Below are 144,179 nucleotides of genomic sequence, written 5' to 3'. Positions count from 1 at the left end.
TCTTACGCCATCTCAACACTATCCACCATTGCATCCATTTGGCCATGGGCGCCTTTTGCACCAGCCTGGTTAAGTCTGTATGTTGAAGCTGCTGAACTACCACTGTCCTACTTCTGTGACATTCTCCTCAGCAGGTATGCATGCCGTTAGTCTGCCATACATGGCCACCCCTACTATATCTCCTAGTTTGATGATTCCTTTGATTGTCAGTATAGAGCTCGTCCCTCTTCTGTTACCTCCTGGAGTTCGCTTTCGCCACTTGCTACAGCAGCTTAACTTCAAATTACCTGCAACTTTCCCAGTGGGTGTGAACCCTTCACCATGTTGACTTCGTGATGTGGCCCATGTTAACCTTGGCATTTATTTGCTTCCTAACGACACTACTCTATCCTCGGTCTATCTCATCCAGTTTTACAACCATCACATGGAACTTCTCGACAGTACCTTTGTCTACATTGATCGCTGTTGGACTGACCATGGGGATGTGTGCCTTCATCGTTGGCACCTGGCAGGTCTTTTGATATCAGCTTCCAGCCCACTCCTTAGTATTTACAGCCGAGCTCTTCACCTTGTATCAGGCCATGGAGTACATCCAGCGACACAGCCTTTCCAATTGTGTCCTCTGCTCAGACTCAGTCAGTGCCCTCCAAAGTCTATATGCACTGTACGCTACACATCCCTTAGTCCAGAGGGTCCAGGAAAACTGTCACTGGCTCACTCATCGTGGAGCCAGTGTCATGTTTCTGTAGGTGCCTGGTCATGTCAGTCTGCCAGGAAACAAGGCTGCTGACGCTGCTGCCAAGGCTGCAGTCCTCGTACTTCAGCCTGAAAGGACAAATATTCCCTCCAATCTCTGCATTGCCATCTGTCTGGTGGTGGTGTCCCTTTGGCGTAGCCAATAGTCCTCCCTTCATGAGAATAAGCTCTGGCTCATCAAGCCTCTCCCAGCGCCTTCGACGACCTCCTCTTGGCCATTCCACTGAAGGGAGATTATTTTAACTCGGCTGTGTATTGGTCACTGCGTTTTTAGCCATTGTCATTTGCTAATTGGTACTACTGCACCACTTTGTACACATTCGCAAAAATTTTAACTGTCCGCCACTTCCTGCTGGAATACCATTTTTTTAAACAATTCACGTTCCAGCTTGGATTTGCCATCTGATTTATCAGCCATTTTAGCAAATGACGTGTGGGTTGTCGGCTGCCTTTTACTTTTTATACCCTGAGGCAATATGATGGCCATCTAAGTTTTGGACCTCCATTTCTGCGTGGTGTTTTTAGCCTTTTTTCCATGTGCCTGTTTTTAGCTATTCCTATTGTCCATTGGAACTGACGTATAGTCATTTAACTCTATGTTCGTGTTCTATAGTTTTGACTTGGGTGCATATGACCCTGGTTGTTTTTTGCATCCTAAAACAAAACGGAACAAAACAATTCTACATCGTGAGAGCAGAATGGAGTGGTTTGCGGAACTCACTGACTTCAAATGTGGTCAGTTTATTCGCTGTCACTTGTCATACATCTGTACGTGAGATTTCCACACTCCTAAACATCCCTAGGTCCACTGTCTCTCCCTCCCCCCCTCCCCATCCCTCTGCGGGTCTGGGGATTAGAATAGGCCCAAGGTATTCCTGCCTGACATAAAAGCGACTAAAAGGAGTCTCACACGTTTCGACTTTCGTGATGGTCGCCTGTTGGGTTTGACCACCATTTTCAAAATTTTCCCGAAGAGCGAGTCAATTGGGAAGGGTGCCTTACATGGTGCATCGTTTCCATCGTGCTTGGAGTCATTTTCCATCTTTCGTCGACGTGGATCTTCACTTCTGCTCATTCTCCAGCTGTTGGGCAAGGTCACCCTTCTGGGTAAGTCTTCCTCCATCCATTGTACAGTATGGTATTCTACACTGACGATCATAATGGACTTATTTGCTTGGTTGCACCTGATATACAGCACGGTAGCCAGTCTGTTGTGGTGGGGGCCGCCATGTACCCCGTTAGTTGTAGCCAACTGACCACACAGGTATCACTCTGCTGATACCCGCGCTGTTAACTCCCCATGTATGCCAAGGAGTATTCCCATCACCCTGGGGCATCAGGACTCGCAGCAATGACCATCCTGCCAGGTGGCCTTTGCTGTGGCTGGGTGGCGCCTGTGGAGAGGGCACCTGGTCGGAGTGGGTGGCATCAGGGCAGATGACATGCGATGAAGCATAGTACATCATCTCTTGCTGGTGGTCAAACACCAGCAGTCTCTAAGTGTTCCCAGGCTCAATTCAACCCACACAAGTATGACCCAAAATCGTTCCACTCCCTGGCGACACAATGGGAGGAATGTCATGCTGAGGATGGCAGCAGCTCTTACTCACCTCAGTATCTTGTATGTTCGAGAGCTGATTGGGAATGCAGCCTCAGTCTTCTGTTTAGTGTTTAGAGGACAAGTTTGGGGAGGTGGAGAGATTGTTCAAAATGAGATCTGGGTCAGTCTTGATAAAACCAGCATCCTCTGACCAGTAACCGGTGTTACTCGCTTGTGATAAGCTTAAATATGGTCCAGGGTATCACATTTCAGAGGGACCTTCTTTTGCAGTCTGATGACTAACTGCACGCCAATTTAGAGTGGCGAGGTGTAAATTTCATTCAGCATGTCTACTGGTGTTGGAGGGATAACCATGTTGTCATTGGTGCCTTCGTCTTGGCCATAAAGGGTGATACAATACCCAAGAAGGTCAACATGATGGTCTACCACTGTGATGTAAAGCCCTATAGCCCTCCCCCAATACAGTGCTTTAAATGCTGGAATTTCGGCATGTGTCTTCCTGCTGTACTTCCAGCCTCACATGTCGAGATTGCAGATGCCCATCACATCCAAATACTCCATGTGCCCTGCCTCCCACGTGTGCCAACTGCGGAGACCACCATTCGCCTTGCTCGCCTGACTGCAAGATTCTCCAGGAAGAAAGGAAAATCATGGAATAAAAGACCCTAGACCAGCTGACCTACACTGAGGCTAAGGAAATTTGAATGCCTAGATCTTGCACGTATGATATCGCCTTATTCCGCCGCTACAACAGTTCTAATCCTATAGGTCCACCAACCTCAATCAGCTCTGAGCCAGAAGACTACACCTGCCTCCTTGATGGTGGGGGCACTTCCTTCCCTCTTGCTCCTGGCCCACTTACTTCAGGAGCAGCACCCCCAACCTCTCTGCTGGAGAAGCATGTTTCGGCTCCTCTCTCTAGAAAGGGGTCCCTTGGGTCACTGCCTTCCCAGATTTCTGCTAGTGGGAAAGATGACACCCACCAGTGGCTGAAGAGTAGCTGCTCATAGGGCTTCATCATCCTCAGTTCCAGAGACTGATACAGTGAAGTCCTCCCAGCCAGGGAAACCCGAGGAGCAGCAAGAGAAATCCAAAAAGGAAGACCAAGGAAATAGCAGTGGCACCCAGACGACCACTACCTAAGAGCTCTGTGTCTGCGGATGAGGTGGAGATTCTGGCGTTTACTGAGGACCTGGACCTCGCCAAACCCTCAGACATAATGGATATAGACTGCTCAGGCAATACGTTTGTGGCATCAGGTGACCCTGAAGCGTAAACTGCCTCATTGAATCTTCCATTCCTGTCCAGTCTCACGATGTCATACTCCAGTGGAATTGCGGAGGTTTTTTCCTCTGCCTGGTTGAGCTATGGCAACTGTCAAGCTTTACACCTGCTTTCTGCACTGCCCTCCAGGAAACCCAGTTCCTGGCAATGCGTACCCCTGCACTCCACAGCTCGAAGGGATATTAAAGAAACTGTGGCGACTATAATAGTATCAGGTGGTGTTAGCATTTATGTCCTTTACTCAGTCTGTAGTGAAAATGTGCCCCTTCAAACTCCTGTTGCTGTGGCTGTCAGAATAAGGACGATGGTGGAAATAACTGTCTGCAACATGTATCTTCCTCCACATGATGCAGTACCCCTGAATTTTTTAGCTGCACTGATGGATCAGCTCCCTAAACCTTTCTTACTTTTGGGAGATTTTAATCCACATAATACCTTGTGAGGTGGCACTGTGATTACTGGCTGAGGCAAAGATGACGAAACTTGACTGTCTCATTTCGAGCTCTGCCTCTTAAACACTGGGACTGCCACATATTCCAGTGAGGCTCATGGTACTTACTGGGCCATTGATTTATCAATTTGCAGCCCAGAACTTCTCCCAACCATCCACTGGAGAGCACATGACGACCTGTGTAGCAGTGACCCCTTCCCCATCTTTGTCACTGCAGCTGCATCAGGCCTGTGGACGCCTGCCCAGATTGCCTTTAAACAAGGTGGACTAAGAAACTTTCACCTTTACTGTCTCAATTGAATCTTCCCTGTACGGGAACATCGATGTTATGGTTGAGCAAATGACTACAACAATCCTTTCTGCTGCAGAAAACGCTATCCCTCCCTCTTTAGGGAGCCCCCGGTGAAGGGCTGTCCCTTGGTGGTCACCAGAAGTCGCTGAAGCAATTAAGGAGTGGCGACGAGCTCTACAGCGGCATAAATGGCACCCTTCCCTGGAGCACATCAAAGCCTTTAAACGGCTACATACTCACATTCACTAACTTAGCAAACGACGGAAGCAGGAGTGTTGGGAGAGATACGTCTCGACCATTGCATACCATACATCACTGGACAAGGATCAAACGTGTTTTCGTGTAACAGACCCCGAAAGGGGTTACTGGTGTTAACATAAATGCTGTGTTATCTGCCGATGCAATCACGATTTCCTAGCACTTTGCCGAGCACTCTTTGCCGAGCACTGCTATCGGCCTATCAGCCTCACCAATATTCTTTGTAAGTTGCTGGGATGTATGGTGTGTTCGTGTGTGTTGATTAGGTATTTACAACAGCTGGCCAGTTACGTTGCACACGTTCATAGTTCTCCTACACATCCGAATTACTATCTAATTTTCCCACCCACAGCAGTTTATCTCCCACATTGGCAGCCCAGGCCTGGGCTTCCAATTGCCATTCGTGTCTGATCCCTTCTTTCTTAAGTGGAGTCCTTTCCTTACCTGGAACTTTTACGTGGCCATAAGGACTCGGTTAACCCTCACAGCTCTCTGCCACTTCCTCTCGATTCTTGACACGTACAGAGGCCATGAAGTGGTTTACACTGATGGCTCGATGGCTGATCACGTCGGCTTCACATATGTACATGGAGGACATATTCAACAGCATTCCTTGCCCAATGACTGCAGTGTTTTCACTACCGACCTGGTGGCTATATCTCGTGCTCTTGAGCACATCTGTTCTTGCCGAGGGAGTCGTTTCTTCTGTGTATTTTCTCCTTGAGCAGCCTACAAGCTATCAACCAGTGCTTCCCTCGTCATCCAGCAGTCCATCTATACCCTGGAACGGTCCAATCGTTCAGTGGTGTTTGTCTGGACCCCAGGTCATGTCGGAATCCCAGGCAACGACTTTGCCGACAGGCTGGCCAAACAGGCTATGTGGAGACAGCTTATGGAGATGGGCTACTCTGCAACTGACCTTCGTTTAGTACTACCCCACAAGATTTTGCTGCTTTGGAAGACGGAATGGCGTAACATCAGTGCGCACAACAAACTGCATGCCATTAAGGAGACTCCATGTGTGCCTCTCTCAGGGAGTCTGTGGTTCTCTGTGATTCTCTGTCAGCTCTGCATTGGCCACACTTGGGTAACACACGGCTACCTCAGTGCCCGGCTGACAGTGGCCCATATCTTGGTGAGCTGTCCTTCTTTGGCTACCCTTCGACGGATTCTTCAGTTACCAGACTCTTTGCCACTAATTTTAGCTGACAACGCCACCTCGCCTAAGTTAGTTTCACGTTTGATGCGTGACGGTGGGTTTTATCATTCTATAAAAGTTTTCGCGCATGTCCTTCGTCCCTTTGTGTTCTCCACTCTAATGCTTTTAGGCTAGATGTTTTAATGTGTTGCAGAGTGGGTGGCTTTCCTTTTTATTCTCGTGGTCGACCAGCCACGGTATTCTGCTCTAGTTTTATACCTTCTACTTGTTTCTTGGTTCTCTCTGTGGTTTTATTTTGCTATTTTGTCCGTAGTAGTATTGGTTGTCCTTCTGTCGTTCTTCTGGATCTTCCATTCTCCTGTTATTGTGCTTTATGTCTCCTTTCTTTTATTCTTCCCCTTGTGTAATTATTTTACTGGGAACAACAGATCGATTACCTAGCAGTTTGGACCCTTCCCCCCCCCCCCTTAAATCAATCAATCAGCCAGCCAGCCAGCCAGTCAGCCAGCCACTGTCCCCGATGTGATAGTGAAGTGAGAACGTGGAGGGACACGTATAGCACAAAAGTGTATAGGCCGATCTCGTTTGTTGACAAAGACCACAGACAGTTGAAGAGGTGTAATAGGCCGACAGCTATCCAAACCATCACACAGGAATTCCAAACTGCATCAGGATCCACTGAAAGTACTATGACACTTATGTTGGAGCTCTGAAAACTTGGATGTCATGGTAGAGTGGCTGCTCATAAGTCACACATCACGCCAATAAATGCCAAACGACGCCTCGCTTGGCGTAAGAAGCGTAAACATTGTACGATTTAACAGTGGAAAAACAATGTGACGATCCGATGGCAGGGTGTGGGTTTGGCGAAAGCCCGGTGAAAGTCATCCGCTATCGTGTGTAGTGCCAATAGTAAAATTCGGAGGCGGTAGTGTTAAGGTGTGGTCGCCATTTTCATGGATGGGGCTTGCACTCTTCGTTGTTTTGCGTGGCACTCACACAGCAGAGGCCTACATTGATGTTTTAAGCATCTTCTTACTTCCCACTGTTGAAGAGCAATTCGGGGAAGGCGATTGCATCTTTCAACACGATCGAGCACCTGTTCATAATGCACGGCCTGTGGCGGAGTGGTTACACGACAATAACATCCCTGTAATGGAATGACCTGTACAGAATCCTGATCTGAATTCTACAAAACACTTAAAACTCAGACTTCATGCCAGGCCTCTCCAATCGACACCGAACCTCTCCTCAGTGCAGCACTCCGTGAAGAATGGGCTGCCATTCCACAAGAAACCTTGCAGCACCTGATTGAATGTATGCCTGCGAGAGTGGAAGCTGTCATCAAAGGTAAGGGTGGGCCAACACAATATTGAATTCCAGTATTACGGATAGATGGCGCCACGAACTTGTAAGACATTTTCAGCGAGATGTCCGGATACTTTTCGTCACATAGTGTAAGAATTTCTACCTGGCCTTGCACACAACGGGAAAACCAGACCAGGTTAGAGCAAGTGGACACTGCCTGTGGACACGACGCTGCTCGGATGCACCAGTAACTGCCTCATAGAATTCTGATATAGTCCACTGTTCCCAACAACGTACTTTATTTTCAATGCTTTTCCTTCGCAACAAATGTAAGCATTGGTCTGGACTGTGGAAAGCACCAGTCAGTGAAGGATTATCGCGCGTTTTGTGCATGTCTACGTTTTGGTTCTACAGGCTGGATAAAACTATACAAGCGTGGTTGGAGCACAGGCATACGTGCTTGACCGCGAATTAAGAGCATCCGGTTACTGTGGCATTGTGTGTGTGTGATAAACTGAGAGTAGCAGGCGTTGTGAAATTTTCCCGCACGTCCACAGTGGAGCTGTCCAGGGCACTGAACCAGCGAGAACCACGCCTCGGGCCAGGAGGCGTCGCGAATCAGTCCGCCACCTGCGACCACACGACGCCTCCTCGCACTGTCTGAGGCCAAAGCCCAGGCAGGGAGGCACAGGCGTCGCTGGCCTGCTGCTCTGTAAGCAACTGTTCCCTTATCTGTTATCCTAAGTGCTAATATCCTTAATCACGGATCCTGACGAAAAACAGAGCTCAGTTAAGAAGAGAACACTGATAAAATCACGAGTGGTCAGACACATTACATTTGTTAATGGCTTTCAGGAAGGATTCAGTCTCAATGACATTACAGTAAGGCAGTCACTGCTAAATACGAATAAGGATCAATACGAAGGTGGTTAGAAAAGTTCTCGGAATCACTACGAGATGTCAGCGCTAGTGCAACGTTTGTTCACATGGTATTCATTGGACTATTGCCTGTAAACACGTGCCACGTCAGTGCTCTTGGAAGAGAGCTGAGGCGGTGACGTGGCTCTGTTATTGTTCCCCAGTAGTGATTTCCGAAGACGGAAAAAAATCTAGATTCGAGTAGTGATTAAGTCCTTCATAAAGAAAGGTATGAAAGCAAAGGATATTCGTGCAGATTTCCAGACTACACTGGGGATTCTGCTCCTTCATATTCAACTGTTGCCAAATGGACAAATGAATTTAAATTTGGTCGGGAGAGCTTAGATGATATTCTGAGCAGTGGTCGGCCAACATCTATCACTGCTCCAGAAATGAAAGTGCACAAAATGGTCACGGAGAGTCACCGATTGAAAGTGCGTGAAATTGCTCACACTTGCCAGACGTCATCTGTATGCGTACATAACATTTTAGCTCAAGAATTAGAAATGAAAAAATTATCTGCAGGTTGGGTGTCGCTACTCTTGACGCTGGATGAAAAACGCATGAGGATAGACATATCAGAACAACGTTTGGCTCGTTTTAGGAGAGACGAACAAGTTTCGTGCGCAGGTTTGTGACCATAGATGAAACTTGAGTCCTCTACTATACCTCGGACACAAAACAACAAAGTAGTGGCAACATGCTGATTCTCAATTCCTTCGGTGGGAAAAGTCGTGGCATCGGTTCTGGGATGTGAAGGGGATTCTGTTTGTAGATTATCTCCCCACTGGCCAAACAAACGCTGGAGAATACTATGCTAACCTCCAGGACAAACTGCAACAAAAGATACGCGAAGAAAGGCTAGGTTTAGCAAGGAAAAGACTCCTCCCCCATCAAGACAACACGCGCCCACACACACATGGCATCGCCATGGCAAAATTATACAAACTAAGGCATGAGCTGTTGCCACAGCCGCCTTATTCACCTCATATGGCTCCATCAGACTTCCATCTCTTCCCAAAACCTAAAATTTTTCTTGGTGGACGAAGCTTAATTTCAAACGAAGAATTGATGGCCACAATTGACAACTATTTTGCAGGCCTGGAGGAAATTCATTTTTGAGATGGGATCAAGGCACTGGAACATCGTTGGACCAAGTGCATTAATCTAAAAGGAGACTACATTGAAAAATAAAATTTCAGTGATGTAAGTACTTTTTTCTATTCGGTTTCGAGAACTTTTCAAACCACACTTGTGCAAGAACATCCAAATCAGAGATTTACGATGTGGAAGAATCTCGTGGTGCAGATTGGGAGTAATTTGGAGGCTTGTGCTCACACACTGAATCTAAAATGACAGCGTTACTCTGGGAAAATATTGTCTTAGCTTATCATTCAACAAATTCATGCAGTTTGCGCCAAATAAAGCTCCCAGCCACTTCATTGCCATAACTTGGTATAATACAAATAATAATATAATGTACTACCTACATTAAAATATCTATAATACGAGGGTCACTCCAAAAGAAATGCACACTATTTTTGTAAAAATACAGTTTGCATTCTGCATGTGTGAAAGTTTTACAGTGTGTAGATACATCCTTCCCACTTGTTTTCAAACTTAGTTCAACCTGTTCCCGTGAGTGGCGCCGTCACAGCATGTCTTGAAGATGACTGCTACACTTGACGTTCGTCAGAAGCAACATGCTGTCATAGAATTCCTGTGCTGTGAAAACGAGACAGTGGGAAACATTCAGAAGAGGTTGAAGAAGGTGTATGGGGATGCTGCTGTAGATCGCAGTCCAGTTAGTCAGTGGGCAAGCAGGTTACGTGATGAAAGCGGGCACGGCAATATTGAGGATTGTCCTCGCAGTGTCAGGCCTCGTACTGCACACACTCCAGACAGTGTGCAGAGAGTTAACGAATTGGTGACTATTGACAGACGCATCACAGTGAACGAATTGTCACGCTACGTTGGGATAGGGGAAGGAAGTGTTTGCAGAATACTGAAAGTGTTGGTGTTTAAAAAAGGTTTGTGCCAGGTGGGTTCCCAAGATGTTGACAGTGGCTCACAAAGAAACAAGAAACCGGTATGCAGCGAACTTTTGGAACAGTACGAGAATGGTGGAGATGAATTTCTCGGAAGAACTGTGACAGGTGATGAAACATGGCTCCATCATCATTCACCAGAGACACAGAGGCAATAAATGGAGTGGCATAATGCAAATTCACCCAAAAAAAAAAATTCAAAACCATACCTTCTGCTGGAAAAGTTATGGCTACGGTGTTTTTCGATTCCAAAGGACTCTTGCTTGTGGACATCATGCACAAATTCTGATGCATATGTGACGACACTGAAGAAACGTCAAGCTCGACCACATCGGCAAATGCGGGATGTTTTGCAGTTGCACGGCAATGCACGGCCAGATGTCAGTCAAAAAACCATGGAAGCGATCACAAAACTCGGATGGACAACACTAAAACACCTGCCTTACAGTCCTGACCTGGCTCCATGTGACTATCATCTCTTTGGGAAACTGAAAGACTCTCTTCGTGGAACAAGGTTTGAAGATGATGACTCCCTTGTGCACACTGCCAAACAGTGGCTCCAACAGGTTGGTCCAGAAGTTTACCATGCAGGTATACAGGCGCTGGTTCCAAGATGGCGTAAGGCAGTTGATAGGGATGGAAATTGTATAGAAATGAAAATAGTGTTCCTAAAGGGTGTATCTACATATTGTAAAACTTTCAAACAAGTAGAATAAAAGATGGATTAAAAAAAATTGTGTGCATTTCTTTTGGAGTAACCTTCGCATATTACAAACAGCCATTATCTCGCTACACTTCTACAAAATAGTGTTCTGTGTTTTGGGATAGCGACACATGCTCAGGTTAGGCTTTAAATATGAGACAAAAATCAAGTTAAAAAATCAGAACTAGGATTGGATTCAGAAATGTCTGTCAGTGGAATAATTGGATGTACTACCATTTACAGTTAATTAAAAGGATAATATTTTTTTACACAATTTTTAAACAACAAAAGAAGTTTATATAAGTCGGTCATATCAAATTCTTCTCTTTCCATGCTTAACCTTGAAGCGGTCGCGTCAATTTTTGTAATGTTGGTAGTTACATGGTTCATCTGTCAACCAGCTATTGTGTTCTTTAGAGACACGATAAATATTGCCTTAAAATGCTTGTTATTGAAAAAAGTAATATTATTTTGCTTTTTATATGCGTAAGCAAATATTTTGATACTTAAACTTTATTTCCTCTAAATAAATAGTTACAAAATCTAGTAAAAGTATCCTAATCTTTAATTTAACAAATTCCGAACACACATTTATTTCACAGTATATGCTACTTGTACAGCACTTATTGTATTATACTCAGTTTAATTATTAGATGTCATGACATTCTTATTATGTATAAAAATTTTGCTCATCTTCTTCCTGCAATTCATCCACACTCCTCCACACTTAACACAGGCAATGGAAGAATGCTTTTGTATACTAATATCTTACACTGACCGCAACGAATTGTGGTAACATTTTTTTTTTTCACATGTAATGGCGTGACTCCTCTTTCTGTTGGGAGGCTCTTCCAGCTCTCAAGGTTCTTCCAATCTGTAAGGTGCCAAAAATATTTTGAGATCTTTTGAAAGCAATAGAATGAGAGATCTTGCAACTAAATGATCTTTCATAAGTTATCGAAACAAATGCTTAAAAAATTTCCTCCTTCATTCTCTTGGATTTGACTATTTTGGGACTGAAGCCAGCGCTATACAGTAAAGTGAACCATTCTGCCATTGTCAATCTTCTTGTCACACGAACCTCACTGTATTTACTGCACATCTAGTCGACTGTGGCAACCCTCCCATTTGTCATGCTGTAGTTCATGACAATGTGTGATTAATTGTTTCCTTCATTAACTGTGCTTTCACTGTGCATGGTGTTAAGCAGAACAACATTCTTTTTTTTTTTTTTTTTTTTTTTTTTTTTTTTTTTTTTACAGTTACCATTGTGATATCTTTTGGGTATGCAAACAGCAGTGACACAATGTTCATGGATTTCATTGGTAGAAATTATAGATGGATTTCGATTTTATTTTCCTTCACAGTTCGGATGCAAATGACGTGTTTCTGCAAAAGTGTGTGTGTCAATGCATAACTGGTATACCAGTTACCAAAAGTAAGATTCGGCTGGATCCATTCAGATTTCCTGCAAGTTGACGCACAAAATCATACGGTTTATTTCATATGTTGTAAGAGCCATCTGGTTGTATTCCACAATACAGCTCAATTGATGCTTTACAGAACGTTTTGAAATCACAAACACCAAAGAATTTCGAGCCATACTTGTTTGGTTTGTTTGGTATATAATGAACAAACGAACCCATCTACGGTTACAAACTCACCAAATATGAACTGATCGCTGCTAGTTGATGTTGCTCATGCCTTTGTGTTATATCATTAAATTTCATCATTCTGAGGAGGAGTAACAATCATGTGTATAACACACACCTCTAAGAATAATCAAAGTTCTTCAACATTTGTTTTATTTCCACTGTTCAACCCTGTCAAAATAAGGATTCCAATGATGCAACAGATATCTTCCCTGGAAGTCTCCTCCACATACCTCCCACTAGAATAGTTGTTCTATGAATTTCTAATAGGTAAATTAGTATATTCCACAAGTGAATCAATCTAATTCTCACTAATCTTGTTGAACGCTGTCACTTCTTCTGTAATACTCTTAGTAGACCTCTACAGATGAACTTTTTTGAGGGCTACACTTACCTAGGACCACTTACTTTTACCATCTTAACCACAAATAAAATCACCAACTACTTCTTTTTCTTCATAAGATGACATTTCCCTCTAATGGATCCTTTGCCACATTTGATTCACTGTTTTGATCAGTAACTACTATTTCTTTTTCCTTCTCTCAGACCTGTCATATTCAGGATACTCACTGTCATCACTGAGAAACTTTTCGTTTTCTCCCCTGAGAAGCCTTTCTTGAAATCGGCCCTAAGAGTATAAATAAAACTGAAACATAATTGATAATGAAAGACTTTAACTCATAAAAACGGTGGTGCATATAATTAACAGAAACATGTTTACTTACATTCCAGTCACTTGGTTGAATCTGTACACTGAATAGAGCACAGAAAAAAATAAACTAGAAATATTTCCAATGCCTTGTCACCAAAAAAAATAATAATAATAATACAGGTGACTAACAGAGGTTTAATTTGAAGGTAGGTGGAACTGCCAGCAATGCAACAATGAGTTATTAGAATTCAGAGCAAAACAATGAACTCTGGTTGGCTGTGTATACCAGAGCAATTGCTCGAGGAATAGAGATACTAGGTTACTTAGGCAATCTTGTCCCATCATAGATACGTGAAAATTAGTTTTAATATGATGAACAAATGTTTACTCTGAGTTAATATGGAAATACTAAGGACTATTTGAAATGCTTCTCTCAGGTTCGCAGAAACATTTTCTCCATGTGCAGTTATAATGGTAAGAAGCTCTTCAGGTTCAGTGTCTTTTATACTGCAGAGTAACATCTTACAGTCAGATATTTCGACACGGGATTTCAGTCCATTAAAATTTGTACAATTCTTTCCAAGGCTGTCATCACCATTAGCCTTATTTTATAAATTTTCAGTGTCCATAAAAATCCAAATTTGTAATTAAAATCACTTAGTCGTGTAAATCATGTACTTATTTCTTACTGCAGATGATGAGGAACGCATTTCATAAAGTGAGAAATTTACTTTCTGCAGAAAGATCAAAACTGCTAGCCATTTCTCCAAGAATTTTTCAGCCTCTTCCAACACACTGTTACATCAATATATCATTTTTTACACAGATATTTAGCCTTTTCTATTGCCTATTCACAAAACTTGCTCAAATGCCTGCAAGTTCAGATCATGGAATACGTCCCAAAAATTCATTTTAGTATCTTGTAATCTGAAATGCACTCTTTCCATTCTCCTCAAGATCTCATTCCAGAAAAGGACTAAAGCCATGACACTATAATTAAGTGTATTTTGCAATAAAATTGTAGCTTCACTTCTGGTATCACTTGGGTAGTGCTATCCTGTGCTAGTTTTTCTAACAGTTCTACTAACTCTTCCAGCCCACTGACAATAATACTAACCATTTGTGCCCTGGCACTCCATCCTGTTTCAAATTAATATTTAACAGCTTTCTTTAAAGCATTTATAATAATAGCCACCATAATGTCGTACATGAAAAAAGATATATATTTTTTTTCAATTATTCCAAAACTTGTTACAATGATTGGCTCTTGCTTACCTACAGCAACTCCTACTAAATTCAAGGAATTGTTATCACAATTTGCAAATAGTGCTTTATTATTCTTTTCATACTCCTTTGTTAAATGTCAGATATATGACCTGATGTTACAGCACCGTTGTTATAGCATTATGATCTACAGTTTAACATCATCTCATTGGAACTAAATTTTTCTAAATTGAGGATGAATGTTTAACGTGTATTTCAACGTATGCCACTAAAGATTCGTTGATATGAATTTTTCTATTGGTAAAATCACTGCCTACATTTCTAAATACTTGATATTTGTGCGCAATCAGTCGTATCAGGAGTCAAATCAAATAAAAGTCGATAATATTTACTTCTTTTATTCGATTTCGAACTGTGGATACCAGAAGATGAATGAATTCATTTTGAATTTGTGGTGACAGATTTTGGCGTTTCCACGACTCTTTTTTTAAGACGATTTGCTAGTAGTGAATAAAACAGAGCTACAATATTCAGTAAAGATAATGATAGATTTCCAAAATTTTTATGTCCTTGAACATTTTCAACATGACCACAAGGCGTGTATGTACCATATTGTATAATTAGAGACTTCATGCAAGCTACTGTTCGTTTCAATATTCCCCCGCCATTCTTTTCCAGACTGTATATTTGTTCCTAATGATGTCTCAGTTCCCATTTTATTAATTAATCTTATTTCTGTTTCTTTAAAAGTTGTAAACGATTTTTTACAAATTGTACATTCATGGCTAATCAATCCATACTGAAGCGCCAAATAAACTCTCATAGACTTGCATATTCAAATACAGAGATATGCAACCGGGCATAATACGGCGCTGCGGTCGGCAACTCCTAAAAGTGTCTGGCGCTGCTGTTAGATCGGTTACTACTGCTAAAATGATAGATTATCAGATTTAAGGGTGTCTGAACGTGGTGTTGTTGTCAGCACACGAGCTATGGGTCACAGCATCTCCGATGTAGCGACGAAATAGTGTTTCCTGTGCGACCAATTCACGAGTGTACTGTGAATATCAGGAATCAGGTAAAACATCAGATCTGACATCTCTGCGGCCGGAGAAAGATTCTGAAAGAACGGGACCAACGATGACTGGAGACAATCGTTCAACGTGGCGGAAGTGCACCCTTCCGCAAATTGTTTCAGATTTCAATGCTGGGCCATCAGCAAATGTCAGCGTGTGAACCATTCAACGAAACATCATCGATATGAACTTTCAGAGCCGAAGGCCCACTCATGTACCCTTTATGACTGCATGATACAAAGCTATTCACTCAATAATTGAATCATCGATTTGATGTTAACAGAATTCAAGATATACGGAGCATATAAATACCGCTTCTTTTCTTTTTCAAGAGAGCCTCTAGCAGCATGAGTGGAAAACTTTATGAATGAGAGAGGTCAGCTGTATTCCAATGCATGTCTATGAATGAGGCGAGTCATGTCTTGGATATGGCGTCCGATACTAAAGGCCTAATTTATGTTGGCTTGGAGAATGTAAAATGGGACTACCACAATTAACATTTGTATAAGTACCAGTAAACCTCGTATTCCTTAAAGAATCCAACACCAATGAATAAAACAGCTTCATATATCAGAGTTAATGTGTTAAATGTTTGACTTTAGGTATGTAAGCGAGAAAAAGTTTAGAAAAGGTTTGAAAATATGCTTAAAGTTGGTTGGAAGTCTGTAAGTCCTTTCATTATGAGACACTGGATAAATACAGTATTAGTAATCTGCGATCTGCTTGAAGCAAAAGCTAGTTTTTTACGCATGTCAGCGTTTGACATAATTTCTCATGGGCTCTGTGCTGTACAGTAAAATACTTTTGTGGATACGTTCAGTGGTACTTGTGCATACTGACTGCAAAGTGTGATGCGAATAGTCGGTAGTAAAGAAATAATAAACTAAAACGTCATGTATGATTTGAAGTTTAAATGTGCCCTATTTTAGCATTTTTTTTACCTATTTAAATCTTTGTTCTACCAAATGAACTATATGCCGCAAAATGATGTAATTTTTCAGATACATTTACTGGAGTATTTTTATTTTTGTTATTTTACACATCTAGTTCTGTAGCACCAAATTGAGGTGCAGATCTCCATGGTCATGGAGTCTCAGTACATGAAATTACAACATAAAAGTAATAACAGATAAAATGTTTATGTATACGTGCTTATTATATCCTAGAGTGTAAAATAAACAATGAACTACAGTTTTTAAAAGTTTCCTTGTTGCTACTGGAAATGTAAAACGAATAATATGGTAACATCCATAAATCCTACGCTGAAATCATGGCATTTTATTTTTCCTGTAATACGGGTAAAACTTTCTCTCAGCTACTTTGTGAAAAAAAGAAAATACATGTTCTAGCTATAACATCATTATACTCCGAAGCGCCAAAGCAACCGGTATATGCATGTTTATTCAAACACAGAGATATGTAAACAGACAGCCGGCCGAAGTGGCCGCGTGGTTCTGGCGCTGCAGTCTGGAACCGCGAGACCGCTACGGTCGCAGGTTCGAATCCTGCCTCGGGCATGGATGTGTGTGATGTCCTTAGGTTAGTTAGGTTTAACTAGTTCTAAGTTCTAGGGGACTAATGACCTCAGCAGTTGAGTCCCATAGTGCTCAGAGCCATTTTTGTAAACAGACAGAATACGGCGTTTCGGTCGGCAACGCCTACATTAGTCAACAACTTGGCACAGTGGTTATACACAACTGCACGCACTACCCCAGAACAACTCCCTCATCAATCCAAATTCTCATTTGCTGCACAGTATCTAAGCAACGTCCCCTACCCCCTTCTCCTGCGTTCGCTCGGCGCATCACATGAAGTCCACACGAGATAGGGTATAGAGTGTCCCGCACTGAATGATCATACTAGCCTTCACAGCACATATGTCTGTATGAGTGGTGCCTGTTCTTTGACATCTCCAAGAGAACGGACACCACTGATAATATAGAAATGTGTGATGTTCAAACCACTCTTGAATGATGCAGTGTAGAGTCATAGCTTACTAGGCAAACAAAAATTCTATACACTGTAAAGGAATCCATTCCCTAGTTGCTGAATAACGTTATACCCGCATATATATATTTATTGTTAACCAATCAATAATGAGGTGTTTATTTACTTCGAAGTCTAGCAGGCTCGTATGGATCTTTCCTTGCAGTTTGATGCCACAGTATTTTGTGTCTTAATTGGCGATTTCAGACTCATGCACAATCAACATCTTGATTTTAAGCTTAAAAAGATATTTTCTGGTCTGAAAGTTACAGGTATGCAAACTAGCTTCAGAATGGTGGTAATTCCCAAAAGCCACTGCTGTCTCCCCTAGCGACATTACACTCAATCGTCTGCTCTAGCCCGAATACGGCGGATCTATAGGGAACATTGGTGTCCAGACCTCCCCTATAATAGACCTTAGCTTGCCACTGGCAACAGCTGCTGCTGCCATCTAGTGGCACTCCCCCACTCTACGCACAGCCGATTGAGTGTGGACTCCCTGCCACTACATCTGGAGTCTTCCGCTCACCTGGTACTATAGAGCTGAATATGAAGGAAGACAGAATATGCACGATTTCTTTTTTCTTCCTATTTCCCTTATGTCATTTCAATACTGGGGTAAACAATTCACAAGTAAATTGAAATTCATGACATTTAACCAGCACAGCACATCATTGTATCTAATTTATGACTGCTATTATTCATATATGGAAGCTATCGAATCATGTAATAATGCTTGTAGATTCGTTTTTCTGACCTTCCATTTGACACACTTCCTCTCTGTCTATTATCTTCCTTCATCAGTCCACTCAATTACTGTTTTACTTTGTTTTATGCGTTTATCCTCATTCTCTGGCTATAGTTTCTAAGTTTATCTTTTGATATAACGTTTAACATACCGCAAAAAAGCCAAGAGGTTTTGATGTCAGCATTGGAAGACACAGAAATTTATCCAGTGGGGGACAGAGCAAGACTCTAAAATTTCTATTTTTGATATAAATGAGTTGGTTAGCTTTGAGACATCTCATGTGCCAAGAACTAAATTTTACAGCTGATGCAAAAAAGTTATAATATCACAGAGAACAGATGATTATTCATGATGTATGATAACTCTGTAACGATTAAAAACTGTCTACTCTATATGATTGTGGCAAGGGGGGGGGGGAGATGATTGCCCCCTCTTGCTGCCCCTTGCCAATATCTATGGAGATCAGTGATTTTAAACACTTACGTTTGTAGTTTCACTTGCAACCTCCGCCTGGGAAGTCTGGACATTTTCAGGAAGATCTGCAATAAATAGACTACAAATATCATCACTGACCATGGTTGAAAGTGGTAGGAGATTACAAGACAACAAAATAGATTTAGTACGATTAAAACACTGAAAAGATTGTATGTTCACTAACCTTCTTCTCATCCAGACACAACTATTGAAGATTCAACATTGCCAGCAACTATTTGGAAAAAGAACTGAATAGTTGTCTGCTTCTTGCTGTTGTGTATACTTTTTTCAATGGTCTTACACGTAAATGTACCGTGTATATGAGTTAGTTTTCAGTTGCATGATCGCAGTATTTACTTAAATGATGTCGCATAGACACACATTCATGGAAGATCAAACTATTGGCAGATTTGCCACCAAGCTGATTATTCTATTGAGCTGTCCTCTCAATGTCAAACAATTTTCCTATGTGGTCATTAGAGATGGAACACAAGCCCATTGCTCTTAATGATGGAGAAGGAAATCAGTCGTACCTATTCAAAGGAACTATACTGGCTTTAGCCTGGAGCGATTTGGGAAAATCAAAGAAAACCTAAATCTGGACAGCCGGATGGGGATTAGAATCACTATTCACCTGAGTGCCAAGTCCAGAGTACTAACCACTGCACCACTCATTTGGTTAGGGTTTGGAGTATTTTTTCCACCCAGCAGTGTAATTGATTGTTATAATCAGTGATGACTGTTCCACTAGTCTCCTTATGAAGGGCATTCTTTTTAAGTGGGCTCAATGACCCTTTTGATATCCAGGTACAATCAACCAACGTTCCCAGAGTTGAAAAACTCTTGTATACTTGCACAAAGTTTCTTGCAGCACTGTTACCACAGTTACAGATGATGTGCTGTACTATTGCCTTTGCTTTTTTTGATCCAGTGGGTGATGATGTAATGGTTTGAGTACTAGTTGGTAGTTGCCTGATACCTAGAATCAAGGGAGTATTTCAGGATATTAGTATTCTAAAGGAAACTATTTTGGCATTTCACTTTGAAATTGTCAAATATAGTGTCACATGTAAGGGTAAGAAGTACTTGATCCTCTGATCGCCTTTGGAAATGTGTGCATTTAAGCCCCAGGTATAAACTTCCTTCTGGACTATGTCACCAAATTTCTGTCTCCTTGCATGGTCTATATTCTCACACAGATTGGCTCTGCTAGATATTTTAGCAGAGTGAATCTTTTTGGGCTTGAAGTGCACCTTTGTCATTCCTGGTATATGATCAGTGTTGCAATTGGTGCAATGAAAAGAGAACATCTGCAGAAAATGGTGGAGACATTGCCTCTTGATTAAAATGAGATCTAGTTGCTTGCTGTGTTTGGAGGGATAGGACACCTAGGGAACATTGTGCCTTGCATGCCGTTAAATTCTGTTGAGTGACACACACCTGGTACTTATCACAAAATTCAAGCAGTTGTAAACCATTCTCATTCATGTTGCCTTCTCAATGTATGTTTAGGGCAGCTTGACCAAGTTCCAGAATGCCTTGAATGCACAAACACGGCTCATAATGCAATACCTATGCCACTTCACTGTATAATTCGTCATACTGACCCTTTAATTCCACAGCTAAGGTTACATTCCGTGTATACAGCTGTCACCTCTGTTGACAAACGGAATGTCATAATGAGTGCTGGGAACCTTATATGGCTTTCAGTGGGGCATATTAGATCACTGAGAACGGGAAGACCAATACTAAGTTGTCTGGTACTGTCAACGTTCTTGCCCTTCCGAAAAATTGATTTTCCTCCAAAACATAATAGCCTGATTTCCTGCAAGCAATTAGCAATATTAAGCCTGGCTAAATACAGCTCGATTACAGTTAGTAGCATGATCGAATTTTGATCTTCTCTGCTTGAGTGATGAAAGATAGATATTGCTTTTGCAACAAAATTAAGGAGTTTTGACCCAATATGACTTGCAAAATAATTACAAAATACATATTTTTTATGTATATTGCCGGCCGGAGTAGCCGTGCGGCTCTAGGCGCTACAGTCTGGAGCTGAGCGACCGCTACGTTCGCTGGTTCGAATACTACTCGGGCATGGATGTGTGTGATGTCCTTAGGTTAGTTAGGTTTTTATTAGTTCTAAGTTCTAGGCGACTGATGACCTCAGAAGTTAAGTCGCATAGTGCTCAGAGCCATTTTTTATGTTTATTATTGAACAAGTGGAGATCGAAACACCACCATTGTGTGCCCGCAGCTCGTGGTCGTGCAGTAGCGTTCTCGCTTCCCACGCCTGGGTTCCCGGGTTCGATTCCCGGCGGGGTCAGGGATTTTCTCTGCCTCGTGATGACTGGGTGTTGTGTGCTGTCCTTAGGTTAGTTAGGTTTAAGTAGTTCTAAGTTCTAGGGGACTGATGACCACAGATGTTAAGTCCCATAGTGCTCAGAGCCATTTGAACCATTTTGAACCACCATTGTGTGTACTTAGTTGGGAGTGGACCATTGCTATCCTGAACAGAGTGACACATTTAGCAACTGGGCAGTGACCATGAGAAGGTACCATGGTTTTGTTCTCATTGCTGTGGCGATTGATAATGTAATTGTAAAATGAAATCTATGAGAAAGATGTATGAATCTACTATTTTTAAAGTTCACTTGCCATTTATTGTAAATTGTTGTAACTGCTAGTTTTTAATACCATAAAAGTGAAAACACAAATTCTATTTTTGAAAAGTCAAGAAGTTATGACCTACGAAAAATTTGTTGTCATATTAACCAGTCTGCTGTGAGTAGTATAAAAAGCAAAAACTTAACTAACAGTATTTTTATGAAGTCACGATACCAAGTAGTCTTTGTATGTGCTAGTGAGCTGCATATTACGGAAAGACCTGAAGGTTGGAATACTGACAGAGATGCAAATACTATAAATTGTATTTAAAGATAGGAGATGCTAGATACCAGTGCTGAATATACCACAGAATATAAAATAATTTTTAAAAAAAATTTCTAGTAGGAACATCTCATGAGGTGAGTATAGAGTTGACCACTGGTTGGCACTACAACGCCAAAAAGCAACAACAAGACAGCACTGTTATCCTCCATTCCCATAGAAGCTATCTAGAAGGTATTAACACACATTTAGGCAAAATCTTGCAAAATGGAGAGAGAAAATACCTATATACAGCCATATAACGAAATAAATCTACACGAAAAATGTTTGCACTACACAAGCACATGGTCAGATAAAACTTGGCATATCTCAGAAAGCTGTGATATATGAATATAGACATCATAGGGGTTTGTGGTATCCAAAAGATCCAAACCAAAAATTCTAAAGAAAAATGAATACGATAAGGCGAAACTCGTTGAAGCACTCAAATATTCGACTGGGACATGAATGAGGTGATAAATTCATTAAATTCTTCCAGCAGAGGAAGCTGAGTGAAAAAGCACACGCTTTGGATTTGTTTTTATTAAATGTAAAATGTACAATAAATTATCTTGGAAGTAAACGAGTATAAATATGTATCTACTACACTGATTTATTTGCATTATTTTCTTTATCTGTCCTTCAATAAAATACAATAAGTGCTTGGCAAGTGTCATTGCAATAACCAGCAACTATCTAAGATAGGAGATATGGGAACACAAAACAATTATAATTATCTCCCGTTGGTAACAGACAGTATGTAAATACTAACCATCCTTCAGGTTACGTTACTTGTCAGTAATTATTGATTATCCCTTCATGTTAACGACAAGGTGGCGAAAATCATCAAACAACTGTTAGCAGTAAAGCTAAGGAAGGTTGTGTGGACTGTCAAGACCATAACACTTGCCATGCAAATCCTCTCTGAATATAAAAATTTTGTATCATGGATATAACTAGTGTCATATTTACTGAAACATTTGTGACGATTATTAGTGCAAAAAAAAAATGATAACGTAGCATCCTTAATGTTGGCCTGTTATGTTCGTGCTCTCACGTATATTTCCATTCCCTCAGTGTAAACGCTTGCTGCCGAGTAGAAGCAAATGGTATTGAACACTGGTGAAATGCCAGCGAACGCTTGTTCACTCAGTTTCGCTCCCATTCGCTCTGGTGTAAACGAGGCTCCAGGTGATGCATTCACTAGTGGCCACACGCTGCTGCAAGTGGAGGCGCTGCAGTCTGGTGCACGTAGACTTCCGGTGCTGCTTTGACGTCACACTTGCAGCCAAAATTCGCCACATAGTGTTCTGCAATGTTGCTGCCGCCGCCGATGCCTTCTCCCCACAGATTTCCACCCTGCTTCACAGCTGTTCGCCGCTGGAAGCTGCACACAATGATTTGCCACACTGTTTGTGTTCAGCCTGCTGAGAGTTGGCGTGGAGGAGAAACCGCCGCACTGGGGAAGCTGCTGCCTATTGCAGGTGATGGAGAAGAACAGACTGCCAACGAAAGGGCTATATGCGTCTTTCATTTCTGTCCCCATTGAAATGCTAACACCTGAGAATTCACACACGTTCCTTGAGGGTTGCACTATTAGTGAGAAGTCCATTTTATGATTTTCGTCATGCTTATGGGACCTGAAAGTCATTTCCTTGACATCAGTTTCTTAAAACAATACCAAGCAGTTATAAAAAGATATCTCCAAAAAATTCTCTTTGAAAATTAGATTTCCAAGAGATGTTATGTGTAAAACATGTAGAGCCAACTAACAGAATCGTTAGTAGCTGAGTGCGTAGTGTAAATGGAGCAAAGTCTATTTTACTTTTATTTAAATTTCCCATTTATTAACAAAAAGCAAAGTTAATATTGTTATTTTTAATCACTAACTGTACAAAAATAATTTACAATTTGATACAGACATGCAAAAGTCTTTACGTTAAAAATATGAAATATATCAGTGGTACCATCCAGTTCCCATATACAGAATATTCTACTATATTTCGATTTGATGCTTTGTATTTTTGAAACCAAATTTTAAGTTATTTTCAATACTGGTATTTTCGCGCACTTAGTAAGTAAAAGTAAAAAATATGTTATTGAAGAAATAACTTAATATTCGTTAAATAACAATTCTAGTGGTTAATCCAATATGGAATTTAAATGAAACAGAAAAGATGTTACTACTACTGGGATTAGACCAACAACTTCACAATTAACAAACGTTCATGCTAAGCCCCCACTTCCCAGTGACTATGATAATACATTTCAAATGCTCGAAAACCTTCTAGATGGCCGAGCACTGAGCATCATGTCTTGTAATAGTTTGTTGTTGTTGTGGTGTTCAGTCCAAAGACTGGTTTGAGGCCACATTCCATGCTGCTCTATGGTGTGCAAGCCTCTTCATCTCCAAGTAACTATCATGACCTACGTTATTCTCAGTCTGCTAGCAGTCTTCATGTGTTGCTCTCCCTCTACTATTTTTAACCCCAACACATCCCTCCCACACGGAATTGGCAATCCGTTGTTGTCTCAAAATGTGTTCCATTAACCAATTCCTTCCTCTAGTCAGATTGTGCCACAAATTTCGTTTTTCACGAATTTCATTCAGTACCTCTTGATTTTATACGTGATATATCTATCTAAACCTCAGAATTCTTCCATAGCATCACATTTCAAAAGCTTCTATTCTCTTTCTGTCTAAACTACTTATCATCCATGTTTCACTTCCACACCAACTAACTTCACACGAATACTTTCAGGAAAGACTTCCTAACACTTAAAATGTATATTCGTTGTTAACAAATTTCTCTTGTTCACAGACACTCTTCTTGTCATTGTCATTTACTTTTTAGATACTCCGTATTTTAATCACTATCGGTTCTTTTGTTGCCCAACAGCAAAACTTATCTACTACTTTGTGTCTTGTTTTCTAGTCTGATTTGCTCGGCATCAACTGATTTAATTCGACTACAATCCATTATCCTTGTTTTGCTTTTGTTGGTGTTCATCTTATATCTGTTCAACCGCTCTTCCAAGTCCTTTGCTGTGTCTGACAACCTCAAAGTTCTTGTTTCTTTTCCTTGAACTTTAATTCCTATTCCAAATTTTTCTTCGATTTCCTTTACCACTTGCTCAATGAATAGATTACATAACATTTTGGATAGGCTAAAAACCCTGTCTCACTCCCTTCTTAATCAGTGCTTCCCTTTCATGCCTGTTGACTCTTTATAATTGTCTTCTCGTTTCTGCACAAACTGTAAATGGCCTTTCACTCCCTGTATTTTATCCCTGCTACTTTCAGGATTTCAGGGAATACTTCAGTCAACATTGACAAAAGCTTTCGATAAGTCAACAAATGCTATAAACGTAGGCTTGCCTTTCCTTAACCATTCTTTTAACCTAAGTCATAGGGTCAGTATTAAATAGTGTTCCTACATCCCTCCCAAATCCAAACTGATCTTCCCAAGGTCGGCTTCTGCCTGTTTCTCCATTCTTATGTAAGTAATTAGTGTTGGTATAATCTTATAATTACTTTTAAGAAAATCGAAAAGAGCTGTTTTGTAATGTTCCCTTGTGATACGTTGACAGAGGTTTAGTTTGTCTTCAAGGAGCTCATGCTAGTTGTCATGCGAGTCTCCATCCCAGTTCTATACAAAATAAGTACCTAGCAGAACCTACTCCAGCCAACAGGTTTCATAGAAACGTGATTTAAAAAGCACACTCAGGCAATGCTGTAACAGCGTGCAGCGGGGTCAAGAACAGGTAGCATGAACTCTACGCTATGCCAGAGCTTTCCCTTTAGCTCAGGAAGACAAGACAATGCCATAGAGACTGGATATGCTGACTCACTGATGTTCCAGTCGCGTTCGCACCAAACTTTTTTTTCAGTTAAAGTATCAAAATGTGTCCGATTTACACCTCCACAATGCGATATATTGCGTATTTCTTTCTGTTACTGTTACCTTCATTTAAATATTGGGATGCACATGAACTTATTACAGCTGCGACGACCATATTGTTTCGTCCATGACACAAATAAAGTCCATAGACACTAATAGACTATACAGTAACATCGACCCAAAGAGGTACACACAAACTATAGGTAAGCTAAACTATCATAATTCCATTCTGTACGTTTGACGTCCAGGCTTATTTTCACAGGGCCAGTACATACAGGTATGAGCAATGTCCATTTGAGAGATGTTCAAAGTGACTAATCTGCATTTGCAAACACTTCGTCACTCAATGGGTCATTATTTTCTGGGTCCTACGCAACACACCTGCATCCACCATTGCTGAAGCATCGTTCCCACAAGCTATTCGTCTTTAAGTGTCCCCACAAATAAAAATCTAGTTGAATAAGGCTCAGTGAACGTGGAGGCCAGAACATTGAACCTCCATGACCAATCCATTTCCCTGGGAATGCTTCATTTAAATAGATAAGCACCTTCATTCCAAAAAGCGGCGGTACACCATCGTGCTCAAACCATAGCTGTCGCCACACACCAAATGGAACATTTTCTAATGCATTAGACAAAAGCATTGCAAAGAAACACATGATACAGGAGCGCATTCAACTTGTCCACAATAGGTGAGAGCACATAAGCACTTCTCCAACAATTCCAGCATACAGGTTCATGCCAAGGCTTGTCTGAAAGTCACATTCACAGGTGGAATGGGGTTGTGTTCCAATCAATAATGGCTGTTGTGGAGGTTGAAAACCCTTCAAAAGTGGAGCTAGATATGTCATTCCATATCACATCATTCATAAAGTGTTTGTTATTTTCTAATTAGGGTAAAAGCGATCCAGAAAGCTGTACTCATAGACTGCAGTCTTCTGGCCACTGGTGTTTGAGTTAACATGCAATTATAAGGATGCAGCTCTTCATTGTGCAACATGTCAACAGCTAGCCATTGAGATACCTAACACTGCCTTGCAATGTCACAGATACTTCAGTGATTGGGGAGTGGTTTCAGTAATCACATCTTCTGTTTGTGGAGTATGTATAATCCTTGGACTACATCTGTTCATTATTTGCAATTAAAGGCTACCGGTTACCTGAAGGCATTCCACCAAGTGCCAAAAATCAGTCTTATTGGGATGGTGTCTTTGAGGTGCAAACACACGTGCAGCAGCAGCAGCAGCAGCAGCTTGTTAGTTGGATGCACTCAACTCCTAAAGCATATCAACATATCCATCATTTGTTTATTCCATTGGGAAGCTGCCTTACATGAACTTGACAGGACCAGTTGTCGCTGTGCACTGTGTAGTTTTTTAGTACACACATGCATGCAATTTATGGCTCCCTTTGTCATGTGATCAGCTACTGTCATGTGAAAACATGATGTTCTGCTCATAAACAATAAGAACTATGGAAAAGGCGTCTAAAAAATAAACTGCCAAGGATTCAAACCACACTCCATGGTGAATATGGATTTGATGCCCTAGCAGTCTATTCAATGAGCTACAATGGCTGGCATGATAGTGCGAGCTGATACACATTTCTCTGCACATTCTGAAGTGCTGCATGCTGTAGCAGTGTTGCCAGCTCCTTGTTAATGTACACGAATTTTCAATAAACACCCGATCAGATGTTGCTAAAAAAAACTTTTGTCTTGAATGTGGTTGAGTAATGGCATGCTGACCTCCAAGACCGGCATTTTTTCTTCACTATGTATAAACAACTGTATTTCTCTCTTCAATACAGTTGACTCTGACAGTTAACAAAAGTTTATTTAATAAAACTTGCTTTATAAATTTATGTTCCTATTCACACACAGTGTAGGCTTTTTATTCTGTTCAGGTACAGTAAAACCTAATTCCTTTTCACTTTTGCATAATTTATCTAGCCACTATTATAGAAGAACAGTCAGCAGAGTAAGAAAAGAAAGAAACAAACGTCCTAGTTGCCACAGAACATTTGCAATGGGTCAAGAAACCAGTGCATATCAACTAAATAAAAACTAAGAATATGCTAAAGTACGAAATCCATTAACATAACACGGGTAAGTGCAGTGAAAGTAGGTCAACTTGCAATGTTTGCAGATGACTACAACGCCCTGCCTCCATATGGCCCTGCCATAACTTTAACGAAAACCTTTCTTCTCCAGAAAATTTGATGTTTATGTGCTGTTCCATCTCATTGATTGTCTATGTAAACCACTCCATCTGAAATGCATTGTACATTGTTTTCACGTTCCATTCTGTTACGTGTGAATCAATCTTTATAAATACATGTTGGTTGGTTGGTTGATTTTGGGGAAGGGACCAAATAGCGAGATCATTGATCTCATCAGATTAGGGAAGTTTGGAGAAGGAAGTTGTCTGTGCCCTATCAAAGGAACCATCCCAGCATTAGCCTGAAGCGATTTAGGGAAATCACAGAAAACCTAAATCAGGATGGCCAGATGCGGATTTGAGCCATCATCCTCCTAAATGCTAGTCCAGTGTCCTAACCACTGCGCCACCTGGCTCAGTATGAATACGTGTCTAACTATTATGACGTATTTGGGTTTTGTGTGATCATTCTTCAAGCTTCATTCTTTCTGGCATCATACAACAGTTTCTTACTGTGGGTTTTCTCTCTCTCGTTCAATGTAAGATTCAGACCCAAGGGGCATAGGTATCTGACAGTAAGTGTGGAATTCAGATGTAGCATCGTCCAAAAATCTTTAATTTATTATGCTTAGGTGCATGATAATCAGCAGTATAATTTGAAATGGTGAAAAAATACATTTCATACTGTATTTTATGTAACACTTAATGTGAGTATTGTGGGGTAGGATGATAGGGATGTCCACAGACAATTTTATGACGATACATCTGTTGAAAGTGTTTTTAAGCTTTTATGGAGATTTATGTTGTTTAAAGAGTTTCTTGATGATGATAATCAGGATACTTCACACAATTTTTAAAATTTTTTTTTCTAGTTCGTTTTAGTGATGATACAGTATTACGTTGAATATGTTGAGAAGATTTTATTTTCAAGGGGTAAAAGCAAATCTATTACTGGTACTTTAAGCAGGCCAGAGAAGTCAACTTTGAATGACAAAAGATGTTTTCTGTGATAATGGTGACTTGCTGTAGTACAGTAACAAATAACTAAAATACTTGATCTGTGGCTAACAAAACATTTATTTTAGGCTGCTTTTAACACTTTGAGTGCCATGCCTTTAATATTGTCTTCAGTGTTGGACGAATATCGCACCCACAACATTATGTGGCATTATTGTTGTTGTGGACTGACAAGACAGCCAGTCCACAGTGACGGGTAACCGAAAGGCACACGCTTAAACTCACGCAGGCTGGCGTGAGGTCTGAAACAGGACACGTAATGAATGCTATAAAGAAAAGTTCGTAGCTGCTGGAATACTTACCTTTAATCCATCATTTGAATACATCGTTCTGGACGGTACGTTTAAGACTATAAACTGTTAATGGCGCCTGGCTAGGTCGTAGCCATTGACTTAGCTGAAGGCTATTCTAACTATATTCTCTGCAAATGAGAAAGGCTTCGTCAGTGTAGTCGCTAGCAAGTCGTCCGTACAACTGGGGTGAGTGCTAGTACGTCTTTCGAGACCTGCTGTGTGGTGGCGCTCGGTCTGCTATCACTGACAGTGGCGACACGCGGGTCCGACATGTACTAATGGACTGCGGCCGATTTAAAAGCTACCACCTAGCAAGTGTGGTGTCTGGCAGTGACACCACAATTGTTTTATTCATTTAATTACTTCATTATTCTGCTTTTCGTGGAAAAGAATTAATAAGTTTATTTTGTTTCAAATTATTTTTAAGAAGTGAAGGATCTTCAGAATCAATATGTCTAACGTCAATCATGTACTGAATGCCCCTCTTGTACTGTTTTATGCTTTGTTTGTTAGTAAAGATTTCTTTTTGTGCAAGCTACAAGGTGTTTTATATCAGAGGTACTCCTTTCTTCATATGTTCTTCAGACAAGAACTTTGTTGAAGTACTTTTTATGCTAGAACCCGAATACTTTCATGCAGCTGTAATGTTTGTCAACTGTTTTCTTAAGTCTCTGTAGTCTCAGCTTTTATTAATTTATGTATTCATTCAATTTTTGGTTATCAAGAGGAGTCCCCACATTCATTATACTTTGTGCACCAAGTATTCCTTGAGAGTGAAAGAAATATGTCAAGTTTGTCTTACAATCTATTCCTTTCTGAAAAAATACACTGATGGAAAAGAAATCCTAACACCAAGAAGGAGTTGTGCGACATACACCAAAGTTGGTAGGTGTGTTTCTGCATCTGAAAGATGATCTATAGTCAATTATTGCGCCAGTTGCATAAGAGTGGCGCTACTAGCTCCAGTATAAGGATGTTTGCTTTAAATACATGCTGTAAAGGTCATGAGTGTTAGTTACTTTTGAGACTGGACATTGTGAGTTGATGGAGGTTTCTTCTGCAGTATAGCAGAAAGACATGGCAGGAATGCAGCCATTGTACATAATTGCTGGCAGCAATGTTCATGGGAATGTACAGTCACAAGGAGATCAGGCTCTGGACGATCATGTGGCACTACTGGGAGGGAAGACCATCGTGTTCAGTGAATGGTTCTGGCGCATCACACTGCATTTGCAGCAGCAATTTGAGCAGCAGTGACACAACAAACTGTTGCAAGCCAGTTACTACAAGGACACCTCTGGGTCATATACCCTGTAGTCCACATTCAACAGACGCCAAAGAACCGCTGTTAGCGACTTCAGTGGTGTCAAGCGAGGGCCCATTGGAGGGCAGAATGATATGTTGTGTTGTCTGCTGAAAGCTGGTTCTCCCTCAGCGCCAGTGATGTCTGTATGTTCATTATGAGGAGACCAGGTGAGGGCATACAACCAACCTGTCTGCATAGTACACACATTGGGCCCAGACATGGAGTTATGGCCAGGGGTGTGATTTCGTGTGATGGCAGGAGCACTCTCGTTGTTATCCCATACACCCTGACTGCAAACTTTTACTTCAGATTGATGATTCAGTGTGTTGTATTAACATTCATAAACAGCATTCCAGGAGGTGTTTTCTAACTGGTTAAAGCTCGCCCACATGCCGCTGTTGTAGCCCAAGATGCTATACAGAGTGTCGACATGTTGCCTTGGCCTGCTCGATAACCAGATCTGTCTCCAGTTGAGCACGTATGAGGCGTCATCAGATGACAACTCCAGTGTCATCCACAACCATCCTTAACCGTCCACTTACTGATCAACCAACTGCAACAGGCAAGGAACTCCATCCCACAAACTGACATCTGGCACCCATACAACATGAATGCAAATGTGCATGCTTACATTCAATATTCTGGGGGTTACACCAGTTATTTATGCACCAGCATTTCACATTTGCAGTGGCTTCTCTTGCAATTACATTAACCTGTGATCTTGCAATGTTAATCACTTAAATATATTACCTAGAAAAACGTATTCCAAAAATTTCATTACTTTACATTGTTTTTTTGGTACTGCAATTTATTTTGTCAGTGTATTTACTGGGCCGCACTCTCAAAGGATGAGAATTCTTTGTAATAATTTTGCCTGTCAGGAATTTCGATGTTTTTCTGCAGAGCTACCATAGCTTTTTCCATTCGTTATTTTCTTTTTGTTGCCGGCTATCCACAATTGAAATCGTATTTCCGAACAATTATTCTATGTGACTAAGATATACCAATGCCTCAAGGTAAATTGCATCAGACACTCTTAGTAACTTTCTCTCTATGCAATGCTCAATTGCCAAATTCACTCTGCCTTCCGTTCAGAAACATTTTTTCCAGTGTAACACATTACAAATGAAAATACTGCGCACGTTTTCAGTTTCTAATGTTTGCTGTGACTTCCAAATAGATGGTTATTTCCTCTTAGTATTTCTTTATAATTTTCATGCCTTTTGTCTCTTCCCTGCGACTGTGTTCAGTGAAATTCGTTGACACCTTCAAAATAGGGACTGTGGTGTCACAAGCACAACACACCAGCAGGCAGCACAACAGGTGTCGACAACCCACTCCAGAGATGGTGTATAGCCCAGCTACTGCCACATCAAGAAGTCCCAGCAGTATTGCCGCCAGAGAAGTGACATGCACTGCCACCACAGCAGAGCATGCAGTTCCGAATCAGCTCGACTATGGAGAAGACGCCTTTTACTTGTGCACTTCGTGGCACATTGTCTGCCTTTAGCAAGTACACACCAGCCCGTCTTCGGCGATCTTTTAGTGGGACGGGAACTGTTTACTATCCAGCTTTAGCTTCTGGAACAGTAGCTGAACTTCAGCCTGAGTCGATTTGTACAAAGTAGAGTATCATCGATAAATGTGTGTTCTTGTCACTAATCATCATCAGTGTATCAGTATTCTTCTCGTTCTCCTCTCATAGTGTTTCCCTCAGAACACTGTGAATAGTTTAGGGGATGACGAGTAAAATCTCCTTCTGTAGTATTAAAAGTATGATACACAGTTTGTGATCGGGAGGGATGGGATCTGAGCAAATTAGAGTTAATTTTTGTTTTGCCCACACACCCATCCTTGATACTTGTTATTTAATTCTTGCTATTTATATGTCTAGTACGTTATCATGTGGACTTTCGACTTGGGATGGACATTACTACCGAGATGAGTGTGTTTTTTGTGTGACATGTCTAATCCAAATTCCTTACAGGCATGATTTTTGCATCAAAAGACGGTTCTCTAACGCATGCTATTCAGTTACAGAGTGGGCAAATCCAGTAGTTACTGCAACCAATGATGTAGCTAACACAATAACAACAGAACCTACAAGCAGCACAGCAGCTACAGCCTCTGTCAACCATTCCACAGCTCCAACAAACAGCATGAGGACTGGTCGGAATGCTTACCTCAATTGAAGAAAAATATGAAGGCACACCAATTGCAAGATCAAAAGAGCAAAACATTTTTCTTTTCGTAGTGGGAACAGAAGTTTACAGTCTCATAGTGACATTGTTTCCCGACGAACTACTAGCTTATTTAGTGTTTGAGACTTTAATTAGCAAGTTAACCATCTACTTCGATGAACAAACGCTCATGGTTGCTGCAAGATTCAAGTTTTTCTTTCTTTAGCAGGTAGCAGACCAAACTCATAAACAATGGATCCCTTAATTACGAGGTTTAACTAGGCGATGCAAATTTTTGTGTAGTCACGTACAATCATGCTGTTATGTCACGCTGTAGGACACTGTAACTCAAAATATTTGTGATTATAAAATTTCTGCTGTTATTTTGAAACAACTTGATCCTTCATTAGATACAGTGTTACAGTTAATTGAGGCTGAGAACACATGACTTACCTAAGTGTGAGATTCAAATGTCAAATATTAGCGAATTGCATAGTGACAGTGTTAGAAGTGCTATAAAACATAAACAGTCCCATGCCCACCTGGCATGTGCAACTCAGCATATGATGCACAGAGACTAACAGTGGCATATCACACTGGCACAATGCCAGTAGACAGAAAAACATAGCAAAGTCTTGCCCAAAATGTTTTAGTCACAATAAGTACACGCAGTGCCCAAATCACGAGACTATCTATTACTTATGCAGTACAAAAATCATGTTCAGTCAATCTGCATGAAAAGGCTACGTGGACAGCAAACTCCCAAACAACATGCCACTAAACCAGTTCATATCATTGTTTGTCATGACACAGCCAGCCAGGGAACAGTGCAACCCAGTGGCAGTAGTATATGTTTGGAAAAGTTGCCCAAGTGCAAAACATAACAAACATCAATCGAGTGATTTTCATGAGTCAAATAAGTCATGCTGACGCAAATACAGGTCCACTACTAAATATTTGTCCACTTCACCTATCACACTTTGTAGCAGCTCACAGCAACTGGAAGAAGGCGATAGTTCTGTTTTAGACGTGCAAAGCAGTTCAGTAAAGGTTTTTTTTTTGTTTTTTTGTTTTGGCAGTAGCTAAGAAAGATGTCACCCTGAAACTGGACACTTGTGCTTTAGTTACACTTCTGAACAAACCTACTTTTGAGCTATTACTTTCACCAATACTGAACCCAGCTATTCACGTGTTGTCAGGCTACAATGGACAGGAAATTCCACTTTCAGGAACTTTCAGTATGCCAGCTACTTTTTAAGGTGTAATGAAGACAGTTCATTTGTGGTGATTTCTGCCAAATCATCACAGAATTACAGAATATTTTTGGCTTACATTCTTTTGACATTTTCGGATTGTCAGTCCACAAGTTAGTGTCGCAAATTCGACAGATGCACCTACAGACAAGCTTCAGGCTCTGTGTGACGAAGTTAGTGAATTTTTCAGCGATGGTCCTGGTTGCGTGAACAATGTTTAGCTCATGTCACTCAAAGACAATGCACAACCATAGTTTTGTCACTAAGGAACAGGTTATTGGAAGTTACAACAATGGCATGCTTATGGGGTCATCAAGCCTATTAGTGCAAGTCAGTGGTCTTCCCTATTAGCATCCTTCACAAACCTTCAGGACATCTTCGACGGTCTGTTGATTTAAGTAATCTGTGAACTTTCAGACAATGATAGATGCATACATTTTCTTCCACCCCAAGGAACGGATGGACAGATTAGGTGAGGGTATTGTATTGCATTGTACATTAAACAGGGACCTAGAAACAATGGAGAGGCTTCATCCCCACTGCAGCCGCAGTGGTCCACAACCCCACGAAGACCACCACAGTCCACTTCACCCCTCCGCCACCCCACACCGAACCCAGGGTTATTGTGCAGTTTGGCCTCCAGTGGATATGCCCCCCCCCCCCCCTCCCAGGGAACGTCTCACACCAGATGAGTGTAACCTCTACGTTTGTGTGGTAGAGTAATGGTAGTGTACGAATGCATGGAGAGCTTGTTTGTGCAGTGATCGCTGACATACCTGAGGCAGAATAAGGGGAAACAGCCCGTATTCGCTGCAGACTAGCCAGCACACCAGACCTCGACATAATTCCGCCGGGCAGATTCATGCTGGGGACCGGGTGCTCCTTCCCACTCTGGAAAGCTGTGTGTTAGACTGATCAGCTAGCTGGGAGGGGTAGGTGAGGGTAGTTTTTTCCAAGAGAGATGTCACGGGTGATTACCTCCAATTGCTTTTGGATGACTGCTCAAATTTTTGGTTATTAACACCTATCTCAGGTTTCTGAGACTCCATGATCCTGCCACTATGTTTCATTTTAGATTCAGCATACAGCCAAGAGCCAGGGTCGTGGCTGCCACAGACCAGCTGGCATCTCAGCCCAAGGTGCTTCCCATAGAGGTGGATATGCCCTCATCCTCGATCCCATCATCACAGTGGCCCCTATCACCATGGGCGGCGCCTCTGTGTCCTGCCGCCTTCCTGTTGGGGGGAGTGGGAGGGTTCCTCCAGCATTCAAAGACTACAGCCCTGTATGCAGGTGTGTGTCCGACCTCTGGTTTGTCAGGAGTTTCCATGGGGCTCACGGTGAATGCTGTGGCACAGATGGGGGCCTGTCACTGGCTTCTGACCTGGCTCCTGTCCCATCAGCTGCATCTGCACCTAGAACCCCAACACTGTTGGTTCATGCCACAACCATATGTGACCATGGCCTGGAGATTTGGGGGGAGAAGTGTGGCATCATAAGCACAACACACATTACCAGGCAGCACACAGGTGTCAATAGGTCAACAAACCACTTCAGAAACAGTGTATATCCCAGTGATTGCCACACCAAGAAGTCACAGCAGTGGCACTACCAGAGAATACAACTGCCAGCGCCACAGCAAAGAGGGCAGTTAAAAGTCAGGGACGCTGAAGACCTTGCTGTCGTGCACTCGTCCCACTTGTGTACTTTGTGCCTCATCATATGCTTCCAGCAAGTCTGCACCAGCCCATTTTCAGTTAACATTCTAGTGGAACAGGAACTGTTCAGTATCCAGCCCTTGCTTCTGGAATAATAGTTTAATTTCGGGGTCTGTTGCCTGAGCCAATTTGTACAAAGTTGAGTATTTGTCAATAAATGTGTGTGTTCTTGTCACTAATCAGTACTAGTGCTTAAAGCATTTCCCTTGACACACTGTTAACACTTGAGGGTGGTGATGAGTAAAATCCCCTATGGTTATATCAGAAGTATGATTCAACAGGGGCCATTATGTTTTCAGTTCTCCTGTGCTCTGGAGCTTCATACAGAAATTATCCCACAGTGCTGGCTCATTTCTGTCATATGCCATTACAAGTCATTGTTAGGCTAGTTGTCATCGTTTGTGCAAAGTTCTCCTGTAACTGGAATTGTGCTTTAAAGTAATTTATTGTTATGCTCTAGGAAACTATCTTTTTCTCAATTTTAATTACTGACTTTTTCAGGTTCTTAAATGTGCCACGAGTTCACTTTTCTTCACGGAAGTTTGTGGTTATAATCATGTAGGCATCCCTCTTGATAAAGTAAACTGAAAACACCTATGCAGCTGGGCATGGTAAGTTCCAGAAACTAAAAATTTTGACTACTTTTCTGTTTTACAATGAACCATGGTTTATTCTACGGCTACTGCTGTAGTTCATTTTACTTGCTTCACATCTTCGTTGGGTTACATCGTAAGGTAATTGTGGAACTACGACTATGGGAGATATGATGCTCACAATACTTGATGAAGATCTAAACACGTTTTTTGTGCTTCCTTAGATTCATAGTGATATTTATCTTTTACATAATTGCTCTGCCATCTAGTTCGTGGCCTAGGTTCATTTGAGTTCTAGGTTTTATTGTAGAAGATTTTGACAAATTGGCTACATTAGACCCCAGTTTTCTTTTTTGTCATATTGCTTCAGATTAACTCGAGTAATTTTCTTTTTTTCTTTTTCAGAAGGTTTGATTATTTAATGTTTACCTGGCGGGAGCTATAATGGTCAAGAACTTTGATGATACATTTTGATGTTTTTCAGTTTTACTAATTTTGACTGGAAATTTCCACTTTCATATCATATTATTGACAAAACATAAATCACATCTTAGAATACCTCCCATTTTTAAAAAAATGGGATTTGGACAGTGTAGTGTGTAGATCATGCTTTTCATGCTATATTCATTGACACATGTTGTAAACACAGAGTGATAAGCAATAGGCTGTTGCGTAATGACCAAGGTCAATGCTCACACAGAGTATCTCGCATGAAGCTGATGCAATAGCTTTGTAATTTATTTATTTTTATTTGGTATTCTTTTTTGATAGGAATAAGGGAAAGGAAAGACTTTATTTAATTTCTATAATAATGGGTAAGGTCACCAATGAGTTTAATTTTTTTACAATTGTCAGCACCTTTAACCCACACTGGCACAGATTCCGATTCATTTATTTTATGATGATTCCTGCTCCCTAGGACGAAAGACATGGCCGAGAGGTAATATTAATTACGCATATCTCTGTTGTAGACCTCTGCGACATGAATCCGGTATGCGATGACATCACGGATGTTAATACTTTCCAGCCCTGAAACTTTATCGAATTTAGGTCCACGGACGAGGGTTATGGTTACCCTGTTTTGTGTATCCTTTTCTTAATGTTAATTCGTACAATTAAGATAAACATTGTTCACTACATTTATCTCTCAAAGCATCTCTATTACAAATGAAAATATTGCACTTAATTTCAGTTTGTAATGTTCACTGTTATCTCCGAACAGAATATTTCCTTCCTCGCAGTGTTTGTGATTTTCATGCCAGTGGACTCTTCCTGGTGCCTGTGTTAAGCATATTTCGTTGTACTGCCATATTACTACTATGGAGTCCTCTCACTGTGATCATCCAAGTCTAAGATATTGTCCCTCTTCAGCGACTCTCTTCTACAGTCCTGCCAGATCTGGAATTCCACACTAACTGACCCAGATAATCTGAGGGGCAGCAAATCGTTTTGTTACACACAAGTTTCTCTTATTGTAATGTGAAGCAAACTGAGACCTGACCATATTCTGTTAGCCTCTGGATATAAATACCATACACCTTTTTGAAATCATGAAGAATATGAAATTGTGGGTGTCAGTCCAAACAGGGATTAACTTAAATTAATAATTTGATCTAATTTTGTATTAACATTTTAATTTCTGTGCCCAGTTGTTATGGCTTAATTCTGCCCACAATCCACTTGACGTCCTGTACACTGCGCAGCTTCGGTACTCACAAGACTACAAGTGACTAGACTTCAGGCTGAGGTTTTATGACTTTTTCTTTTGTTGCATTCCACTTGCATCTACTGCTGTCGTCTTTTCAGGTATTTGCAAAATTTTCACGTACTGAATATTGGTAATTTATATGTCATCTTCATTTTGCCAGTTCTTATCACTAGTAAGGTCAAACTACTACTTCTTAGCCACAACATTAGCGATCTCCATACCTGAAATTGAATGTATTTCATGTTATAATTGTTGTTCTCCACTGATTAATTATTCAGGATGTAGAGTTGTTTCTTTCATTTTTGTTACCACTGTACCAAAATCCTTCTATTGTCCTGTCTTCTCCACTAACACTTGAACAGCCATCTTTTTCATTGGATTGTTATTTTTAAAAAAAGGAAATGTATTTCTTCCCTGGAAGTTATTTTAGATGAAGACTTAATTCTGTCTGCACAGAAAACTAATATTGATAGCAATATGAATACTTAAGGGATGTCTGAAAACTTGCATCACAGCATTACTTCTAAAAATTATGGCCCTGGTGGACCAGTGGGTAGAGCACTAAACTCTAGCCCAGGTGGCCCCAAGTTCAATCCTGGATAGGAGGAAAGATTTCTCCTCATTCCAGTCCACTCAGCCTACTTTCAAATTGTGAAAGGTTGCTGGAGTCTGGGATCTGCCAACCCTCCCCCTTCTAGTGACACATCAAAGAAAGTCTGCATTCTTGCTGCAGTCAGGCCAACAACATTGTCATGGACTTGTTCTATACACTTTTACCTTCATTGAAAATCACCTGACTGGAATATCATGGAATACATGCTACAAAAAGAAAACACTATACATAACCCCTATAGTGAGATGCTGATGTACACTGATCTGTTGGTTTACATAAAAGTGCTAGTAACTACAACTAAAAACATGAGAAATTACACAGATGTTGAACCTTATAGGTTCATGTTGACAAACGTACAGGTATAAATACATCAGGGGGCTACACCAGTCACCCTATGCAGGGCCCAGAATTAACTTATCCCTTGCTCCTAACATACAACTTAGCAATGATTTAATTTATTAAACCTAGCTAAACAATGTTACTTTACCAACTTGAATACAGTAAAATTTTAATAAACTACATTAATACACAGCACACTAACAAGTAACTTACATTTTAGCAAGAAGTAGATATTTTTATCTTTAAATGTAACCAGTATTGTCTTCCAACAAATGTGATTAATTCTAAATGAAAAGAACTGCACTTTTTGCAGTGAATACTATTTAATATTGACACTATTTTTATGTTTCATCCTGGATCCAGTCAACAATAAGGTTACTCAAAATGCCTTTTGACTGTTGATTGTGTTGCCTTTAAACAGAACTGCTTCATGAAAACTGTTGCTGAGCTAACTTATGAAACATAAATCTTGGCTACTATCATCCGCTACACGATTTTTCTTAGTACTTTTACGTTGGCAACATGTTATCCATGGAAACTTCTACAGCTATGGTGACATGTTATTTTTACTAATTAAGGAATCATGAAATTAATTTTTTTTTTTAATTTGCAACTTCAATTCAACTATGGATTATCTCTCATGCATGGAACGTATGTACATCTGACAATGAATAATGGAATACACATCATATGAAATGTAAGCATTTTGATAATATGATGATAGTCGTTTTTGCACTTATGGCATTTGGAGGTGTATTTCCACAGAAAAACATACAGAAATCATCAAGAATATCACATGATGATGGCAATGTTCAGTTACTCATAATGACTGTCATTTCTACTTTATCATCTAAATACACACAACATAATACTAATGGTTACTTTACTTAATTTGAGAATATGTTCTCATATTCAGTTATGAGATTCTGAAAATGGATGAGTACAAGTTAAAATTAAAGATTCATGGTGGGAAGTACCATTGTACATTTGTAAATTATGAGATCTGTTCTTACTTCAGCAATAATTGTTGAAGTTGTTACAAGTAGTCATTCCTGGGAATACAACGTGTGTGTCCATTATTACTAAATCAGAATATCCACAACACTACAGTATCAACAGGAACTGAAGCAAAAATGAGCAAATAAATAATTGCACAGAATAATGTAACAAAATGACAAAAATATTACAAAATTTGAAATCTATGTATTTTTCACTCTGTCATGACCACAATTAGTTATTGTGTGTCTAAAGAATACTGGATGAGAGATAGTCAATAGGTCAACTTTGCTTAATATCTAAAATTGCTGTGATACTACATATGGCAGGATAGTATCACGTTGCAACAGCAAAACAAAGTGTCATGACATCACTGCAAAACCACACAGCAGTGTTGCAAAATTGAAGGATGCTGCTTACTTTATTACAACTACATGAAGTCACTGCAGGTATGACATGACATAGCAAAGCAGATATTTTAAACAAACAAAAAATTGGCAGGAAGTGGAAAATAAACTGATCCTAAAAATAAACATTTTTAAATAAAATACAGAGCAGTAGCAGATATTTCAAAAAAGATCATGCTTATTCACAGGAATTACAAAATTGGATGTACTTCAATCATGTTTAACACATCAACTGCAATGAGGCCATGGGCAACCATGGAGGACTGCACATCTGATGCAATGATGCCGCTAACCATCATAGAGTCTGTGTGTCCAACCTGACATAGTGAAAAATCCATCTCTTCAGCGTGCAGGAGTTAGTGTGTTAAAATAAAACAAAGGAAGCAATTAAAAATTATTGTCATTTAATATATTTGCTTAGAATAATGAAAAATTATGCTTCTGGGTTAAATTCAGGTTGTTAGCAATCATACTTGCAGGTCATTTGAGTGTTGTCATTGCGTTTTATTCAAGCAACTGGAGTTAGAGATTAACATTAGATGATGCACTCATTTGCACTTTTATTTATGCCTAGGAGTTATACAGTGGTAAACAATGACAAACAGAAGTTTTTATACATGGTACTAAACTTTATTTATTCTGAATCCCAGATAGAGCTGTGTAATACACATTGCACATTTCAAAAGAAATACAGCTGTCTAATAGACAGCGGCATTTAGTACAAAAGGCTACCAATTATGGTAAGATTTGTGAAACTACACATTTTACCAACTGGCTGCCTTCTGTCGAGATACACTGATGAACCAAAATATTATGACTGCCATCAAACAAGAGGTCAAATGCCACCTACTGCCATGTACAATGGCATACACAAGGTATATGAATGGGGAATCACTCTAGTGATGGTATAGGACCCAACGTTGTAAATCCACTGACATAAGTGATATAATCAAAGAGCAGTTTGTTATGTCCTGGTGGTTGGCAATGACCTTCTAGGAGGTGGCAAAGTTGGTGTGCTACTGTTGTGAGCATGCAAGGAAAGTGTTTGAAGGGCAGTGAAACCATAAACTTGCTACTTGGTGTAGGTGCACACCATTCAGCACACATTGCTGAACATGAGGCTCCAAAGCACACAAATTCTACATACTGCTCAAACAGCATTGTATTTTGTCAATGGATTTAGTCACCATGCTGAATAAGTGACTTTCTTGTTGCACCACATCAATTATCATACCCAGATACAAGCATTTGGGTCCAAAATTGTGACATAGTGGACATTCATCTGGGGTGCTATAGGCCATGTAGTATTGTCATATACCTCACCACTGGGCTCTACATGAACATTATTGCTTCCACCTGCATCCCTTAATGCATGATGTCTTCCCTGAAGATAATAGCATCTTCCAGTAGGATAACTAACCATGTCACAAGGCCATACCAAGCAGAATATTTCCAGTAGTATATTCCAACGGTGGACCACCACACTATTAGGCAGTTCTCATAATGTTTTCGACCACCTATGTATTTAGACATTAAGAGGCATTTTATAACATAGAATCATACATGTACACTTAGTTACTTGCACAACATTAGTGTAGTGAAAGCATACCTCTGAGAAGTAACTTCTATAACTGTAAAAGTTTTGCTATCTTTCTCAAGTGTTAAAATTACTTTCCTGAGTGAAGGGTGTCACAAACGTTGTATTTTAACCATCTCCTTCTGCCTAGCATTTACAGCTTCATGGATCTCAGAATGACACCATCCTTGAAGTGATATGAAAAATACCATTACATTTCCTTGCCTTATCTAGAGCACATGGTACTTATGATTACTGCAACAGTCAAGAGATTTCTCACAGTTCAGCAACTTTTAGTCTTAACTCTGATAGGAGCATAATGACAAACACCAAAAATCATTATAGTGATATCTGCAGTACTTAATACAGCAATTTATCGAAATGTCAAGCTGCAGAAATGTTTTTTCATACTGTTGCATGCTCTCTTAATCTCGAGGGGACCATCTACAGATATTGATGTTTTCATTCCTTTCCAGTATGTAATAATACGTGCCTCTTGAGATTGCCCAACTGAGTAAAACATTTGCCACAGATATCACATTTGTGGGGTCTCTTACCAGTGTGTATTAATTCGTGTCTCTTGAGATTACGTAAATCAGTAAAAGATTTGTTACAACTACCACATTTGTGCGGTCTCTTTCCAGTGTGTATTATTCTATGACTCTTCAGAGTACCTGACTGGACAAAAGACTTGCCACAGATATCACATTTATGGGGTCTTTGTCCAGTGTGTATTAAGGAATGAGTCTTCAGATTACCCGACTGAGTAAAAGACATGCCACAAATATCACACTCGTATGGTCTCCTTCCCATGTGTGTCAATGCATGTTTCTTGAGAGTATTTGACTGGGTATAAGATTTGCCACATACATGACATTTGTGTGGTCTTATTCCTATGTGTATTAATACATGCTCCTTGAGATGACCCAACTGAGTGAAAGAATTACCACAAATATTACATTTGTGTGGTTTTATACCAGCATGTATTAATGAATGGCACTTCAGACCACGCAACAGAGCAAACGATTTGCCACATATTTCACACGTGTGTGGTCTGTTTCCTTTGTGTAATAATAAATGTGTCTTGAGAGTACTTAACTGAGTAAAAGATTTGCCACAAATGTCACATTTGTGTGGTCTTTTTCCAGTGTGTATTAAGACGTGGCTCTTGAGAGTACCCAATTGTGTAAAAGATTTGCCACACACATCACATTTGTGAGGTTTCTTCCCAGTGTGTATTAATATATGGCTCTTTAGAGAACCCAGCTGTGTAAAGCAGTTGCCACATATATCACATTTGTGGGGTCTCTTTACAGTAAGTCCAACAGTGTTTGTACTTACTTTAATAGCTGCTGTTAAAGTTGAATTACTTTCACCTTTGTCTCGTTTCTTTGAGTTGCGTGAAATAGTTAGTGTGTTACAAACGTCATTAAAGGTTTTTTTTAAAGTCTTCCCAGAGTCCTTAGATGAAGACTGCTTCTCAGTCTGTTCCAACATAGAAAGTTCTTGATCATGATCCAAGAAGGCAGTTTTTTTGGGGTTATAACTAGAGTCAAATTTCTCATTAATACTGGCAAGTAAAGCTTGATCACACACACCCATTTTCCCATGTTTGTTTAAGCTACCATTACTGGGAAATACTTCACCACACAACTTACAAATATATATAGGCGGCTGCACACCATCTATGTGCGTGAAGACATGCTTTATGAGTTTATATTTTGAGGGAAAGCTCTGTAGGCAGAAACTGCAACTAAATTTCTGCAGTTCTTTTTCCCTCGAACGATATTTTAGTTTCGTGCAGAGTACGTTAGCTTCTTGTGAGGTCAATCCTTCTGTGTGTGTACCAAACATGGTGAAATTTGTTGATTCCCATGTGCCTATCTTCAGTTCATCATGGACAACTCTTTCATTAATAGTTTCTTGAAATGAAATGCCACAACTATCACCCCTACGTTGAATCAACCTGGAGAAAGAAGAGAAGAATGCTGAATAAATCAGAAAAACAGAGACAATATTTCAATGTCCACAAATCCAGAAATAAAACTATGATCATATAAGTACTTGCTTCAGAAATTACATACTCAGTAAATATTAGTGAAGAGAATTATCATGAAACTCTACGAGAATAAAATTTTGCAGCAGAAAACCCCTTTTATAAACAAAATGACCAGAGGAATTTCAATAGCGACCAACCTCATTCACTGCTGACTTCATTTGCAACATCTTTAGCAGATATCGTAATTTAGAAGTCACAATTTTTTAAACTATGGTGCTGCAAGCTAATTGTACACACCAATTTATCATATTTATCAAAATAATGTATCTCATTGTGCATTAGATAATTCTGAATGTGGAAGGTGCAATATATTTCAGATTTAGTTGAGACACATAATGAATCTGCTTAATACTATGTCCTTCCTAAATTTTTGGGGACATTTTTGGAAAACAGAGATCTTCTAAGCTATATAAAATCAGAGAAAAACCAGTCTAGATCATTATGGTTATGTTACTAAAATGACCAGTTTCAGCCTCGTCTTACGCCATCTTCGAAGCAGAACCACCAGCTGAGGTTCACGATGTTTAGAACAGTCAGTTGACCTGTTGCTCACCAGTTTCAGTGACTGCGGTCAACTGACTGTTCTAGACGTCGTCAACTTCAGCTGATGGTACTGCTCTGAAGATGGCCTAACACTAGGCTGAAACGGGTCATTTTATTAAAATAATTGTGATCTAGACTGTTTTCTTTCACTGATTTTATATCCTTACTGTTTCAGCGTTAATCTCACATACTAACAGCTTCCAGTTTAGTACTCAACAGTTTCTACATATGACAAATATTAACACAACAAATATTAACACAAAGTAAAACAACATTATAAATTACTATAATATAAAAGTTAAAATAAAATTATGCTTTTTACAGCCCCCCTCCTCTGTTTTGGAAAACACTTTCAGCTCAGGACAGAAAATGGTACAACTATCAATGATAAATTTGCTTTATCAGTTAAAACAAATTTTTTTGTTTGATTCCAAGTGAATCAACTACTACAGCAAGCTGGCTGATTAGTCTGGAACTTGACCAAGTGTATAATGGCTACATTAATTGGAAACAATGTTAGATCAACAAGTGGCAAAACAAACAAATGTGCAACTGATATATAAATATTAATGACTCAGATTTACAGAGGTTTGCAACAGAACGTGTGTTGTTGGCACTTTGTAAACAGAAATTGTTTGACAGTATGGAAATAGCTGTAAATCTGCCAATACATACACAGTGCCCAGCCATTCTGAAATATTTTAAGACTCCCAAAAACCTGATCACCTATTATTCCAGAACACACTTGACAGAATAAGACACACACCAATGTCCACATCACCACTGGACACAGGGGACACTACCCTACTGTACTGTGGGCCAGTGATGGCAGCTGGTACCTGTGCTACCCCTGTCATATTAGGACCCTATCATTCCACGTGCAGTAACCCCAACCAGCAGACTGGAAATGTGAGTCTTTGAGGTTCACAGTGGGTGCATTTCAGGTGTGAAAAAACTATTGTAAATTAATGTGTTTTTTTGTTTTCTTTTCTTTGTCTTTTTTTTAAAACATAGCTGCATAACAGCAACGGTTTCATGTAATAAAATTATAAACAGCCGACCAGTTGCAATGGATAAAGAAATTCTTTACCTAGGTTGCCGCAAATATAAATTTGTCTTCTTCAGAAGGTAGCTACTTTAGATAAGTAAGGACTAATGTACCATCGCCATTTTTACACATTGATCTATGCCGACAATTGTAAAAACAGCGATGGTACATTAGTCCTTACTTATGAAAAATTGCTACCTTCTGTAGAAGACAAATTTATATTTGTCAAAACCTAGGTAAAGAATTTCTTTATCCATTGCAACTGGTCAGCTGTTTATAATTTTTTTCTTTGTCTTTTGCTTGTTCTTTGATGGCTGTAACAATAGTTTACATTTTGTAACTTTGTAGTTGCTGTTTACAGAAATGTCACTCTCTATTTTTATGAAGTTATGTATTTATAGATATTTTGAATATTGTAACGGTATGCAACAGAAGTTGAGCTTTAGGAATGTAATGAGAAGTTTCTAGCTGATGTAACAGAGGTGTATCTAGAGGAGGTGTGTAAGAGAATGACTGTGGTGTGTGATGGAGGGTATATTGTGAGATCATGACTGTAGTTTCGAGACTGTTGTTTTGGTACAATGTGTGCAGTTCCAGTATTTAACATAGACAATAAAACTAAGAGCTAAACGTTATATAGTGATTCATATTGTAGAGTCCCATCTCCAAAAATAAACTTGAACCTACAATGTGCAGATAGCAGTCATTCACCACAGAGTGGTTTCAGTGGGCACAACATGTACTGTTTCAATGTGAATGTTGAATACAGATTAGGTTGCTTTCATTATAGTTTATTGCATCTTGAACTAATGAGGTGAAACTATCAATTGGGGCATGGAAAGGACAGTTGAACTGAGCTGATAGCTTTTTATATACTGTTCCGTGTGTGGTACACTGATAAAGAGCTAACTTCTTGCCATGAAAAAATATTAATAAATTAATAATCAAACACTACAATACTGTGAATGTGTAGTAATTTGTTTGAAAAGTAAATGGTTTCTGATGCACATCACAGATTGTGATATAAAAAGAGCCTGTATGAAACTACAAAATTCAAACTGTAGTAATGAATGAGTAACAAGTTGTGTCATGTTGGTACACTTCATGTTTGCTTAGCAGAGCATGTTTGGTCTACACTGCCACCTGAAGCTACTGTAATCAAGAAGGAAACTGTAACATACTATCAAGACTGTATATTACTGATATAAAATAGGTTCAGAAAATGTCTGTAGTTTTTGGTTTATGAGGCAGTGATGAACAGGCAGGAGCAGAAATTTTCTGTATGTGGACTACAGAAACTGAAGTTGTAAAAAAACACACATGGTCTACCAATAAACAGAACAAAAAAGTAAAATCAGAAGCATATATAAAATCTGAATTGTATTATTTTTCTCGTACAAAGGCTGTTCAAAAAATTTCCAGAACTTTGTTCACAAAATTCCTCTGTGTTTATCTTTTACTTCTTATGCACGATCTCTTTCGAAACTCTCCTTCACAGTTGATACACTGCTCCCAATGCCATTTCCACTTCCAGAAGCAGTCTTGGTGTGCTTCTTACTAGATAGCGCGAAGTGCTATCTGCAGATTTTCTTTTATCTCATCTATCACTGCAAATCTTCATCCTTTCAACAGAGTTTTCAACTTGGAAACAAAGAAAGTCTGCAGGGGCCAGGTCTGGGCAGTACAGAAGATGAGACAGCACAGTCATTTCACTCAAGCACTCATCACCATAGGCTTCCTGCATCATTTGGCTTGTCCCTGTAAAGGTTTTCTTGAGTTTCATGTAAATTTTAATGCAGACTCATTGCTCCTCTAACTCTGCCATCCCAAAATTTGAAAACTGTGCAACACAATGTTCTGCTCAATAAAGCACTGAACAATAACAGACATGCAACAATGAAACTTCTAGCAACTACACATTAAACACAGGCATGTGCAGGGATGCTAGCTGCATTTCACTCCAACACACCAGTGGTGTGAAGTTATGAATGTCCCAGAATTTTTTAACAGACCTCATAGTAAGGCAAATGTCTTCTTTAATAGCCTAGATCATTTTATTGGGATTACTGCTAAAATAATTTACGAATTTTAAAGTAAAGCTACTTATTTTCACATTTGTTTACTGTAATGATATGTGATATTTGATTCTGTCTCTGTCCTACTGATGACTAAAGTACCAGCTTATGAAGGACTGTGTGAACACAAGAAGTGCACAAACAACATACTTCATTTGAGTTAGTCAATTTATCATGAGAGATTCAAATATCAAAACATAAAATAGGAGGCAGAGGACACACAAATATACCACTATAACAATGCAATATGGGGTGGGGGGTGTACTAAGGAGAGAGTTTGAACAGCTCAGGCTTTGTTATTTTGTTTTTTATACACATTCTGTAATTGTTATTTATGAAACTGTTGTTTACCATTTTTTCTGTTGCTCACACAGCTTGAATATTGCAGTGCTATGTGAGAGAAGTCAAGCTTTAGAAATATATAGAGATGTTACTAGGAGAAAGGTTCTCATGAGAAAGATATTAAGAAACTGACTATTGTATGCCCGAGTGTAGGAACAGTGAGAGATCATGAATGCAGTTTTTAAGCTTATTTTAGTATAAAATATGTGGTTTCAGCATTTACTGTGGATAATGAAGCTAAAAATAAATCATCATACAGTGGTCTATACTGTGGAGTAATGCCTTGAAAAATAAACTTGAAACTATGATGAGCAGCCAGTGTAGTAATGTCACCACAGAATGATTTTTGGCATGCACAACATGAACTGTTTTGATGTGTACTAAGAATTGTCAATTTAAAAGAAAAACATCTCTCACACTGTCAGCTTATATCTCACAAAGTGAAACTAAAAAGTATGATGTCTGGACAATGCAGGAGGCTGTTAGCCAAGTGGACAACTTCTGATGAGCAGAGTGAACTGCTTCTGACTTTTTGTGTGTTGTGGTGGATGTATAGTTTTGTTTTGTATGGTATCTGGCACATGTCACTCTTTTCTCTTTTTTTTAGCTTTAGACCTCTCATTTGGAATATTCTCTAGGTTTGCCCCTTATACTGGATTCTGTAGATCCATTCTTGTATGAGTAAGTAATACATTGCTATTTCTGTGTACTTATCTGTTACAATCTTCATTTTGAACTTGTGTATGTGTAGTATTACATTAGTTCTGTAACTGATGTAAGAGGTCTTCTTTTGAATACATTAATCACCCCATGTTAACTTATGTATGTAAAAATTTAATAATAATTTTTCAGTTTTACATTGAGTGATTAATACCCTTCTATATGTTGTTACTATGCATTGTTAAGACCTGTTTGCTGCTTCCTCTTTTTCAGTAGTGATTTGATTTCAGTTGTCGGTCTCTACCATTGGCCCACAATATTTCATGCTGATATGAATGTTTACTAAGTGAGAGACTATGCTTTGGGCAGCATATACCACACTGCTATCTGTGTCTGGCTGATTGAGCAATTAGATCATACATGCTCATGTGCACTTTTTGCCCAAGTTGAAAGTGAGGTTATTATTTTCTTTAGTTATAGTGAGGCATATGATGTCTACCCCTCCAAAGTAACTTCCTCCTATACAATTCCAACCTCTTTTTCATGCATACCACTTGCAATAAGAAGAAAATTTAAATGAGTTCTTAATGAAACTTCCTCTTTTCATGAGCTTTGTTTACTGGTCAGTTCCCAACACCCATGTGCCTATATTTACACATCAGCTTTGAAATATTTAATGTAAATGACCAGCCAAATACATTTGTTAGGTGATGAATCAAAACATTTACAGTTATTTACTAGACTGGTAGAGACTACTCATTGCTTGGAAATTGTTACACACTGTGTCAGTGATGCTAGGCATAAAAAATGTTTATTTAAGAAATCACAATAAAATGGGGTTGTTTCTAAAATCCACAGTTGCTAAGTAAATGCAGAACACTGTATGCCATTCTGTGCTTAAAAATAAACCTATCAGACATGGCCTACATGACACATTTCTTATACAGCTCCCTCCAAGTAGGCCACATTATACCAAGCGGATGACTAGTGAATCTATGTGAGACGTTCAAATAACTTAGAAGAATGCAGCAGGGGAATGTTGTAAACAACTGACAATATTTCAACAGGAGCACACCTTGCCATTTTCAAGGGACAACGCCAGCAAGTAAGTGCTGTCCTAGGGAATTTAAATCCTCGGTTCGCAGAGAAGCTCTGGAAAGATAACACTCACACACACTGTAAACATTTGTGCCATCAGATAGCAAAGATGAATACTGAAATTAATAATCAGTGGGTGAAGTAGCATTAACTCTGTCCCTGTTTTTTGACAAGGAAGAGACCAGAATTCCATGCAGAATTTAAACAGACACCAACAACTCTATTTATAAGGTTATTTGCTAATTTTTATTTCAACAGCTTCTGTAATAACACTGTACCAACAGCTAGAAGTACATACCAAAATCTTCATGTTGTGTTGTTCCATAGGATGACCAGCACTAACACAATAATGTTCTGCAATAGCCAATTCTATCAGATGTTTTAAGTACGTGTGCCACTTATGCCCAGTAGACTGGTCTCCCAGAGTCCTGAAAATGTGGCCAATATATGACTTGCCACAACTGCAAGGAATACAACACACCCACCTTATGCAAACCAAGATCATTCTGTATGGAGCCTAAACAGATCCTGATCTTAGATGGTGGTTGAAAAAACATTTCACATCACAGTTCTGCAAGATACAACCAATCCTGTTTGAAATAACCCCTGTGTAAGGCAAAAGGCCTTAGACTTTGGTGCCATCTCGGTATTATCGTCACTCACCCAGACCACGGTTGGTTAATAGTGCAACACGTCTGTTCTGTCTTTCAGTATAATCATTCTGATGAAAGGTGTCTGAGATGGGCGAATTCAGCTAACAAACTCTTGAGGTCTGGAATTATGTGAGCCTTGTGAATCAAGGTACAAAGCAGCCCTTCATGTTGAACCAGATACCAGCTATCAGTCCACAGATGCAGTCACTGTGAGTAGGCTGCCTATAACTGGCTTGTCCCAGTGTAACGTCAGTCTTCCTCCTCACCAACACATTAAGGAAAGAAAGACAGCCATCCTTTTCAAACCCCATCGTGAAACAAAATCTTCAGGTGAATGAAATTCAGGTATTCCAAAACATCATTTGAATTCACAGTGCCTCGAGGACAAAGAACAGATGTCTCATCTATATATCTTTAAAAAAAAAGACCCGCCTAGGTTAGAAAGCAGCCAACTCCATGGCACATTCTAAAAGTCTTCCATGAACCATAGACCTTGCCATTGGTGGGGAGGCTTGCATGCCCCAGTGATACAGATAGCCGTACCGTAGGTGCAACCACAACGGAGAAGTATCTATTGAGAGGCCAGACAAACATACAGTTCCTGAAGAGAGGCAGCAGCCTTTTCAGTAGTTGCAGGGGCAACAGTCTGGATTATTGACTGATCTGGCCTTGTAACACTGACCAAAACGGCCTTGCTGTGCTGGTACTGCGAATGGCTGAAAGCAAGGGGAAATTACGGCTGTAATTTTTCCCGAGGGCATGCAGCTTTACTGTATGGATAAATGATGATGGCATCCTCTTGGGTAAAATATTACAGAGGTAAAATAGTCCCCCATTCAGATATCCGGGCGGGGAATACTCAGGAAGGCGTCGTTATCAGGAGAAAGAAAACTGGCGTTCTACAGATCGGAGTGTGGAATGTCAGATCCTTTAATAGGGCAGGTAGCTTAGAAAATTTAAAAAGGGAAATGGATAGGTTAAAGTTAGATATAGTGGGAATTAGTGAAGTTCGGTGGCAGGAGAAACAAGACTTTTGGTCAGGTGAATACAGGGTTACGAATACAAAATCAAATAGGGGTAATGCAGGAGTAGGTTTAATAATGAATAAAACAATAGGAATGTGGATAAGCTACTACAAACAGCACAGCGAACGCATTGTTCTGGTCAAGATAGACACTAAGCCCATGCCTATAACAGTAGAACAAGTCTATATGCCTACTAGCTCTGCAGAGGATGAAGAAATTGAAGAAATGTATAATCATATAAAAGAAATTATTCAGATAGTGAAGGGAGACGAAAATGTAATAGTCATGAGGGACTGGAATTCAATAGTAGGAAAAGCAAGAGAAGGAAACGTAGTATGTGAATATGGATTGGGGCTAAGAAATGAAAGAGGCAGCCGCATGGTGGAATTTTGCACAGAGCACAACTTAATCATAGCTAACACTTGGTTCAAGAATCATAAAACAAGGTTGTATACACGGAAGAAGCCTGGAACTACTGACAGGTTTCAGATAGATTAAATAATGGTAAGACAGAGATTTGGGAACCAGGTTTCAAATTGTAAGACATTTCCAGGGGCAGATGTGGACTCTGACCATTGGTAATGGCTATGAACTGTAGATTAAAACTGAAGAAACTGCAAAAAGGTGGGAATTTAAGGAGATGGGACCTGGATAAACTGACTAAACCAGAGGTTGTACAGAGTTTTAGGGAGAGCATAAGGGAACAATTGACAAGAATGGGGGAAAGAAATACAGTAGAAGAATGGGTAGCTTTGAGGGATGAAGTAGTGAAGGCAGCAGAGGATCATGTACGTAAAAAGATGAGGGCTAGTAGAAATCCTTGGGTGACAGAAGAAATACTGAATTTAATTGATGAAAGGAGAAAATATAAAAATGCAGTAAATGAAGCAGGCAAAAAGGAATACAAACGGCTCAAAAATGAGATTGACAGGTAGTGCAAAATGGCTAAGCATGCATGGCCAGAGGACAAATGTAAAGATGTAGAGGCTTATCTCACTAGGGGTAAGATAGATACTACCTACAGGAAAATTAAAGAGACCATTGGAGAAAAGAGAACCACTTGTATGAATATCAAGAGCTCAGGTGGAAACCCAGTTCTAAGCAAAGAAGGGAAAGCAGAAAGGTGGACGGAGTATATAGAGGGTCTATACAAGGGCGATGTACTTGAGGGCAATGTTATAGAAATGGAAGAGGATGTAGATGAAGATGAAATGGGAGATGTGATACTGCATGAAGAGTTTGACAGAGCACAGAAAGACCTAAGTCAAAACAAGGCCCTGGGAGTAGACAACATTCCATTAGAACTACTGACAGCCTTGGGAGAGCAAGTCCAGACAAAACTCTACCATCTGGTGAGCAAGATGTATGAGACAGGCGAAATTCCCTCAGACTTCAAGAAGAATATAATTCCAATCCCAAAGAAAGCAGGCGTTGACAGATGTGAAAATTACCAAACTATCAGTTTAATAAGTCATGGCTGCAAAATACTAATGCGAATTGTTTACAGAGAATGGAAAAACTGGTAGAAGCCAACCTCGGGGAAGATCAGTTTGGATTCCGTAGAAATATTGGAACACGTGAGGCAATACTGACTCTACGACTTATTTTAGAAGCTCGATTAAGGAAAGGCAAACCTACGTGTCTAGCATTCGTAGACTTAGAGAAAGCTTTTGACAATGTTGACTGGAATACTCTCTTTCAAATTCTGAAGGTGGCAGGGGTAAAATACAGGGAGCGAAAGGCTATTTACAATTTGTACAGAAACCAGATGCCAGTTATAAGAGTCGAGGGGCATGAAAGGGAAGCAGTGGTTGGGAAGGGAGTGAAACAGGGTTGTAGCCTCTCCTCGATGTTCAATCTGTATATTGAACAAGCAGTAACGGAAACTAAACAAAAATTCGGAGTAGGTATTAAAATCCATGGAGAAGAAATAAAAACTAAGTTTCGCCGATGACATTGTAATTCTGTCAGAGACAGCAAAGGTCATGGAAGAGCAGTTGAATGGCATTGGACAGTGTCTTGAAAGGAGGATATAACATGAACAACAACAAAAGCAAAAAGGGGATAATGGAATGTAGTCGAATTAAGTCGGGTGATGCTGAGGGAATTAAATTAAGAAATGAGACACTTAAAGTAGTAAAGGAGTTTGCTATTTGGGGACCAAAATAACTGATGATGGTCAAAGTAGAGAGGATATAAAATGTAGACTGGCAATGGCAAGGAAAGCGTTTCTCAAGAAGAGAAATTTGTTAACATTGAGTATAGATTTAAGTGTCAGGAAGTCGTTTCTGAAAGTATTTGTATGGAGTGTAGCCATGTATGGAAGTGAATCATGGACGATAACTAGTTTAGACAAGAAGAGAATAGAAGCTTTTGAAATGTGGTGCTACAGAAGAATGCTGAAGATTAGATGGGTAGATCACATAACTAATGAGGAGGTATTGAATAGAATTGGGGAGAAGAGGAGTTTGTGGCACAACTTGACAAGAAGAAGGGATTGGTTGATAGGACATGTTCTGAGGCATCAAGGAATCACCACTTTAGTATTGGAGGGCAGTGGGGAGGGTAAGAATCACAGAGGGAGACCAAGAGATGAATACACTAAGCAGATTCAGAAGGATGTAGGCTGCAGTACGTACTGGGAGATGATGAAGCTTGCACAGGATAGAGTAGCATGGAGAGCTGCAACAAACCAGTCTCAGGGCTGAAGACCACAACAACAACAAAATGAGTGTTAATACTAGGTGACAATGGGCTTCCCATCACATCACCAACTGTTTCCTCACAGTACTGGTCATTAAATGATAAGTAAGTGGTCAACACATGTCGATATTTATTTAACAAATCAGGAGCAAACCTAACCTCAATCGACTGTAATGAATCAGACAGAGAAACATGAGTGAAGAGAGAGAACACATTGAATCTTACGAGGTAAGCAGGGTCATGTTGACTAGAAGGCATGTGTTTGAATAAGAAATCCGCTGAGTTCTTAATGTGGTGCTCACACGTACCTACTATATGGCTCAACCAAGCAGCAAGCTCTTATGCTACATGTTGTGTCGGAGCACCCGTGTTATTCACAATCAGACCAAGAGGAGTCCCTTTCTTGCGGACCTTAGAGAGGCCATATAGTGGGGAACAGTGCAATAAGAATTAAGACTTGATAGTTTCCTCCAGCAAGGAAGTTTCCTTCTGGAGGCTATTAGTCTCTCTCTCTCTCACTCTCACTCAACAGTTTTTGTGGTGTCAGCACCAATCCTGTGATATATTGACTCAGACAGTTAACATAGCTTCTTCCGAACATAATCCTGCTTGTCCAAACCAACAGTAGCACAGCTCTTGTCCACAGGTACAATAACAATATTCAGATCAACTTAGTGGACGTTAGGCAGCACTCACAACTACTGTGATATTAATCTTGGGTGTAGATGCTCCAGTCAAACAAGACATGCCTCTCTTCTAGCAACATCAGGAGGCACTTAAAAACAGCCTTTTCAACAGTACTAATAAAACATACTACTGGCACATGCCTTGGAGTCTGCGCAAAATTTAAACCTTTCCCTTGCACAGATAAAGCTGCATCGTCAAAGCTCTTTCTGTGAGATTTATCACGTGAAGTCGAGATACAGTATTTGACTTCGAGACATAAAAAGTTCAAACTTCACCAAAAGCTGGGCAGTTAAGAGACTGAAATTCCCAGTTAGACTGTGGACATGGAGCACCGTCCAGCCAAACACAATGAAAATCTGAAATTTTTGAAGTCACCATTAAATGAAGCCGAAACAATACCTTGGAAACAAAATCCAACTAACGGCGAGTGTTATGGAACCTTTCATGAACAAGAACTAGCCCAACACATTGCTTGATGCGATTGGTGACAGGAGAATTAATATGATGCACAGCTTTGACGGAACAACAGTTTAGTCACAACACCACAGCAAAAGTGACAGTGTGTATTATAGTCTCACTCCACTGCTGAAAAGTTTATTCAGCCTTCACAACTAATGATATATTTCCTCCCCTCTCTTCCCTGTAGAGGGGAAGAAATATATCTTTGCTTGTGGAGGCTGAATAAACTTTGCAGCAGCAGAGCAACATTGCAATACGCACAATCATTTTCCTATGTGTTGTGATCAAAATAATGTTCCAACATTTGCCTAAATTGTGCATCACATTAATTCCCCTGCTGCCAATTGCATCAAGCAACGTGTTGGCCTAGTTCTTGTTCATGAAAGGTTATATCACATTCATCGACAGTTGGATTTTCTTTCCAAGGATTATTTTTTCGTTCTTTTCATGACTGCCTCAAAAATTTCAGCTTTTTCTTCTGATTGGCTGGATGGTGCTTCATGGTCACAGTCTAACAGAGTTTCAGTCTGAAACAGCCAGCATTTGATGAAGTTTGAACATTTCCAAGGCTTGGAGTCAAATACTTTATCCCAATGTTCTGTGATAAAGTTCACACAGAAAGCTTTGAAAATTCAGCTTTATCCATGCTAGCAAAAAGTTTAAATTCTGCACAGACTCCCTAGTGTATGGCAGTGGTTGATTTTATTAGTCCTGTTGAACAGGATGTTTTTAAACTACCTCCTCGTGTTGAGAGAAGAGGCAGCAGCACATCATATGCTGACTGGGGCACATCCACCCACGATTAACATCACAGCAGCTGATAAGGTTACTTTATGTTCACTTAAGAGCCAATCCAAATATTATTTTACTTGTGGACAAGGGCAATGTTACCACTGTTCTGGACAAGCCGGATTACGTTAAAAAGCTGCAGCGCTTACTGTCCGATTCAACATACTGCAGGATAGGTGCTGACCCTACAAGAAATGTTGAGAGAAGGACTAAAAGCCTCCTGAAGAAAAATTCCTTGTCAGAGGAAACTATCAAGAGTCTTAATTTTTATTGTGCTGCTCCCCATTACATGGCCTCCCTAAGATCCACAAGAAAGGGGTTCCTCTTCATCCAATTGTGAGTAACACTGGTGCTCCAACATATCATGTAGCAAAATGCCTTGCTGCTGCTCTGCCGAGTCATCTAGTAGGTCTGTATGAGCAACACATTAAGATTTCAGCAGATTTCTTATGTCAATTAGAGGGGAATGTGTTTGAATGACTGGTATCCCAATAAGTTTTGATGTGTTCTCTCTCTTTACTCATGTTCCTCTATCTGATTCATTACTGTTGACTGAGGTCAGGTTAGGTGCTAAATTAACAAATCCATTTTGACATGTGTTGAGTTCCACTTACTTTTTATTCAATGACCAATACTATCAGGAGATAGAAGGAGATGTGATGGGGAGGCTACTGTCGCCTATTATTGCCAATTCATTTATGGAAGACATTGAGGAGTGTGCCTTGGAGTTGACAGCTTTGAAACCTGTGTTGATCTTTTTTCCCCAGACATACAAACGATAGTTTTCTTGTGTGTCCTTATGGCTGTGAGAATTCAAATGACTTTTTAGAATGCCTTATTTTCATCCAACTGAATACTTGTTTCATGATTGAGATGAAAATGGCTGGTCTCTCTTTCCTCAGTGCGTTGGTCAGGAGGAAGACTGGTGGTACATTGGGGCATGCCATTTATAGGAAATATACGCACAGTGACATGTATCTGAGGGCTAACAGCAGTCACTATCTGGTTAAACATGAAGGGGTACTTCAGACCCTGAGAGTTTGTAAGCTGAATTAATTTATCTGAGGTCACCTTTCATCAGAATAGATATAGTGAAAGACACATCAGATGTGCATTGCACCAGTTATCAAACAACCGTGCACTGAACAAGTGATGACAATGTTGAATTGGCACCAAGTTCTATGGGCTGTCTCCCTTAGAAAGACAGTATTTATGATAAGACTGGTCGTATTTTGCAGGAATATGATGAGAAATGTGTTTTATGACCTCCATCTACAGTTCTGTTAAGGATGACGTGTTTTATGACCTCCATCTACAGTTCTGTTAAGGATGACACTGGTTTGTGTAAACCATGTGTCTATTGTATTCCTTGCAGTTTTGGCATGTCATACATCGGTCAGACTATCAGGACTGTGGAGGACCAGTCTACTGAGCACAAGCAGCACATGTGCTTACAACAGCTGAACAAATGGGCTACTGCAGAGCACTGTCTTGGCACTGGTCACCCTATGGAATATAACACAGAGAATCTGGCATGCACTTTCAGCTATTGGTATAATGCTATTAAGAAAGCTATTGAAATTAAATTAGCAAGTAACTTTATAAAGAGATGATGGTTTTTGTCTAAATTCTACATGGAATCATGCTCTCTTTCTTGTCAAAAAACAGAACAATGGAATTAATTCTACCTCACCCACTGATTATTTATTTCACTATTTATAACTACAGATGTCACTCATCTTTGCTTTGTGTTATCTTCCCAGAGTTTATCTGTGAACTGCAGTTTTAAATTTCCTTGCCCAACACTTACTTACTGCAGTTATACCCTGAAAATGGCAAGATATGCTTCTGCTGAAATATCAGCAGTCATTAATGATGTCACCTGCTTGCACTGCTGTAAGTTATTTCAACATTTTATAAACTAGAAGAAACTCTCATCTCTCATGTTAAAGGTGATTCAAAAGACACCTGTTTTCACAATACAATTAGTAAAGAGCACCACAATAACTCATACAGGTCTCTGAGGTATTATCAGCACAGGAGATGTCAGAGTATTCCAGCAGTTAAATTGTTCAGGTTGGAGAGGTACTTTTGAGTCCTGCAAGAAGTCAGTAAAGCCGGCCGAAGTGGCCGTGCGGTTAAAGGCGCTGCAGTCTGGAACCGCAAGACCGCTACGGTCGCAGGTTCGAATCCTGCCTCGGGCATGGATGTTTGTGATGTCCTTAGGTTAGTTAGGTTTAACTAGTTCTAAGTTCTAGGGGACTAATGACCTCAGCAGTTGAGTCCCATAGTGCTCAGAGCCATTTGAACCATTTTTGAAGAAGTCAGTAAACAGTTTCTTAGATTTATAGCCAAGGTATGCTGACCAAACTTTTCATGTTATTTTCCTTTCAGTTGGTGAGGGCCTCATCATGGAAACTACTATGAAGAGGAAACAAAATTGCTTCCTTCCATAAGCACAAACGTCTCTTGACAGTCAGCTCTTAAGTAAAAAAAATAAAGATTTTTGTGTCATTGTTTAGTTTCTCTAACATGATTATACTTGTCATGGTCATTTCCACAGGTCATGAGGTATATTTGATTTTTTGGAACACAGAATCCAAACCCAACACAAAGAAAGGGTACTTGCTAATGTAACAGTTTTGCAACTGATATCCTAATTAGCACCCCCTGAAAATAAAAAGCAACATCTAGGCTTTTCATAGCGTTGTTTTTTTCCTTTTCTTTGAGATTCCTCCCCCCCCCCCCCCCCCCCCGTGCAGTGTTAGGAGTCATCCCTACCTCATAAAAATTTTGGTAAGCTATCTCCTCCTGGTTATTTACTGCATCTTTAGTGATCTTGCTAGACAATAGAAAAAAATTCTGTGGAATGCATTCACGGCTAAATGTTTCCCATACTCTAATGTGGTAAAACTACAGGTGAACTTGAAGCAGAAATCAGAGCCCAGAACTGCAATGAGGTTACATGCTGGTGTCAGTCAGGTGATGGTCAGCAACCCTCAAATTCAGTGAACATATACAATTTCCATACCATTGCTGTCCATGTGACAAAACCAGGCTGGTAACCAGGAAGACCTGCAACTCTACCCACTGCCAAGTACAATAGAAGGTCATTATATTCACTCCAGATAATTCAGCATGACACATTGTTACACCTTCCACAACTGCCAAAGCATGGAAGCAGCCTTTAACCACATCCGTATCAGCTCGTCATCGTTCAGCCAGCAGCTGAGCAATAAGTGACACCCAGTCTGTGTCTATCCGCACTGTCGCTGTAACTCTTCCACCAGCAAGCTGTGAAAGTGGACACACTGCCCAGCCCAGGCAGCCAACATGGCTCCAGATGCCACTGCCTTGAGATCACCCACCGTCGGAAATCCAGCCACCAGTCCAGCGTAAGATTCTGAGAAACAAAATGACCTTCCGCTATGCTAACTGACACCCACTGCCTGCTTCATGCCACAGCTAAGCCATGTGTTGTGTCTGGACCATCGCTGAGTCAGTATGCCAAGTCAACATTTCTCTGTGTAACAGCTTCCTGTCTGCACCACTGGCCATTGCTATGCCTCCTGCTCAGCATAGAATATTACTTTAAGAAAAAAATGCACTTCAAAGACTGTACTAATCAGGTTGAATAATCAAGAGACATGAGGTGTATTTGACTTTTGAGAAGACAGGAATCAAGTTGAATAACTGAATAAAGGACTGTGTGTATGTCCCCCATTGGCTTGTCTGCAGCTTTCCTACATGTGTCACCCGTCTTCCCAATCATCTACAAACCTTACTATAGCGACAGGAAGACTTCTACCCATCTCATCAAGCAATAATTACACTTTATTCCAGATTGCCCCAGCTACACCACATGTTCCTGGTTTGCTACATTTAAGCACCAAACAGGGACGATTTTGGTGTACCTGTTATATTAGGTGTCAGAACTGAAATGGTTTGGAGACTGCTAGATCACTCATGTAATTCCTTACATCCTTTGGTTTGAACTTTCATTATTTTTTCCCCATTATTGCCAGGGTTAGATAAAAATGTAGTATTCGCCACGAGACTGACAGCCAAAACTTGAACTCCAGAAATGTGCACCCAGTGCAATTTACCTAAGCACTCAGCTGCCTGCACCAAGTCACATCCTGTAGTATGTTAGATTTCCCATCAAAAAAGGTATCACTCCAGTCAGCACACAGAATGTGCCTGACTCAGGAATGGGAAACCTTCAGTATCCCAAAAATTTCGTAAGGATAAGTCAGAAGAAGCTTAAGGATTTTTGCATCAATTAAAGAATTCTACAGGGCAAATGTTTTAGGATGAGCAAGAATGATTCCTAACGTGTAAATCAGCAATTACAGATAGGTATAATGTAGGATTTAAGGTAATGGCTAAGCGAAGAATATTAGAAGATACAATCTGAAGAATTTTGTGCTCAATGAAAATAGTTAGCATGTACTTAGTTTGTTAAGATAGGGCTTTAGAATAGGTTTAAGCCATGATACAGTGTTGATGAATTAGAAATAGATTAGAGTCACAACAGTATTATCTGATTAGTTTTCAATGTCTTCACATCATGCGGCATTGCCTCAAGGCAGCCAAAGCATTGAGATACCACACGGATGCGAGATGTGTCATCCATAACTCTGTCAAATAAGATTTATAACTGAAACAGCAACCAGACACTACTATGGTTAACAAGGTTTACTTGAATCACACAATGGCCAGTTTCAGATTTTTTAAAAATTCATCTTATGGTTGTTACACACTTTGTTTTGTTTTCTTGGTCTCATTTTGTTATTGGTTTGCTGCACTAGAATAGACAACAGGTTTTGGTCCACTAATTGGTAATGCTTGCAACAGATTTATTTCTTATAACCTCTATCAAAGTATTAATGAAAATGTTTTAAAAGTTGTTAAAGTGTGAAATGTGGTGAAAGCCTCTGTGACAAAACTGTCCTGTGTTGTTGTTATTTTTGAAGTTACACTTGTAAACTAAAATTGAAATGAAGTAATAAGTGTGCAAATGGGAACATATGGACACAGTGGTTGAGAGAAACTATAGATAAGTGCTAGTGGTATCAGGCAATGTAATGCCACAATGATGTGGAAGTATGAACCACAAATAATTGTAAATAATCAAGAGTATATTGCAGACAATTCATGGGAGAATTTTCTTTGCAGAAGGGAGGAGACTGTAACTGGATAAAATTTTAAGCATAAATCTGAGCCTGGAACTGCAATAAGACCACATAATGGAATCGGCCAGGTGCCCCTCGAAATGAGTGGGCAACTACAACTTCCGCATCACTGCCATCCGTATGAAAAAAATGGATCAGTAACCAGGAAAAACTGTGGCTCAACCCACTGCCTATTACAGCAGCTGGTCACTGTCTTCACTAGATAATTAAGTGTGACGCACTAACCTTGTGCATTCTACAACAATCGGAGACTGAAGACAGTACCAGTTCGCCATCGTTCAGCCAGCTGGGAATTGGCACCCAGTCTATCTATCTGCGCCATTACCATAACTCTGCAACAACCAGGCCACAAAAGAGGGACCTCTGCCCATAGGCCCAGTCCGGAATGCCAACAGCACTCCAGCCACCACCTGCTTTCAATCACTCATCATTGCGAGTCCAGTTAACAGTTCGAAGTCAGATTCTGGGCAGCACCATGACCTTCCACTACACTGGCCAACATCACCCACTGTCTGCTTGGCACTGCAGTTGAGCCATGTGCAGTGTTTGTACCATTGCTGAGTCATTGTGTCATGTCATTGTTCCTTTGTGAAAGCAGCTCCCTGTCTGTGCCACTGGCCACTACTATGCATCCTGCTCAGCCCAGAATATTACTTGGTGAAGAAAATGCACTTCAGTGACTATACAAGCTGGATGGAATAGTTAGAAACTTTTTTATCTACATGGAGAAACCAAGATGAATGACTGAACAAAGGACTGTGTATACCTGCTTGTTTGCATGAAGCTTTCCACACAGCTAAACTGTCTCCCAAACCATCTACAGACCCTACCAAGACTCTAAACTATTCTGACAAGCAAGAACTGCTCATGTATCAATTTCGTCTCTCTGGAGCTACCCCAAGTTCACAACAATACAAGTGTTCTCTTGAAGCAAAACAATCTGATGTTCTCTGTAGATCAACAATGGAATTGTCACCAAGTACTGCACAAGATGCCTTGTGTTGACTGTTACACTTAGTTCCACTACTGGACAACTGCACACGCAGTGAGGTGAATCTCCCTTGAAATGTACCCCTGTCTGGGGCACTACAAACAAATTTGAAAATTGGCTGATGGTGAAATATTGCCCAGTTAGCTCCACATGGTATCCACATCAGCAAATTCATTTTGTATTTAAGTTATACACAATAAGCCCTGGGTGGCGGGTACTGGTCTATGGAAGTAGGATAAGGGATTAGGTGGAGGAAATGAAGTTACCAGTCCAAAGTAAATGCTACCACTTGGGATTTGGAAAACAGCTCTTTTCATGAGCTCAAGCTTTCCACAGCCTGATCCCTGAAGATGCTGTATAATGAAGATGCTGTATAATACTAACATTAATACCTCCTAAAAAATATACAGTTGTCAAACTTCTATAAAAGTGTCAGCAATGTTTCTCATAAAAAGGATCTTGGCATGGTAATCAAAACAGTATATATTGTTGCCACTGAGTAAATGTCATAAATATTCAGACAGTTGGTATCTGACGACATTACCCCTCACATACACCTATGTGCAACCAGTCACGTACACTGTCCATTCAACCAATTACAGACTCTGCTCTGACTTCACAGGAGTATGAAGTACAAAGTGTGTGTGCGGGCACACACACACACACACACACACACACACACACACACACACACACACACACACACACACACACACACACACACACTTGAAATACAGTTATCTTCTATGAATGAAAAGTTTCAGTTATCCTACATGTATTCTCAAGCCATGAATGTTCCATTGCAGTACAGTATAGGAGTAACTTCACCAAGGACTTGCTTTTGTGTCAGTCTCACAAAGGAGAGTCAGTAACATGGTTCCATCATGAAACTATCAATATTTGGAACTAGTTGGCAGTGTCCACATGCGAATCACAGGATAGGGAAGTTGCATCTAATGTTCTGAAACCCTCAAGTCCCATTACTTTGATAATGATGCACGATTTCCTCTAGTGATCATGGTGGTGTGTTTGGGTTTGAAGTATTTTCAGTCTTTGCACGCTGGGAAAGAGAAGAATGTTAAGCAATAGCCATATCTGCTGTCTCACCTCCCAAATCTGATAGGAATGGGAACCTATTGACAGATCATCGTTGGACGTGTTCCTGAAGACATCTGTAATGAAAGCTTCACTACTGCATGTACCAAAATGTGTCTTCTGAATTGTCTTTTCCTAACAGAAATGAATGACAGTGTATATCATCCTCCAAGGGTGGATAGTCATAGCCCCCAGCAGCATAATTATTGCAACAATTAAGAAAAATCAGGAGCATATAATATGATGTTCTCCCTCCATGTTTATTTTCCATAGGTTTCTTGTTCCCTAAATGACAGAGTGAAGCCCCACAACACAGACATGAAACAGCTCATCAACTATTCTTATTTGGGCAAATTAAGTGATAGGTTTCATTTTCTGATAGCAATTATGAACTGCTGATTAATATCAATATCACTGATATTTTCAGCTTACCAATTTTGGTAATCACAGTTTCCTCATTTTTGACTTCTACCACTCATCCTTCAATAGCTACACAAGTTCTGAGAAATGACTTACAAGAAACCACAAATTTACTAAAGTAGAGAATGATTTGAGATTAGTGTACAATTAAAACTTCAGTTACTATCTCCATGGCAAAATATTACTTTTTCAAATTCTGTGACCATCACATGGTCAAGTTATTTCACATTTCAGTTGCATGACAACCTTTCTTCCCACATGAATCATTGACCTTGTCGAAGTAGGATGGCATGCATGCCTCAATTATATAGCCATAGCATAGTGCAATAGGGATAAGTGAGAATAGAGCACACTCATGTATGGCTACTGAAGATGGCTAGCAGCCTTTTCCGCTGTTGGAACAGCAAGGCCTGTGCCATTAGGCAACATGGCCTTGCTATACTAGTGCTCTGAACAGCTAGAAACAAGGGGAAACTACAGCTAGTGTACTTCCCGAGAGGTAGCTCCACTATATAGGTTAATAATGACGGGAACATTTTGGATAAAATATTCTAGAAGTAAAATAGTTCCCACTCAAATCTTTGAGCAAGGGCTACTCTGGAGAATGTCATCATCTGGAAAAAGAAACAAACATGACTACACGTCAAAGTGTGTAATCTTAAATTTATTAACTGAGCATATGGGTCAGAGAACATAAAAAGGTGTATAGGATGAGGCTGGATATGGTGTGAATTACTAAAAAGTAGTGGGGCAAACAACAGGACTTCTGGTTTGTTAAGTACAGGATTATCAACACAAGATGATATTGGGTAACGGGGCAATAGGACTAAAACTAAATATGAATACAGAAATGTGGGTAAGCTGTTGTTAACAGTACAGTGATGCACTGCTATAGCCATAAAAGACATGAAACTAAGACCATCCAGAGTAGTGTACATATATATCTACTAGCTCTACAGATGAAGAGACTGAATGAATGTATTGAGTAGTATTTTGTTTAATTTTGAAGAAGACCGTAATTGAGTGCAGCAATATGTGGAAATATAAAAGAGAATAAGTACACTGAACAGTTATAGGTAAAGCAGGTGGCAGACTTTGCTCCATTGCTAGGATACTGGGGAAATCCGCTCAGGCCACAAAGAAAATCCTTACAGAACACTCACATGCCATGTGGTAGAATACTGTACAAGTGTGTGGGCCACATACTGCATGGGTCCAATGCTGGACATCAAACTTGCACTTCACAATGGTTTGCAGGGAATGGATGTGAATGTAGTTGTAGATATGGAAGCCACACTAACCTGAGACAATTTAGTGGATGAAGAATGGGAAATTGTTACTAGGGATGCAGACAATGACTGAGAAATTATTTATCCCTTATAATATTTTTGCAACATCATGACCCAGTCTTCCTTTACAAGATATCAGTGGTAATTGCAGTTCAAGCTGAGAGAAAGGGCAGCTAACACTGGTATCAAAATATCCTGTGCCTGGAAGGGTGAGCTTTAGACAATACAGAGGACTATTCTAATACAGATTAGAAGGTGTACTGCAAGCAGTATAGCAAGGTTCTTCACTGTAACATAAAAATAAAATCATAGAATAGATACAGCTCCCTCTTCCTAGAGCAATATAACTAAATCTCAGAAGTTATTTGTCCCTTACCCTTATTTCTCTTAGTTTTATGCTTTATTAGGAGAATATAAGATTAGGAGCATGGCTAAAAAAAATTTATTTCCACCCATGCTATCTGTTTACAAACTTATTCACAACATTTATCGTGTAATTCCCTCTAATTGCTGTGACTGATCCATTGCACAGCAGGACAGTAATGAAGTACAGGAATAAAATTTTGCTGACATCAAATGCAACAATGCTAAGTGGAACATTTCCACTGAGTACACAATTGTGGTGCAAAGAGCTACAGTAGAAACAGGGACCTTATTGGCCCTTGGTGTGAGAGAGAAAAGTCAGAAAAACCTGTTTCAGCACTTGGGCATCAGTGCAGAGCAGACACAACACTCTTCCATAACAGGGTTAAGATTAGTAACTTCACCTGGGAATGACACAAGAATGCCTTTCAGGCTGCAAACTTTGCACAAAGGAACACACTGAAGTTAAACTTTGGGCGAGACAAGAATGCTGAAAGGCTCAAGAAAAAAGAGCACATTCAATCACCAATATGGAGGAAATCACGTCATCAACTGCTAGAAAACCAACCCTCACCTTTCTTACACTCACTTTCTGAGTTTGGCCACTCCATCGACATCACGGGTACCAATGGAAGATCAGCTTTACTGCCCTGGTGAGTATGACAAATTATCTATACCCAGCACTGCCGTGGAGTGCACCATTACGAGCCCAAAACCATCCAGCTGCAAAGGGAACTGCAGTTATGTGAGCTGCATTATTGCCATTCACAATGATGACCAAGTGAAGATGAGGGCTGGGCTGATCTTCCAAAAATGAAGAATCGGCCTTCCTGTCTAAGAGCTGTTCAACTTTGGTGCAGGGCCCCTGTGCTGCCACTCCTGGGCAGTACAAGTACCTCTCAAGCTCTCCTTGTCACTCTTGCATCTTCTGCCTACATACTGTCTCAGCAGCTGACAACACAGCCATGCATATTTCTGTGACGAGCCTAAGTATAGCTTCATATGAGCTAAGTTAATCAATATACATTTGAACAGCATGGTCAGATTAGCCATTGGTTTTGCTACTAAATCAATGAAGATCATTGGATCCCAAAACAAATTATCAATGGCTCTTGCTTAATGTCCATACTACTGCCAGAGAATTTTTCTGTGGCAGGTTTTTAAAACTGGACATTAAGCACTTCAGGTGTCCTTGGCTCATACTATCTGACAGAAAATGACTAATAAGGACTCTACAAATAATGATACACCAATGAAAGTCTTCATAAGCTTACTAAAATGTCTCCAGCTGTTTTACAGAACTTAAGACACTTCTTGAAGGTTGCCTGTAAACTGATGGTAGTATAAAACTGCATATTGACTACTTTATTACTGTGTCACAGCATTCAAAGAGCTGTTCAATGCCATATTAATTACTTTGATGGGGTTGGGACTTGACTTCAATTTTTGGATCTACAGGGTGAGTCACTGACCATTGCCACCTAGAATAACTTCAAAACTATGACAGTAGCTGAAATGTTTGTGGGTCAAGTTGCATGGGACAACAGGGGCCATAATGTGACAGTTTTTTGTTGCTAGGTGGGGTCACATCAGAGATATGAAGATCAACTTTTGTTTTTTTAAATGGGATGCTATAGTTTGGTACTTATTTTCTGGTAGCGGCTATCGAGACGAAACCAATGATGTGTAACAGTAAGGTCTCTGAAGGCCAATGAAGGTCCAAAAGGTGGCATTAATGTACTCTTACAGAATCTGTTCAAAGTGATGACCATTGGTATCAATGCAGTGCTGCGATCTTCTTATCATGGATTCAGTGGTCTTCCTTACCACTTCGGCACTTATCAAAGTACACGCTCCAACAATTCTCTCTCATATATCATGCAAATAGTAAATATGTGCCAAATATGGCCTATCCATCTAATGTGCACTTGACATGTAAACACCATTCAACAGCTTTGCAATACAACACTAATAGGAACGGTAAGATTAGCATCGCCGAATCAAGTGAATATGAACGGTGTATTCCTTCGAAGAACAAGTCGATATGCTTCTCATTTATGGAGAATGCCTATGAAATTCATTGAGAGCTACAGACTTACACGCTAAAAGATACCCTCAATGTACTCACCCAACACGGCGTACATTTAGATATGTGTATGATAAATTGAGAACAACTGGATCTTTAATGCATGGGAAACATATCCGGCAAAGGAAAGTTACTAATGAGGAAACGAAAATTGGTACTCTTGCCACTGTGGTTCGAGATCCTTGTGTTAGTTCGCATCAAATCACAAGGGAATCTGGCATAAGCCAGAGTAATGTTCTTCACGTTCTGCATCGCCATAAATACCATACTCACCATATCAGTCTCCACCAATAATTAACTGGAAGGACTGTATGTGTCACACTGAATTCTGCTGATGTTATTGATTAATATTAATTACTTACTATTCTAGCAGATCAATGTGTTGAATTTAGAATTCATATGTTGTTGTTGTCGTTGTTGTTGTTGTTGATGTTGTGGTCTTCAGTCCTGAGACTGGTTTGATGCAGCTCTCCATGCTACTCTATCCTGTGCAAGCTTTCTCATCTCCCAGTACCTACTGCAACCTACATCCTTCTGAATCTGCTTAGTGTATTCATCTCTTGGTCTCCCTCTACGATTTTTACCCTCCACGCTGCCCTCCAATACTAAACTGGTGATCCATTGATGCCTCAGAACATGTCCTACCAACCGATCCCTTCTTCTGGTCAAGTTGTGCCACAAACTTCTCTTCTCCCCAATCCTATTCAATACTTCCTCATTAGTTATGTGATCTACCCATCTAATCTTCAGCATTCTTCTGTAGCACCACATTTCGAAAGCTTCTATTTTCTTCTTGTCCAAACTATTTATTGTCCATGTTTCACTTCCATACATGGCTACACTCCATACGAATACTTTCAGAAATGACTTCCTGACACTTAAATCTATGCTCGATGTTAACAAATTTCTCTTCTCCAGAAACGCTTTCCTTGCCATTGCCAGCCTACATTTTATATCCTCTCTACTTCGACCATCATCAGTTATTTTGCTCCCCAAATAGCAAAACTCCTTTACTACTTTAAGTGCCTCATTTCCTAATCTAATTCCCCCAGCATCACCTGACTTAGACTACATTCCATTATCCTTGTTTTGCTTTTGTTGATGTTCATCTTATATCCTCCTTTCAAGACACTGTCCATTCCGTTCAACTGCTCTTCCAAGTCCTTTGCTGTCTCTGACAGAATTACAATGTCATCAGCGAACCTCAAAGTTTTTATTTCTTCTCCATGAATTTTAATACCTACTCCGAATTTTTCTTTTGTTTCCTTTACTGCTTGCTCAATATACAGATTGAACAACATCGGGGAGAGGCTACAACCCTGTCTTACTCCCTTCCCAACCACTGCTTCCCTTTCATGTCCCTCGACTCTTATAACTGCCATCTGGTTTCTGTACAAATTGTAAATAGCCTTTCGCTCCCTGTATTTTACCCCTGCCACCTTTAGAATTTGAAAGAGAGTATTCCAGTCAACATTGTCAAAAGCTTTCTCTAAGTCTACAAATGCTAGAAACGTAGGTTTGCCTTTCCTTAATCTTTCTTCTAAGATAAGTCGTAAGGTCAGTATTGCCTCACGTGTTCCAGTGTTTCTACGGAATCCAAACTGATCTTCCCCGGGGTTGGCTTCTACTAGTTTTTCCATTCGTCTGTAAAGAATTCGTGTTAGTATTTTGCAGCTGTGACTTATTAAGCTGATAGTTCGGTAATTTTCACATCTGTCAACACCTGCTTTCTTTGGGATTGGAATTATTATTTTCTTCTTGAAGTCTGAGGGTATTTCGCCTGTTTCATACATCTTGCTCACCAGATGGTAGAGTTCTGTCAGGACTGGCTCTCCCACGGCCGTCAGTAGTTCCAATGCAATATTGTCTACTATGGGGGCCTTGTTTCGACTCAGGTCTTTCAGTGCTCTGTCAAACTCTTCACGCAGTATCATATCTCCCATTTCATCTTCATCTACATCCTCTTCCATTTCCATAATATTGTCCTCAAGTACATCGCCCTTGTATAGACCCTCTATATATTCCTTCCACCTTTCTGCTTTCCCTTCTTTGCTTAGAACTGGGTTTCCACCTGAGCTCTTGATATTCATACAAGTGGTTCTCTTATCTCCAAAGGTCTCTTTAATTTTCCTGTAGGCAGTATCTATCTTACCCCTAGTGAGACAAGCCTCTACATCCTTACATTTGTCCTCTAGCCATCCCTGCTTAGCCATTTTGCACTTCCTGTCGATCTCATTTTTGAGACGTTTGTATTCCTTTTTGCCTGTTTCACTTACTGCATTTTTATATTTTCTCCTTTCATCAATTAAATTCAATATTTCTTCTGTTACCCAAGGATTTCTACTAGCCCTCGTCTTTTTACCTACTTGATCGTCTGCTGCCTTCACTACTTCATCCCTCAGAGCTACCCATTCTTCTTCTACTGTATTTATTTCCCCCATTCCTGTCAATTGCTCCCTTATGCTCTCCCTGAATCTCTGTACAACCTCTGGTTCTTTTAGTTTATCCAGGTCCCATCTCCTTAAATTCCCACCTTTTTGCAGTTTCTTCAGTTTTAATCTACAGGTCATAACCAATAGATTGTGGTCAGAGTCCACATCTGCCCCTGGAAATGTCTTACAATTTAAAACCTGGTTCCTAAATCTCTGTCTTACCATTATATAATCTATCTGATACCTTTTAGTATCTCCAGGGTTCTTCCATGTATACAACCTTCTTTCATGATTCTTAAACCAAGTGTTAGTTATGATTATGTTGTGCTCTGTGCAAAATTCTACAAGGCGGCTTCCTCTTTCATTTCTGTCCCCCAATCCATATCCACCTACTACGTTTCCTTCTCTCCCTTTTCCTACTGACGAATTCCAGTCACCCATCACTATTAAATTTTCGTCTCCCTTCACAATCTGAATAATTTATTTTATTTCATCATACATTTCTTCAATTTCTTCGTCATCTGCAGAGCTAGTTGGCATATATACTTGTACTACTGTAGTAGGTGTGGGCTTCGTATCTATCTTGGCCACAATAATGCGTTCACTATGCTGTTTGTAGTAGCTTACCCGCATTCCTATTTTCCTATTCATTATTAAACCTACTCCTGCATTACCCCTATTTGATTTTGTGTTTATAACCCTGTAGTCACCTGACCAGAAGTCTTGTTCCTCCTGCCACCGAACTTCACTAATTCCCACTATATCTAACTTCAACCTATCCATTTCCCTTTTTAAATTTTCTAACCTACCTGCCCGATTAAGGGATCTGACATTCCACGCTCCGATCCGTAGAACGCCAGTTTTCTTTCTCCTGATGACGACATCCTCTTGAGTAGTCCCCGCCCGGAGATCCAAATGGGGGACTATTTTACCTCCGGAATATTTTACCCAAGAGGATGCCATCATCATTTATCCATACAGTAAAGCTGCATGCCCTCGGGAAAAATTAAGACTGTAGTTTCCCCTTGCTTTCAGCCGTTCGCAGTACCAGCACAGCAAGGCCGTTTTGGTTATTGTTACAAGGCCAGATCAGTCAATCATCCAGACTGTTGCCCTTGCAACTACTGAAAAGGCTGCTGCCCCTCTTCAGGAACCACACGTTTGTCTGGCCTCTCAACAGATACCCCTCCGTTGTGGTTGCACCTACGGTACGGCTATCTGTATCGCTGAGGCACGCAAGCCTCCCCACCAACGGCAAGGTCCATGGTTCATGGGGGGGGGGGGGGGGGGAGAATTCATATATGTAGATTTTTTTCTACAAATAGTACTGATACTTTATGATTTACTTATGTTCAACCTCAGATTCATAGGTATGACATTTACTAATTTCATTTTATTTACTGACGAGGCTACATTCATGAACTGTGGAAATATTAATTTGCATAACATACATTATTGGGAAACTGAAAATCCATGTTGGCTGCGGCAAATTGCACATCAAAAACTGTGGTCAGTGAATGTATGGTGTGGGATTCTGGAAGACAGAATTATAGGCCCCTATTTCATTGAAGGAAATCTTAATGATAGGAAGTACACCACATTCCTGCAAGAAACATTCCCGTATTTACTCACATCTAAGATGCACTTTTTTTCTGGTTTTGTAATCCAAAAACTGCCTGCAGCTTAGAATCGAGTGCAAAGTAAGTGGAAGTTCTGAAAAATGTTGGTAGGTGCCACCACAACTAACTTCTGCCATCGAATATATGTAGCACTTCACAGGCATGCTTTTCAGGCACAAAGATAAATACTGGCACCAAAACCTCTGTGTCAGCAAATAAGTTAAAATAAAATGTAGAAGAATGTAAACATTATGCTGTGTATTCTTTTGTGTTTGCTGCTATCTCATTTAAATCTTGTCTGCCTAATAAACTACGAAACTAGAGTGAGACAACAGCAAACACGGAAGAATATACATATCTTGTCATGTTTATATTCGTATTATTCTTATGCTGAATAGTGATACAGTCAGAAATGAAGTGCGGCAACTGACTAGATTTTTAAATTGAGGATGACTAATTTCTGTGCAGAATATAATGTACTAAAGAGGCGTCTGCAAAGATTTTCAAACAGAGAAAAATTTTCACTAAACTCTCATTCAGAACATCTTCTATCATACGCAGTACATTATTTGGTTCTTGTTGATCCTTATCAATGAAAGCAGCAGTGTAAGTAACAACAAATAGCAGTCTCTTGGCATTGTTTCACTTATGAGACAATTCCTCTCTTTTTTTATTGTAAGCGGTGGTAGCGTGCACAAAAGCGAGCCATGCCACGAGCAGCTAAAGGTCGTAAACACTCATTATCAGAATGCGACAAACAATGCATGACACAGTACAATACTACATTTTCAGCTTAAGAGTGACGTGAACACCTATAACAAAGAGAACGGCACTTATCATATCAAAGCACAATAAGCAATCAATTCAAACCAGACGAAGCACATGAAAAAGGAAGGGTACCCTTATAAATACGGACGGAGCACCTGACACATAGCAATGGCTACTTGGTAAATCTTAACTGTTCAGCTTACGACTCGAACCAAACTGCTGTAGGTTTATCTACATCCATTCGACCTAAATTGTGTCATGTTACAATGGACCAACTTTGTTTCAATTTGGAGGTGTGGTCTAAAACTTTTCTCTCCCCTTGAATTTCGAGTCTCAAATTACAGGTGTAGCTTAGATTCAGGCAAATTTTTTTCCTTGATTTCGAGTCTCATTTTTCAGTTGTGGCTTAGATTCGAGTGTGGCTTAGATTTGAGCAAATACGGTAGGTCTATTATTGGAAGAAATACCTTTAGGAACAAGGAACAGAATGTTGTATCAACACGATGGGTGTCCAGCTGATGTGCTAGAAATGAGTTGTAGAGACAATTCCCAAATCGTTGGATTGGACATGGAGATGTGTCATGACTGGTTCGTTTGTTCAACTTGACGCCTCTGGATTTTTTTCTTGTGGGGATTCGTAAAAGACATTGTTTATAAAGACGTTCCAACTACACCTGAAGATATGCGAGAGAATTGTCAGAGCATTTGCTTCGGTAAGTGCCGATGTGATAAGGAATACCACTCAGTCCATGATAAGAAGATTGCAGCACTGCACTGATACCAATGGTCATCACTTCGAACAGCTGTAAATGGACATTCATGCCACCTTTGTGACCTTCAAAGACCTTACTGTTACACATTACTGGATTTGTCTTGACAGCTGCTATCAGAAAATAAGTGCCAAATAAAAAAAATTAAAAAAAGGTTGATCCTCATATCTCTGAAGTGACCCATCCTAGGAACAGAAAACCAACGTCTTATTATAGCCCCCATTGTCCCATGCAACTTTTGTCCCATAAACTTTTCATGTCCTATCATACTTTCAGAGTTATTATTGGTGGCAATAGTTAGTGACTCACCCTGTATATCTAGTCTTTCCTCTTATTGGTTCTATAGTGGTATGTATTCAAGAAGATGAATCTGTGGAATTTCAGTGATTTCCACCTGATGTTCCAGTAAGCACAATATAATTGCTGACATTCCACCTGCATTTTCAATTTCCTGCATGATTATTAGAAGCTCACTCCTTTCATTAAGAGACAGAACAACATAACAGCTGTTGTATAGAGTGGGTTAGTGACCATACTGCCTTGGAATATTGCTGCTTATTGATAATAATAATCATCAGTTATGAAATGTTTTATACTTCAAATACTTTCACATGGAGCAAATAAAAATTTATACTACTCACAAAATTCTGCAGTGAATAATTGAAACATACCTTCTACTGTTGAATGCATATCTTGTTGATGTTACCACCTAAAATATTTAAAGAAATTACCAGTGATTTACATGTAATGGATCATTAAATAAATAAAATTCTATAAAGAAAACACTGATTGTTCCAAAAGACATTGTTTGCAATGTTTACAAATAGAAATAGAGAAGAAATGCCACATAAATCATAGTGGTTATTGGAACAGATTATAATATATGTAAAAATTCACACTTCATTTCACCATTTTGTTTTTAGTACTATAGGTAACTATTAAAGCTGTAGGTTTAGTTGTTTGCATACTTCCTACTTGACACTTCAAAAAATATACAAATAAATTATTAATTAAATTAAATATAGGTGGTCAGAAAAATCTTATATCTGTCCTACGCATTTGTCTTGCACAAAAGTTTTTTGCACTCTTCATTATAAATTTTAGGTCTCGGGAAGGTGAATTCATCATCACAAGTGATGCATTTGGGCCTTTATAGTCTACAGAACCAAAATCAGCATGAGGAGGAGGGTCAGAGTGTCCTCTAATCCCAACAACCACAATATTCAAACCCTAAATGAAGTATGGGGTTGACACATCAAATACACAAAACACAAATAAATGTTGGCAAATAAACTATTGACATAATGCTCATTTACTACAAATTAATGACATCACAAAATTAGAGACTTACACAGAAGAAATACCCTGTGAAGAAATATCACATCCATATAATTGTAGACTCTTCAAGGGGAAAACAGGAAATAAAATCGTAAAAATGGTGCCACAGCTAGGCACTACACTCATAATTAACAGATTTACACTACCTTTGGTAACAAATTTGTCGTCATCTTCAGGAAGATTCTCCCCTCACAATTCAATGGGTAAATAAGAGGTACACAATAATTAGCACATGTGTACCAATTAATCAGGATAATGGTAGCAATGTAGACAAAACAGAACAGTTTTGAAAACAATGTGGACATGAGTTAGTCAAAGTTCCAGAGAAAATGCAAGGATTTTATTGCGAGATTCTCATGTTGAAATTGGTAAAAAAAAAAACAGAAAGGAAAATATTTTCTGCCTGAACTGTTGTTACATGTATTTATTAACAACTGAAAATTTGTCTATTATGCCATTCTCAAGTGAGAACTCACTCAAAGTCTATAAATGTCGCACTTGATGCAGGAACAGTGAAAATTAAAGAGTCCAGTATGACGGATTCACAGACATTATTGTCTAGAGTGCTACATCATGTTCTAATATAGGTATACAGACAAAGCAAACTCTTGTCTTTTTGTATATATGAAATATGTAAACACTTCAGTGTGTTATAAATTGAAAATGACACAGTCGAAATCACAACTGTGAACAAATACATTTAATAACAGTCCAGGGCCAAGATGTTTTCATTTTTAAATTCTTGCATGACTTTGGGCATAAATAAAAATAAAAAATGATGCCACACTTGCATTCATAATTTACAAATCTTTCCTACCTTTGGTAGAGAATTTTTTGTCACCTTCAGAAAGATTCTCCCCTCACAATTCAACGTGTCAGTAAGAGGTACAAAATAATTAGCACACATGTGCCAATTAATCAGGTAACAAAAGCAATGTAGACAAAGCAGAACTTATGAAAACAATGTGGATATGAACTGAACAAAGTTCCAGAGAACATACATTGTTAGCAGCTATCCTACCATTCATTCCCCCCTGACACACGCACATACACATACACACAAAAAAATACAAATGGGAAAGACAGTTCTACAGCTATGAAAATCATCATATGAAAATAAAGTCAACAAAATTAAAAAATTAGCTGAAAAAACATGGGAGATCACCCAACACCATGACAAAAATTTCAGGTAGATCATGTGGCTAGAACAGAGCTGAGTCCAAGACAATAAAGAAGATTCAGAAAGGGATCCATGTAGAAACTGAACAGTATCTTTCAATGATAAAAGTAAAATTTCCAGTCCAGAATAAATGAAGAGCATATTCTGAAAAGATTCAAAGACACGTTGGGCATCAAAGAGATACCGAATTCCTCAAGTGCCTGGAAACTAGGGGAAATAAGAAAGGAACTAGCCTGTGCAGCAGACAAAGCTATCCCAGAAAAAAGAATGAGAAAACATCCATGGTGGACACTGGAGTGTGATGATGGAGTTGAAAGGACTACAGGTCTGGAAAACTGATAACCTAACAACAACACACAAGAATTTGTGGACTATAGCATCAAAGAGGAAACAGATTTTCAGAAATGCTACGGCAAAGTATGAGAGAGCAATTACATGTGATTAATCAGTACTTCAATGGACAAAAGAAACAGGAACTTTTATCAATTACATAACAAGAAATTAAGAAAATTTCAGCAAAGGATCTGTATTTTAGGAATGAAGAAGGTAAACTTGGTATGACACAAAGTTTGAGGGGCCAAGGAGCATACTAGAATTTAACAAACCTGAAGTAATCCAAGATATATCCCAAAGTCCAAAAGAAAAGAAAATACTATTGACTTTCACCAAGAATTTCAAAGTATCAGAAGAAAAGAATATACAGCTTAAATTCTAAAACATATGAATATCAGGCAGGGTTTAAAGAACTACATCCTATGTAGAACAAATCAATAATCTGAAGTTGATAATATCACAAAGGATTAGAAGAGCTAAAGAATATAGGTGAACATTTGTAAATTTTCAAAAGGCTGTTGACAGTAAATAAAGACTAATCTCATTAAAAATTCTTGAAGCATCTGGAATATTATAAAACACACAGAAGCTCTTAAAGGATATACTAACAAATACAGAATCTAGAATAGAACTTGTGGCAGAAATTTCTGACTTGTTTGAGATTTGAGGAGAAATTAGAAAAGATGGAAGGCATTGGAAAATTGCCCGTCATCTTCCCATGACAATGTCAATGATCTGTTCTACATAGGATGCACCTCTTTAAACCCTGCCTGATATTTGTATGTATTTTAGAACTTAAGCTGTATATTCTTTTCTTCTGATACTCAATTTTAGATTAGATCCCAGAGTAAGCCCTCTCAGTCATATCTCAGGGTGTGAGAGGAGAATGCACACATCAGTCTAAACCATACTTGAAAATCGTTACAAGGACTGCAACCTGGCATGTGCAAGGTCTCTCATAGACAGGAACATTTGCTATCATGGAGAGGTAAATGAATCCTCATGATACATACTCTGACTCCCTGAGACACTCTGGAAAGCATATGGCCATTTCATGACTCAAGCTACGAATAGAATATATTTTTCTGGATGTGAATAGAAATAGTGTCACTATAGTGATTTCTAAGATCCTCAGTAATGCTATCATGAATTAAGAGCCCATTTGTGAGAGAACAATTTCAATTAAAATGAAACCTGCTTCTTGCAATATCAACATCATTAAAGGTTTTGCTCCCACTGCAGCTTCCTCCAACATAGAAATTGAACAGTTTTATAAGCTGCTAGGAATTACTGTCAGAAAGATGCCTAAAAAGGAAATATTAGTTACCCAGGATGAGTTTAATGTGAAGATAGGTGATACTATAGGTGCTGGATACATGAGACATGTAGTTGGACTTTACAGCTTGGGCATGAGGATTGAACGTGGGGAATGGTTAGTGGAATTTTGTGTGAATAACAACTTATCCATTTGTAATACCCTATTCCAACAACATCCATGATGCCACTACACATGTATTTCTCCTGGGGATAGGGACAGAGATCACAAAGATTTTATTTTGGTAGGGCAACATAGACATATTTTGGTCCTATCCTGGTGCAGAGTATGGCATTGATGATATTATGCTGTCCACAAAAATGTGGATGAAACTGAAACTGATCACTAAGGCAAGAAATAAGACATGTTACAGACAAAAATAACCTCAAAGAATCTGGAAAAAGAATACACTTCCTGGATTTTGAACACTACTCTACTGCTGATCAAACAGAGTAGCATAATGAAGAAACATGGTATGCAAACTGCTCCAGATGAAAAATACTAATTACTTGATGGGAAAATATAGTGAAACTGCCAAACTGCAAGACACATTACATCATCAGTATTTGTAATGAAATAGAGCATCATCAAAAGCTATATGAAATGCATGAACTCTTCACGATGAGAAATACCTTTACTCAAGAGTTCAAAAGACATACTTGAGATACAGAAGATGAAATGGTAACATCGTCAGTGACAAGAAATCGACACTAGTCAGGCAGAAACAATACTGTGAAACACTGTACTGTGAAGGAAATACCATCAAAGAAGAGAAAATCTGTATTAAATCAGACACGGAACCTGATATTCTATTCAGTGAAATTGAAAATGCCATCAAGGATGTGAAAAACAACAAATGTAGGAGCAGACAGTATTTCCAAAGAAAAGCAGACTGTGATGAGAGATAGGCAATTGTGTTTTACATTTAATATGCAGTGGAAAGCTGGAGAATGGCCCAAAGACTGATTACTGTGTGCAAATGTGGACAGAGTTGGTGATACTTCTCTCTCAGCTCCAGGCTGTGATGGCTTCGGTTACACAGTAGATGGGCACCACTGACGTGGGCCGGCCGTTGGTATCCAACTCACATCTGAGTCCTATGATTGGTCCTCACCAGTGACCAGCTCAGTTCCTGCTTGCACTGAGGTTGACCCCTCACCTGTGGTCAAGTGAGAGGTCACCCCCAGGGCATAGCAGTTGGCAAAAGACTTCCCAGGGGGCTGCACATAAGGCCTACCCGGTTAGTCTGACAAACAGATTCCAGGTGCTGTCTGTGGCTGACACTGTAGCTGAGCCAGATGCTGACGCCTGACTTTTTGAGAGCAAATGCCTCAGCCTGCAAGATCTGGGCAATCACGATGGTGGGATTATTGATAGTTGGGAGCTCCAACATTAGGCTCATTATAGGGCAGGCTCCTTAGGGACATGGCTCCTGAGAATGGGAAGAAAGCCAATGTGCACTCCATGTGTATACCAGGTGGAGTCATTCCGGATGTGGAACAGGTCCTTACGGATGCCCTGAAGAGCACAGGGTGCAGCCAACTGCAGGTGCTAGCTCATGTCGATACCAATGATGTGTGTCACTTTGGATCAGAAGTGATTCTCTCTGGTTTTAAGCGACTAACAGAAGTGATAAAGGCTGCCAGTCTCGCTTGCGAGATGAAAGCAGAGCTGACCATTTGCAGCATAGTCAACAGGACCGATTGTGGACCTCTGGTACAGAGCGGAGTGGAAGGTCTGAATCAGAGGTTCAGATGGTTCTGTGACCATGTAGGCTGCAGATACGTCGACTTGCGCCATAAGGTGGTTGAGTTTTGGGTTCCACTGAATAGGTCAGGAGTCCACTACATGCAGGAGGTGGCTACACGGGTAGCAGGGGATGTGGGGTGTGGACTGGGAGGTTTCTTAGGTTAGAGGGTCTCGCAAAATGTTAAAAGGGCTTCACTCTCAAAAGGTGCAGGCCAAACACAAGAAAAACGTAGATACATCAGTATAACTGTTGTAAAATGTTGTAGCTGTGTTGGGAAAGTACCAGATCTACAAGCACTAATAGAAAGCACTGATGCTCAAATCGTTATAGGCACTGAAACCTGGCTAAAGCCAGCGATAAGCTCAGTCAAAATTTTTGCGGACAACCTAATGGCGCTCCAAAAGGATAGTCTAAACATGGTTGGCAGTGGCATGTTTGTTGCTGTTAGAAGTACTTTATCTTGTCATGAAATTGAAGTAGATAGTTCCTGTGAGTGAGTATGGGCAGAAGTCATAGTTGGCAACCGGTATACAATAATAATTGGATCCTTTCACCAACCTCCCAATTCAGATGATACAACTGCTGAAAGGTTTAAAGAAAAATAGAGTTTGATTAAAAATACGTATCAACCTTAAACAATCATAGTTGGTGTTGACTTTAATTTACTCTTGATATGTTGGTAAAAACACACGTATAATTCTAGAGGTATGCATGAAACATCATCCGAAATTGTGCTAAACTCATTCCTTGAAAACTATATCACAGCAGTTAGTTCATGAGCCCACACAAATAGTAAATAGTTGTGAAAACACACTTAACCTCTTACAAGGGGAGGCCGCCAATTGTGAAATTCAGATTCGATTCATACTGCGCATAATAAAAGCTCATGGCCAGAGGTGTAATGTGGCAAAGCACCAAGATGCACTTCTCAGCAGTTAAAAGAAACCATTGCGGTGAAATACTCTCAACGATTAATAATTTGCTACAGCGTCGTGGCACTGCGGTAAGCGCTCGGTTTTTTTTTTATATATATATATATATATTTGAATTACAAAAAACAAAAAAGTTGCATGGCGCGAGATTCGATCCGGCGACCTTTGGATTATAAACCCGAGCGCTTACCGCAGTGCCACGACGCTGTATATATATATATATATATATATTGCATTTTTATACAATCGTCTCTGGAATTGATGTCACGGCTTTGCTCGATTAAAAAAGCACAATTTTGAAGGCTCTTGATCAAATTTTTTACCTGCTGGTAAAAATACACATCACACGGTTGGACGAGGGGAGTGCACTTTGGAGGAATGACTTTTATAGTGCACGTTGGTAACTTCTTATCGTCCTGGAACATCTCATCATATAATGCCGGGTTCGTTTGCCCACCCCAAGAGTCGATCAGAAGGAGAAATTCTTTCCTTTGTACGTATGGTTGCAAAGCATTACGCAAGAAGTCCATGGAAAACCCATTGTTAGTTTACCGGATGTAATAACAACGTTGGTATACTTCTTGGCGTACTCCTCGACTGTCTTCTGTACTCTGGGTCCAAACATACCTGTAGACTATTGGAGGCATACGAAAACAAGAGGCAAGACTCGTCCAGACATCGTGATTGAATATTGTGCCGTATACGATTGCGTCACCTTGTTCATGTCGTGTCGGGTTACCAGGACAGCCTTTGACCCTTTTTCGGTGAGAGTTCTGTTGAACGTGGACCGGTACTGGCACCCTGACAAAAAAAATATAAAAATATATGAAATCTGTGTTGTCTATCTTACATCAGATTATCATATTCTATCATCATGTCATATGACATTTGTGAACAGCTCTTTATGTACCTGTTTGATCAGTATTAATTATGAAATCTTTGTCGAAGTTAGTTATCAACGTTCGCGTCTGGATCAGAAATGTATCCGCTGCGGCCAAAATTTCGTCTTGGGTAGCCGTCTCTTTCCGGGAAACAAATTTTGTTATTTTCCGTTGCCGAATCCCATGCTTCCATTTGTTTAACAGGGTGTACCAAAGCTCTCACGTACGCACTGATTTTTGACGATGTTATAAGTTGCACTAGGAACCGCATCTACCTTCTTTTGAAGTTAGCAGGCAACTATGCTGTTATGCAGCAGCTCGTTTCGGCCCATTCAACATCTGTCCTTCAAGTGTAACGAGCGAGTAATGGAGTCTATATTTCATACCTGCCACAGCAAATTTGTGTTCATGGGGTCTCTTCTAATTCGAACGTTTGACTTACACTATATGTATTCATTTCGGAATATTGTTTCTACGTCTTCCGTTAACTATACGTGGTACACATTATGAAGACAATTAATAACATTTGTGAAATACAACTTTGTTTGCGGAAAACATAATGATGTTCGAAGTCGCCAGTTTTTCCACGACAAACGACTTTCAACAACTTATCATATGCATAATTGTTGCAACTAATTGATCTGGAGCAATTGAGAGATTTGCATTAAATAAATTGACAGAAAACAGAGCTGATCCTTCTTGGTACACAAAGTGGGTCAGAATATGGTTGCAGAAACAACAAAAAAACATGCAAAATCTAAACAGATGCAAAATCCCCAAGATCGGCGATCTTTTACAGAAGCTCGAAATTTAGCAGAGACTTCAATGTGAGATACAATGAGTTTCCACAATGAAACTTTGTCTCGATACCTGGCTGAAAATCCAAAGAGATTCTAGTCGTATGTGAAGTATGCTAGTGGCAAGACACAATCAATGCCTTCTCTCCATGATAGCTAAGATTGCAAAGACACTGCTGCCAAAGCAAAGTTACTAAACACAGACTTCCCAAATGCCTTCACAAAAGAAGATGTAAATATTCCTGAATTCAAATCAAGAACAGCTGCCTACATGAGTAATGTAGAAGTGGATATTCTCAGAGTAGTGAAGGAACTTAAAACACCTAATAAAAGCAAGTCTTCTGGTCCAGATGTATACCAATTAGGTTCCTTTTAGAGTATGCTAATGCAGTAGTTCCGTACTTAACAATCATATACAACCATTTGCTCTATGACAGATCCAGACTGAAAAGTTCCACAGGTCACACCAATATTCAAGAAAGTTAGTAGGAGTAATCCACTAAATTACAGGCCCATATCATTAACATCGCTATGCAGCAGGATTTTGGAACATATTTTGTTTGAACATTTTGAATTGCATCAAAGAAAATGGTCTATTGACACACAGTCAACACATATTTAAAAAACATTGTTCTTGTGAAACACGATCAGCTCTTTACTCACATGAAGTGTTGAGTGCTATTGACAAGGGATTTCAAATTGAATCTGTATTTCTGGATTTTCGAAAGGTTTCTGACACTGTACCACCCAAGCGGCCTGTAGTGAAATTGCGTGCTTATGGAATATCGCCTTAGTTATGCGACTGGATTAATGATTTCCTGTCAGAGAGGTCACAGTTCATAATAATTAACAGAAAGTCCTTTAGTAAGACAGAAGTGATTTCTGGCATTCCCCAAGGTAGTGTTATAGGCCATTTGCTGTTTCTTATCTATGAAATGATGTGGGAGGCAATCTGATCAGCTGTCTTAGGTTGTTTGCAGATGATGCTGTCGTTTATCGACTAGTAACATCTTCAGAAGACCAAACAAATTGCAAAAAAATTTAGAAAAGACCACCTCACACTTTTCGTTATTTAGTGTCAGTTGCCAATTTCACACCACTTATGGTGTGAAATTGGCAACTGACACTAAATAACGAAAAGTGTGAGGTGATCCACACGATTGCTAAAAGGAATCCGTTAAACTTCACTTACACGATAAATCAGTCAAATCTAAAAGCCATAAATTCAACTAAATACCTAGGAATTACAATTACAAACAACTTAAATTGGAAGGAACACACAGAAAAATGTGAGGACAGCTAACCAAAGACTGTGTTTTATTGGTAGGACACTTAGAAAATGTAACAGATCTACTAAGAAGGCTGCCTACACTACTATGCTTGTCCATCCTCTTTTAGAATACTGTTCTGCGGTGTGATATCCTCACCAGATAGGATTGACAGAGTACATCGATAAAGTTCAAAGTAGGGCAGCACATTTTGTATTACCATGAAATGGAGAGAGTGTGTCACTGAAATTATACAAAATGTGAGATGGTCATCATCAAAAGGCATTTTTCGTTGTGGGGCAATCTTCTTACAAAATTCCAATCACCAACTTTCTCCTCCAAATGCGAAAATATTCTGTTGACGACAACCTACATAAGGATAAATGGTCACCATGAAAAAATAACGAAAATCAGAGCTCATACAGAAAGATTTAGGAGTTTGTTCTTTCTGCGCGCTATACAAGATTGGAAGAATAGAGAATTCTGAGGGTGGTTCGAGGAACCCTCTGCCAGACACTTAAATGAGATTTGTAGAGCATCCATGTAGATGTGGAGATAGATGTATGCTGGACCACATCTGTTCTAATCCCTCTCCTCAGAAAACAATCATCCAGGGACTGCTCTAATTATAGGACTATAGCATTAATTTCACATACTAGTGAAGTCCTCCTGCACATAATAAATCAAACAAACAAAGAAATTCCTGCAAGCTGGATTGCTGCAGAATAAGCAGATTTTGTGGCACATAAAAGTACTTGAGGGGTCTAATGGAATTTGAAGCAGGTAATTGAAGAAGTCAAATTCCGTGTCCCTGCATTAATTTGTTTCTTACATTATAAAACGACCTTTGACTATCATTTCAGACAAGTTGTGGTATATGCTTAATGACATTACTGTCCCAAAACACCTAGTAGTATCACTAAAATGTCTTTATGACAGTCATACTGCAATCAAAAATGTGGACAGTTTTTCAGCGTGACAAATGGAGTTGGACAAAGCTGCATACTGTCCCCATAACTATATAACATCCATGCAGAACATGGCATTGGGGGGAGTGCTGAATGGCTGGGATGATGGAATTTCAATTGATGGCAGGAAAATCTATATTTTTCAGGTGATAATATCCTCACCGCAGGACATGAGGATGAACTTTAGGATCCGTCTAGAGATAAACATGGACAAAGCTAAAAGTTGTTAGTCATCAAATCTTAAACCAGATTCAGTTTATAGGGTGCTTAAAGGTTCTAAAGGTAGTAAGCAAATGATAGTGTGTATGTAGATCATTGATCACTGACACAGGAAACTGTGATAAAGAAATAAAATGAAGAATTGTCCTCGACAATGCCACAATGGTCACACTCACTAAAATATTGCAGAACTACGCAAAATCCAAAACAACAAAGATGCTCCTTGTGGAATCATTGATGTTTTCTGTGTTTTTGTATGGCTGCAAACCCTGGACCATGAAAGCCAGTGACGAGCCGAATTGATGCCTTTGAGATGTGGTGTTGACAGATTATGTTGCATGTACTATGGACAGAAAGACGAACAAGTGCTCCATTACAGGACTTAGCACCAGTCAAAGACACTTCAGTTCCTTGGGTACTTTTTGAGAAGGGGAGGGTATAATCTGGAAAAAAATTTTTTTTTTTGCTAGGCACAGTAAAAGGTTGAAGACCACAAGGAAGAGCAGCAAGCAGATAATTGGATCAAGAGAAAAAGGTTACCTGCCTACCACTTCACATTATATTAAGAAGAGCTGAAGATTGCTGTGGATGAAGACATCTAGTTGTAGATTCAGTTACTTAAGAAATGAAAGAAGAAATTATGTCATAACATTCAGCAATGAGTTAACCAGATGATGATGATGGACAAAGTAATGGATGCTCTCCAGTCTTGTTTAAATGTGTCCATCAAAAAGCGGTCGGGAGAAGAAGTAATTGTCAGAATCTAATACCAAAAATGGAACACTAATTGACTGGGAAATGGATAATCTCACAAGTAACTGGTTAACATTCATTCATGTCTTAGCAATTTTAAGTGTACAGGAAGTAAAAAAAAAGATATAAATACAAAAACAGTTGCAAATTCCCAATTACAAATCTTCTTTGATATGCAGATGTAATGGCAGACAGCAAGAACGTGACACCCAAAACAAGCATTTATTATGGAAATGTCAGTTGTAGACAAACATATATCCATGAAAATTCATCTCACCAAAGATAGGGGAGAAAGAAGTCATCAGAGGAAGATCATGGAAAATTGACATTTCATTTCACTTAACAAAAGATGTTTAAGGGAAAAATTCATTCTCTAGAAATTAAAAAATACAACATTACAAGACAGTCTTCGTAAGAATACATATATGCACCAGAAACATTACAATAAACATTACAATAAATGACAATGAAAAAAGAAAAGAAGATAATAGGAAACAGAACAACAACAGTATAAGAATTTAAAATAAGAAGTGATACAAAGTACACAAACTTATAGGAAAAAATTACACAAAAACTTAGGAAAAGATAACATACTAAAAATAAGAATTTTTCAGAAGTTCAAAAAATTTAAAGAAAAATCCAGCTGGCTTAGTGAAGTGCATGAAAACGTAGAATAAATTGGCATATATATGCAAGAAATTGAGATCAGAACCAAATATAGAAACAAAGTTGAGAAGCGGAACTTTCCCAAAAACACAATAGCAAAAATGGACAGCGGAAGAGAGTAATGAAGAAAGTGAACACATAAAGGAGTAGGGGGGGGAAAAAAAAAAAAAAAAAAAAAAAAAAAAAAAAAAAAAAAAAAAAAACGAAGGCTTAGCTGGCCCATAATGAAAGAAGAAGGAAAAAATTGTAGTTCCACATTTGTATAATCTTTGTAGTAGAGCAGATACTACATGCACTGCAAACAAATTAAAGCAAGCTGCTCAAAGAATCTTAAGGACCCTATAAATGAGCAAACGTGTTCGACAAGATCACTCTTATCTAGCCATACATTGACCAAGCAAACCCATACATATAGAAACAATCTTTCCCAATATAATGTCATTTTAGAAGTGGACACTGTTCATGTTCATATTTTGTTTGACAGCAGTGAGAATGGTCACAAATGCAGGCAAAGCAGTCCTGGCACTGACTTTGGTACTATGTTTAAAGAAGAAGATGCAACTTAAAGGAAATATTACACTCAGAACCCAATGATTACATCAACTTTCTTCAAATGGACAACAAAACTGTCAAACACTTGTAAAGCGCTCATAAGGGAGCAGTCTGTCAAATTCACTCTTATCTAGCCACGGGTGTGACAAACAGGCACATATATATTTAACCTTACTTCTGAAGTAGACGCTTTCCACATATGCTGTATTTTGGCACTAATGGGAATGGCTACAAATGCAGGTAAAATATATTTCTAACATTAGCTCAAGTTCTGTGTTTAAAGAAGAAGAAAAGCATGACACTTGGTCCGGGAATTGTTTAGAATGAGCGGTAAATATACACACAAGAGTGTGTTAACAGAGATGTTACAATCAGAACCTGATGATTATATCAGCTTTATATGGATGAACAGTGAAACGTTTAATAACTTTGCCCACACACTGAAAAAGAAGACATAAGTAATGTATGCTAAAATTTATTTTCTTCTACTTGGTCCACAAATGACAGTTCATTAAAATATCTCAGTGTAGGAATATATAGTCCACATCATCTATGAAAGACCGGGAGAACTTTCATTTATTTTATTTCATAGCACTCCCATTTGCATAAAATATTGATTTGGTTCACAATCTCTTCCTGCACAATATATGGCTGGGAGAGATGCGATACCTCTACCAGTACGGTAATTGTCACCGCTATTTTTTTATCCTTGAACATAGAAACTTATGATACAGTGAGATAAACTGTAATAAAACAATTTCTCCCTACACATGTGGTGTGTCATTGACACAATGTCCACAATCTTGTCAAATTTTCCATCAATCAAAATTTCTTGTGTAACATGATCTCTCCTTGACAAACATGGCAAACAATACCATACCAAGTCAAATATTTGGCAAATGAAGTAAAGTTTGGCAAAACCTTTGACTGTTTATGGGGGCCTTTATTTTAATGGAAGCAAATACAACATAAAAAGCATGTTCTGAGTGTTTTACTAAGCTAGTAGAGCTGAATTTAGACCTACAGTGAGATGAAAGGGGCAGACAATAAACAACACATGTCAAGATAACTACTGTCTTGTTATGCAAATCACTAATCTAATCTGATGCCCTCTCGATAGTACCAAGAATCCGTAAGTACATGGTCTGATGTGATCTGAACAGAGGAAACCAATCCTCACTCAAAGAAAAGAACAGTCAGATCTTTATATGGTGGGCAGCAAATTAATTCACATATATATAAGGTATCTGAAAATTTCTCATGCAGTCAGATTTCCACCACATAAGATGATCAAGTCAACCTGTCATCAAATGCAACTGATTGTTACACACGAAATGCATAAGAGTAATTGCAGAACTTTATCAATGCCATATATTATTTTTCTTACAATATGTTTAATGTACAGTAAGGTTTTTTTAGTGATTGATCCAGCTGGATCAAGTTCTCAAATGACTGTGTGAACACACACTGCTACACTCACTTACAGATTCAACCACATGGGATTTGCCACATGGGAGTAGGGTTTTCCAGACTACTACCTCTTCCTCAGCTCCTGGCATGGAAATGACACAATTTAATTTTTTCCTTGTGTATATGTCCTTCCTTTCCTAGAATTTATAGTTCCAAAATGCAGAATCTATTTGTATGAATAGATACCATTAGTTTTGTTTCTACATTTATTTTGTTATTTGTTTCACATTTAAGCACAGAGCTTGTGATAAATGGCTTACATATAAAAGAACAAGCCAGCAGCCTCAGAACTATTAGCTTCAACACCAGTTATCACAGAATGAATATACCACTTTTTTTTAGTTCCATGTTATGTTTGTCTGTGGCTTAATCTTACTGTAAAGCATACGAGTTGGGACTGGGAGCGTACATTGTGCACTATGCACAATGTGGAGCTGCAGCAAGATTACTGACATTGCTGCTTCTATTCACTGGCAAAATATCTCACAGGACTAACCTTTGTTTGAGGTGTGTGACTATAAGAATGTTTTACTACACAAGCATTAGTAACTGTATCACATGACTGCATTGGAAACTACATTGAACAGACTCCTTTGTGTCCTGAGGTAAATTTCCTCATCATGGAACTGTAGTAGGGTGAAACTATAATTTTTCTGTTAAAAAAGGGAGAGCGAAGCAACTGAAAGTGTTGCGAATGCAGAGATTTGTTCGGTATAGTGATGAACATCATTTCTGAAAATTATGTATTGTAATAAAGTCATAGTAACTAACACACTCAAACTTCAATATTCAATCACTTCGGAGGAGGGAACCTGAGACCATCAGGCTGTAATAGCGTCAATAGCTACTGGTATTGGAAAAAATGGTAAGAAAGACAGCAAAATATGCTTAGTAAATGACAGGAATCAGACTGCAAGTTATCCGAGAAACCACTATCAAACACTTGTCTACAGTGATGATGTAAAATATTTACAGATCAAATACTTACCCTGGTCATACACTTGTCTAGCAAGTTTTTGGGGGACAGGAAAGACCCAGTGTTGAAAACTGTTACTGAAGCAAAGAGAATGTTCGTCACAGATTTAAACACACTCCTAGCCTTGCTGATAAACAAAAGCTAAACACAGCCAAAACAGGGAAGGATAGTAAAATGGGAAGCATTCAAAGAATCTGACATAAAATATTGCTGACTAACCTGATAAAAAATCAGATGCATGGTTGACTGCTAATGGCTTTCCAGACAAAATTTTACTAACTGATATTACACATGAAAACATTAAAATTGACACCGATGGACCCCTATCAAATTCTGCAATTATGTGTCATGTGTTCAATGCAGCACTGAAAAACTTTTAATCGACTTCAATTTTCATAAACAATTATTCAACATTCATTTTAAATTATATTACTAGTAAATCAAAACCTGCTAACTCGAACAATACGTTAAGCTGGGCAATGAACACATACGGATACTGTCTCTCTGGAACTTAAATGACTCCAGACTATTGACTATTTGATTAAAGCTACTGAATTAAATTTATCACACAGCAGCAAGTGTTACCCTTACAACTTTATCATTTTGTTAATTGTATTTGTATTTAGGAATTTCTCTGTGAAATTATCATGCCATGTGCACTGGCCTCTAATTAGATAGGCCATAATTGAAATTTGGTATGTGTTTCATAACAACCAAGAGAACCATGTAAATTAGCAAGAAACTACACTGTTGCGATATTTCACATTCATATGTATGAAAACATTACCTTCTATTTCCCGATGTTAAAAACTATGCACAATGGCACCATATCATGTCTTTATTCGTGTTTAGTGTAATACATGTGTTAAAATGTTATAAAACATTCCAATAATTTTGGAAAGTGACAAGGGTGGGGAGGTGCTTATTTCAAGATGTTTAGTTTTTAGAAAACCAATATACCCTCAATGATGGTAATTTTAATGTAATTTTGTTGGAGGTTGTGAATGTGACACTGTGGTACCATTTCTCAAGGTTTCAAATAGGTGGCATTCTTGTACCCCATGATCTTTGATGGTTTGTCTACTTTGCATTGTCTGTGCCAGTGGATAATTGGTGGTGAGTCTGGACAGGTTTCTGTAGGAGCAGAACTTACGTCTCTGGGCAGTAATCCACCCGTGATCTTTCAATATTTTACAATTTTACAGGCAAGAGAATTTTGTGAATTCTACGATGTTTTGGACATTATCATGCTGCTTTCAAGTTATATATGTTTGCAACTGTGGGATTAACTTTGCACGAGCGACAGTTCCATTTCACGCTGACCACTGAGAAAGAAAGTGAAGCAGCATCGCTGATGAACTTCAATATTAATGTAGTCAGAACTTGGAATTTTGGTTCTGCTTTCACACTAGCTGATCTAACAGGGAAATTAACATATCTTACTGATTTTCACACAATATTAACTGTATTTTGCTATGATCTTAAGTATTTAACTTTGTTGTGGAAACCTATAAGGATTTAATGGTTTTAAAAAATATAAATTTGGCACTTCAGTCTTTGATTGCTATTTTTTATTTTCAATGACTAGTTTTAGGCTAGCTGCCCATCTTCAGATCTGTTAGATACAGTTAAAAATATAATTAACAAGAGAGATATAGTTACTGATAGAAGTATTTTAGTTTACAAAAAGAAATTTTGGAATGTTTAAATGCCAACATATCATATACTGCAGTTACAAAGTAACTTGTCAGTACAGAACTATTGGTTCGCTGTCATAACTAAATTGGTTCGCTGTCATAACTAAAGTAATTTTTAATGTTAAAACCTTATATCACAGTTTGGAGAAACCTGATTGGTAAAAGTAAAAAGTGCCCTCCATCTGTAAGAATTCTGCATATGTACTAAGATGTTATTTTCTACCATACATATTAATGATGACTATACTTTTTAATAATAAGACAATTTTAAAGAAATAACATACGAATAATCTTTTTTGAGTGGACCATGAACTGAAATAATTTACACTAACTAAAAATTTTTAAAGAAACTTAAAAATATAATTAAAACATATATTAGTCTTTTCGAAAATGTGTGTTTCCTCTTCTTTGTATTGATTGGTGGTGGAGAGGATTTCCCTACGCCAAGTCCTCTTCCACCGTGCCCAATCCACCTTGCCACCAGTAGGGTGAGGGCCGTTCTGCTGCAGCTGGTTGTTACTGGAGTGTGCTGTTGCAGTCAGGAGTAAGCCTAAAATATATCTTTAAAAATCTCATAATAGCTCTTGTGCATAACATCACTTTGCTCACTAAGTAGTAAGTCAGGGTTTTTCATTTGATGAGCAAATATTTCAATCTCTTCGAGCACATTGAGATAGAGACTTTTTGGAGCTTTATGTAGCACCTCCATTTATTCATTTATGTTCCTCACTTCATGTTTACTACCCTTCACATGTGCTCCAAATGCTATCCGATTGCTATGAAAGCAATGTTCCCAGTATCGGATTTCAAAATTCTGCCCTGTCTGCCCTATACAATAACTGTCACATTCAGCACATTTCATCTTGTATACTCCAGAATTGTTGTATTTCATTTGTTTTGTCATTGCTGGTTTATGTCTTAGTCTATGTGCCATTTGCCCTACATTCTGGAATGCCACAGCTATGTTTTTTGGAAAGCATTTGGCACTTCTTTCCGACACACGCCCTTTGTATATCATGGTGACAAACTTCCTCTTGACTTTAATTTTCCTACAATCATTACTGATACCTGTGGATTTGTTTTTTATCTTGTTAAACATATGTGTAACATCTTGTGTCCTGTACCCATTAGCAGCTGCTACTTGCTTAATAATGCCTAGTTCTTTCTGCAACTTATCTTCCTTTAGTGGCAATCTTCAGGGCACTGTTGCACATGGCATGAAAGTACACTCTTTTATGCTGTGCCAGGCGGTGCCAAGTCACTTCTATAATGTAGTCTGAATGTGTCTTTTCTAGAGACGCCAAAAACATTCCTACCTCACTCCGTTCTGACAGTCAAATCTAAATAGTTAATTGCCCCATTGTTCTCCATTTCTAGTGTGAATTGAATTTTTGGATGCTGCTCATTTAAAATTTTAGTCATTTCCTCTACTACTTCTTTTATCCTTTGATTAGTAAAATAGTGTAGTCAACATTCAAATGTTCTGGCAACATTATAGAAGTGACGTCACACCACCTAGCACAGCATAAAAGAGCGTACTTTCATGCAATGTGCAACAGAGCCCTGAGATTGCCACTACAGCAAGATAAATTGCAGATATAACTATGCATTACTAAGCAAGTAGCAGCAGCTAATGGGTACAGGACACAAGATGTTATTCGTATGTTTATTTATTTATTTTATTTTATTAACAAGATTAAAAACAAATCCGCCATTATCAGTAATGATTCTACGGAAATTAAAATTAAGAAGAAGTTTGTCACCCTGACATAGAAAGGATGTGCGTCAGAAAGAATTGCTAAATGCTTTCCAAAATACATAGCTGTGGCACTCCAGCATGAAGGGCAAATGGCACATAGACTAAGACATAAACCAGCAATGATAAAACAAATGAAATACAACAATTATGGAGTATACAAGATGAAATACGCCGAATGTGTCAGTTATTACATAATGCAGAATTTTGAAATTCGATAAAGGGAACATTGTAGTCATAGCAATCAGACAGCATTTGGAACACATGTGAAGGATAGTAAACATGAAGTGAGCAACATAAATGAACAAATGGAGGTGCTACATAAAGCTCCAAAAAGTCTCTCAACATGTTGCAGAGATTGAAATATATGCTCATCAAATGAAAAACCCGGACCTACTACTTAATGAGCAAAGTGATTTTATGCACAGGAGTTATGAGGTTTTTAAAGACATGTTTTAGGCTTACTCTTGAATGCAACAGCACACTCCAGTAACAACCAGCTGCAGCGGAACAGCCCTCACCCTACTGGCGGCAAGGTGAATTGGGTGCGACGGAAGAGAACTCGGCGTGGCGCTGTATACATTCTAACGTAGGGAAGTCCTCTCCTCCACCAATCAATACAAAGAAGACGATACACACATTTTTGAAAAGAATATACATATGTTTCAATTATATTTTCTAGTTTCTTAAAAAAATTTAATCAGTGTAAATTATTTCAGTTCATAGTCCACTCAAAAAAGATTATTCATATTTTTTTTAATTGTATTATTGTTAAAAAGCATAGTCGCCATTAATACGTATGGTAAAAAAAATAACATCTTAGTACATATGCACAATGCTTACAGATTGAGGGCACTTTTTACTTTTGCCAAACAGGTTTCCCCAAACTGTGATATAAGGTTTTAGCATTAAAAATTACTTTAGTTATGACAGCAAACCAATAGTTCTGTACTGGCAGATTACACTGTAACTGCAATATATGGTATGTTGGCATTTAAACATTCCAAAATTTCTTTTTGTAAACTAAGATATGGAAGGCACTAGCAGTAGGGGGTATATGAAGTGTGTTGGTGGACACAAAAAAAAAAAACCAGTGTTGCAATGCACAAATGGAGAGATTCACCTGAATTCCAAATGCACATGATCACTGATTTAGGACCATGAATGGAAGCATTTCTGAAACAGTTAAGTTTCTAAACCTTGTGGCACAATTGTTAAAGTACATCATGAATGGCTAAATGGCACTGTCCAGTACCAGAACCAAGTAAACTGTGGTGCTCCATGGGCCATAGATGACACAGGTGAATAATGACTGCAAAGATGTGTACAGCTGAATACATGTGCAATTGTTAAGCCCGGATGAACCAAGAGGCTACCAACACTGACTCCTTAATGCCCGTTCAGTGAACATTGCTGTGTATTAACCTCCATAGTAGATGTCTGGTTCATGTACCCATTCCGACTACCGACTGCTGAGGCTGGAATCTACAAGCCAGTACCACAAGAAGAATTGAAATCACCTTCAGTGAGCATACTGGCACAGAAAGTAACTGTTTAACAGTGGAACATTATAGTTGAGATAATTATGTCAATACCTTAAGTCGTAAGACAGATATTGAGATGAGCACTTTTTGTACATTTTCTATTCTCTGATCCCTTGCCTAGTGGAGAAAAGGCACCTGGACCAGATAAAATACCTGTACAGTTTCACATGATTACGTGGGAGAACATGCTCCTATTCTAACCACTGCTTATGACAGGTTTCTGTACCCATGAAGGTTTCCAAATTACTAGAAAATGGTACTGATCAATCCAGTTTTCCACTTGGGTCATCTGACAAATGCATATAATTGTAGATATTTAACACAATTTTGCACTGTTGTTTAATGAAGAAAACATGAGCTTACTGAGCATCAGCCCATATTTGAAACTAAATTTAGGATTTGTTGGTAGATATATCTCAGTGTGACATTCTTGATGGAAGTCAAGATGATCTGGAGTACCCCAAGGGAGCGTTATAATAAGGTCTTGACTGTCACTGTCACTGTGTCTCTCTCTCTCTCTCTCTCTCTCTCTCTCTCTTTCCTTGTGCCTGTATCCTGCACTTCCACAGGTTATCAACTGATTTGGCAAAGTTAATTGACAGGGTGGTCAGATGCCCTTCCTGTCACCATCCCAGTGGATGAGATAAAGATGATGACGATGATGACCACACAAAATGCTGATGAGGACGAGTACAACATTACACCCCGTTCCTGAGTGGAGAAAATTCCCCAACCCAGTGTAATGTCCCCACAGCAAAAATACCCTCTACCACGCACCAATTAATCATTTTCAATCAAACCATCCACATTCATTCACTTTGGAAAAGTTATCTGATCTGATTTTCTCTTAATATATGCGGCAACAGCTCGTCGACGCCAAAGTATTTTCCAGTGCGTTTATTCTTTGAAATAACAGAGATGCATATATGCATTCTCCATGGTTGTTAGGACAGCTTCTGGAGCATCTGTTGAGGGATTGACGTGTTTCTGAGAGAAACATATTCTGCTTTTCTTCTCGCTAAAGTGAGCCAATTAACATTTGTGCCGCTAACAGTCTATTTTGAAGAGAAAGAGATTGTAAAAGGAAAATAATTAAGGTGTGGAATCACCGGAGATCTGGACATGTAATGGAGATGGATTTAATACACGATTTCCTCCATAAATATGGTTTGTGACTTTTTTGTTCTGGAGTGAATGAACGAATGAGTTTTTTCTGAATCATTTGTTGATCACGTTGGCCCTGTAATTAGCGGGGAAGTTTCAGCTGTGTCGAAGAGAGCATGCAATCACTGAGTCTGTGTTAAATCAACCAAAAAGGCTTCGTACACATCTGGAATTCGCAATCTTTCGTAAAAGGAACAAATTGTCCAAACGATTGATTCTCCCAACTGACTGCAGGTTTAACAGTAATAATAAATGTAAAGATCTCTTACAGCAAGCCAGCTGCTGATTACCAAGACGAAGGACTCCACCAAAGATTCTATTTGGCTGAATCCTATATCACGTAATGAAATATTATATTAAAAACTATACATAGATAAAGGAGATAAAGAGAGAGAGCAAATGAAAATTAGAGATAATACTAATAATCCTCCCTTAGTCTAATTTTTCACCTGTCTTATCACGGATCAGCCAAGAACTGGGAGGGCCTTACTTTACTGTATAGACTTAGGTGTGAAGGTGAAGGGCTCTTAAAGACAACAGATACACGTCTATACAGACAAGACAAGACATTACACAAAAACAGCGGCTAGCTGCATTGATAATCTATTCTGAGATTAAAGAGACGGCAACTTATTATCCGAACATTTAAAAATGTTAAACCAGCCGGGAATTGAACCCTGGCCCCTTGGCGTGGCATTCCATCGCGCTGACAAACTCAGCTATCGGGGCGAACAAGGTCTTGACTGTCACTGATCTACATTAACACACTGCCATCCAGCGACACCACAGTGGTGTCGTGTGCATTGTATCACTCAGTGGTCAGCAACAGCATTTTAGTATCCTTCACATTCTGTTGGTGTTTTGTTTAGGTGAAAGTAAGTTGCACACATCAACAAGTCTTTTGTTTTTATAAATACTTGTGCTTATTCATCATGGCAGACTAAAGAGATGATATGATTATTTGCGATGAATGCGCGGATGCCTTGTCTGTTTTGGACAACTTGGCCGGTTGGGTAGAAGACACTGGATATCGAAGAAAATGAAAGTGAAGCAGAATCGTCGGAACATAGTGAAATATGTCCAAGAACAATTCAGCGAATGCTACGGTTGCTAAGTGATTCGGATTAATCAGACGCAGAAGACAGTTGATCTCCAGGTCCAAACATATTTCCCAAAGAGCATTGAGGATATCGATGTATTATATATTGGGAATGATCTATTTGAATATGTTAGCAACAAAACCACCAAGTACTAAAGTCAAAAGTGTTGCAGAAGAAAACTGGATAAAAAAAAAAAATACCAACTTTGTCGATGTTACAGAACCCAAACTTAGAAAATAGTTTTATCTCGCTATCCTTATGGGAAATGTAAAAAAAAAGCAAGGATTGATGATTATTGGGCAACAAATTCATTGATAGACACATCAGTATTTCACAAAATGATGTCCCACAACCGATTCAGACAAATATGATCATTTTTACATTTTTCTGACAACAACAATAAACTCGATAATGCTGACCGGCTTTCCATAGTGCAATTCGTAACTGATCATTTTTCCAAAAACTTTAAATAAATATTTGAAACAAATAAATTTTTTATTTATTTACATATGTATACTTCGAAGTTTCAAGAAATAAGGGGAATAGGGTTAAGAACTAATGAAGAGATTAGTGACTTAACAATTTATAATCTCCTGATAATGTCAACAGCCGGCAACAAGCCAAGTAATCTGAATTAGGATTGCTGGCACCAAGTGAATCACTTTGTACGAGACATGCAGATGGTAAAGTGTTAATAATATGCTGGAAAACATCAGAAGCTCTACCAGGCTATCCATCAAAAATGCCATTATATATGGGAAAGCCACAATGCCTGCCACTGATTTATATTAACAACATAATGGAAAACATCAGAAGCTCTATTAGGGCTACCCATCAATAATGCTGTAATATACAGAAAATCTTCAGTGCCATACAACTGTCAAAAATTATAGGCAGACCTGCAGAGGACTGAAGAATGGTGCAGGGACTGGCAGTTGACCATAAATGTAAATAAAAGTAACAGAGCCATCACTATTTGATTACACCGTTAATACATTGGAGTAACAATCCAGAAAAAAACTTCAGTGGAATCACCACAAAAAATAAATACAAAAATCAGAGCCAGGCTGAGATTCACTGGAAGAACCTTAAGGAATGTAATTCATCAAGAGAGAAGTGATTTACCAACTAATTACCTGACTGATTACTGCTCATTAATCTGGAGTTGTTACCCAGTTTTATTAACATAAGAAATACAGAAGATCCAAAGAACAGTGTTTTTTTTTTTTTTTTTTTTTTTTTTTTTTTTTTTTTGTGGTTTTCGGGCGCACAACTTCAGTGGTCATTAGCGCCCTGACTACTCTAAGAATGCACCGCGAGGCACAAGTTGACAACAACAACTAAAAGGGAAAACACAATAAAAGACAGACTGACAGGCAGAGGACTAAAAAACATCATCAAATGTCCTTAGCGAGGTTTGTCAAATTGATAAAACAAAGAACACGAGCAGCTGCTCGTGGGTCATCCGCTAAAATGGCATCTAAAGTATTAGGCAGGTTAAGATCGAGGCGCAGTGTGTTAAGATCTGGACAGGACATTAAAATGTGTCTAACCGTCAGCAAGTGCCCACATGGGCAGAACGGCGCCGGCGCTGCCGTCAGCAGATGGCGATGGCTGAACCGGCAGTGTCCAATTCGTAACCTTGCTAAAACGACCTCCTCCCGCCGAGAAGGGCGTGAGGAGGACGTCCAAGCCACGGGAAGAGGTTTTAAGGCCCGAAGCTTGTTGTCGGTAAGTGCAGCCCAATCGGCATGCCACAGCGACACAACGCGCCGACAAATGACCCTGCTAAAATCGGACGAAGGGACACAACAAGAAGCTGTCCGAGGCTGGAGGACCGCAGCCTTGGCCGCGGCATCTGCAGCTTCGTTCCCAGGGATACCGACATGGCCAGGAACCCACATAAAGCTAACCGGCGTACCGACGTCCACCAGCTGCTGAAGAGAGCGTTGGATCCGGTGTACGAAAGGGTGAACCGGGTACGGATCACTGAGGCTCTGGATGGCGCTCAGGGAATCTGAGCAGATGACATAAGCAGAATGTCGGTGGCGGCAGATGTAAAGAACAGCCTGGTAGAGGGCAAAGAGCTCAGCTGTGAAGACCGAGCAATGGCCATGGAGCCGGTATTGGAAACTTTGTGCCCCAACAATAAAGGAACACCCGACCCCGTCATTGGTCTTAGAGCCATCTGTATAAATGAAAGTCATGTCGATGAACTTCGAACGAAGTTCCAAAAAACGGGAGTGGTAGACCGAACCGGGGGTGACCTCTTTTGGGAGCGAGCTGAGGTCGAGGTGAACGCGGACCTGAGCCTGGAGCCAAGGTGGCGTGCGGCTCTCGCCCACTCGAAAGGTTGCAGGGAGTGAAAAATGAAGGTGTTGAAGGAGGCGACGAAAGCGAACTCCAGGGGGTAGCAAGGCAGAGACATACAACCCGTATTGAAGGTCAAGAGAGTTGTCAAAAAAGGAACGATAAGACGGATGGTCGGGCATTGACAGTAGCCGACAGGCATACCGACAAAGCAGTATATCGCGCCGGTAGGTGAGTGGCAATTCGCCAGCGTCAGCATGAAGACTCTCGACAGGACTGGTATAAAATGCTCCGATCGCAAGTCGTAAACCCCGATGTTGTATGGAGTTGAGGCGGCGTAAGATGGATGGCCGTGCAGAGGAGTATACGAAGCTCCCATAATCCAGCTTGGAGCGGACGATCGACCGATATAGACGAAGTAGGACGGTTCGATCCGCTCCCCACGACATACCACTGAGAACACGGAGGACATTTAAAGAACGGGTACAACGGGCGGCCAAATATGACACATGTGGAGACCAGCTAAGTTTCCTGTCAAAGGTAAGGCCTAAAAATTTGATTGTCTCCACGATTGGGAGAGCAACGGGACCGAGTCGTAAGGACGGTGGGAGAAACTCTTTGTAGCGCCAGAAGTTAATACAGACCGTCTTCTCGGCAGAAAAACGGAAGCCATTGGCGACACTCCAGGAGTAAAGACGGTCAAGAGAACGCTGAAGACAGCGCTCCAGGACACGTGTACACTGCGCGCTGCAGTAGATGGTAAAATCGTCCACGAAAAGGGAGCCTGATACATCAGCTGGGAGGCAATCCATTATTGGATTGATCGCGATGGCGAAGAGAGCGACGCTCAAAACTGAGCCCTGTGGCACCCCATTCTCCTGGCGAAAGGTGTCGGACAGGAGAGATCCCACACGTACCCGAAACTGTCGATCCAGTAAAAAGGAACGAATAAAAAGAGGGAGGCGACCGCGAAGGCCCCATGTATGCATGGTGCGGAGAATGCCCGCCCTCCAACAGGTGTCATAAGCCTTCTCCAAATCAAAGAACACAGCCGCGGTCGGGCGCTTCCGCAAGAAGTTATTCATAATGAAGGTCGACAAGGTAACCAGATGGTCAACAGCAGAGCGGCGCCTACGAAATCCACATTGTACATTGGTAAGTAGGCGTCGAGACTCGAGCAGCCAAACCAATCGAGAGTTAACCATTCGCTCCATCACTTTACAGACACAGCTGGTAAGCGAGATAGGTCGATAACTGGAAGGCAAGTGCTTGTCCTTCCCCGGCTTAGGAATCGGGACAACGATAGACTCGCGCCAGCATGCGGGAACATGTCCCTCAATCCAGATGCGATGGTATGTACGAAGAAGAAAACCTTTACCCGCAGGAGAAAGGTTCTTCAGCATCTGAATATGAATAGAATCAGGCCCTGGAGCGGAGGACCGTGATCGGCCAAGTGCGGTTTCGAGTTCCCGCATGGTGAATGGGGCATTATAACTTTCACAATTCGAGGAGCGGAAGTCAGGTGGCCTAGCCTCCTCTGCCTGTTTGCGGGGGAGGAAGGCAGGGTGGTAATGAGCGGAGCTCGAAACCTCGGCGAAAAAGCGGCCGAAGGCATTGGAGACAGCCTCAGGGGCCACAAGGACGTCATTCGCGACCTTCAAGCCAGAAACTGGGGAGTGGACCTTAGTGCCAGATAGCCGGCGCAGGCTACCCCAGACAACAGAAGAAGGAGTAAAACTGTTGAAGGTGCTTGTGAAAGCAGCCCAGCTGGCTTTCTTGCTTTCTTTAATAATACGACGACACTGAGCACGTAATCGTTTATAATTAATACAATTCGCCACTGTAGGGTGGCGTTTAAAGGTGCGTAAAGCACGTCAACGAGCACGTAAAGCGTCTCTACATGCTGCGGTCCACCAGGGGACCGGTACGCGACGTGGAGAAGAAGTAGAGTGAGGGATGGAATATTCAGCAGCAGCGAGAATGACTTCCGTGAGGTGTGCGACCTGACGATCGCAGCTTGTGAAGGTTTGATCCTGAAAGGTCGCCCTGGAAGAGAAGAGCCCCCAGTCTGCCTTGGAGATGGCCCAACTAGAGGAGCACGGAGAGGGAGTACGCTGCAGGAGATGGATAACACACGGGAAGTGGTCGCTCGAATATGTATCAGCAAGTGCATACCACTCAAACCGGCGTGCAAGTTGGGGAGTACATATAGAGAGGTCTAAATGGGAATAGGTGTGAGATGTGTCCGAAAGAAAAGTAGGGGCGCCAGTATTGAGGCAGACAAGATCGAGCTGGTTAAAAAGGTCTGCTAACAAGGAGCCCCTCGGGCAGGATGCTGGAGAGCCCCAAAGGGGATGGTGGGCATTGAAGTCTCCAGTTAACAAAAATGGTGCAGGTAGCTGAGCAATAAGTTGCGTCATGTCTGCTCTGGTAACGGCAGATGACGATGGAGTGTAAACGGTACAAAAGGAAAACGTAAAAGTGGGGAGAGTAATGCGGATGGCAACTGCCTGCAGGCCGGTGTGCAACGTGATGGGATCGTAGTAAATATCATCCCGGACCAGCAACATAACCCCTCCATGAGCTGGGATACCTACCACAGGGGGTAGGTCAAAACGCACAGAGGTGTAGTGTGCCAAGGCAATTTGATCGCATGGGCGTAGCTTCGTTTCCTGGAGGGCTACGACAAGCGGACGGTGCAAGCGGAGCAGCAACTTCAAGTCCTCTCGGTTGGAGCGAATGCTGCGAATATTCCAGTGAATAAGTGCCATCGTAAGAAAAGAAAGATGAGAGAAGTGGTCACCTCGAAGGCCGCGTAGGGCCTGGCTTCGAGCGAGCACTGCCGCCGCTATCAGTAGGCGGACAGTCATCGTCCATTGGGTCTATAGGGTCATCGGCCATCTCGGGAGGATGGCCGGGAGGGGGAGCTTCCTCCGCCAGTGAACGGCCAGATGTACGGCGACCAGCGGTGCGGCCAGGCGAAACGGATGACGGCCTGGGGCGGCAGCCGCTGGGTGGCGCAAGAGAAGAAATGCGCCGTGGCGGGGAAGGAGAACTGTGCTTCCTATGCGCCTTTTTGGAAGGACGTGTAGTGGAAGTACCGGTCGAAGGCTGTGAGGTCGAGGTACGGAGGAAGTCTGCACGGGATGGTTCCTTCTTGAAGGCCCGTGCATCTGACTTCGGTGTCTTCGTCTTAGCAGAAGCTGAAGAAGGTGCTCGTGTCTGTGGGGTGATGGGAGGAAGAGGAGACGTCGACCGCGCGATCTTAGCACTGGCCGAACGGACGACCGTGGTGCTGAAGGTCAGATCGCATGTCTGGGTTGCTACCTCCCGGGTAGTCCGAGGAGAGGCGAGGACAGTACTGTATTTCCCCGCTGGGAGCAGCGTGGGCTTCCTACTAGCCAATAGCTTGCGAGCAGCCGAGGTGGACACTTTCTCATTGACCCGAATTTCCTGGATACAGCGTTCTTCCTTATAGACAGGACAGTCGCGGGAGGATGCGGCATGGTCACCCTGACAGTTCACACAACGAGGAGACGGAGGTGGACAGTCACCCTCATGGGCATCCCTGCCACAGGTGACACATTTAGCCGCATTGGAACAAGACTGTCGAGTGTGATTGAAACGCTGACACTGGTAGCAGCGCGTAGGTGTCGGGATATAGGGGCGAACAGAAATAACCTCGTAGCCCGCCTTGATGCGCGATGGCAGCTTAACACTATCGAAGGTCAAGAAAATTGTCCGGGTCGGTACAAGGTCATTGTTGACCTTTTTCATGACCCTATGGACAGCCGTCACGCCCTGCTCAGCGAGGAATGATTGAAGCTCCTCGTCAGTCAATCCGTCGAGGGAGCTAGTATAGACTACACCACGAGACGAATTCAAAGTTCGGTGGGCCTCCACCCGGACAGGGAACGTGTACAGGAGGGTGGCCCGAAGCAGTTTTTGTGCCTGAAAGGCATTCTCAGTTTCTAGTAATAAGGTGCCGTTACGCAACCTGGTACAGGATTTGACAGATCCGGCTATGGCATCTAAGCCCTTCTGAATAACGAAAGGGTTGACAGAGGAAAAATCCTTTCCGTCCTCAGTTCGAGAAACTACGAGGAACTGTGGGGCAGGCGGTAGTACTTTTGTCACTGTTGGCTGGTCACGTTTCCGTTTTTGGGTCGAAGTCGAAAGAGATGGAGTAGAATCCATTGCGGAGGAATCCCCCATGATTGCCAGCGTCTCCGATGGCGCGCTCCTTCCTTGTGGGGACCCTCTCAGAGGGCACTCCCGCCTTAGGTGAATGTTTACACCTCAGGTCACACCTCCCGAGAAACAGACGGAGGGACCAATCGGCATGGTCAGAAGGTATCAGCTCAGGCAATCACCCCTCCCCGGGCCTGGCCTTTACCAGGGGGTACGCGCGTGCCTTACATGTCTACCCAGGGCGGGGACTTACGCGTTACCCCGTCACCGGCTACGCGTGCGAACGCGTGGGTCGGCCTTCAGACACGCACAGGGAGGAAGGAAGAAGAGGAAAAAGAAGAGAGAGAGAGAGAGAGAGAGAGAGAGAGAGAGAGAGAGAGAGAGAGAGAGAAAGAGGACAGACTGTCTCAAACGCCGAGGCGGAGACCAGAGAAGGCAAGGAGAAGAAGGCAATGAGAAGGCAAGGAGAAGAAGGCAATGAGAAGGAAAGGAGAAAAAGGCAATGAGAAGGCAAGGAGAAAAAGGCAATGAGAAGGCAAGGAGAAAAAGGCAATGAGAAGGCAAGGAGAAGTCACGGGAAAGAGTAAGGAAGACAGTGAAGTGGAGAAGAGCAAGGAAAGGAACCAACAAAAGGAAGGAAGAAACGAGAAGTGAAAAACCAAAGAGACCACGATTATAGGTCGTGAAACCGTCCGTCTCCGGACGCAGGCGCTAACTACCCCCGTGAGGGGGATGGACTCCTTTTAGTCGCCTCTTACGACAGGCAGGAATACCTCGGACCTATTCTAATCCCCGGACCCGCAGGGGGTAAAAGAACGGTGGTGCATTCACTTCGTGATGGGATCATTTAGGGAGAGCTCTACGTAGATGCTCAATCTCCAGTGGCAGATGCTACAAGAGAAGTAATGTGCACTACAGAGAGGTTTCCTGTTGAAAGCCCGAGAGTGTACATTCCACGAAGACAGAAAACATATCAGTTCCCCCCACACACATCTCGTGAAATGGACATAAAGGTAAAATGTTATTAGAGCACATAAAGAGACTTTGCACTATACTCTTTCCCCAATTTTTATGATACAGTCCCAAAAGATCTGTCTCAAACAACCTCTAAAATTTTCTTGATACCTTTATCTGTTTGCAACACACAGAAGTTCAAAGTTACCATACTTCTAAACATAAAATCTCATATAAGGCGAAATCTAGATAATAAATAACTGCAGTAAATTGCTCAAATTTTAACAGTATACACTCTATGCATTTAACTGGAATAGCCATCTACCCATTTTCAAAAATCTTTATCTGTTATCAAGAAATACCCCAAAAACTTAGTAACAGATTCCAAGACAGCTATGCAAAGAAAATGGCTGTAATTTTTACAGTATAAGCCATATTCCTAAGATCTCAATCTCAAACAGCCTTCAAACTTAGCTTCATATCTTTATCCATTTCAAAGACACACAAGTTTTTAGTTATGTTACTTGTACACACAAAACACACATTTAAACTTTAGTGCGAAATGTAAAATTATTTTTGTATTATTTCAATTTCACATAAGTAAACTGTCAAAATTTTACTGACCAATACATTTCATATGAGTTACATTCCCTGTTGCAGCAGGAAAAAAAGGAACCAGTGGAATATTGCTCCCGTAAGAGTATAAAAATGAAAATATGTTCCTGTTTTTTAAGAGACTGTACCTTCCTCAGTATTTTCAAAATTTTGGTGTGTGAACATATTCATACTTTTTTATGCTGAGAGAGAAAAAAGACAGTGGCAGTGGCAAATAGATGGAAAAGTAGTAAATACTGGAAGGAAGAAGACATTGGTTGTGTTACAGAAAGAGTGACTGAAACAGTGGCAGTGTAAGACAAAGACAGTGACACAGGGTAGTGGAACAAGCTGACAGTGAGAGAACAGTGTTAGGAAAAGAGTGAAGAACATGGGGCCAGGGGGAAGGAATAGATAAAGAGATGGTGGAAATGGGTGAGAGCCTGTGGTAATGAGAGAGAGAGAGAGAGAGAGAGAGAGAGAGAGAGAGAGAGAAAATGGCAATGAGAAAGAAAGAGAGAGCAACAGTTCAAATGGCTCTGAGCACTATGGGACTTAAATTCTGAGGTCAGCAGTCCCCTTGAACTTAGAACTACTTAAACCTAACTAACCTAAGGACATCACACACATTCATGCCCGAGGCAGGATTCGAACCTGCAACTGTAGCGGTCGTGCGGTTCCAGACTATAGGGCCTAGAACCACTTGGCCACTCTGGCTGGTGAGAGTGACAGTAAGTAGAGACAGCAGCAGTAAGGAAGGACTGAGATATTAGCAGTAACAGAGAGCACGAGGCAGATAATGTCAGTGAGAACAGATTATTGTTGTAGTTGTTGTTGTTGTAGTAGTAGTAGTAGTAGTAGTAGTACAGAAAAGAGGGGACTGTGGCTGTTACACAGGAGGCAATGACACGGAGACACAAATAGATAATGAGGAGGAGGAGGAGATTAGTGTTTAACGTCCTGTCGACAACGACGTCAGTAGAGATGGAGCACAAGCTCGGGTTAGGGAAGGACGGGGAAGGAAATCGGAACCATCCCGGCATTTGCCTGAAAGGATTTAGGGAAATCACGGAAAGCCTAAATCAGGATGGCCGGAGACAGGATTGAACCGTCATCCTCCCGAATGTGAGTCCAGTGTGCTAACACAAATAGATAATGACAATGTTACGTACACTGAAGGTGGAGGGGGTGGAGGAGACAGGAAAGGAATGAGAAGGAATTACTACTGCCAACTGCATTGGGACATTGCAGAATCTGTGGCGCTGAGCAAAAATGTGTGCCAGACTGAGATTCAAACCCAGGATCTCTTGCTTACTAAGCAGTTACGTTAATCAATGTGGCATCCACACAAAGTGTTTATCGCGATTGTGTAGACTATATCAGCACGCCTCTTGCCAGGCCTAAATTCCCACCTAGCACCGCCTACCCACAGTTCTCACCCGTGTCCTCCATGCTCACTACTTTTGAGATTCCCACAGGTGGTTGAACATTGTTGTTCATCCCTGTTGCAAGTGGTGGATTCACTGCCCATCAAGATGAATAGAATTAATTATATGAACATGTGGTGTCTGTTCTTTCTGGCATGTCTACTGTGGTAATCTCAAAAAAGCACGCATAGAAGAAACGAACGGGAACTGCAGATAGGTGGCACTAGGTGGCAATGTGGGTCAGCTGAGAGGTGTAACAAGATAGTCTGTGCAATTGTGATAAAAACTTGTCTGGATAGCACAGTGGTTAATGTAACTGCCCAGTTAGCAGGAGATTCCGGGTTCTGTTCTTTTGGACATGACCAAAAGAATAGACACCAAACTATCACCTAATGACAGTGAGTTGGGCAGAATGAGTGAGTGAGTGAGAAAGGATGGGTATGTGCAACTTATCACAATGGACTAGTGAGTGAGAGTGAGTTACAGTTAGGGAAGCTAGCAGGAGTTAGAGGTGAGTTGTATATTAAAAAGAGTGTGATTATTTTTGCGTGCCAAAGTTTTTGTGCCAATTTTTAAATGTTGTAAGAAAGGTAGAATGAGGAAGCTGGTGTTCTACTTTTCGCTCAGAGTCCTTTAAATGAACAGGAACATACTTGTACTTTTTGTGCTCCAATAGCAGCATCTTTTGCTGGTATATGTCTACAGCATAATAAAATCAATCCAAGTGTAATTCCACCAGCTCGTGAGAGCACATTGGAAGCAACACCAGCCTACAGAGAAACAGAGCTACCATAACAATCACAACTGCAGAGCAGCAGCCATGAGGATTTGGCTGCCCCATCCTCCCCTTCCCAGAGAGCCTTATTTGATCACCATCCTCTCACTACAAGCATTCATGCTTGAGCATGCTATTCCTGAACACAAGATGCTCAAATGAGTATGAAGGACGAATATTCTCCATTCTGTGAACCTCCCGATGATGTTTACGTAGCGGTATTGTGGTACTAACATTTGCTTTCATTTGCCACAGATCAAGAGCTGTCAAGCCCAAGTTATTCCAACATAGATGTTTCTGTACATGTGGATAAATCCCCTGTTAATGATGATGAAAATGGCATTCGAACCATGCAATTGAAGATGGTGGTACATGATGGTACCCAATAATGTATAAAATCTTTCACTATACATCCCTAAATAATTTTCATAGTCACCTGGGTAATTGTCCAGCAGCTCTTAATCAACAGAGAATGACTGTGACTATACCCGTCCTTCTTTGGAGCTGAGCTGAAGGCTCAAATCAGATCATTCATTGATTTTGTGATGATCTCAACTACATATATTATGTACTGTGTTATTCAGTGAAAAACAACAGGGTACTCCTGTAAAGGCCATGAGTGAACTATATTCAGGAAGCATTAGATAAGTAGCAAATTACGCATGGAATGCACTCATATCTTTTGGGTTTTGAAAGCCCTTTTACAAAGCAAATAAGCAGTTAATTGGCAGACAATTACAGACCCAAGGGTATGTCAGCTGCTATTCTCAATGAGGGGGATTTCATGGCCTGAAATGTTGGAAATAGTAAATGTAAAACTAAACTAAAGCTAGAGCTCTTATCCACCTGGAGATTATTTGGAACACTGCAATACTCTACTGGATGTGCTAAGCTGTTGCCTTCATCCCAAAGGTTATTTCAGACTGTAAGAAGAGTTGCAGGAAATACATACAGAACTAAAGACCTATCTAGCTGTTGTCAAAACCTTGTAGAATGATTTTGTGTAGTTATTTGATGGCTCTTTCTGAAACCAAACAGTTCCTCAGCAAGAATAAAAATATATACCACAACCACAGACTCAATGAAACTTTGTTTGCTCTGTTCACTCTAGCGCTGACTCAATGCAGTCAACCGTTATGATGTAGTTATACTGGTGTGTGTGGTGTGGAAGAGGCAGGGGGCATACTGTGTAGTTCTGAAAATTGACTTGTTTGAAAGTTACCAAAGTTCTCAGACTTCTCTATGTGCCTTTCAATGATTCAGTGCTACTATTCAGTGAGTTGTTACCTTGCTCTTTAAATAAATATAAACAATACTATATACTACAACTGAATGGTTGACGTGGATGCGAACAAAGGAGCCACCATTATTATAGGTAAGCAAAACAAATGCTCTCTTTCCTAATGAAGAAGTGACAAAAAGCCAGTGTCTATGGAAAGATCTTATGAAAATTAAAGTTGCCATAGCTGCATAGTTGTGTGTTCCCAAAAATTATTCAGAGCACAATGGCAATAAAAATATATTAACAAATGTAAGGCGCTTAATGGCAATAGGCTTTGAGAGGTTTGTTCCCACTGAGGTCATGTTTCATTTCTTACACACATTACAACTCTATTCTCTTTCCTTCTGCTCTTATTCCACACAAGTATACATCTGCACCACTGTTGAATAAAAACAGTTTTCCAGACCCAAAATGTGTTTCATACACTGCTTTCAGTTCATTACAAACACTTCACTAAGGATCTAACAAAGTTAATAGTTTGAAATTAATCAATGTAACAACAACTGCTTCAAGTAAAACATTACCTGGGGCCCAATGATGAGTTGAACAAAGATTTTTGATTTTTATGGAGAGTCCCCTTAAGCATTGGATGCACAAAGGTATGACACATTAAAGGAGGCATGCTTGGATGGCTGAAATCATTAAGGTAACTGGTGATGACAGCAGAAAATCCTGTCTCGAGTCCTGGACACAGCACCAGTTTTCACGCACTGCTTTGTATGAATATCAACATGGTATCTCAGTATTCTTACTTGTGTTTTTATACAGATATATATGGAATTTTATGAATATAAATCTATATGCTAAAACTATTTCACCAGCTCAAAGACAACACTTAAATCCATACAGTGTATTTTGCCCCCTATTCCTCATTTTCCACTAAGAGCTTACTTTGTTATTGTGAGTGTCTTGTTTATATTTTCTGCACCAAAAATTTAGGTGCTAATGTGAGGAGACACACTCATTGAAACTTCCTGGCAGATTAAAACTGTGTGCTGGACCGAGACTCAAACTCCAGATCTCTTTGCCTTTCATGAGCAAGTGTGTGGACGGGGCATGATTCGGGCTTGGGTAGCTCAGATGGTACAGTACTTGTCTGCGAAAGGCAAAGGTCCCAAGTTCAAGTCTTGGTCCAGCACACAGTTTTAATCTGCCAGGAAGTTTCATATTAGCACACACTCCACTGCAGAGTGAAAATCTCATTCTAGACACAGACATTGGTTATCCTTCCAATCACATTCACCACAACTCAGTCACACTGTAACAGAGCTCAATTCCACAGTCACATAAATTCTAGAATTACCTCTTGATTCGCCGTCTCCTCCCAATCTTCTTTTAAATTAACACTGGTTGGGTAGACTTGGATCTGTGGTAATAGTAAAATAAATGTAATGAGTATATTCAAGCAGTCATGACTTCCACATATTTGATAAAGCTGCAACTTATTTTAAGTCTAAATATGGTACTTAAGAATTAATCACTAATTCGGATCAGTGCACTTTCCTGAGATAGAAGTTCACAGTGACACAGTCCCTAAGATGTATTTCAATGAACAAACAAAAATTTACATGAATGATTAATGACAACATACATAAAAATTTATAAAGGTCTTGCAGTCCAGCCTTCTATCTATACCAGTATTTTCAAACATATTTTTCAGTTTCATGATCTTTACATGTAAACAATAGTATTGCAGTCAAATCGAAGAATACAACCAGAATTTTAAATACTAAAATCAACATCACTCATATGAAATGGAAAGGCACAGTCATAACCTTAACCCTTGAACAAGTGTGCTGTATTTCATAACACAAGTGGGTGCACTGTGTGCTTTGTACACAGGTAAAGAATAGCTGTCTTCATGTAACCAAGGTAAACACGTATGAGCAAAATATGGTTTAATCTTAGTACAATTCAACAACAATGTAATATAGTTACATAATATGATCTAAAGCACTGTTTAATTGTACAATAAGGACAGAAACTTTCATTACATCACTCTCTTGCCCCAGACAGGTGTCACCACACAGTAATGACCCACTCAAATCATCAAATAGTGCAGCTGCATCACAGCCAATGGCTTATTCAATCATTAATATCTCTTGGACAAGTCTCACATTTACATATTGTGCTCCTAGCTCATAATGCGAGTCATTTTCTTGCACCGATTGTAATTTTTTCTTGCCTAGCCCCCTGTTTATTTTATATTACTGCGGCTCACTTGAACATATGACAACAATTTATTACCATGTTAGCTGAAGCAACAACGAAAGAATAGGTATGGGCTCACAATTGTGAAACGGCAACAGAATGATGCAAAACAATTTCATTGTGGTTGATACACTTTATACACCACCCGCTCAAAGGTAAATACCAAATTCAACATTTTACATATTCCACAACTCTTACAAGGTAACTTTGGTTTTCTGTCAACCAGTCATATACCTTTGTTCGAAATACACTCCTGGAATTTGAAATAAGAACACCGTGAATTCATTGTCCCAGGAAGGGGAAACTTTATTGACACATTCCTGGGGTCAGATACATCACATGATCACACTGACAGAACCACAGACACATAGACACAGGCAACAGAGCATGCACAATGTCGGCACTAGTACAGTGTATATCCACCTTTCGCAGCAATGCAAGCTGCTATTCTCCCATGGAGACGATCGTAGAGATGCTGGATGTAGTCCTGTGGAACGGCTTGCCATGCCATTTCCACCTGGCGCCTCAGTTGGACCAGCGTTTGTGCTGGACGTGCAGACCGCGTGAGACGACGCTTCATCCAGTCCCAAACATGCTCAATGGGGGACAGATCCGGAGATCTTGCTGGCCAGGGTAGTTGACTTACACCTTCTAGAGCACGTTGGGTGGCACGGGATACATGCGGACGTGCATTGTCCTGTTGGAACAGCAAGTTCCCTTGCCGGTCTAGGAATGGTAGAATGATGGGTTCGATGACGGTTTGGATGTACCGTGCACTATTCAGTGTCCCCTCGACGATCACCAGTGGTGTATGGCCAGTGTAGGAGATCGCTCCCCACACCATGATGCTGGGTGTTGGCCCTGTGTGCCTCGGTCGTATGCAGTCCTGATTGTGGCGCTCACCTGCACAGCGCCAAACACGCATACGACCATCATTGGCACCAAGGCAGAAGCGACTCTCATCGCTGAAGACCACACGTCTCCATTCGTCCCTCCATTCACGCCTGTCGCAACACCACTGGAGGCGGGCTGCACGATGTTGGGGCGTGAGCGGAAGACAGCTTAACGGTGTGCGGGACCGTAGCCCAGCTTCATGGAGACGGTTGCGAATGGTCCTCGCCGATACCCCAGGAGCAACAGTGTCCCTAATTTGCTGGGAAGTGGCGGTGCGGTCCCCTACGGCACTGCGTAGGATCCTACGGTCTTGGCGTGCATCCGTGCGTCACTGCGGTCCGGTCCCAGGTCGACGGGCACGTGCACCTTCCGCCGACCACTGGCGACAACATCGATGTACTGTGGAGACCTCACGCCCCACGTGTTGAGCAATTCGGCGGTACGTCCACCCGGCCTCCCGCATGCCCACTATACGCCCTCGCTCAAAGTCCGTCAACTGCACATACGGTTCACGTCCACACTGTCGCGGCATGCTACCAGTGTTAAAGACTGCGATGGAGCTCCGTATGCCACGGCAAACTGGCTGACACTGACGGCGGCGGTGCACAAATGCTGCGCAGCTAGCGCCATTCGACGGCCAACACCGCGGTTCCTGGTGTGTCCGCTGTGCCGTGCGTGTGATCATTGCTTGTACAGCCCTCTCGCAGTGTCCGGGGCAAGTATGGTGGGTCTGACACACCGGTGTCAATGTGTTCTTTTTTCCATTTCCAGGAGTGTATTTAAATGGTATGTATTAAGTAGGGAGAGAACCTTAATTAACTTCACTTTGTAGAATTTTCTTGTTCTTGCAGCCAGTACTTTGAGATGCCAATGTCTGTCTTATTTCTGGCAGCCCATTTGTGACTTGCTGCTTGTCTGTCAACACATTTTTTATTGTTGAACCAGACAAAACCTAGTATATGAGAGGGACAGTACTCCATACAACCCACTGACACATAAGTGGTGGTGGTAATTTTGGCTGTGGGGTGCTCAACAGCACGCTCATCAGTGCCCGACAGAAAGTCAGCATGTCATTTTTGTGTGGAGGAGGGGATGGAGATGAAGGCTATCCCCACATGCCGAGTAGTTTATAACATATTAAAGTCCGTCCCCCCTCCCCTCCCCAGTACCCTAGGGATGAGGCTCGACAGCTCATACAATTACAGAAGCTGTGTAACACTTGTGTCCATATCAGTGAGGATGGAGGGCAAATCTTGAGCCAAACTGAGGGCTGTCCTAATGTCAGTATACAAGACACACACAGCCAAATTTTATTGAGCGGAAAGTTGGACATCATAAATGTCACAGAGTGGTGGCTCCTCCTGCTGGAGCAGGAAACCAGGCTATGGCTATATCTTATGTGCTGTCTGGCGAGCAGCACTTTCTTCTATTGGCATGGTTGGCATGAAATCCACCATGCCTGTGTGGTCAATTTGAGTGACCGTAATTTGTTTTCTGCCATCTCCAGTCATTCAATTTCCCACTGATGCATAATTCATCTGTCAGATAATGATACAATGGCATGCACGGGACGTGCATCTTTGGCTGCTTTGCTGGCTGTCATTTCCCTGTACCCTGATGCATCCAAGTACCCAGCAAAATGTCACCTCCTTGCCACAGTGTTGGAGCCACTGTAAGAAGTCATGATGAGCTGAATCAACTGCTCTATGGAATACATTTGATGGACTGCCAGTAGAGCACTGAGTACGTCAGAGCAAATGAGAACTCTTGGACACAATACCTGCAAATCTGCTCAGGTGCTGCCACAATGCCATCCAACTCCACATCATAATTTGCAAGTTGTTCCAGAAGATGTACTTTGTAAATTGTATCAGTGAAAACAGCTGAACAACCAAGATCACTCATCTGCTGGGATCCATCTGTATACATAATGATAAAACTGTGGGCTGTACTTAAAATTGAAGCAAACAGAATTGTAAAAATGTAAGCTGGAGTACTAGTTTTCTTCTACTGTGTCAAGCTTAAAATCACTTTGGGCCCCTTAAGACACCAAAGTGGCAGTTTGTTCCACCCCCGGCTGTTTGAGGTCTGATACATCCACATCTCTCAGACATTCAATTGCATGCATCCCAAATGGCTTGGTGACATGGAGCAAATCCTTTAACAACCTCTCAAAGTTGGGGTGGATGCTGCACCATATGCTGATGACTGAGACAACGCTATTATTTTCGGGGCCTGTTGAGCCAAAGTAGGTACTGCCAAATCCTGGGTAGTGGTTGACCAGCATCTGCACACAAACTTTGAAGTGGTCAGGTCCAATAGGCTCTAGATGATATCCGAATGCCCTCATGGTGGATGCATTAAACATCTTGAGATAGGACATATGGGCTAATCCCTAAGCCATGCTGTTGTAATCTAACCATGATCTAACAAATGCAGGAGGCAGACTTGTCAACTACCCATACCTTTCCACTAATGCATTTTAAAATATTCAATGACCTGAGGACCTCCAAAATCCAGTCTTTCAGGTGCACCAGCCACATTAGAAACAAACAGTAGACCCAAAAACCATGCAGTATCCTTAAAATATAAAATATTGTTCCACATTGTGAGCTCTCATTGGCTAAAACTTCAACAAGCGTGTTTAAAAGTGACATGTGTAGTCTTATTTGGTAACTCATTTTCTTAGCCCAAGCTCTCAGCCTCCTCCTGGTCAGCTGCAGTTGCCTTGCTGTCATTATAAGATCAGAGGAAGAGTACAAGATTGTGAAGTCACCCACAAACAAAAAGCTCCTGGCTGAAGGAGATGCCACTGACAGGGATTGCAAGTAATGTGACCCTGAGTACACTGCCTTGGGGACTTCATTCTCCTGAACATAGCAATAAGACAACAAATCTCCAATTCGATATTGAAAGCACCTGTCCTTGAAAATGGATTGGATAAGATGTGGCAGACATCCACGCAGTTCCCACTCACAAAGTCGGCAAAGGATGTTGTACCTTCAAGTGGTGATGTATGCTTTGTGGTCAAAATACACACCAGCCAAGTAGTTTCAACATAGGAAGAATTGCATCGCCATCTCCAGTACAATTAAGTTCTCAAAGGCAGAACAGTAGCACCAGAAACTGTTCTAGGACCAGCACATGTGACCTCTGGATTCCTGTAATCTGATGAGATGGTGGTTAATCATGCATTCAAGAGTTTCACCCATACAACTGGTAAAGATCACACATCAATATATGTAACAGTCAGTATGATCCTTGTCTGGTTTCCGTAAAGGAAATGATATTGACTCCTAAGTTGGGGGACCTGTTTGTCAAAACAGATTAGATTGAAATGAGATTAGAATTTGCGTTTGTGTTTGTCTTCAGGGCACAGAGGACAGAGCATGGCATAATGAATCTGATCTAGTCCTGGAGCAGTACCTCTGGCCACAGATGGAGTTGATTCCAATTCCCACATGGGGAATGAAAGCTTGTACACCTCTCCATTACATGACAAGTGGAGCCTCCTCATCACCACAGTCTTACCAAGCACTTGAAAAGCAGGAGTTTGTCTGGATGACACAGCGACTGCAAAAAAGTTCAGCTAAGCTCTGAGCCATCTCTTTTGGCGCATCCATCAAGACCCCATTTTTCAAAAAGGTTCATAAACTGCCCTTGCCTGAAAAGTGCCTTGTTGAGTCCTAAACTTGAGCAGTGCACATGGACAAATTAATGGAAGTTGTGAATTCCTCCCAGGAGTTCAAGTTCCATTCTGTTATAAATTGTCTCACTTGTGCTTTTGCAAATCTGAAGGCAGATAGGTTTTTGGTGATCGGTTGGTATCTGAATCTTGACAAAGCTGTGTACCTGGCTCTGACAGCCTTGTGACATTCGTCATACCATTGAGGGACAGCTTGTTGTCTGATGTGATTGCTAGACAGGGGATTGGAATCTGCAGCAGCTTGTTGGATCTCACAGATTATGTGGTCCACAACCACCTGTACACAATCCTGTTGTTTTGAGATGACCCGCTGACTGCAGCATGGCCTACCTGCCATTTGAATCATCCATCTTCGTGCTTCTCCTGTCGACTACCACACAAGTCGGCAGTCGAATAAACACCACAAAGTGCTCACTGAAAAACAATTCTGTGCCCACTTCCCACTAAACTGAGTCTGCAATACCTGGGAAGCAAAAAATAAAGGTCAATGGCTGACCCTGCAGATAAGGAAAAGTGTATCATCTGATCAGAGTTCAAATGGCAGATATCCTCTAAATGGGCAAGATGTTCAATAATTCAACTCCTGAATGAGATTTTCACTCTGCAGCGGAGTGTGGGCTGATATGAAACTTCCTGGCAGATTATAACTGTGTGCCAGACCGAGACTCGAACTTGGGACCTTTGCCTTTCGCGGGCAAGTGGTCTACTATCTGAGCTACCGAAGCACGACTCACGCCCAGTCCTCACAGCTTTACTTCTGCCAGTATCTTGTCTCCTACCTTCCAAACTTTACAGAAGCTCTCCTGCTAACCTGGCAGAACTAGCACTCCTGAAAGAAAAGAAGTTTCATATCAGCTCACACTCCGCTGCAGAATGAAAATCTCATTCCGGAAACATCCCCCAGGCTGTGGCTAAGCCATGTCTCCACAGTATCCTTTCTTTCAGGAGTGCTAGTTCTGCAAGGTTAGCAGGAGAGCTTCTGTAAAGTTTGGAAGGTAGGAGATGAGATACTGGCAGAAGTAAAGCTGTGAGGACCGGGCGTGAGTCGTGTTTCGGTAGCTCAGATGGTAGAGCACTTGCCCGCGAAAGGCAAAGGTCCCGAGTTTGAGTCTCGGTCAGGCACACAGTTTTAATCTGCCAGGAAGTTTCAATTCAACTCCTCTAAAAAGAGGAAGTCAAACCACATAGAACATTGCATGCGCTGAAATCACCCATGTGGGTGAATGGGTGGGGTTGTCCTTGGAAGAGGTCTGTCAGTGTACCTGCATCAAACAGATCATGAGGTGAAAGCTACAAGGCAAACACTATGATTTTAATCAATGAGAGAGATTCCACTGAAACTAGTTTTATGCCTGTCATAGGAAGGACAGAGGAGGGGTGTCATCTGACATGAATGAAAACAGCCACAACACCCTTAGCCCTGTCTCCAGTATCATCACCCTTCCTGTACAGGTGGTAGCGCCTTAATATAGGTGTATCAGTAATTTCAAAATGATTTTTTTGTAAGCAAGTTCTGAATGATCTCTTGTGCCAAAAGCTGCAATTCAACATATATTTTAATTTAACACAAATGGCAGTAACTTTCTTCACTAAAAGAACTTGTTTTTTCTTGTGACAAAACTTAGTTGCAAAATATAGCTTTCCTTTTTAATAAAAGAAAACAGGTTTTTTAAGAAAAGACTTTACAGACCATTAAAAGTAGGAGGCTTATTGAAATAATCTAGCACTCTGCAAAGCAGCAAAAATTACATCTTTAGAATTACACCAAAAATGGCATCACATAATTTAAATTCCTTGTGCACACAGTTGAGCAGAGGTTAACAGTATGCAATCAAGTGCAGCAAGAAAAACCTTTACCAGCATTTTGGTTGACCCACAATTAAGACTACACATGCTGCTATTCAATACAACATTCTTCAAACAAAATAGCACGCTTTACCAAAATTGTACTTCTAGAACCTGCCAAGCATTGGGATTGAAACAGATATTACTCCAGCAAAAGTTCCCCAACCCAAGCTCTATATAGTGCAAAGAATTTACACAGTTTTTGTAAGTTAAACTCAGTAAATTATGCAATAGACATAGGTAGTACTTGTCAGCACAATGGCACCTATGGGGCGAGGAACACCCACACACAAACGTGACAGCACACTTGAGGTACCACAGCTCAACACAAAAGTTGTAAAGGGACACCCAGCAGTTAACCATACAAGAATGATCCTGGATGGGAAAACAGCTTGCCAACCAGATTTAACACAGCTGCAGAGGGCAGTAGTAGAAGTCTTGTCATGGTGATAGGATGCAGACAGTTGTATTTAGGCCTCTGCATGGCTGCACTGTCCTCCAGATGTAGCCAAGGCCCAGTTCCACTATTAATGTGACGTCGCATCACGTCATTCATTCAAAAGCATTACTACAGTAATGGGAGCAAGTTCTGCTATTAGTGTGAAGTCTCACATCATATTGTTCACTCACAAGCATTACTACAGTAATGGGGCAAAACAAAACTCTGGGCTCATATGGCCCACCACCGACCACCGCACAACTAGTACTGCTACAACAACTGATGAGGTCACTGCCCTCTCTTGGTAACCAACGTAACTTCAACCGTGTCTTGCTGCTATGACAACTCCCTTCAAATCGTTCTCACGTGCCTAAATATGGGATCACAGCCAATCTTACTGCTGCAAAGTGCAGGAAAAAAAACTATACACTAATCATTTCAGTGATAAGTGATGGCTCAACCTTCCCTTCTTAAAGCAAAAGTAGGGATGGGTGCCAGAATCTCCTTTGCCTAAGGCCCTATGGTCACTGTGTACCTGCTCCACCATCATGTGATTTCTTCACCCTGTCTTGGTACCACAGAAAAACTGTTACCACATTTTGCAGGACCTTATGTGCTGGTTAAGAGGTTTTCACCAGGTGCTGAGCACAGCTGGTGACCCAGCACATAAGGTCCTGCAAAATGTGGTAACAGTTTTTATGTGGTACCTTGACTGCCTTGACTTTGCGCCCAAAAGTTTCTTAAGAACACTTCACTGTCTATCTTAATGGATGCTGCCTGGCTATGCTTGTTATATCAGTCTTTCTCCTGATGATGTACCAGCTTGATGTTGTTCCTAGCTGCCTCCCACTTTGTCGCATCTACTTGCTCCAGCAACAAATCATTTAATCACCATAAACTGGCCAATCGAGAGTTCAATGAGAAGAACATTAATTTGATGAGTGGTCTCATGAGTTTTGTAGTGGGTGGGGTTAAAGGCAAAGGATAGCCAACTGAGGGGCAAATCCCATTGTTTCTGTGACACTAAATGACAAGCGATGAGGGTGGACTTCAGGTTCTGGTTCATCCTTTCTGTGAAAGACGATTGCAGATAATCAGGTGGTGTGGCAGCCTGCATTAGCCTGCGATTGAAGTAGGACTGCCTATATTCTTTGGACTTAAATGCAGGCACATTATTGCTCACCACTCCTGCTGCCAACAAACTGAAATTCCATTATAAGGGGAAACGCTATGTACGATTCCCATTTTCAAGAAGGGGGATCGAAGTCACACTAGCTGATACAGTAGCATTAATGCGAACTGCACAGCAAGCTGCCTATCTGGCAAAATTCTGTATGACAAAATAAGGCAGAATGTTGGCCATCATACTGACCCATGATAATGTAAAAATCACATACTTTCGACTTTAACCCAAGACAAATCATCCAACAGGTCCAAAATAAAGCACCACAACACATATTTCAGTTAATTTAATGACATCCCATTTGTTGGCTTTAACAACTTTCAATCAAGCTGTCAACATTCAAACTAACCTAGACCTCAGGCTATATTTCACATCAATCTGTGATAATTTTCATTCCAAATAATAATAATAATAATATAAAATTGAAATAAATAATCGGTTCTGTGTCATTTTGAGCATGCGATGTCACATTCCAAAGCAAAGCCCTGTATCAGTACATTCTACCACCCTACCACTGAGTTTAATAATCTTGAGTGTATTTAGTTACTTTCTTACATTTTCTTATGGAGCTGGTTTAGGACTACAGTCGTGATACTGCTGGTCAAATTAATACTAAGTTTATCACTAAGTTTGTACAAACTATAATTAAGCATTTTTACAAATATTAAAATGCAAATGGAACAATTTGACCCATGACAGATCGGAAAGGAAACAGGACTTTCAGATGAAGATAATCTAAAACTCACAAAACTGTATTGTTGTAGAGCCCACTGATGATGCCTTAGAACAGGAAAATGCGAAACACGTATGGGCTAAATATAGTAACTAGCAGTAGGAAAAGGCAGTTTTATTTACAAAACAAGTGTTCAGAAGTAGTTTGAGTGGTTAGGTAAGTTCCCTCAGGCATCGCCGACTAATGGCAACCTGTGAATCTGTTTACCTGCTATAACTGACCACCCTCCAAATGGTAGCCCTTAGTCAGATTTGAAGTTACAAAGAAATGTATCCAATAATTTACACCAACAACTGCTTCAGTTTTATATAACACTTGTGCAATTTTGCAGACATTATTTATGACAATGTGAAGTTAATGTAGGAGTCGGCTATGAACAAACATGCCAATATTCAATATGTAGCCTCACGGCTTTTGTCACAAATTTGCTGCCAACAGACATTCATTCTGCACCTATCAGACTGCATAACTAATAATTAACATCTAATAAAATTTATCTACAACTGAACTTTTAGTGCTGCTGATCTTAATGAGGCCTCATTTATACATTCAAAGACAGATAAAATGTAGACTATTACAAAATTTTCTTCTAACAACAGTCACAGTAGTAAAAGTATCTTAAAATTCATTTTCAAACCAATTATTTTAAATCAGTAAATGGGATTACAAGAGACTGGGATATCATCCATCTGCTTTGATCAATGACATCATCACCATGCCAAAAACCCCAAGTTTCAAGCATATCCAATATGGCAACTAAAACAACAATCAAAACACCTGCAAAAATACAAATACCATGCAAACCAATGCACTGACTGACTGGTATTCCAATCTCCAGTTCACCTATATAGTTCAACCCTAACCCTAAACACCAATAAATCTTAGCCACAACAACAAAAAGTGGTATCCCACTCTCCAGTTCACCTACATAGCTCAAGCCTTGAGTGAAAGTGCACTTATGGTGTCAGCGGCTTTTCCATTGCTTGTTGCTGCTAGTAACTGTATGCACAGTAAATTATGGAAAGTGAACATGACTAACAATGAGTCACATAGGACAAGTTATTGGAACCCATGAGAAAATAAAAAAACATCATAAGCGAATCAATGGTTTTTAATTAAATTATGGGAGGAGGCAAGTGACTCAGCTTTTTTGATGAAGTGATAGGAGAAGGTAGGTGGATCAATGTTTACTAACAATTGAGTCGAACATTTAATATTTTAATAAACACTGATCCACCTACCTTCTCCCATGATTTAATTAAAAATTTTGATCTGCTTGCTCAATGGTTACGCATGCACCTAAGAATACAGTTTAAATTTTACAACATTACATTTTGTATGACAATATTCGGCACAATATACTCCACTATGCCATGATTTCATAGACTCTACATCATGATGACAAAAGCATACTAAATGACACAGTAACATACCTCCCAAACACATCATTGCCACATAATTAAACCACCAGAGCATGCCCCCTCTTTATACACCACACCCTATTTCATTTCCACTCCATATCAAACACACCGAAGATCAACATCACACAATACATCACAAAACAGCACAACTATGTCACAAGCCATTGCAGACTGGTGGTATCCTAAAACCTAATACACATCTAAATTAATAAATAAAACACAATTCCTTTTCCATACTAAATAGGTAATATTATTATGCAGTACCTGCACCTGTACTATCTTTAAATTTACTTATATTGCTAATATTCATCATAGAATCATCTTCATTCTCATCAAAAATTAAATCTCTCCCCCTTTCTATGCGTGGTTTGGCACTCACCAAATTTTAACACAGTGTTGTAAAATGTCATATTTAACATCAACAGATTATTGTTTCTTTCTTTAAAAAACAAAAAGAAAAAGAAAAAAAAAACCATTAGGCTGAATTACTCTTGGTTCCATCAACCCAATATGAATTATATTTATTCCCACAATATACTGCATGATATACAAGGTCACTTACCATAGGGCCTGGTTCAGTGCATATCTCATCTGTTCCCTCTTTTTTTATCCAAATATTTTTCTTGTTGACCATAACTACAGTTTCTGTCCCTGTAAAACAATGAATCAGATACAACCAGTTATACTCAATTTTCAGTCCACTACTGCCTACAGAAAACTAGTCACTACACAGAAAGTAACTTTTAACACTGGGCAAGGATACAGATTCAAATTTCAAGAGCTGAGTTACAACTTTTAGGTTTTAAAGGGTCAGAACCAGGGTTGCCACAAGTTTCCCCAAGTAATATTCCTTGATTTTCAGACAAGTTTTGGTATTTTTCCTTGATAAATTTTGATATCTGAAGAGTAAGTAAAAATATGACTTGACAAAAAATGTAAATGACTTTTGTATTTCTCCCCCGTGTGAGCAAAAATCTTAAGCACTAATATCAACATCTTTTGTAATGAACTGTTTGTAGATGGTCTATATCATTAAGACCCCTTTTGTTATTATATTTTCAACAAAACAAAACACATTTGGTGAAAAGAACATGCATTTCCTTGGAGTCGCAAGACAGATCTCAGAAATAACCTCATAACAATGTAGGTATCTCAAAAGAAGTACATAAAATGAGGAAGAGTTGTGTAAACCAACACTATATGTTACTGCCTGCTATGTTCGTTATTGTCAGTTATCACCCACCTATTATTTTAGAGGTATTGCACGATTTTTCTTTCAAGAAATATACGAGTACATAGCGTACAAACCACCAAAACTGCAACAATTTTCTTCTTACTATTGACCATAATTCCTAATATATAAACTACTTTCAAGGTGCCAAAATGTACTAGAATAAATAAAATGTCTATACAATGCTGTACTGTACAATGTACTTGTCGTCAGACAGTCACAATTCCTGTAATCCACTGCCTGTTGCCTCAGGCCTGCCGAGGAGCATCGCAGTTCCAGGTCCATAGACAAACCAAGAAAATCCCCTGCATTGTGTGTCACACAAACAGACCTGGCTGTGGGTAGATTGATGAGACTATATCAGATAGGCAGGGCTTGCAGATTAATGGGAAATGCTGGGGTTCAGATAGGCAGAAATGGCCTGTGGTTTGCCCGCCGTGGAAGTCTACTTGTGTGACCAGCTATTCACATGTCACACACACCATGTAGTTGAAATGAGACTGCAGTGATCAATCCCTGCAACAGATAACTTGTGCAAATACTATGAGAGTCAGCACTAATGAGGATAGGTAGCAACTCACCATAAAGATGATTGCGGAGCCACAGACAGGCACATAGAAAAGACAACTACACTCTCACAACTAAATTTTCGGCCATTGCCTTTGTCAGAAAATAGGAGCAAACATACAATCAGACAAACACTGAAACATAACTCATGCACACTTGACCGCCACCTCCGGCCACTGCGCAACAGTCTCTGAGAATCAGATCCAAACAAAGCATTCCTTGTGCCTCCCTGCCTCTCATCAGCAGCTGCTATGCTAGTGGCAAGAAGTAGTGTCAGAAATGACTACAAGCTGAAGGGAGTGGCAGAGAGAGGAGAAGCACCAGGAAAGAGGAGTATGGAAGTGGCACCCAGCCAAGATGATGCTGACATCAGCAAACAAGCCATTTTATCTACTGAGATAGAAACAAGGTTTTTACAGTGTTGGTTCCCCCCCCCCCCCCTCTCTCTCTCTCTCTTTTTTTCCAAACTTCCCTGATATTTCCCTGACATGTTTGAAATTCCGTGATTTCCAGAACTTGTGGCACCCCTGAGAACACACAATCTCAAAATATTATAACATCAGAATCATATGCAGTGGAAACAAGTGCACTGGCTTAAGGTACACTGTCCTATTGTAAGCACCGTAGAAAACTTAATTTATTTCTTCTGCATGAATTTTAACTACTGAATTATGATGAAGCAATACAGCATAGTGAATTTACAAAAAAATACCATTTACTATAGTCACACTCAATTTTACATATGAACAAGAAATGTTGAAATGGAGTTTAGGGTCATTTTTTAGATGAAGGCCTGTGTGTGCTTCTCACTGTTAAGTGTCCACAAGCTCCATTAATGCCATGCCTGTGGCTTTATTTTGACACTATCTTACTGTATACCATAATCCCACAGGTGTACAATCATGTGCTTAGTAACACTCAATAAAAATAGAACAGAATTTGTACTGATCATCAACCAAGGTGAAATCAAAACCCACATTTCACTCTGTATTTTATTCATTCCATTATTTCATTCTGGGCTGGCACGCACAAAATTAGAATCAAATGCCAAAGACTGTTCACCAGAAAGCAAAACACACTTTTTTAGATTACTTTAATGTGCATTAAAGTCGTTCAGATTAATAGTTGTATACTCAATTTAGAGCAACTGCTGTCATCCGGTAGTCAGCATCCATTTACTAAAGAATGCTGCATACTATAGTCCTCACATCATGCAATGGAACAATTAAATCTTTATGATCACTGACATTTAATACTCATTGCCTTACAAAACCTAGTGAAATTGCCAATATTCTGTTTGGCTCTGATATCAATTCCTGGACCAATTACCCTTTCTTTAAAAACGTCCGAAAACCTGTTCCATTATCCTTACACAAAACTATCCTGGAGCACGCACATTATTACACATGATTTAGGGATCGGTGGAGCAGTACACAATAGATGAACGCCCTAAGCATTCTAAACAGCTACGATACTTTCTTTGATCCGAACCATTCCTGAATTGACATAATAACCGCAGGCACTTGAACCTGAAGTACTGGGCCATATGATACAACAGCTCACAATACGAACTCGTCCCTTAGCAAACATTTTTACATCATTTGGATACTATATAGACTGTTTCTTTTACGATTCACCAACGAGACATGTAATAATTTTATGGGATGGGGCGAAAATAACAAGCACTTTACTAGAAGCAATATACCTATATTCACGTCGACCTGGTATTTTTCACATCTGCCCAATGTCCGTACACATATGTGCCAAATTCTTGTATGAAAATCAATTATGTCATAATTCACCTAATCATTGAAAATAAGTGGTTTCTTGCGACAAACATAACCTGAAGCATTCACATGTTGTCTGAGAATATCGTCAAACTTGCTTAAGGTGATCTAATCACAGATGTTTAGATACAGAATAAAATCACTTTCAAGTTTACGCGGTAAATAACAGTAAATTAGTACAATACTATATTGGTATACTCACCACAGAATCAAAAGATATTTGCTGGTTCCGTGAGTTCAACAATAATAATACTAATGGAGCATCAGCTTTTTTCCGGACTAAATTTTCGTGTTTGCATCATCCTAGTTTACAAAACCCAGTTACTTATTTACCATCTGGACGCCGAAATTGCACTGTTTCACAAATGACAACATGGCTTCTGCTTGGGTTTAGCATTATGCTCAAAGACAATAAACTTTGGAAGACCAACCCTATAAAGGCTGCTTTTGTTTCAAGGGAATGTACTCTATTCGTTTTCTGACTATTCATAAATGCTTTACTTGTATTTCTTTAAAATTTGACATCTGTTTCCTAATATGGTTTTTAAGTTAGAATATAATAAGATGGGCTAGATGGCCAGTATTCGCCACAGTAAAATTTTTTTGTAATTTAGTAGATTTTTGTTGTTTTATCGTTTCAAATGATACGCTGGCGATTGCATGATTAAGGCTTCTTTTAATTATATTTGGTGTGGTCATAGTGCCTGTAGTAATTCCACAATTATTTACTGTATTTCAAATCTCTCTTTACAAATACTAAAAAAGGCCTGCGCACTTTACCGTGCACTTTTTGTTTTAACGGCCCTCACACGTTCTCTACTATTGTGTCAACACGTTGCCCGAAAGTATGACGCCAAGAACGGTACAATATTGCAGCGCAATATTTCTACCTGGGACGCGTCAGATAGACCTCTGTCGTCATAGCGAACACGATGGCCCTCGACGACGTGCATGTGTGCTGTGTCTAAGTTGCTTACTTTGCAAAAGACAGGCAGAAGTTATGCAGAACGGATCAAACAAGCCTGAGGAGCTTTCTGTGAGCGTTTCGCTGCACCAGGAACTTTTTCATATGAGCATGTGTTTGTAAGCCATAACAGCAACTGATTGCAAATTGAACAAATGAATTATATAATTCATCGCGTTCATATGTTGTTTTCTATGTATTTCCAAACTCTGGCAACTTTTGCAACGAAACAAAACAATATTATTGTTTGAAATATTACATGATCTTATGTTCTGACAATAACAACTGTTGCACGAGAAATCAATGTACTTGTTCACTGGGCAGTTGACCTGATCTTGTTTGTCAGTTCACAGGACTGCCACAAGTAAAATAAATAGTTTTGCTTGCGGTCATAACGCCATGCTCTTCATTTTCATCTGCTGTTGGGTAGAATAAAGTATATCAATTAATAAAATGTTCCAGGTTATTATGATGTACTCTTGACAGCATTCTCACGACCTTATGCGGGCCAATTGGACTCCTATATCAAGAATTGGGCACATTATATCGGTAAATTAAACGACATAATGGTCCAGTCGAAGGAAACATTAATTAGTTTTGATGTAGTATCGCTATGTACTATGGTTCCGAACAATAGCTTCCTGATATTGCAGAACTGTTTAAATATTGCCTCACGACCTTGTGTTTCAAATGGAACGATGAATTCTATTAATATATGGGTGATGTGGCTGAGGAGACCCTTTAGCTACAGTTATAGCGAATATTTTATGGAAAAATTCGAGACGCAGGCCTTGGAAACTACCAACAAAAAACTGAATATTTGTTTCCTCTATGAAAATGATACATTTGTTTTGTGGATGTATGGCAAAGAGGAACTATGTCGTTTCCACAACAATCTCAACGGCCTTAATCTGAAGAGTCAGATTATCGTGAGTTGGTGAAAGATTAAATTTTCTTAATCTACTAGTTTTCAAGAAAGAAGATGATAACTTAAGCCAGATAGTTTACCAAAATCTCACATACACTAGAATTCGAGCCACCAACTACAACAAAAGCGAGGCACCATAAAAACATTGGCGAACAGAGCAAGGAACATTTGCAAACCTGTGTCACTGGACATGGAATTAAAACAGCTCATCAAGGCATTGCTCAATAATGTTTATTCGTGTGCTGAAGTAACCAGAGCTTTAAGAACGCTGGGCAAAAATCTTAGCGATGCACAAGCGCCTGTGTAAACGAAAGTTTTCCTACCTTTCATTAAGGACATTACTGATCGCACGGAAAAATTTTGACAGTACAGAAAATTGTGGTAATCTACAAATCTACCTGGAACTTACGTGATCACCTGACATTTACCAAAGATGCTCGCATGCCGAAAAAGGCCGAAAAACGAGTAGAAGAGCAGAAGGGCAACTGTAGAAAGGAGAGATTAATAGAACAGCTGTTGCAGAATATTTCCAGACTCGCTAAAAATGTGATTAAGATCAGCCTCTTTACAAGAAGGGAGATAAAAGAGATACTGTCAAACAATGGGTCAATTTCACTTTAACTGGCTTCATAAAAAAAATATTCGAAAACTTTGTGTTCAAGTGCCTTCTTAAGCATCTGACTGCAAATAATATTTTGCCCAAGTCACAGTTTGAGATCCTCAAGGGTTCCAGTGTAGAGAAGGCTATTTACATGAACAGTGAGAACCTACATTATTCATTAGATATCAAATTAGAGGCTACTGGAATTTTCTGTGACCTGTTAAAAGCCTTTGACAGTGTGAATCACAGAATTATCTTAAGTAATTTAGAATATTACAGAGTCACTGACAGTGCTGCAAAATGGTTTGAGTCTTACGTAATTAACAGGAAACAAAGGGTGTTGCATCAAAATACAGGTGGAATAAGCAATCAATTTCCATCTTATTGGGAATTAATTACATGTGATGTTCCTCAAGGTTCCATCTTGGATCCGTTCCTGTTTCTTGTGTACATTAATGACCTCTCATCTATTACATTGCTAGATGATAAGTTTGTTCTGTTTGCAGATGATACAAACATTGCAATAAATAGAAAATCAACTACAGCTTTAGAAATGGTTGCTAATCAAATTTTCACTGACTTTAATAAGTGGTTTAAACCTAGTCCACCACCATTAAACTTTGACAAGACCCACTACATACAGTTCAGAATCTGTAAGAGATTTCCTTCCAGAATTTATATAACATATCAAGACCTGCACATAGAAGAGGCTGATAGTGTCAAGTTGCTGGGATTACAACTTGATAATAAATTCTGTTGGAAAGGGCATACCATGGAACTGCTGAAACACCTAAACAAGTCTGTATTTGCAATGTGAATTGTGTCAGATGGAGGAGATCTAAATATTTAAAAAAAAAAAACATGCATATTTAGCTTGCTTTCGTTCTATAATGTCATATGGGCTCATACTCTTGAGTAACTCGTCAAACTGCACAAAAGTTTTTAGAGTCCAAAAGACTTATTTGTGGTGTAAATCCAAAAGTATCATGTAGAAACCTCTTCAACGGATTTGGTATTTTAACCACTGCTTCCCAGTATATTTATTCATTAAGGGGAGACAGTGGCAGAAATAATGAAAAATTTACAAATTATTTTTATTTGCTTATTTGATAGTAAATATAATTGAGATTATTATCGCAAATTTTTTCCTTGAAATTCGAACTACAAACGGCATAAAAAATTAAAACCCTAAGCAGTGTACTGCGCCAAGCCCGCTTTTCAATGTACCAAATGGAGGAAAAATTTTATTGCAGAATTTGTCCTGTGAACCTAGTAAATATAGCTTTAGAAGGCTGTGATTTTTTGTATACATAACAGCAGTGTTGTAAAGAAGGCTGTGGAGCCATTTTCTGGTTGAAACAGTTCGGTATAGAAGGCTGTGGAGTGTTGTACACAAGTTTTGTGCTGTTCAGTGGAATTCGAGTGACGCTTGATTTATTGTGCCATTCTTTGTGCAAGATTGAATCAGTTGATCCCTTTTTACAATGCCTAGGCCTGGTAAAGTATTTAAAAAATATAGGAAGTCCCAAATTTCCAATATAAAGCGAAAAACTGACATTGAGGTTAGGGTTGGGCCTGCAGAGGGACAGGCATTGTGTCAGAAGAAACAAATCATGACAGAAATACAGGTTTCGGAATTGTGGATCTGGAAATGGTGGCAGAAGCCCTTAGAAAAGCCTGCAAGTGCTCCGTTTGTAGAGGAAATGTGGATTTGGTTGATGATGGAAAGAGAGAAGGTTTGGTTTGCACATTGCACATTTTGTGTCAAAACTGTGATGCTGACAGACCATTCAAGACGTCAAAGGACAGTAATAGAATCTATGAAGCCAATATTAGATTTGCTTATGGACTAAGATATATAGGGATTGGAAGAGATGGTGGAAACTTTTTATGTGGTATTATGAACATGCCTGGTCCTCCCCTAAAATTTTCTGCAATGAGTACTGCTCTCCTCAATGCAGTTGCAGAAGTAAGTAAAGAGAGCATGAATATGGCAGTCCTGGGGGCAATTCAAGAAAATTGTGAAGCAACTAATAGCAGCGATATAGCACTTTCCTGTGACAGTTCCTGGATGAAGAGGGGTCATACTTCACTGCATGGAGTTTCAACAATCATTAGTGTCGACGCTGGAAAAGTATTAGACTTAGAAGTGATGTCTAAATATTGCTCTGCATGTTACTTGCACAAGAAATATATTGATGCAGGTAAAGAAACAGAATGACAAGAAGCCCATAAAGATGTTTGTAGCAGAAATTATGCAGGCTCCAGTGGTAAGATGGAAACTGCAGGTATGAAATTCAAGTTCCATAGATTTTTACAAAAGTGTGGAGTAAGATACGTACAGTATTTAGAAGATGGAGACTCTAGTGCTTTCAAGAATGTAGTTGAAAGTCAGCCCTATGGAAAATATTGCACTATTGAGAAACTGGAGTGCTTAGGCCATATTCAGAAGAGGATGGGTAGACGACTCCGAAGTCTTGTTGTAGACAAAAAAGGCAAGCTACTAGAGGATGGGAAGCCACTGGGAGGTAAAAACAGACTAACAAAGACGAGAATTGACAGCCTACAAGTCTATTATGGTGCTGGAATTAGACGTAACCTCACAAGCTTGGACAATATGAGGAAAGCAGTATGGGCCATTTGGTTTCATTACTTGTCAGTCGACACTACACCTCAACATGGCCTCTGTTCTAATGAATGGTGCAAATTTTTGAAGAGTTAGGAAACTGGGGAAATAACCTTCCTTATGAGGTTTCAATGGCCATTAAACTAACTTTTAGAGCACTGGCTTCACCAGAACTGCTAGGAAAATGTCTTCATCTGAAAACATAGAACCCAAATCAAAGTTTCAATGCTCTTATTTGGAAAAGATGTCCATAGACTGCATTTGTTTTCAATTTGGTGGTGAAGATTTCTGCTTTGGAAGCTGCAGCAGTGTTTAATGATGGGAATGTAACAAGACTTCACATCCTCAGCAAGTTGGGCTTTACACCTGGAGTCTTCACTGAGCAGATACTGCAGATCATCGACAAGCAAAGAATCGCAAAGGCAGAGACTTCAGTCCATAACATACAAAAAATTGCTAGGCAAAGGAGCAGAGAAGCTAAAAAATCTGCGGAGGATGATAAAGAAGAAATGGAATATGGATATGGGCAGTTTTAGCTAAGGTATGATAGATTTTTTTGCAACTTAATGTTTTCTGCTTTCAGGAACACAGATATCAGAAACTACCAGAAGGATTGCAGTGAAATTTGGCACGTCCATTCTTTCACTTTGGAGCAATATTTAAGTGGAACAAAATTTTAATCGAGATATTATACACAGTTTTGTGCTTGATAATATATTGAAAAGTTTGTTTGTAAAAAATGTTCGAATCCAAAATATCACAGAAAATAGTAGCATTAATTTACCAAAAAATTACTGCACTTAATTGTACACCTATTAGTGTAGATTATTTTACCATTAAAAAAAATTTGCCAAATTTGTCTCGAAATTATGAAAAAGTGTACCTTAAAACAATAATGCAATAAAAAATTCAAAATTATCTCACTGCATCAGATTGTTTTTGAAAATTCCGATTTAAAAAAAAATCATATTAGATCTCAATACATAAGTGTGCAAAATTTGAATGAGATTGGACAAAAAATGGCAAAGATATGGATTTACAAATATATCAGTGCAAGACTGCCACCGTCTCCCCTTAACAGAATTTTTCGCAAGTAATATGTCTGTATTTGCAACCAATAGTATCAACACTAGGAATAATAATAAATATCTAAAATCAATTACCTTGGTCCAAAAAGGGGTCAAATATTTAGGAACACACATTTACAATAAATAGCCAGCAACATTTAAAAACTTGGTTTCAGATAACGCACAAGTTAAACAGAGATTGCAAGACATTTTGATAGGCAGCTCCTGCTAATCTATAGATGAATATCTTAACAAGGATGTTACACCAGCTTAAGTAAAAATGTCAGTTAGATTTCAGTTTTGACAGTGCATAACTATGTTTAATTCTGACAGTGTATTAATTCTGTACCTAATAGCAGTTCCAGGATACTGTCATGTATTCACATATTTTGAGAATTTCCTAACAAATTATCAGGATCGTGAAGATTATATTCAAATGTTTTATGTTATTTTGTGCTATACTTTCTGACTTGCTCCACACTCACAAGAATCGTCTCGTTTTTGGGTCTATGGAACAAAAACTGAATCTAATCTTATCTAATCCTTGCAGCTAGAAGACAACAGAGAGCCCACAGAGATGATAACCCACGAATTTCAGTAAAAAGGGGGAAATGCGCGAAACTGAATGGCATCTGGATCCTGGTGCTGAAGAAGATGTGTATTATAGTCTGTTTAAAATTGCATGGTAATTGACACTTCACGTGTTGGAGGTGGTTTCCTCCACTCAACATCACGCCCAAAACCCTTTCCATTGCCAAACTTCACAATAATTAATCAGTTCGTTTCCAATTCCTTGTCCAGCGTTCTTTCTTGATGTGTTTGGGTTCTGAATCAAGGGTCTGGTACTTCTATTTACTATTCCATCACACACGATAACCACACCAAAAACAAAACACACACACCGAGATGCTAATGAAATACACATCTCATACATAGCACCAACCAAACACTACTGGATACTTCCGCACAAGAGGTGACTCAGAGCAACATATACAGTTGTCATAGTCACAGGTATCGGCTTACATTAGACAAGCTATGAATGACATTGCACGAAGCTGAATTTTGAAGGCTGTAATTTACCATTGTGATTGGGTCATCACAGTATAAATATAACAACTGTTGTAGCAGTGTGTAATGGTTGGGGCATTACTCTATTGTGTTGAAGGTCGTAGGTTCGAACCTCATCAAATCTAGCGACCTGTTTTCATTTCTAAATCTAATCACAAGAGTTTATTTATTATTTTAATTTGGTTAAGTGGTTTAAATGTAATTCTTTTAGTTATAATTCTTTTCCACCTCATTTAAATCATTATAATGACTCATTTGTCCTTATTTTTTCTTCCTATTATTCTTTTTCGTCTGGAATCTACCTGTGTCACCTACAATCTGCAACCATGTGTCAACGAGGGCTGCTCGTCAGTTGATAATGCAGCAGTGAAGCCAGTGTGAGGATAGTTCCAGGTAACCAATGATATCGAGAAATTAGTTTTTGTTAAATGATGAAACTAATTTTTTCTGTTTGATATTACCTGTTAGCTTTAACTGGAATGAACAAAGCCATTGTGATGTGCTGGAGATTGTTGACCAACATTTTCTTGAATACTTCACAAGGCTGTGGTTAGCTTAGGACATGAGATTAAGTTCAGGACTACAAACGACGTCATCTAGAATGGCTCAGTCATCGGTCACTTAACATCAACTGTTGACAAAGCGTATCACATTTCTGACATTCCTTGTTGTAGCCACTTCTAACATTTCTTCATATTACACATTAACAGCGTTTGTGAAATGATCTGCAGTGCATGAGTGTCGCCTATAACCAAGCAGCAGCTGGCAGCCAATGTGGCAACACTGAAGCCACAACTGACAGACATCAACTATCAAGTAATTTTATCATGCTATAGACTTCTACTGTGTGTTGATAGCACCAGCACATGACTGCATCCGACAATGGTCAATAGCCCTCTGGTATTCAAAGCACATGACATCATGCTACTGTGTGGGAGGACGTGTAAACGAAATTTTGCTGCAGTGACAACATTGCCAGATCTTCTGATCTGCAAAAGATTTCCCAGCTAGGCATGCTTTGTCGAAAATATGGGTTTTTCTCCGAAATATTTCGATTTTTAATTTTAATTTTAATTTCTCTCTATAAACTAATTTTTAACGATGCAGTACACAGTATTGCATGGGTGATGTAATACCAATCTGCATGAATCCGTTTGGTAATCATTGATGATCCAAATAAAATAAAGACAGTTGCACTTGTGCACCATTTCAGTTTTACTGAATGTATCCCAGTTTAGGTGTTGGCTATGTAGGTTGAGCATTAAATATGGGTACAAGTATTTATTATGATGCCTCATTGAGAGTGTTAAGAAGCAAAACCGCAAAATACAGCACAAGATGTAATAAAGAATGGGAAAATGATCTTATTTTTCGTTGGTTGTCAAGTAAAAGTAAGAGAGGTCCCTTTTTTTAAATTTATTGTTCTCTGTGTTACCAACACTTCAGTTTCAGATAATATGAAGAAAGATACCACAGAGAAAAAAATATGAAAAATTGTAGTATTGTTGTGAAATAGCTTAAATCAGCTGAAGTGTCTTCTGTATGCATTAAAACCAGTTAAATAAAACTGTAAAGGAAGGTGGAATACATCTTGCTAGTTTTGTTTGTGAACACGATCTAACAAAAAGAATAATAGAGCAATTCCAAATCAGATAAAAGCAGTGGCGTGTCCATATTCTGAAAATTCAAGGCATATAGAGTGCAAGAGAATAAAATGAACAGCCATTATAAATAATGTGACTGGGAAGGGAAGTTTTACTCAACTCGCTGAACTTATGGAAAAAAATCACATTTTCCCTTGTAGACGAGTCCATTGACAAAGATTGCATAAAATATTTATGTATGGTAGTTCATGTAATGACAAATGATAAAACCAAAGATGAATTCCTTCAGCTTATTCCTCTGAATGATGCTACTAGCAATAATCAGTATGAACATATTGTTACATTTTTAATGACCGTGACATACTATACAAAAGAAACATGATTGGTTTTCGTGCAGATTTTGTAAAAGTATCATTCATTTTCAATTAAAACGTTGCTGGAGAAGGGCACACCACTCCTTTTCACAATGAAACGTATTTGTCATTCATTTGTAGTTTGTGCTTCCTATGCATGCCTCAGACTGTATAGAGAAATTAAAGGTCTCACAAGAAATTTTTACAACTATTTGTACTCCAGTTCTAAGTGTGTAGCTGGGCTGAGCGAATTTCAAGATTTCGTAAATGTAAAATCCCACAAGATACTACACCCACGCCAAACACACTGGCTTTCTTTAAAGATGGTTATTGCTCGACGTATGGTGCAAAGTGAGGTCTTAAAGTTGTATTTTACCAATACTGTCTTGAGTGAACAATTTCTTGGCAATGAAACTACGAACGTATTGCAGATATTAAACGGTCCAATTACAATATTGTTCCTTCAATTTCTGAATTTCATACTACCCTTATTCAACGATTTGAAATTGAAAGTCCAGAGTGAATCATCATAAATCCATATCATTTATCAAGATGTAGCTAGTACACTCAGACAAATTTAGGACTGCTTCATAAAAGATGAATATCTCTCTAAGATAATGATGGAGAATATGCAGTATAAAAATCCCAGTAATTGTAAACCATTAGATGATATGTATTTTGGTTCTAAAATTCCTCTCACAGGAACCAAAAGCTAAACCCAAGGAACACAGGAACTGAAAGATTTCAAGCTTCAATGTTTAAACTTCTACATCGAAGGTGTTGAAGAAATAAGCAAGAAATTTCGTTTGATGACTTTGTAAGAGGTCCATGATTAAGGAATTTGTTGCTAGCACACTTGAACAGATGTATTTCCGATGTATTGCTCACACGCTGCCTGCGATATGTAAGCTGTAAGAGAATCTCAGACCAGAGAGCAGTGTTGTATGCAGTAGGAACTGTGTGGTAGTAGGAGTAAGTAGTTGCTAGCACTCGAGTGTGTGGAGTTGGCTGGGCCGGTCGTGGGGAGCGATGGCGGAGCCTGAGCGATGTAGTATAAGGTAAAAAAGCAGCCTCACACATATGCAGTATTGTTATGTTAAGTCCCATGTAAATGTTTTAAAAAAATATCTTAATAATTATCTTTCTTATAAAAATTAACTTTTGACAATCATTCATCTCAATTTAAAGAATTTACTAATTTGTCCAATCCATGGTCATCCCATTCATTGTAAAGAAAAAAAATCAGTTGTTTCTTTTTATACATGACAAATCTATGGGCCAGCATTGCACTGGGCTGTGCCAGAAAAATTTCTTATGGGAGCATATATATATATATATATATATATATATATATGATGTGTTTTCTGTACGTACTGATTTCCTTGTTGCGGTGAGTTACTATTTGGTGGAGCCGATGCTATACGTGTAGGCAGCGAAACATTAAAGCTTGGTTGGCCTTGCACATTACATTGTCGGTTAGGTATGCCAACCGGCTGGTTTTGTTGTTGTTGTTCGGGAAAACCTCTATTGTTACAAAAATGTGTTTCTTGTTGCTGATAATTTTGACGATACTGATAATTAAAATTTTGTCTGTTATTAAAGTTCTGGTGGTTGTCATTCCTGGAGCGTCTATCACCTTTGCTATTAAAATAGCGTGGCTGGTCGTAACTACTGTATGTCGTGAAAAATTTTTGTTTATGAAAGAATAGTCTGATTGCTGAACTTCCAAAAGCTGTAGCAGATCTCTAAATGCCGAAATATTTTCTTTCTGCTGTGCTGTTTTAAAGTGATTCTCTTAACGATCGTGGTAATTTAGAAATACATAACTGGATAAGTGCTGATTCACTGTATGGCTCACATAAGAATTGGTTTATGGGAGCAGATATATATATATATGCTCCCATAAACCTCACTGTTGAACTCACTTCGAAATTTGTTACCTTCATTCCGTTACGCAAAGCTACTGCTAAATCTATTTCGAATGCATTTGTAAGACATTTTTATTTCATGTAGGGCATGTACTGAAAGTAATTTTCGACAATGGACCACAATTTCGATCTGTGATATGGACACGTATGTTACGAGCTAGAAACATTTCTCTGATCTATATATCCAGGTATCATGCTTCTTCGAACCCTTCTGAACGACTGATGAAAGAAATTGGTAAACTATGTAGAATATAATGCCACAAAAGACATATTGATTGGGATACACACATACCCCCATTCCAGGATGTAATTAACTCAATACCAAACGAATCTACTATGCTATCTCCGACTGTTATATTGAAAAATATTGAACCACCTAACAAAATTAAAGAATTAGTATCTCTTCCTACATCTCGTCGACTACGCCACCATGAAATAATTGACATTGCCCTCAACAACATCAAATGTGCCGCAGAGCGCCGGAGAAGACAGCAGAAACAGGTTTGTACGTGCCGTGACTTTCATATTGGACAGAAGATATTAGTAAACACACATAATTTATCCAACAGATGCAGTAAATTTGAGCTTCTATACGTTGGTCCACATAGAATTCGCAGCATTCCTCACCCCAATGTAGTACACATCGAAACTTTGAGAACCAGAAAAAGCAAGGGCAATCACCATATTTCCAATATTAAACCCTTTATTGAATGAACATACTTTATGATTTATCACACTGTAACGCCATTTCTTGATATTTATGTGACCACTTATGCAATTATATATATTTGACTACTTACTGATGAAGATCATATTTTTTCTTGGCAAGTGCCCAACATGATAAGGTTAGCAGATTGCTTTTCTTGTTGTTATACATCAGACATTTTCCATTTTTGTGTATGTATGATTGGTTACCTATCAAAAGTAGAATTTTGTCTGTATGCACTATGAAATCTGTAAGATATAACAAACACCAGTTGACTTTGACATTTTGCCTTATGATATCTCAATATCTTGACTATTCTACATTTTTTTGCTACTACATTATGAGACTGTGTGTACATTTTTTGCACTTGAAAAGTGTCTATGGTTTTGACCTAATACTTTTTTGTCATGTATGTTGTATGCTTAGCATTTCACTAGAAACAAGTTTTTATTTAATGCAAATGTGATTTAAATGCAAGATACTAATCCATATTCGTCATTTTTCAGAGAGCAATAACGTGTAAACGAAACGAATTAAACAAACCACAGTGGTTTACTATGAAATGGAAATTTCATCAGATTGAACGAAAGAAAATGCAATACCTTGCCATGAAGAGTAAATGGTTCAGAATTAACTAGCATTAACAAGAATATACTATACACACTGTATGATAGCAGTCTTGACTAATTATTTTCTTTCAGAATACGAGGTGATTAATGCAGGCTGTCAGACAGAACTATACATGTAATTTTAGTGATGAAATATGCTAGAAGTAAGAAACTCTATAATTTATGAAGTAACGAATGATAATGAACAGTTGTATGAGGAGAATGATAATATAAATATGAATAATGAAGTGTATATTTTTTGCAGATGATAATAAATGGTGATGAATAGTTGTATTAAGAATTTGGTAATATTAATAGTGAAGTTTTTCTTTGCAGATCGTGTTAATGATGAAGTTTTGGTAATACGAATAATGAAGTTTTTCTTTGCAGATGATGGTAATGATGAAGTTTATATATGTTCTGTTAGTTAGAAATGCTATGTAGTTATTCAAGTATTTGTTGCAGTTCCTTTTGACAGTATGTCTTATGTTGCATAGTACAAGTACACGTTTCATTACCTGTTAATGCGAAGTTTACTACTTTTCAGCATAATATGAATACATTTCTTCTTTCAGCTCAATAATCCATTTTGTATTTATTCCAGGAGAAGCTGTTCATGATATTAATATGCTACAAACAGTTAGTTATTAAACCTGTTCTAGTACTTGCATTTTTTTACCCAGTTGTGTCTATCGTTTATGAATGTAATCACATATACTCTACTTGTTTCATAACCTTGCTACAGATGACTCATGGCGAATGATGTTAATAATCCTTATTTCCAGCAATAAGTCAAAAGCAAATATTATCATGCCCGAGCAATTAATTACTGATCACAACGCAATGCATTGCTAGCAAAAAAAAAGATGTTTATTACCAGTGCCAACTATTACCAATATACAACTAAATAATGCTACCAGTTTACAATATATTTCTAGTCCTAAATATAATGCAAATTTTTCTGATGTATTGATTCCATTATGTCTATGTATTAGTGGACTACAGACCTTGCATTACAGTTACAATGTCTTACATTTTAAATGTGTCTTATGTCACTTACATGATATCATATATAAACACTAGCAGCTTGATGCTACATGCAATAACTCTTGTTTTGAATGATGACTTGTGAATAATACTGAATGATGTTTTGTAATACTGCATAAATGCTATGCCAATGATAATTATAATGAGATGACTTGTGCATAAATGCTATGCCAATAATTACTGTAATGAGATCACTTATGCGGAAATGCTATACCAATGATTATTGTAATGAGATGACTTATGCATAAATTCTATGCCAATAATTACTGTAATGAGATGACTTATGAATGATGTTTTGTAATACTGCATAAATGAATGCCAATGATTACTGTAATGAGATCACTTATGCATAAATGCTATACCAATAATTGCTGTAATAAGATCACTTATGAATAATGTTCTGTAATACTCCATACATTCTACAGGAATGTTTAGTAATTAGCCAATAAGTGCCAGTAATTATTCAGATCAGTTGATACGCTAGTGTAATTCTATGATGACTAGCATAAGACTTAATGTATCCTTCACCTTCTAACCTAATCACCACCAATTAGTGCAATTTCCGTATGTCCTGTCCATCCTCATTATCGTGGAGCACTATATTTGGTTTTTGCACTAATTCTACGTTGATGTAAGTGTATGGATTCTAACAGAATGTGGTGGTGACATCAAGCCGTCCACCACCTTGAACGATGGAGATGTTATTATGGTCCTACTGTTTGGTGTACCAGATGTACTACCAAAATGATAACGTGCAATATTAATACAACATTTCAGTGTCTTGGCTACACTGATAAATACTTCAGGGAAGGTAACTTCAGATTGTCTCACTTGGTGTTGTGATTCTGTGGAAAGATATGGACTCTCAATGCAGCTACATGCAACCCACTGTGCTACAACCATGATGCTATCCTTCCCATTCCTTTCCTAGTTTATGTAAAAATGCTAAAGACTTTTTCAGTACGTGTGAACTTTATTTCCTTTCTTCATGTAAAAATGCTAAATTCCTTTACAGTGCATATGCACTTTATTTCACATCTTAATGTATTCAGTTCTTGTACAAAATGCTAAAAACTTTTACAGTACGTGTACACTTTATTTCACTCCTTGATATCTTTAATTCATGTAAAAATGCTAAGGAATTTTACAGTGTGTGTGCACTTTATTTCATTTGTTACTTGTAAAAAATGCTAAAGACTTATACAGTGCGTGTGCACTTCATTTCATTTGTTAATATGGTCAGTTGTCCTAAATATGCTAAAGACTTTTACAGTGTGAGTGCACTTTGTTTCATTTGTTACTGTATTCAGTTCTTGTAAAAAATGCTAAAGACTTATACAGTGCATGTGCACTTCATTTCATTTGTTAACATGGTCAGTTGTCCTAAATATGCTAAAGACTTTTACAGTGTGTGTGCACTTTATTTCATTTCTTAACGTATTCAGTTCATGTAAATATGCTAAAGACTTACAGTGCAAGTGCACTTTATTTCACTCCTTGATGTGTTTAATTGATGTAAAAAAATGCTAAAGACTTTTACAGTGCGTGTGCACTTTATTTCTTTTCTTAATGTATTCAGTTCATATAAATATGCTAGAGACCTCTACAGTGCGTGTGCACTTTATTTCAATCCTTGATATGTTTAATTCATGTAAAAATGCTAAAGCGTTTTACAGTGCATGTGCACTTAATGTCATTTGTTAATATATTTTGTACTCAGTGTGTGTGCACTCTATTTCATTTCCTAATATGTTCTGCACTTATCAATAATGTATATGCTCTGTGACTGTAGACTTAGTAACTAAATAGATTATAGAAAAATTTGTTGCTCATGGCAAGTCCAATTGACTTGCCATCGCTGCCCAATTTTTGCCCCCCCCCCCCCCCCCCCCCCCCCCCGCCGAGTGGAGGGTTATGTAAGAGGTCCATGATTAAGGAATTTGTTGCTAGGGCACTCGAGCAGATGTAATTTCGATGGATTGCTCACATGCTGCCTGCGATATGTAAGCTGTAAGAGAATCTCAGACCAGAGAGCAGTGTTGTATGCAGTAGGAACTGTGTGGTAGTAGGAGTAAGTAGTTGCTAGCACTTGTGTGTGTGGAGTTGGCTGGGCTGGTCGTGGGGAGCGATGGCAGAGCCTGAGCGATGTAGTATAAGGTAAAAAAGCAGCCTCACACATATGTAGTACTGTTATATCAAGTCCCATGTAAATATTTTTAAAAAATATCTTAATAATAATCTTTATTATAAAAATTAACTTTTGACAATCATTCATGTCAATTTAAAGAATTTACTAATTTGTCCAATCCATGGTCATCCCGATTATCGTAAAGAAAAAAAATCAGTTGTTTCTTTTTAAACATGATAAATCTATGGTCCAGCATTGCACTGGGCTGTGCCAGAAAAATTTCTTATAGGAGCAGGTATATATGTGTTATCCGGCGACCTTATTGAGGTAAGAATTTTTAATTTATTCAGTATGATCTTTCAGGGCCATGACGCAGCACTGCTGATGTCCAAAATTTACCAGTTTAGATTGACAGTCAATTAATTATTGAAAGGTTACATATGAGTCACATTTTTTATTAGGAGGTTAGTCACATTGTATTATTGGTAGGTTATGGAATTTTTTATTGGGAGGTTATGCTGAATGTGAATGGTATAAATAATCATATTTTTTTTCTTTTGAGAGGTTTCGGTATTTTTCTGTTGGGAGGATACAACTTGAAGATGTTAGAAGCTCTTAATCCTGAAAATGGAAAGACCAAATCTAATTCATCATTTTTTGGACTTGCATCATAATTTTGGAATTTAATTGGAGACAACGAATTACAACATCTAGGCACAGAATGGAGAAAGCTGCCAAATACTAATATTAACATTGTGACCACAGTCCCAACAGTGTTCTGGATTGCAGTTCAATGTATAAAGTAAGAGAATCAATATTTCCAAAATTATCTAAATTATTGACCTCACTTTTGCGTTTTCCAATTCATCGACTAATGCTGAAAGAGTGTTTTCTACAGCGAATACAACGAAAAACAAGACAGCTGAAACATTTCTATGGCTAAGGTTGAGAACGATAAATAAGCTAGACATTGTACGAAAAAATAAAAGTTGACAAAGTTATATTCTCAGAGCGTTTTAACAACGAAATACAGACAAAATAGTTGTGTAATTATGTGAAAGTGGTGTAAACAATATGGTGTTTAACAGTGGCTATCTACTGGCTCCTGATGAACCAGTGCTTCAAAGATATTGGGTAAATTTAGTAGAGAAAATTCACAAATTTCTCTCCTCTTAACATATATTATTGAATTTTACATCAAAATTCCAAAATAGAGATATTTTCCACAGACTTCCGATTTTTCATATTAAACTTCCAATTTTATTTGTATGTACAACAATGTACAGTGAATAGTGAGCCAGGGTATGATTCAGACATTCATTTATCTGAAATTTCACATGATGCATTCATATACGTTTTTCAACCCATTCCCTCATCTTTTGTTACTTACTTTTCCATTTCTTTTCCTCAAATTTGTTTGGAGCTAATTCAATTTCTCTTGGTCTTGGGAGGAATTCACACGTATTGTGCAATATGGCACTTACACAGTACAATATATTGGCACTATGTTGAATGATTGTCAATATTTTTAAAGCTCTCCAGTGTTACTTAATATATTGAGCACCATCACAACCGAAATAAGACGTTCAATATTATTGGGCAATATTCAGTATCCCAAAAAATTTTTGGAGTACCTGAAAAGCCCTGTACTCACTTAGAACATCGTCAGTGATGGCAATTTTGTAAGATTTCCTTGTATGCACATTTCTCAGTATTCCTGTGAGTTGTACTGACATTTTATACCTAATTTAACTTTCATGAAGTATCCTGCATTTCTTGATGTAAGCTGCACCAAATATTACACTACTAATGTTTATTTACATTCTCATCCTTAAGCATACTTATGTCTGACCTGTAATGTAGATATTCAGTAGGTGTACTTGCAACCCACTGAAGAACGTAATAGATTATATTGTGCACCCCTAATCCCATTGTATAAACAAGTATATATCCAAGTGATGTTTTTCAGATAAACTATCTAGGGTAGATCCAGTTCATAAAAAGGAAAATGAAGACTTTCCTCCAAAGTTTCAAACAAATCTGCATACTTTCAACTTTATTTACAATATTTAAATGTATAATTTACCAACAGTTTTCGGTCTACAGAAACATCTAGGAATAATTAATGTATCACACTATGATTTTAGAAAAACTTATCAGTTTCTCATGCCAAGACTCTGTAGGCAAATATCTTCTTTGAGAGTCTGAGGACAAAGGCTTTGCTCACGTCACTTATTATGATCAAGTAACGCCACTGAGTGTGTGGAGCACCTGCAACTACAAGGAAAAAACGGATTTCTAAGGCGGCCAGGAGCAGAGTGGGAGAATAGGGTGGAGGGAGGGAGAAGGGCTGGATGATGACGTGTCGGCGACGGTAGTGAGGGCAGGGGGTTGAATGGGACATGACTGAGGCGAGGCGAGGTGAGGCAGGGCGAAGCGCATCTGCAAATTACGCGCAAGCAGTGCGTGTGAGTGACAGATGTAGGGGTGGGATGGGGTGAGGGAGGAAGAGAGAGAAGGGCGCAGGGTAGCGAGGCACTAGTGGCAATGGCTGGTCACCTGGCTGCATCGATCAGACAGACAGAGGGACAGACAGTGGGTAGATGCCGCCAAATGACCCCTGTTGTAAGCCCTAACAAAGACGCGGCCAGTTAACTGCAATTCGAGTTGGGCCCCACCCAGCTTTTTAAGCCTTATAATATTAAAACCCTATTTACACAACTGTAAGCAAGTGGTCTGTGCTGCTAAAAGTACGTCCATCGTAGAACAGAATTAAGGTAGTTGTACTAAAGGGATCTGAGCTTGGTACATTCCTTTCTCTAACAAAAAATGAATTATTTGACCTCGCTCATTAGATCCAGTATGGTAAAGCAGACAACACAACTTGTCTTCACGATCATAGCCATCTCAGTAACCTTAAAACTTGTGGCGAAAAGGTAATCACTCAACTATTGTACTGGTTTTGAGAAAATGTATTCTTGCTGAAAGAAAACAAAATCAAGCAGATGGTTATCACTCTAAAAGAGAACCTTACCTCAGGTGTCCCAAGTTGCATAAGTAAGTGCCTGGGGTATATTGAGATGAGTTATCTTAAGATTAATGGGAATGGCGTTTACAGTGATTTACTTGTTAAGGCAGCTTATGGACTGCATACCTGAAATAACGTTAGAACACTGTATTTGTCGTTTTCTAAGAGCATAATGTGACATGTCATTATGTCGTGGTGAATCTATAGTTGTGTGTATGGCATCTTAATATAGCGTAAGAGAGCTGTTAGAGTCGTTATTGGTTCTTAAAACAAAGCATGCTATAAACTTTTGTTTTGTGAACAAAAGAAATTACAAACTTTTGGTAGATCTTCACTAGAAAGTAGGGAGATGCATATAATGTTGAAGACATGGTTATGATTAATTACACTTTATTCTGATTGAGTACAATATAGCACAACTACAGAGAATCCTGTTCTAAACAGAACTGTCTTCCTCCGGTTTTAGCCTTGCAGATATCACACTCTGCAGTTGAGGCTCCTTGGTCAGCAGTACCATTGGCGCTATGAGACATTATACGTAGCTATCCCAACTGGCACCGAAGTCTCATTGGTTGGCGGTTAGATCTTTGAACATCTGCTTTGTTTATGATTTATGGTTGGAGGGGGGAGCCATCTTGAAGTATGTATTTGTTGTGCCATTCATAATTGAGAGCATTGAATGGACATATTTCAAAAATTCACGAAGTGAAGCGACTTTTGATTTCAGATCATGGGTCAGTGAATATCCCTCCCATCTTTACTGTCGAAAAATGTCACATTTTGTGTTTTGCATATTTGACGATATTAGCATGTGGAATGAAATAAAAATGTTATGTATACTAACTCTGGATCATCTGATTTCAGCGTCGTGTCATTTCCCATCAGATTTATGCATCATGTCATGGACTTTTAAGTTTATAGCAGTTGTTTCCGAAGTGCAGTTTTTGTGAATGCTTTACATGGATAATGACCTTAGAAAAATTCATTAATTTTGAAACGCGAAAGAATATTTTTTAGCACATGATGAAAGATAAGGTCAATTTTGTGGTTTAAATTTTCCTGGGGCAACATTCTCGACAAAATGTATCTCAACGTTCAGGCAACTATCACTTGCTGTTTCAGGAGACTTAATACATAGCGTTCAGCATTTTCTTCCCTAAGTAGCTGCCCCTCTGGAACCCGTTTTATCGCTTCAAAAATAGTGTTACATGTTAGAATCACAGATAAGTACTGTTTTAAATGATTAGTGACTGGTTTCGTAGAATCGTAATAAGACAGGAGAGAAGTCCCTAAAACAGTAATTGCTGTAGATGATAACGCCAGCATTGGTCAATCGAAAGTGGTTGTCTTGTGTTATTACCCAACTGCAGAGTAGACTGTTATCCTGAGCAGTGAAGTGTGGAAAAATATATAGATTAGCTTGTCAAGTAGGTGATGCAATTTGGAACTGTTTCAGTTCGTTGAGAGTTAATCAGGGTAGTCCTAATGATTAATTTGCAGGCTGTTAATGAGTTTTAGACTGCTTTCTTCAGTGGCAGTCATCTGCTATTTGTCTGTAGACACAAATCTCAAATTATGTGCGTTGCCATCCAGAAAGTCAACAGTAATTTAGCACATTTACTTCTCCACAACTTTAAATCGAAACTGTCAACAGTAATTTAGCACATTTATTTCTCCACAACCTTAAATCCATACAGGAATTTGACATTTTTCTGCATGAGGGTTCTTCATACTCCATAAAATTCAGATCCATATATGTTTTATAAATTAGCGTAGGCCTTCACATGAAACTTGTGACACTCTTCCTCCAGAAGTGCAAAATTGAAAAGCAATGTGTGTTTGTTTTTTACTGAGGGACTGTTATTTGAAAGTTAGACATGCTAATGGTATGCAGAGTGATACGAAAAAACAAAACGGTAAAACTTTACAAAGGGCTGTCAGGGAAATTAAAGATTGCAGAACAGATGATTTGTGAATCAATGTTTCTTATGATTTTTTTTTTTTCAAATTAAAACATGAGTGGTGGAAGATATGTGATCAGATTTTATTGTCAAAAGTAAGAACACATTCGCTCTTAATCATACATGCATGGGTGTTGCCAACATCTGCACATGGGCAGCCCACTGTAAACTTTAGCCAAAACACTGCATTTTTGAGGTGAATCCCACAAAACACAAAGATGATATACTCCTGCATAATGTCTCAGGATACAATGTTATCTCACCTACTTGCCAGTGTTACATATTAGAAGTCTCTAACTTTCCAAGCAGTGAAGACAGTGAGTCAACAAACTTTAATTTGTTGATGATTTTGTGTTGAGAGTACTCACCTTTCCAGGTTTGTGTATTCCCAATATCTAAAGGCCCTAAAAGTTAGTGACGTGATAACTTTGTCATCATTGACAGACCTACACCAGGTGTTTACGATTTTCAAATTAACTGAAAAGGGTTGCTTTCTGCTAAGACGATAATTGTGGACATTTATAAAATAGTATTTGTATGTTGCTCACTTCACTTATTACATCTGGAAACGTGTATTTTCTCTCACTACGGCTGTTAATGGGTTTTGCCACTTTGTACCAAAACTGTACATTTAGAGTGACAGACC

At 39.6% G+C, this 144,179-nt stretch overlaps 1 protein-coding gene across 1 annotated transcript; it reads right to left on the bottom strand.

Annotated features, from left to right (window-relative positions):
• Positions 1–40,317: 40,317 nt before the first annotated feature.
• On the bottom strand, positions 40,318–120,984 carry LOC124720219 (zinc finger protein 99-like). The gene is made up of 5 exons (XM_047245542.1): positions 120,894–120,984; positions 119,894–119,982; positions 108,203–108,265; positions 73,379–73,416; positions 40,318–43,504 (listed from the first exon to the last, which is right to left on the bottom strand). The coding sequence occupies exons 2-5, from the start codon at positions 119,963–119,965 to the stop codon at positions 42,001–42,003; spliced, it is 1,677 nt and encodes a 558-aa protein (XP_047101498.1). The 5' UTR covers positions 119,966–119,982; positions 120,894–120,984; the 3' UTR covers positions 40,318–42,000.
• Positions 120,985–144,179: the final 23,195 nt, after the last annotated feature.

Source organism: Schistocerca piceifrons, chromosome 11 (genome assembly GCF_021461385.2).
Source record: "Schistocerca piceifrons isolate TAMUIC-IGC-003096 chromosome 11, iqSchPice1.1, whole genome shotgun sequence".
NCBI classification, from domain to species: Eukaryota; Metazoa; Arthropoda; class Insecta; order Orthoptera; family Acrididae; genus Schistocerca; species Schistocerca piceifrons.
The sequence above is the reverse complement of the archived record's forward strand: the minus strand, read 5'-3'. Positions and strand labels throughout refer to the sequence as shown.

Excerpts from the sequence above, each read along its gene's own strand:
- LOC124720219 (XM_047245542.1), bottom strand. The coding sequence starts at position 119,965 with ATGGTCAACAAGAAAAATATTTGGATAAAAAAAGAGGGAACAGATGAG. Across the intron at positions 73,417-108,202 it reads AGGAGACGGCGAATCAAGAG|GTGGTAACATCAACAAGATA; the intron begins GTAATTCTAGAA and ends TAAATATTTTAG. Across the intron at positions 43,505-73,378 it reads TATGCATTCAACAGTAGAAG|GTTGATTCAACGTAGGGGTG; the intron begins GTATGTTTCAAT and ends TTCTTTCTCCAG.